Genomic DNA, 144,179 nt, shown 5'->3' with positions numbered 1-144,179 from the left:
ATCTGTAATCAACTCTAGTACAAATAGTTAAAAGTAGGGAAAGAAAGTGGATATGAGGTAGGCAGAAAAGGACTTTCTCAAGAGAAAAGGCAAGCTGGAGGAAAGTAAAAGAAAAGAAAAAGTCAGATAGTAATAGACTGAAAGAATATCACCCTTCTTCCAGCCTTGCTGACTAGAATCCTGGTGTAAGCACTTAACCAATTGGTGTAATCAGTTTATGTGCTTCATCTGCCTAACTGACCCCTTCAGCTGGGGTCTGTGACCACTTTTTGGTCCTCTGTATCTCCAACCTTAGCACGGTGCCCGGCCCATGGATTGGCCAGTAAGTGCTGGTTAAATAAGAAAATAAATCAAGTGAAGGAGATTCTGATCTCTGGGTAGGGAAGATCCCCTGGAGGAGGAAATGGCAACCCACTCCAGTATTATTGCTTGGAAAATCTCATGGACAGAGGAGCCTGGTGGGCTACAGTCCACAGAGCTGCAAAAAGCTGGACACGACTGAAGCAACTTAGCAGTCTGCATGCTCCTGTACTCCTGGGCTCCCATTGCATAAAAGAACTGGAGCCAGATTTCCTGGGTTTGAACCCCTGCTCTCCCACATAATAGCTCTATGATTTTTATCAGATTACCTAAACTCTCTGTGTCTCAGTGTCCTCATTTCTAAAATTGGGATCAGAAAGACCCTCACAAGGTTATTGTGAGTAGATGAATTAATGTAAGCAAAGCTAGTATAATAGTGCCCTTCCCACACTAAGTAGCCAGTCCCTGCAATGATAAGACTTAAATTTTTGTTAAGGAAACAGACAAAAGCAACAAAGAGACAATTAAACAAAATTAAAAATTGTGATAAGTGCTATGAAGGCAATAAAATAAGGCTGAAATAGAGAATGGGAAGGGACACTTAATTAAGGTATCAGATGGTCAGGGAAGACTTTCCTGAGGAATAAACGTCTGAACTGACAGTTAAAGGAGGAATATCCCAATTTACCTTGCCAAGACCTGAAGGAAAAGCCTCTTAGGCATAGGGAACAGAAGACACAATGGCCAGAAGAGCATTTCAAATTGAATTCCTAACGATATCCGCAATCATAACATTCCTTAACCTAAATATGTTACATTTACAGAAACATGATATAAAACGATGTATGATGAGATGTGAGAACATGTGCCAAACACACACGACTGAACCTTGCTGTGCACTTCCTTGAGTTATGTGTGCTACAGTGTGTTCTTGAGTTAAGTGTGCTACAGTGGCCTACTAAAGTGCATCATTTTATATAAGAGAACATATGTAGATCTGAATTTTTATAAAAGACGGATGCAGACCTAAGCCTGCCTAATTAATAATCATTTAAAATATTCAAATAAAAGTACAGAAGAGGCAGGAGGATTCTTACTCTAAGGTTTGCCCAAAACCAGATTTACCTGGCAGCACAAGCTGATGATGATTTGTTTCCAGTGTGTTCCCAATTTTGACAGGCAACATGTGTGCCTGTGTGCATGTTGTATTTTAGCAGAGACTTTTAAATAGTTAGGAAATATACACATATTTAAATGAAGAAATGTCTGTGGAACCCCTAAATTCACTAAACCCTTAGTGTCACAGAACAGTTTCAACAGTACTATTGCAAAAATATTCCAGGTGGGAAAAAATTAATTTATCACTGTTCTCCATTGTCTACTTTTATTCATTCCTTCATTCGCACATTTATTAAGCTCTGTGCTGGTTATTCTTCAACCTCTGCCCCCTTCCTACTCTAACCTGTTTAGCCTCCACTCTTCTCTGTGCTGCTCAGGGCTCTGGAAGGTGCATCACTCAGAATCCTGTGCCCTTAGGCTTTAGGTTCCCTTGCAGTTGGTGGGAGCAGAGCTGGAGATCAAAGGTGAGTTCTCTCTCTGCTTGGCTCCTGGTTCTGTTGGCAACTGGGTCCCTCTGTAACTAGCGGTGGTGTTAGTCACTGAGGTGTGTCCAACTCTGTGTGACCCCATGAACTGTAGCCCACCAGGCTCCTCTGTCCATGGAATTCTCCAGCCAAGAATACTGGAGTGGGTAACCATTCCTTTCTCCAGGGGATCTTCCTGACACAGGGATAGAACCCGGGTCTCCAGCATTGCAAGTGGATTCTTAACTGTCTAAGCCACCAGGGATGCTAAGTGAGCCTAAGAGCACTTCTAGTGATCACCAACTCTAGTAACATCATTTCCTCCCCTTCTTTTGTAGGCTGAGTTTTAACTGCTCCCCTCTGTTGCCACGCTCTTGGTGCTTTGGCCTCTTCTGTGGATTTCTTTAACCTGCCCCCGCTTTTGTAAACTGTCCCTTCATTAATATCTCTTCAAAATCCAAACTGAGTATATCTTCTTTTTCTTGCTAAAACTCTGACTTGAACAAACAGCTGCTATGTTCCATACCAATGTTCCTGTCCAATTGAAATATAATTTTAAACTTTTTAATAGTAAAAAGAAACATAAAATTTTAATAATATATTTACCTCATATCCAAAATATTATCATTTCAATGGGTAACCAATACAAAAACTTATGAGCTATTTTACATTCTCTTATTCACATGTCAAAGCCTGAAGTGTATTTTACATGTCTCAATTTTAGTTAGCCACATTTCCCATGCTCAGCAGCCACATGTGGCTAGTGGCCCCTGTACTGGATAATACAATTCTAGATATTGGGTTGGGACTGGAGATACAGATATGAAAAATTTTTATCCTTCCCATCATGCAGTGGATGGCCCAGCAAGAAAGGTAGACAAGCAAACTGTTAAAAAACAATGTAGTAAATCCATAATCTGTGTTATGCACAAGATGCTATGGAAACAGAGCTCTCTCCACCAGTGGGATTTAGAGAGAGAAGATAATAGGAGACATGTGAGGGAATCCTGAACACTAATTAGGACTCCACCAAGGAAAGGAAGGTGGAGAGAGCAATGCAAGCAGATAGTCCTCACCTTTTCATCTGCCCTGGTTATGTCTGGTCTTTTTGGACTTACATAGACATTTCAAAAATAGGACCTGAAATGGACATGCTGACCACTCAGGGCACACTTGAATCTCCATAGTTATTCTGGTACAGATTTGGGTAGACCCCTGTTAGTCTTAGGCTCTGGGATGAAAAATTTTCAGAGGAAACTCAACTAGGCAATAATGGGGAGGCTGCTAGTGTGTGGGGAGAATGTCTCTACACAGACACATTGAGAGAACCTGGATCCATTTTCAGGGGTAACAAATCCAGCCAGTGATTAGTTTAATTGGTTCAGGTTCCTGGGCACAGAATCCAGATTTATTTTCCTTATCTGTTTCCTTTGCTGTAAGAGTTGTCACCAGACAGATATTAAAACTCATAGTTTCTATCTTTTGGAGATGCTTTTTTTCTGTTATTGTTGTGCATTATGAACCTCACTTCTTCAGTGGTTCTGAGGACTTAAGGCCCAAAATCAACATGCCTTAAGTCTGTGCCTCATATGAAAATCCTACTGCCTTTTGCTAAACATATCTTTCTTTTTCCATTTCAAAATGCAGACTCTCTCTGAAGTGAAAATGAAAGTCGCTCAGTCCTATCTGATTCTTTGCAACCCCATGGACTGTAGTCCAACAGTCTCCTCTGTTCATGGGAGTTCCCAGGCAAGAATACTGGAATGGGTAGCCATTCCCTTCTCCAGGGGATCTTCCCCACCCACGGATCGAACTTCTGAGTCACCAGGGAAGCCCAGACTCCCTCTAGGAAAGCTCAAAAAGTTCATATTTCCTATCTGAGAGACACTGCTGGTTCTTTGCCCTTTGAATAAAGGATATAACTTAAGGGACAGTAAGGAATGGCCACATCTTTCCTGCCTCAGCATACTTCATTGGATATTTTTGTAAAAGGAGAAAGATTTACCTGAAGAGAAATCAGAGTGTGATCATCAGATATTTTTGGAAGACTCACCTGACTCTCCTGAATTCACCAACTTGTTTTCTAGCATAAAAATACCTCAGGGACTTTCTTGGTGGTCCAATGGCTAAGGCTCCATGCTCCCAATACAGGGGGCCTGGGTTCGGGCCCTGGTGAGAGAACTAGATCCCACATGCCACAAGTAAGACCTAGTGCAACCAAATAAATAACAAACCAAAGTATTTTACACATGTAACAATAACAAAATAGAGCTGCTCACCTTTCAAGCCTAGGGCCTCGTGCAATGTTCCTCTGATCCTGTTTGGGATGTAATAAGCACCCCACAGATCTCTGGGTGATTCCACAATGCTTAATAGCTGGTGAGGATTCTTAAGGATACCCAAACAGTAATGAGAGAGGAAAGGCGGATAACTATTCTTAGATACTAAAAAAGAAGTATCCACTTAACTCAGACAAACATTCTGGCGCCTTTCTGTGTGAGCAGAGGTCTGATTTCCAAGAGGTTGGAGAGCTATGGCTGTTTATACATCCTTTGTCTGCAGCAGTCAGAAGGTATATATACTGTAGCCTTATTTTCCTTGTCTCCTCCTTAAGTCAACCATAAATCATTTTCAATACCGAGCTTTCCACAAAAATTCCCTGTGGTTTCTTTCGGTCTCACACTCCAACTATCATGTTGCGATTTCCATTGGCAATAATGTCAGCATCTGTTCTCCATACTGGCGCTATTTGCAAATACTTTGAGACCAAGTCCTTGATTACTACTCAAAAGTTCAACTTCTGTCTTCTCAGAGCCAAAACACATACTGTATTATCCAGTTTAAATAGTTTCCAATCCTCATTTGCGCAGTGGTCTTCTTCAGTTCCTCCCACTACTCATATTACTGTTTTTAAATTTCTCTTTATCCTTTTCTTTCAATTCATTCACTGTGTAGATGACTAACTTGGGTCTTGAACATGGCTAACTTTGCTCTTCTGAGCTCCCTATATCCCTTCTGAGTTCCTTCCCTAAGGATTTCTTCCATCCATGCTGTTGTGGACTGAGTTTTCATACTCCCAAAGGCAATTTATTGATGCTGCCTTTTTGTTTTTCCTCTGAGTGGTCTATTTCAGATCTCAGTGTGCCAGGAATCAGGCAATGATTGCACACGGAGAATCAATTACTCTTAAAGAGAAATTTCCATGGCTTACATCTGGCTATTTTCTCTGGCTTAAAACCTTCACAGTTTTATTTGTAATGTGCATGTATTTACATGGCTTGTTTTTTATTTTGGTTTTATAAGTGAGTGTATGTATGCAGTTTGATTTCACTTCTGGTTTTGTTTATTTGTTATTTTTATAAATGACTTGGTTGAACAGTTCTTCAACTGAGCTGGGTGTGCCATTCTAAGCACTGTCTGCAATCAACATTTTTATGAGCTGTCCCTTTTGCACAGACACTGTGTCTGGATTTGTGAAAAAGTACGTACTCATATGTCTGTGTGTGTACACATACACATGCAAAACTAATACCGAAATTAAAACAAGAAACAGGAAACTACCAAACCCAGCAGGCCAAAAAAAGTTACATCTATATTACATAAATAGGTTGCCCATTAATTTATCAAAGATAAGTATGCATTTATACAAGGACTAGGAAAAATATTTTTATTTTTGATATAAATTATAAAGAAAATCACTAATACCTATTAGATAACTAATACCAATGCTACTACTAGCTCTAATTCTAACATTTTTTTTGAAGGTCCTCCATGTATCAGGTACTATTCTATATGCTTTACATTTAGAAACCCATTTAATCCAACATCAACTCTATAGAAAGGTACTATTAATTATTAGTCTGTTTACAAATAAGAAAACAGAGCCACAGAGAGGTTAAGTGACTCATCCACAGCTGCACAGCCAGATAAATGGAAAAAGGTACAATTAGACACTTGACAATTAGACCAGTAATGCTGAAGAAGCTGAATTTGAACGGTTCTATGAAGACCTACAAGAACTTCTACAACTAACACCCAAAAAAGATGTCCTTTTCAACACAGGGGACTGGAATGCAAAAATAGGAAGTCAAGAAACACCTGGAGTAACAGGTAAATTTGGCCTTGGAGTACAGAATGAAGCAGGACAAAGGCTAATAGAGTTCTGTCAAGAGAACGCACTGGTCATAGCAAACACCCTCTTCCAACAACACAAGAGAAGACTACACATGGACATCACCAAATGGTCAACACCGAAATCAGATTGATTATATTCTTTGCAGCCAAAGATGGAGAATCTCTATACAGTCAGCAAAAACAAGACCAGGAGCTGACTGTGGCTCAGATCATGAACTCCTTATTGCCAAAATCAGACTTAAATTGAAGAAAGTGGGGAAAAACACTAGACCATTCAGGTATGACCTAAATCAAATCCCTTACGACTATACAAGTGGAAGTGAAAATAGATTTAAGGGACTAGATCTGATAGACAGAGTGCCTGATGAACTATGGATGGAGGTTCGTAACAATGTACAGGAGAGAGGAATCAAGACCATCCTCAAGAAAAAGAAATGCCAAAAAGCAAAATGGCTGTCTGAGGAGACCTTAGAAATAGCTTTGAAAAGAAGAGAAGTGGGGACTTCCCTGGTGGTCAAGCAGTTAAGAATCTGCTTTCCAATGCAGGGGATATGGGTTTGACCCCTGGTCAGGGAACTAAGATCCCACATGGCACAGGGCAACTAAGCCAGTGCCTTCTAGAGCCTGCATGCCACAATGAAAGAGCCTACCTGCCACAACAAAGACCCGATGCAGCCAAATAAATGAATATTTAAAAAAAAAAAAAAAAAAAAGAAGAGAAGTGAAAAGTAAAGGAGAAAAAGGAAATATATACCCATTTGAATGCAGAGTTCCAAAGAGTAGCAAGGAGAGATAAGAAAGCCTTCCTCAGTGATCAATGCAAAGAAATCGAGGAAAACAACAGAATGGGAAAGACTAGAGATCTCTTCAAGAAAATTAGAGATACCAAGGGAAATTTCATGCAAAGACGGGCTCGATAAAGGACAAAAATGGTAGGGACCTAACATAAGCAAAAGATATTAAGAAGAGGTGGCAAGAATACACAGAAGACCTGTACAAAAAAGATTTTCATGACCCAGATAAACACGATGGTGTGATCACTCACTTAGAGCTAGACATCCTGGAATGTGAAGTCAAGTGGGCCTTAGAAAGCATCACTATGAACAAAGCTAGTGGAGGTGATGGAATTCCAGTTGAGCTATTTCAAATATTGAAAGATGATGCTGTGAAAGTGCTACACTCAATACGTCAGCAAATTTGGAAAACTCAGCAGTGGCCACAGGACTGGAAAAGGTCAGTTTTCGTTCCAATCCCAAAGAAAGGCAATGCCAAAGAATGCTCAAACTACCGCACAATTGCACTCATCTCACACACTAGTAAAGTAATGCTCAAAATTCTCCAAGCCAGGCTTCAGCAATATGTGAACCGTGAACTTCCAGATGTTCAAGCTGGATTTAGAAAAGGCAGAGGAACCAGAGATCAAATTGCCAACATCTGCTGGATCATCGAAAAAGCAAGAGAGTTCCAGAAAAACATCTATTTCTGCTTTATTGACTATGCCAAAGCCTTTGACTGTGTGGATCACAATAAACTGTGGAAAATTCTGAAAGAGATGGGAATACCAGACCACCTGACCTGCCTCTTGAGAAACCTGTATGCAGGTCAGGAAGCAACAGTTAGAACTTGACATGAACAACAGACTGGTTCCAAATAGGAAAAGGAGTACATCAAGGCTGTATATTGTCACCCTGCTTATTTAACTTATATGCAGAGTACATCATGAGAAACGCTAGGCTGGAGGAAGCATAAACTGGAATCCAGATTGCTGGGAGAAATATCAATAACCTCAGATATGCAGATGACACCACCCTTATGGCAGAAAGCAAAGAAGAACTAAAGAGCCTCTTGATGAAAGTGAGAGAGGAGAGTGAAAAAGTTGGCTTAAAGCTCAACATTCAGAAAACTAAGATCATGGCATCTGGTCCCATCACTTCATGGCAAATAGATGGGGGAACAGTGGAAACAGTGGCTGACTTTATTTTTCTGGGCTCCAAAATCACTGCAGTTGGGGATTGCAGCCATGAAATTAAAAGACCCTTGCTCCTTGGAAGGAAAGTTATGATCAACCTAGACAACATATTAAAAAGCAGAGACATTACTTTGTCACAAAGGTCCATCTAGTTAAGGCTATGGTTTTTCCAGTGGTCGTGTATGGATGTGAGAGTTGGACTACAAAGAAAGCTGAGCACCAAAGAATTGATGCTTTTGAACTGTGGTGTTGGAGAAGACTCTTGAGAGTCCCTTGGACTGAAAGGAGATCCAACCAGTCCATCCTAAAGGAGATCAGTCCTGGGTGTTCATTGGAAGGACTGATGTTGAAGCTGAAACTCCAATACTTTGGCCACCTGATGCGAAGAACTGACTCATTTGAAAAGACCCTGATGCTGGGAAAGATTGAGGGCAGGAGGAGAAGGGGACGACAGAGGATGAGACAGTTGGATGGCATCACCGACTCAGTGGACATGGGTTTGTGTAGACTCTGGCAGTTGGTGATGGACAGGGAGGCCTGGCGTGATGAGGTTCATGGGGTCACAAAGAGTTGGACACGACTGAGCGACTGAACTGAACTGAACTGAACTGAGATGCTTCACAGAAGCTAAACTGCAATCACAAATGGAAAAATTTTCAAGATTGCCTGTAATCAAAGAAATGTACATTGACATTAAGTGTCATTTCATACTACACCTTTGGTGAGACTTAGGTTAAACTGTCACTCGCAGATATGGTGGAAATAATGTAAATCATTGTAAGGTTTTAGGAAAGCCACTTGTCATTGCTTATAAGCAATTGTAAAGAGACTCTCTTGAACTCAGTAATCACATCTCTAGAATTTATTCTTAGAAAATTATTCAAAAGAAGACTCAAATGAATACAAAGTTTGCTGCAGCATTTATCAAACATTAAAAGCAATCTAAATTTACAAATATAGAAATACTTACACTATGGTACATTAATGAAATGGAATATTTTGTGGCCACTTAAACTATAATTGTGAGTGATAATGATAATATAAAATGTTAGATAATGTTGAGTAAGGTAAGTCAAATATAGAATTTTACCTATTTGCAATTATATAAAATTACGTATCCATATAATCAAGGACCAGAATGGAAAATAAAATGAAAACAGTTTCAAATGTTGGGATAGCAGAATTTTTTTTCTGATTTTTAATTGTTTTTATTTCTGTTATTTTCTACACGATGGCAAAACCAGGAACTGGGAAAGATAGAAGATGGATGCCTTTGCCTTTTGATAATATATACTTTAACTGAGAATTTATAGAATCACTGACATGTAGAGCTGAAAGGGACCTTATTGGACTCTTGGTTCAACTTCCTGATTTTACAAATAAATACTTTAGGGCAGAAAAAGATTGACTGGCTCAATTTTTCATATTTAATTAGGAGCTAGAGATTACAACCTCAAAATGACTCACTATCATTTAGGGTACATTTGTTGCAGAGAAATTAAGTTGTTAGGACCCTATCTTGAAATATATCCATAAAAAATGACTATTTTACTAATTCTACTTTCTTATTGGCATTATCAACTGCCTCTTTCCCCACCTGAAATAAGCTTTATGCCAAAGCAAGAGCTCTAATTCTCAACTGTATGGTACACATCATGCATATTTTTGGCATTTCAAAGCATGTCAAAATATTTATCAAGAAAATGAGTATTTCAATAACAATGGAGAAGCTGCTAGTCATTTTCCCCTGATGGTAACAGCAGGGATTCAATTAAGATTTGATAAATCAATTAAATTGAATTTCACTTTAAAGTACTTAAAATATATTTTCTAACACTGTACTAATTCCTTGAAAGGAATGAACAGTATAAGTGAATATATGTTTACACAGGCCTTGCAAAGAGGCCCTCATCTACTTACCCATGACCACAAAAGAAAAGCATATCTTCAGGAAAAGTAGACCCACCTGGCAGGTGAAGTTCTCTGCTCTTAAACCCATTTAGATGATGATCAATTCTGACGGGGCTCTCTGAAAGGACAAATAAAAATCAAAACACATGGGAAGAGGCTAAAGAAATTTTGGAAGCTGTAGGTTGGTGTGGTGATACTAAAGTTGTTTGTGTGTATGTGTTGGATGGTTATGTTGAGCCCCCACAGCTGATTTGCAAGAAGTGTATATGAGGACATTTGAGGCCACAAGGTCCTCACTGCTGGGATTCTAGCATGCCTGAGCAGTGTGCATTAGTACAGCGAGTTTTTGGAGTATTCAAACAAATAGTACTAGCAGCCAAACTGATAGTGCTGGCTGCTCCCACCAGTACTTTGTACCTGAGTGCTTGATAGCAGCACCAGCTTTGGTCCCTGGGACAGGAGCATGGGCTTGGTGGAAAGCCCTGGATGCCATTTAATGGAAGAAAGCCTTTGAGACACTCTAATGAGAAGACAATAAGACACAAATAAGGGATAAGAGTGTGTGTGTGCTTAACTGTTCAGTCGTGTCCAACTCTCTGCAGCCCAGTGGACTGTGATCTGCCAGTCTCCTCTGTCCATGGAATTTTCCAGGCAAGAATACTGGAATATTGGAGTGAGTTGCCATTTCCTACTCCAGGGGATCTTCCTGACCCAGGGATCGAGCCCATGTCTCTTGTGTCTCCTGCATTGGCAAGTGGATTCTTTACCATTAGTGCCACTTGGGAAGCTCAGGAATAAGAGAGGAAGACTTTAAAAGTTGCTTATACATACAATCTCTGCTGCTGCTGCTAAGTCGCTTCAGTCGTGTCCGACTCTGTGCGACCCCATAGATGGCAGCCCACCAGGCTCCGCCGTCCCTGGGATTCTCCAGGCAAGAACACTGGAGTGGGTTGCCATTTCCTTCTCCAATGCGTGAAAGTGAAAAGTTAAAGTGAAGTCGCTTAGTCGTATCCAACTCTTCGCCACCCCATGGACTGCAGCCTACTAGGCTCCTCTGTCCATGGGATTTTCCAGGCAAGAGTACTGGAGTGGGTTGCCATTGCTAGTTTCAAGTTAATATTCCTATATTTAGATTCAAAACCTATTTACACTTTACAGTCTGACTCGACTGTTTTGCAGCTCCAAGTCAGCTCAAAAGTCATGGAATTCTCTGTGATATTTTAAGTCATACTCTCAATGGTTCTCCACCCTGGCTAGGCATCAAAATCTCTGAGAATCGAAAATAAACACCAACACTCATGGTCCTCATGGATGGATAAAATCAGAATAAAGTTGTAAGACCGAACGTTCTATATGTTCTAAGAGCTTCCCAGGTATTTCTAAGGCACAATGTGGAGATCCATTGCTCCAACAGGAGTAGCTAGAGGCTTTCTAGAACAGTTGTTGTTCTAATATCCATATGAATTAACTGGAGATCTTATTAAAATATAGATTCTGATTCAAAGCATCTGGGGTGGGGACAGATTCTGTATTTCCAACAGACTCCTCTGGTGGGCAGAGATAGTAACAAAATAATATACATTTTAACAAAAAAGGGCAAAACAGAAAGTGTATATGGCTTCATTTTATGTGACCAAAACGTTTAACTTGGTCACCTAAATATTCTTTAAAGTCAAGAAGATACTGAATTTGATAGCATGTACATTTCTATATTGCGTCCTACCTCCCAGGTGTGCCATGTATGTCATTTGTGACACTCATCAGCACCAAGCCTTAGGGAGCACAGTCGAAAGGGATCTTTGGATTGAAATAGCAGGGAAGCCAAGGTAATCGGTAAGAAGATGAACATGAACTCTGAAGGGAGATGTAAGATCAGGAAAAGGGAAATGAACATTTTTGTCTGAAGGCAGGCGATGGAGAGCTGGAGTAGAGGCAGTGCCTAAAATTCTCATTAAGACCCTCAACAAATGCCAGGGTGGCTTTTTCCTGTTGTGCCAGCACACTGTGTGGGGAAAGTCAACATAACACCTTTGCTTTAAACACTCTCTGTTTACCCATCACTTCCAGCCACAAGGGTTGGTGGAAGGTCTGAGATTTTTCCAGGTCTGCTTGGTGAAGGGTTTGATGATTCTAGAGTATTCTTAGTGGTGAGCATTATGAGAAGGTACTGTGGTGGTGGGAGCCCAGGATCTCTTGTACTTAACTCCTCTCTCCATGGAGTGGGCGATGCGAGTGTGTGAAAGGTGCCAGGCTGAGTCCAAGTGGGCTGCAAATAGTGAACAACAGTGGTAGACAGGGTGATGTGTATGGAAAGTGGGTGGGAAGAACAGAGCTAGTGACAGAAGACGGCAAATTCATGATTTGTGAAGGCCAGGCTCAACACAAGGGCTTGTTTTTGTTTTTAACTATGGTAAAAATACACATAAAATTTACCATCAACCATTTTTAGTGTACAGCTCAGTAGCATTACGTACATTCACATTGTATTACCATCACCACCATCCATCTACACAACACTTTGCTTCTCGCAAAACTAAAACCCTGGCAACCCCAGCCTACTTACTGTCTCTGTAAATTTGAATATGATGTCATACTCTAAGAAATGATTGCTATATCCAGTCATGAAGCTTTTCTGTCTTTATGAATTGCATGTATCTGTAAGTGGAATCATACCTTATCCTTTTGTGACTGGCTCATTTCAGCTAGCATAATGTCCTCAGGGTTTACCTATGTTGTAGCATGTGTCAGAATTTTCTTCCTTTTGAAGACTGAAGAATATCCCTTTGTATGTATATACCATGTTTTTTTACCCACTCATTGCTGATGAATGCTTGGGTTGCTTCCACCTTTCGGTTATTATGAAGAATGCTTCTATGAATGTATACCACTCTGGGTCCCCACTTCTAATTCTTTTGGATATATATCCAGAAGTGGGGTGGCTGGCTCACATGGTGATTCTACCTTTAACTATCTGAGGAGCCACCATGCTGTTTTCCATAGGTGGCTGCGCTGCGTTTCATTCCTACCAACAGGGCACAAGTGTTCCAATTTCTCCACATTCTTGCCAACACTTGTTATCTTCTGTTTTTTAATAGTGCCATCCTAGTGGGTGTCAGGTGTTGTGCCACTGTGGTTTTGATTAGTGATGTTGAACATCCTTTCATATGCTAACTGGCCATTTTTCATACCTTCTTTGTAGAAAGGTCTATTTAATTCCTTTGTTCATTTTTTTAAATTGATTTGGTGTTGTTGAGTTGTAGGAGTTCTTTCTATATTCTGGATATTAACCCCTTGTCAAATATAAGGCTTGAGGATACTTTCTCCTGTTCTGTGGGTTGCCTTTTCACTCTGTTGTGTCTTTTGATGTACAAAAGTTTTAAATTTTGATGTGTTTCAGTTGATCATTTTTCTGTTATTGTTGCCTGTGCTTTTGGTGTCATATCCCAAGAAATTACTACTAAATCCAACATCTTGAAGCTTTTCCCATATGTTTCCTTCTAAGAGTTTTATAGTTTTAGGTTTTACATTTGGGTTTTTTAAAAAATTCATCTTGAATTAATTTTTCTATGCTATATAAAGTTAGGGTCTAACTTAATTCTTTTGCTTGTGGAAATCCAGTCTTCCGAACATAATTTATTAGAAAGACTGTCCTTTCCCCACTGAATGGTCATGGCACCCTTTGGAAAAATCACTTAAGCATGTATGCAAGGGTTTATTTCTGGCCTCCACAGAGGCTAGTTTTTTTTTTTTTATGTGATCAGGTGATGATTATAGCAAGAGATGAGCCAAATCAGGTTCTTTGGTTGGATGACCAGCTCAGATGAATCATGAATAGGGTGGGGTTTTGTAGCACTAACACAGGAATACAGTTCTCTTGAAGGCAGCCCAGACCTCATCCAATTGCGACAGGTTGGATGGATTGAGGTAATGCAGGAATGGTACTGAGAGGTATTTAAGTGGAAGCCCTAAATGCTGTGGCAGGAGATCTGTGTAGAGGTATAGGCAGCATTATTAAAAGCGACTTGGGACTTCTCTAGAGATCCAGTTGCTAAGACTCCACTCTCCCAATGCAGGGGGCCTGGGTTCAATCCCTGGTCAGGGAACTAGATTCCACATGCTGCAGTTAAAGATCCTGTATGCTGCAACGAAGATCGAAGATCCCACGAGCTGCAATGGGAGACCTGACTCAGCCAAATAAATATTAACAAAAAATTTTGTTTTAAAGGACTTGGACACCAGAGGGTATTTGACACAGGGGCTACATCTTGAGGACTTGTTTTACATGCTGTTTGGTTTTTGCTGGGTAGCACATGACTAGATTTATTCATGGAGGGCTTTGAAAAGAGTCTGAAAAATTAGGATGCCAATTGATATTGTTTGGGTTGGGTGGACTCTGGTGGTCAAATGGTAGTGGCCAGCTAAAGCCAAGAGACTTTAAGTAGGAGATACCACATCTCAAACAGATGGGCATCCATCCTAAGTTGTGAGCATCTAAAGATCAAGGGCCAAGTCTTATTCATTCCAGTATGCTGTGTCCAGCAGTTTCTGGCACATGGTGGACAGATGCTTAATACATGCTTGAAATGAACTGAATGTAAGCCACGGAGACAGCAATAATTTGAAGTAGAAAACTCAACTCTTTATAGGTAGGAAAAGTTTCTTATGCCTAATTTACAATATTTATATTACAGCAAGAGTACATTTCTCCTCCTTTCAAAAAGATAAAGACTTGATCACCATCCTTTGTTTAAAAAATATATATATTAATTACCACTTATTAAGGACCAATTATCTCCAAGCATCATGCCTTTGACTTGATGTGCATTGTATTTAGTCCTTGCAACAATCTTCAGGTAAGCAATATGATCTCCAATTACCGAGGCTCAGAGTTGTTAAGTATCTTGTTTAAGGTTACACAACCAGCAGGAGCACAGCTAGTATTTATATCTAAACAGGTTCCATGTTTCTTCTCTGAGTACTCTCTTTCTGTTTCTACCTGGGAGCTATCATTCTCATCTTCTAATGTGATATTCTTCCAAGGTTAATAAACACATTTTCTTCAGCCTCGCTAATCATGGCTCCTGTTAAAAAAAACCATTAATAATACTTTATCTGTCTCTGGTCTTCCCCTAAGTTCTCCATGTTCCTTGAGTTTGGCATCAACCCAGCATTTAAATACTATTGAGTGGGGGGAAAATATCACAGGTTTTGATTTCAACAAAAGAACTGAATCATCTATCTTTCCATTTTACATCAGCATAGAAAATACTTTGCACCAATTTACATATTCACAAAAAAATCAAAAATTTAAAAAGTGAACCAATAAAAACCATATGTAAAATAGATAGCCAATAGGAATTTGCTGTATGGCTCAGGAAATTCAAACAGGGGCTCTGTATCAACCTAGAGGGGTAGAGTGGGGAGGGAGATGGAAGGGAGATTCAAAAGGGAGGAGATATATGTATACCTAAGGCTGATTCATGTTGAGGTTTGACAGAAAACAGCAAAATTCTGTAAAGCAGTTATCCTTCAATAAAGAATAAAAAAAAAAAAGAATCCTGGTGACAGCAGGGTGGTGAGGTGTGGTTTTGTTTACTTCACACAGACAACTTGATGAGAAGGATAGCAGCAAAAATCACTGAGCATTGGACCAAACATTTCTAGGTGCAGGAGCCTAGGTCCTGGCATGCTACACTCTGAGGTGAAGAGAGACAACAGGGTTCAGGAGGCAAAGTCAGACAAATACTCTGACATAGGTTTTAGTCTCCCTGTGGCGTATTATTTATTTTTTTGGCCATGCTACACGGCATGTGGGATCTTAGTTCCCTGACTAGGGATTGAACCTGCGCCCCCTGCAGTGGAAGCGTGGAGTCTTAACCGCTGGACATCCAGGGAAGTCCCCTTCCTATGGTGTATAGCAGAGCAGGTCAAGGGGTGGGTTGTGACCCAGTGCTGGTGTTTCATTCCCGGTTCCTGATGGGGTGGGCAGAGAGACTGAGTAAATTTGTATCTATGGAATCTAATGAAAATCTTGGGCTTTCCTATCTTTATCTTTTCCTGTCCATCCCTTCATTCCCCATACCAAGAGGAATGCCTGACATGTAACTGGTACACATTGGCTGTAGTTCTTGGTTGTTCAGTCACTAAGCCATGTCCAACTCTTTGAGACCCTACAGAGTGCAGCCCGCCAGGCTCCTCTGTCCATGGGACTTCCCAGGCAAGAATACTGGAGTGGGCTGCTACTTCCTTCTCCAGGAGATCTTCCTGACCCAGAGATTGAACCCGCATCTCCTATACTGGCAGATGGATTCTTCACCACTAAGCAGGGAAGTCCCACACAGTGACTGAATGGGCCGTAAGAAGGAGATTGTGGGGAGAGGGCAGGAACCAGGAAACAAGGCCAGGAACTGGAGTAATTTTTTTTTCCTATTAATTTACCGTTATTATGTTTTATGAAACTATTGATCTGGGACATGTGGAAATTGGTAAAATAAAACAAAAAGCACCAGTGGTTCTTCACCTTGAATAGTTTGAGAAGTGCTGGTGTACAGGGAGTCAGTGTAGAAGTGCTGCTTGGCAGAGTTGCGAGACCTCCTGGCCATTTATTTAGCAGTCTAGTAAAGATTTAAGTGTAGTGGAGTTCCCAGAATAAGTCACTGGTTGTAACTTTGGAAATTCATTTTGTTTGCAGTTCCCAGTATTCTAACCACGTACCAGTGTCAGAGCATACTGTGCAGATTCTACCCATCACAAAGGCAGATGCTTACAGACCAGGTAAGCTGCCACAGGCTTACAGGTAAATGCTGAGCTGATGACTCAGCAAGTGACAACACAACAAAGTAGAGTCCACTCCACACTGTTCTAGTCTCAGTAGATGTGGGTATGTTTTAACCCAGCACTTATAAGACGTTGAGGTAATTTCCACTCCTGTTGTTTCTTGCCATGTGGAGGGATAGCAAACGGTCTCTTGAGTCCTGTCTTCCTCATTCCTGGAAGAGGTGAAGTGACTTAGATGAAAAGTGAATCTGGGAAGTGAATTAGGCATGTTTAACCTAGTTCTTTTTCACTGTCTCTTGGAAGCCAGGTACTCTGTCAAAGGTTGGGGGCATTCACTCATGGGTAGATTCTCCCGGCCCAGCTGTCCAGCTGTGGGTTTTGATTCTGGGGTTCAGTACTAGGGAGACAACTGTTTCCATGCACCCTGAGCCATTCTCTCTGGTATCAGCTTCACATTTTAATTTTCATCTTTTGGTACCTTGGTCTTTCTCAGTTGGTTTAAAATGTGGGCAAGTAACACAGGGATACTCTGGGGGCCTCTTGAACTTCACCAGATGGGGGTGACTACATATCGTGGTATTGTAACACAGGCTATTCTGACCTGTATTCACTTGCCCTCCATTTCTTTCCTTGCAGAAGGCCATCACATCTTAATCATTTGGTGACTCTATTATACTGATACCTAATCTGTTCTCTTCTGCAAAGTAGGAGCTAGACTTTCCTCTGTCACACTGGGAAATGAGGACAATCTTCTGGCTTGGCCAACGTCCCCTTCTGCCTGCACCTTTCTGGGTGTGTTTATCCTAAAGCTGCACCCCATCTTTCCAGATTTATGGATATCAATAAACTCATACTTCGTGAAAACAAACACAAGGCTCTGAAATCAAAAGTAAGAATCAGATAAAAGCAAGTCTTTGCTCTTCTAAAATGTATTAAGAACAAAATGTCTTCATGGCCATTTCTGTGATATAATTCAGGTAAACAGAAAAACAGCTCATGGCCTCTGAAGCCTTTGGTTCTTCCTGGGTCAGGCTAGGAGGCTTTAAGCTTGCAGTCTAGTCCTCTGAAGTTCAATTACAAGTCACTCTTGCCACAATCTTCTCTGACCTTGCATTTTTCTTTGGGTCACTGGAACAGTATTTGGCTACTCTGCCTGTGAACACTGCCTACTTTCTCTAGGCCAGAGTGCCAGCTGCTTCTACTGGTAGCCTTTCACAGTGGTGACTGTCTGTATGTGCCTGACCCTAGATTCCTTGTCATCATACTGACATGGTATGCTTCCTTAACTGGACCTTGTCTATGCCAATAACTTTGTCTGTAACTCCCTCCCCATATGGTATTTTATTTGCCATATTATTTTATATTATAGATTAAGTCCTTAAAGACAACACCCACCCAATGTAGTGAAGACCTTTATCAGTCAAGGTTTTCTATTTTTACCCTTCAACTATCCTACTTTAAACATCTTTTAATTTAAAAATGCTTCAGTATATTTATAAAGTATAGACTCCAGGTTTGTAAAGTTACTGATACCTCATAACAAACTATGGATAAATTCCCCATGGTAGAATGAATGAAGAGTAACATACTCATATATAACCGTAACTCTAGTATAGATAAAGATGCACAACTAGAATCAACTTAATGTAAATGTGCCCAAGAGAAGAAAGCATAAGATTTGCAAAGCTTACATGAAATAAGAAAATGTAACTGGGTGATAACCAAAGCTTCGTTGACTCAGCAGTCTTGCGGACTTAGAAAGGGAGGTGGCTCAAGCCAGATTCTTTGGGTGTCACAGCTTCTTCTTTCCCAGGCCAGGCAGTTGCCAGGCAGTTGGGTATGGAACTGCATGCAATAGGGGTAAACGCTGCATGTGTTGTACATCATTTTCATTGTAGGTAAAAAACAGCAAACAGAGAATTCTTCGTTCTTGAGAGTTTCCTTGTACCCATGATTAGCTTCTGAATGCACTTGGAGGAGAAGCAATCCTATTAAAATGTCTCTCAAAAGCCAAAGCTAAATGACTAAACATCAGAACTTTGAGGAATGGAAAAAAAGGTCTATGAGGAAAGCATCAACTTGCTTATCCAGGGAATGAGTAGAATTTTAATTCTCATTCCAGCATGGGGCCGCTGGGCACCAACCTCCTTTCACTCTGGGTAGAAAACAAATCCCCAAGTTGCTACTGAGCCAAACTTGAAAGGCCAGTCAGGAAATGAGCAGCACTCCCCCAGATGGGAAAGCCTGGATCAGTGTTTTTTTCTAAAGTAAACAAAAGATCTGCAGAAGTATTTCCTTGCGCTATTTGGCAAGAGAAAGAAGCACCTGGAGAGTGAGTTAGGAAGAGAAAGCCTGTAAGACATGGGAGTAGGACAAGGATGGTTATAATGAAGCTTTGTCTCACTAATCTCCAGAGCCCGAGTGTTCTATTACGAAACAAAGCAGCAAAATGAAGAGACGCTCAGAAAGACTGGTTGATTAAGAATACATTCATGACAGGATAAATAGAATGGATGCCTTTCTGGATCCTGAATTTCATCTTTCATTTGGATTTTTAAAAAACCTTAAAAAAATATCTTCCAGAGAGCCAAAGTGGAATATATACATTAAAATAAATGAGGGCTGTGAAGGAAGATGTATGAGCAAGGAGAAAAGCTATTATCCTCGGAGGCAGAAATTTCCTTGCTTCAATGCGGCATGTGACGCTGGCAATTTCAGCCTTTCTCTTTCAGGCAATTTTCAGTGCAAGTTCCAATGCTGCTTAAGGGGACACTGTCTCAGCTCACTTGAAGGAACAGGGCATAACTAAAGATGTATGGAGAGCTATTATGTTCTGTTCAGCAGGACAGACTCAGAAGAAAGACAAGTTTCTCTCAAAAGGCTGGAGGTGAGAGAAATGAGGCAGCAACCATAGTTGCTTTTGGTAAGTACACAGCATTAAAACAAAACAAAACAAAACACGACTGACTGAATAACAAACTAATGCAAGAGACTCAACAACATCTCATTAATGTCAGGAAGTTACACAGTTTTAGAGCTTTTTACCAATGATAAAGTCTTAAAAGACTTGAAGGGTGATTGTCCTTCCCCAAAGTGTTCTGAAACAACCAACAATTGATATCCAAAGATTACGTAAGAAAAAAAAATAACTTCTGCTTTTCCTGCAAAGAACTAGAAGTCTCATGTAAAGGAGCAATGGGTTGAAAACACTGCCAAAGAATCTGTGTTAAGGATAATAAAACTCATAGTTTTCTTGAGTAGGTCCAAGTAGGAGAGATGTTTGGGCCTTTTTTAGAGGCAATCAACAGCTCACTTAATTTGGCAGGTAACACCTGATAGAAAAGCTTATATTTTCTGGAGTCCAGGCTCTACTTAGTGCCTATCTGCTGAAAACAATCAAAGATAAGGACACAAATCACAGGGATGCCAAGGACACTGCTAACCAAACACTATGTGTGACTATTTGACATCTATGTGCTCTTAAATATCCTTTTTTGGTCCTTATGTAATGTTAACATTATTTTTCTCTTCACCTGCCTCTAGCTCTTCCTGACTGAAGGTTAAGTGGTTGTGAAACCACATGCACCGTAGAATCCAAAGCACCTGTTTTAAACCCTTGGCTAGCGGTGCTGCCTTGTAGTGTGCTTTTGACGAGCTCTGGGAGCAGCTGAGGGTGGGCTGCTTTGAACCATCTGGAGGTTTTAATGTGCCCCATGCAGCTCATGCCAACCTGGCTTGCCAGAGTCAGGGTCACTGTGCCCTAAGACACTTCAGAATGGTGCTCAAGGGAGCCGTGCTCTGCCGCCACCTGGGCCCTCTCGCAGATGAACTTGCACTTTCAATTTGATGCTGTTTTTCTTACCCTCTGCAGGCACTCACACGCAGAACTATTATTACTTGCTTGTTACTGCATGTTGCTGATTCATACGCAGAGGAAAATGTAATTTTGTCTTAACACCTCTTCCCTGTCATTTAAGGCATATGTTAATGAAAGACAGATTTTGGCATCCACTCTCCTCTGCAGCTTTGAGGCCACAGTATATATTCATTACAAATGAAGATGCAACTGTTATTTTATTTCTATTTCTATTTATAACTACACCAAAGCCATCTTGCAGGTACCTTTGTGCCTCTCAAATCCCAAGCCATACTCCAAGAAATGCTCAACATTTCATGCTTGAATTGGCATTAATGTGGCATTCATGTACATACAATGTTTTAAATAAAGATGTTTTCACTCATATTTTATTATTGACATTCTCTGAGCACATATTTTAGATTATGCTGGAGCTGAGCCCTTGAGGACACTTTAAGAGGTTTTCTTTCCACTTGCAGTACAGACCGATTTTTTTTTTAAGTGAGGAGTATGCAAGTGATGGGTGCTCTGCTTGTTTGGAGGGGAGCCAAATAGAAGTCTGAAGCCCCAAGGGGGTGGGGCCAGAGCAGAAGTAAACATATGCAGAATGCTGGAAAGAGCTGACTGCAAGTTTCTGCTTTGTCATTCCTCTCCCTTCCTTTCCTTCTCTTCCTTCCCAGTGTATAATGTGGCTAAGTGCTACCTACTTATTTCATAGAATCACTGGATCTAGAAGGAGCTGTCTCCTTGAAGACTGTCTGATCCACACTCCCACCCACTGCAGTAATTCTCCGCTTGATTCAGGAGCTCTTTTTCTTCTCCAGCAGCTTTCCCGAGCAGCATTGTAGCCTATCAATTAAAAGTGGACTGGTGAGAGGCAGTTTTTGGAATCAAGACAGTTCTGGGTCCAAACTGTGTTTCTGCCACAGACTCGTGGTGACATCCTAGGCAAATCACCCAATACCTCAGAGTTCTAGTCTTATCTGTTAAATGGTCACAATAAAAACTAATTTGTAGGAGTTTGAGGATTAAATGAAGGAATAATGTGGTATATAAAAGTGTAGTATATAAAAGACTTAGCAATCAGCACTAAATTAAGAGCAGCTAAATGGTTCAATAGGAACCAGGACCCATGTTTCCTGTCTGACAGGCAATACTTTTCCACACATTTTACTGTCTTTCTCACAAGGTCTCATTAAACGATCGAAAACGTTTCTGTTGCTGGAGTACTCTGGATGCTGCCTTGTAGACTGTAGATGCTGTTATTAGTAACATCTCACACATATTCAGCACTTTAGATTTTACAGCGCGCTTTCACAAGCAGGGAGGTGAATAACCACGCCAACATGTCTACTGATGACTAATAGAAGCAGGAAGCAGAAGGAACAGAGGCTCTGAAAGAAGTCTATTAATGATGCCAATGTGAAGTTATCTGCACTTGTGAGAAGCATAATAAACATTAACACCAACTGGAAGTAACAGTGCATGATATATTCTGGCTTCAGAACTTGGCTTTGATGAGTTAGAAAACCAGAGGAATACAGCATAGGAGTTTGGGGGCAAGAATTTAAGTTACCTGTAGTTTAATGGTCTAAATGCTTCGGATGTCCAGGAGGGCAGCTCTTCACATGTGGATGAATAATTTTCATGTACAAATGAGTATAGCAATGATTTAGACTGCATGATGGTAGAAACCTCGATGTGTTCATAATTTAGAGACAAGGCATATGGAACTGAGACAAGCAAAACAAATAAGTTCTCAGAAGTCAGCATTAACTGGGTGTTTCAATACTACAAATGTGTTATACCGAAATGCAAAACTTTTAGTAATAGAAACTGTTACCTTGGCTTTCTCACAACCTTCTGAAACAGTACTTTATGTGCGTGAGTTTTACATTTGGAAACTGCTCAAAAGTGAATTTTTAGAAATGGAGGATAATGGAGGGTGCATTTTTAATACAGCATATTTCATTGTTTCTGTATTATAAAATGAATGACTACATCTGTTAGAAAGAAAATGGTCCTTTTGAAATTCAGCTCCCTCAGCAGATGAATTTTTAAATATCAAACTCTGCCTAACTAGTCCTACCTCTATGGATATGAGGGAAAAATGAGAATTTCATGCAGCTATCAATTATTTTAAACTAATACCCAAGCAGATACATTTGCAACATTTCATGATTTCTTAATATCTATAGGCAATATTCCAAATCAGGTCTTTCTCTTTTTTTTTCCCCTCTGCCAAAAATCTATATTTTGTCTGGCAGCAAATTCTAGGTAGGGGGTTGATTCAGGTAGGCTAAGGGAGAGAAAGCAGAAGACACTGATAGAAATGGCCCTATGAGCAGCCATGTGGAATAGGAGGTCTATGCTAGACAGAGCCCAAAAGAGCCCAGTTTGTGTCTCACAGTCCAAATTTGGTTTGATGTATTTTTGAAGTTTCTAAAGGTTAACTACATGCTGTAATACATTATAGAAAGACACGAAGCAGAATTTTACTGTGCCAGTCAAGAAGCTGGCTTGAATCTGCTATTTAGGACTGAGAGAGGCAGTACAATTTACATGTGTGAGAATGTGGGAATAATTTTACCTTCTGTTGTTTTTAAAACCACCTTGGGCCATGATTTTTAAATTGAGACACAAGAAGATCTGCGGGGAGGTGGGGGGGTTCCCATAGCAACATTAACTTATCTAACTGCCCTTGTTGCATGTAATACTTTCAATACTAGTTTGGCTTTAAAACACACACTTTAATTAGGAAAAACAACTGAATTAAGAGTCTCAGGCAAATTTTGACTTTTACATTTACTGCACGTTTAAATGGAAACCTTGATATTGTACTTCTGAGGATCTGCTACCAAGGCAAATGCATGCAGATACCTTTCGTGATTTTCCTTGCTCCCATCTCTGACCTCACTGCATTCCATTCTATTGACGACTCCTCGATCAATCTCTCTAAATATATTTAAAGCACGCTGTGGCTAGGATAAAACAGAAACAAACCAATCTTGAATGGCTCCAGTCCAGAGGTGAGAACCCAACGCACCCTCTTATTTAAGGCTGTCTACAAGCTGATGCCTTCCCCATCTTTTCTCCACTATTCTGAACCATGAACAGCCCTATCAAACATACTTGTTTTCTCACCATCTTCTGAGAGCATATGTTCTAGGACTAGTCTGAGACCTACCTCCTCCCACAGCCCTAATTCTTTCCTTCCATCCCACAGCTGATCTTTCTCTTCAGAACATTATTACTACTGCTACCACCACACAATGTCTGACTGGGCAGCATCCCTCCCCTCTTTTTTTGATCACAGTGTCCTCATTTGCCTTTGAGGAACTTTCTTCCATTCCTTATAGTCTGGTGGAACCATCAAATAACCTGCCCTGACTCAGTCTGTCAAGAGAAGAATCCATGACCCAGCTTGGATTAATCACATCCTGCCAGGAAGTTGAATTTTAAGTAAGTTCAAAAAGGAAAAATAGTTGGAATGATCATTCTAGGTCCTTTCCAGATATTGTCCATGTCTTTCAGATTTCTGTGGCTCATAATCAAACTCTGTTAGCTGAAAAGCTCCCTATTTGAGTATTTGCTCATATATTATCTTGGTCATGATTTAGAGGCTTGGGATGCACACATTTTGCTTTGCCAGCTAGAGCCTACTTACGCTCTCAAAAGACAGGGCTGGGACTTTATTTATTTATTGTATTATTCCATATAATTTAGCACAAAGTAAGTACTCAGTATACATTGTATAACAAATGAAAGACCAGTCTTAGAAACTCCATTTTTACCAAATGCAATTTGCAAGCCAATTTATCTTTTTTGAGGCAAAGTGGTAAATACATTTTTATTTTTTTGGATGCACTGGGTCTTTGATGCAGTGCATGGGCACCTCATTGCTGAGTGAAGGCTTTCTCCAGTTGCACTTAGCTGGGGCTGCTCTCTAGCTGTGGTGCATGGGCTTCTCACTGCGGTGCGTGGGCTTCTCACTGCGGTGGTGTCTTCTTCTTGTGGAGCACTACGGTGTGCAGGTCTAGTTGCCCCATGTCACATGGGGTCTTAGTTCCTGGATCAGGGATTGAACTCATGTCCCCTGCATTGGTAGGCAGATTCTTAACCACTGGACCACCAGAAAATAGCAAAAAAATTTTAATTGCGACAATTTAAGAATTTTCCTGGGTAAATAGTCTTCTTAAAGAAGGCTTCCAACTTGTACACCAAAGAATGGTCTGAAAATAATGTTAGCATTAGTCATACTTCCCCAATTGTAGGAAAGGAAAGAGAAATTAAAATTCTGTTTCAGACATTTAGTCTCTAAATTAAAAAAAAAAATTTGGGGGATGGACAACAGACAATAACACAACAAAAAACAGGCCTTTGCTTTGGCCTTGTGACTTTCCTTGGAAACAAGGCGAGCTGACTCTGCTGTCAGTTAACAATGAAGGAGAGTTCAACTGTGTTCAACTAATGTATAAATAAAGGAGATGGCTTTTTTTCACTTCTAAAAAATGGCAGGCTTTGGTTTCTCAGAATCATCTGACTTATAGCAGTAATTTACCTAAATGCTTTTAAAACACAGAGAACAAACAAAATGGTTAAGACATAATAAATCCAAACAAGCTTGAGCATATTAAGTTTTGAAAACACAGAATGTTGTGCTCTCTTCCAAGTCACTTCTGTGTGCTTAAAATGCACAAAACAGTCCATCCACGATAAACAGCAGGATATATAAATTTTCTTCTTCTGACTGTCTTCAAAAATGAAAGATTTACCGAAGACTTTGAATAGTGTAATCCTCTGGTTTGTACCTTAACATGATACATAGCTCAGTTATGAGAAAGGACTGAAAATACCAAGTTGGAGCTTTTTTGAGTCAAGTGTAATGGCTTCTGGAATTTGCCTTGAACCCACACTCGGTGCATTTTCACTTTTTTTTTCCTATTAACTTGTAAGCGACGGTCAACCAGATTTTGCTTCTCATCTAACCCAGCCTTGCAGAACATATTGTGGACTTCCCCTGTGAGACAAAAATGGCAATCAAATATATGACATGTGACTTGGGGGTGGGAGGGGCAGTCAGGAACAATGGAACATTAATGGAATGACTGACCATATGAATTTCATTTATACCAAGAAACATTTTCTAGTACAAAGTGATGAAGGAAACCTATGACACCAACTAGGTTTCCCCTACTTCACACAAACACACCAAGTATAAACAGCTGAACACAGCAGGTATAAACAGATACACAACACTATTGGTTGCAGCTTTCAATATTTTGAGACATGCCCTAGGTCTGAATTCTTGCTGGTTTGCAGAGATCCCAAATGGCACATTATAAAAGTACTCATGTAAGTTTGGGGAAAGTACTTGAATGCAGAATTCATTTTAAATGCTATTTTAAAATGAGAAATTGACAAGGGATAAGTAATTTTCTATGGACTCTTAAAATCAAACTCCCTCTTTTGACTGTGGCTTGTCATCAGTTTTGTCATATCTGGGCTAATGGTACCTCCAAAACGGAAACTTCATTTGGGCATGAGAATGAAACAAGTGATTCTTTAAAGCAGTTTCAATTGGAAAAAGATTAAAAGGCAAAAGGCCATTTTCAAGCTTTTACACACAACAGTTACAATAACTAAAGTGTAAAGACATCAGCTCCTGAAGCCTCATTTTAGAGCTTTTGAGTTTCTCCCTGCAAATAATACCCAAGAAAAGTTTCTATAGCTAATTATTTCCTCTTATAGACATGCATACCTTTTGTAAAGAAATATGCTCTGGTGCCATCTCCTCGAACATAAAAATTTTCAGATAAACAATGTCCTAAAAAAAAAATTGTGACAAGAGAAACTTAGTATTCCTTAAAAAAACCACCACCCACAACAAAACTGACATGAAATGTAAACACAGCATTATTTAAAACACATGAAAATAATTCCAAACTGAATATATCATTACCTCTTTTAAAACGAAGCTGAGTCTTATCATATCTTCCATAGTCCCGAAATAACAGCATTCCCCCAGGTTTTAGTAACTTGGACAGTCGGTTTATAACACCTTGCATCCTTTGAAAACAAAGCAGGAGACTGTGGAAGTCTTGTTTTCTATGCCACATTTAACATTTTTAATGATAAAATAAACATAGCTTGATAAGGCCAAAGAAATCTAAGCCACAAACATAAGGGCACCAAAAACAAAAGTATTTTGTATAGAAAGAAAAAAGGATACCAATTTGTCCAATAATCAGATTCAAAAAGTCTAGAATATCAAGAAATCACCCAAATGACTAGAGTGGTAATTTCACATAGCTTGATGTATCATATCAAAACTGAGCTGCAAAACCATACAGACATTCCTGATATTTACAGCAAATTAAGGTAGTTTACAAGGCAGAAAAAACCAAAGTCGTTTCGTTTTCCTTGCATGACAAAAAATATGCCAGAGCTGTCCCAAATCAGATATACCTAAGCAGGGACATCTTTTCCTCCAAAACTAGCTGCTTTTCCTCCTGACTTTATTTAGTTCAAAGGTACCATCATTCACTGAAGTGTAACACCTCAGAAAAATCTTTGACCTCTTCTACTTTTCTCTTCTTCCACTATACTCTTCACAACTATTCAGTCATCAAATTGTATGTCTTTTTATTATTGTTATTACATATTTAGTATTTTCTCTCTCTTTTGTTTCCATTAGTACTCCAACGTCCTCTGGCTGGAAAGAGAATTGCTTCCTAACTAGCTTTATTATTTTCATGCCAATCCTTCCTGTATATTATTGATGAATTATTCTGCTTAAAATGATGGTTTTCTCAAATCATCCCTTTGCTCAAATTTTCATGATATTAATCTGTAGGATAAAAATCTTAGTTCTCTTAGTTTCTTAGTTGAATCCTTAAGATCACCTACAACTGGCCTCAATTAATCTTTCCAACATCTTTCCCACTACTTCTTAATCTGAAGCATCGCTAGCCAAACTGTTACATGCTTGGTTCTGAGCCGCCCATGCCTGTGCTCATGTGGCTTCCCCTGAAAGAATTCTCTCCTCCTTACTCTCTGCCTATTTAAATTCTATTCACACTCTAAGCCCCAGCTCAATAATGGGAAGCCTTTCTTTCTTTTACTGTTTATTCTACCCATCTGGCTCCCAATCAGACATGACCTCTTGTGACTGCTCTTGATTTAATGTTTTTTGGTTAAGTGTTCAAAGCCTTAAGTGTGATTATGGTATAGAGACGGCAAAGATTTCAGATCTCATAACAAGCCAAGTGACTGACACTGGCTGCCAACCGAGCTCTATTAAGAAGGACTCAAGACTTGCTGGGAATGACAATCTACAAAATCAGTTATCAATGTTGGCCCTGGGCAGAGAATAGTAAGTGGCAGCCTGTGTACTAAGTCCTTTCTGTCTCTGCTTTATCCAAACTACTTAAGGCTTCTGAGCATTTCTTATTTTAAATATGAAAGGTTTGGATCACATAATCTGTAAATTCCTTCCAATTAAAACATTGTTCAGTGGAATAGTGGGGTGGAAGAGTATGTCAGGTAATGAAGGAAGTAGGTAGTGAGAAACTGAAAGTAACTGTGAAAATAAGAGACAAAAAAAAGTGGCATGACTAGGAGAAAATCTCATTTAAACAAATTGGAACATAGGTACATGAAAAAGAAAACTATTTTTCCTTGTTTATTTTATTACAGGTTATTTTCACACTGTGCTTATATCCTTAGGATCTGGCAATTAAAACCATATCTAAAGCTTAAAATATTCACTTTTAGGATAAACGGTTTATGTTCAGAGAAAAATATCTTTCTGCAATTATTAGCAAGGCAAACATGAAGTGAAAACACAGAAAAGCAAAGAGCCAAATACTTCAAAATGTAGCCTTCTTTTGCAAACCCTTTGCTCACAACTGTCCTTTAAAGTCTGCAATGTGGGTCAAGGCAAGGGGTGGGGAACTGCTTCTCTTATCAGTCCATCTTGGCTCATAGTGTAATTCCAGAGCCAGGTCCTGAGAAATGCAGGTGGGAGTGGGTTGGGGATGAGAGGGACAAGACAAGAATGGGGAAAGCCCCTTTTCTCTTTTTCATCTGACTTGGGCCAACTCTGTTATCCTCACCTATCTTTGGAAGGAGGAAGATGAGAAGGAAAAGAAGAGATTAAAAAAAAAAAAGTGTTTATTGACAATCTGTGTAGATAGAAAAGATATTATATTTTTATTTCAATGATAAGAAGGACAATTACTTCTTGTTTTGTAGCGTTCTATGGTTTACTCCCATTTAAGCTGGGACCCCCTAGACTCAAGGGCTTGCTGAATTGCTTTTCCAAGCTGGCAAGAAGCCACTTTTCTAGAATTTTTCTGGGGCTAAATCTACTATCACAGTGCTAGACGACCTGAAAGATACTGCCTCACTTTTCACTTACTATTACCCAACTTCTACTCACTTACCTCATTTTTAGATCATTTCCATGTAGGTAACAAAGTAGCTCTGTAATGTACTGACATGATACATCTGAATCTATTTTATAATAAACAGAATGAATATATGTACTATAAAAACAATCTTTTCAAGACATCTGCTTCCCCTTCTCCTTTCCATTCAGTTCAAATCATGAAAAAACACATAATCTAAACTAATATAAACAGCCTTTTTGAGGGTTTATTTTGAATTGAAACATTTCCTATTATACGTGTTAGATAGAAAATCTTGTTCATTCTCCACCTCCTCTATCCTTTTAGCTGTGAAAGAAAATATAGATGACATCTTTCTACTAGTACCTAAATAATTCCAATAGCCTAAACAGGTTAGCAGAAATAGGTTACAGAAACTGGGAGGAAGTAACTTCATGGAACTTGAGAGATCTCATCAGGTGCAATTACATATTTCATTCAATATTTGGAAATCTAATTTTTTTTTCAACAAGTAATCAAAGTGAACATCTCTGAGAAGTAAAAGGCCTATAAAGGATCCTAGTGATCTTATAGCAAAGAAAGAAGTACACAATGCTTGATTTCTCTGGGAAAGAGTAACACTCACCAAAGTGGTTGATGCCAAGTCTGCACCTACTAACCAGAAGATCACAAAAACCCAATTTTAAGACACATTCTGAAGGGACAACTCCAGACATTTAGCACACATGTGTCTTAATACATACAAGGTGGAAAAATTTTAAGAAAAGTGATCATTTTAATCGCTGTAATATCTCTTTGTGCTTCCTCTTTGGAGAAAAGCTATATTTATTATTTCAGAACACAATGTGAACAAAAATATTTAAGTCATGAATACTTAAATGATGGCACTAGACCAACCTTAGATTATAAAGGTCCAAGGTTAATCTGGAAAATCTTGATAAACCCTAATTCCCTAGTGGGCTTCCTTAAAACAAATATTTTAAAGACCTATGTGAAGCTAGATTCACAGCCCACCTCATTACGAACATCCAGCAAGAAGCTAAATCAAAGATGTTTGTTTCTGACCACCAAGTACAATTTCCCTCTTGGGAGTCTATTAGGCTGTTCTGAATTTGTAATTTTCTTGAAGCACTGTCACTTTTAATAGGTATGTGTCTTGCCAGAAGATGCTCACTTCTTTCTGACAGTGACAGAAAGCTCACTAATGAAACAGTTTGGCCAGTTTCTTTCTAAAAGTCTGAAGAAAGGAAAAACTGCATTTAACAGGCTGCATATTACACGTAATGTAGTTCACTAAATAATAAATTCAAGAATTGCCATTTTTGCTTTGATAGGTCTGAAAGCCACTCCTGATAAAGGGGCTGTACATATTTCCTTTGCCCTTTCGTCGTCATTCACCTGTCAGGATGAATAGCAGACAGCACAAAGACGAGGAGAATGACATCCAGGGTCCCATCCGGAAAGGGGTAGGGTAAGCCATGGTCACAAACGTCATGAACAAAGGCACAGCACTGGGCTGCTCTGTACGATGCATGAGACTGTCACGATAAAGGAATGAAAAGACAAAGTTTTTAGCAGACTTCTAGTATTTTTTTTTTTCAAATCAAAAAGGTTAATTTAGCTTCTCCCAAAGGCCTTTCTTCTATAAATTTGATTTTCTGATTAGGTATTCTGTTAGCTTATTTCAAGCTGTCATAAAAAATTAAGTCTAGCACTTGGACTTGATAACAAATATTCTTTTGCAACCCTTCTTTAGCTTTAAAAGTGGAGTAGGGCAGTCTTTCTGGGTCAGCAGGCAGCAATGCTGGAAGCTCACCCTATGTTACTTCGCAGGCACTGAGATGGTCCTCTGTGCTCTCTCTCACTGCTTGTTCCATGCCTCCTTTGGCTTAATGCATAAATATCCTATAGTATGTAATCAACATTAGGTAATGGTACAGACTGTACAGTTCTGTGAATATACTGAAAAGATCACTGTATACTTTTAAATGGTGAATTTTATGGTACATGAACTGTATCTCACTAAAGATGCTATTTTAAAAATGCATTAGAGTACACACATACTATTTGCCTATAAAAACAATGCTAAAAGAATATGTACCAAAATTCGGAGTCACTCTAGGATTCCAGAAGGCATAACTATAGTAAATTTTATCTTTCCCTTTAGGCTTTTCAGTATTTTAGAAAATGTCTACAATGAAAAACTAGTAACCCTTATTACCAGAAATTATGTTCCATGTGTTTACCAAACATTTTTGTTAGCAGAATTTCCATTCCTTTTCCATTTTCTAAAATTACCTCTTTTTGCTATGAAAATGCTTACTAGAATTTGGGGATTGGTCAAATAAGACCAAGTTCCAACTGTTGTCCTTATAGTCAAGGACATTTTAGATTTGTGATAATGCCTTTTCAGACCTTTTTTTTTTTTTTGCAGAATTTTTAATTTAATGAGTGCCTACCATGTGCCAGGCTATGTATAAAGCTCTAGGGACGTAAATATAAATATCACCCTGTAGGAGCCACTCCCCTGAACTCTTAAGTCCCAAACAACTGCAATAGTTTTGATGATATGATTTGCAAAACAGTAAAAGCTCAGTTAAAAATGGTCACAGATGTGCTTCCCTGGTGGTCCAGTGGTTAAGAATCTGCCTTACAATACAGGTTCAATCTCTGGTCGTGGAAGATCCCACAGGTCATGGGGCAACTAAGCCCGGGCACCACAACTACTGAACCTGTGCTCTAGAGCCTGGGAGCCACTACTGAAGCCTGCGTGGCCTACAGCCTGTGCTCTGTAACAACAGAAACCACCACAATAAGAAGCCCACGTGCTGCAGCTAGAGAGTATCCCCCTACTCTCCACAACCAGAGAAAGCACATGTGCACAGCAACAAAGGCCCCGTGCAGCCAAAAAATAAACAAATAAATATAAAAAAATAAAATGACACATCTCAAAAAAAAAAGGTCACAGATAACATTTGATGCAGTTATATTAAAAAAAAATCACTTCAACAGTAAATAAGTTAGATTTTTTTAAAATACACCTCTCTTTAAAGAAAATATAAGGCATACCTTTACTAGCTCCACAGCTCCAGAAGCAAAATCACAACAATAAAGAAAGAACTCTGGCACATGCCTATGAAAAAGGAAGAAATATTTAAATCTAGAGTTCAGATAAGCTGAAGCAACACAAGAAAGAAACTGTAAGTCTGAACTTGTTAATAAGTACTTCTTTAACAGAATTTTGGATAACACTTGGCTTGTTGTTCCTTCTTTTAAGGTACTGTTCTCTATAGTGGTGTGTGAGTGCCTTCACATTATTTCTGAACCAACACTGTCTCACAACACTTATCAGTTACAGGGTAACTTTCAAGTTCCTGATCTGGTTTTAAGGAAGGCCCTCCCTATCTTGGGCCTACTTGCCCTATATTCCAGCATACTCTCACATGAGAAACCTCCAAAGCCATCCATCAGCATTGCTCAATTTTGCTCCTACCCCTCCCAGGCACTCTTTCTTGTCTGTCTCCAGCTGGCATGGCCTGTAATTCCTCTCAGCTTAGCCAAGTTCTATTCTCTCCAAGGACCCTCAACCCCACGTCCATTGGCGCCTCATTCCTTTTCCTGTGTGTACATTCATTTGTTTCAGGGCCTCTCACAGAGGCTCTGATGCTCCAACGATGATGTATATGAAAAATGATGTATGTATATGTATGTAAATGATGATGTATATGAAAAATATATATATATTTTAGAAGTTGTACATGCTATTAAATGTTTATATTAATACCACGTACATACAACTTCTAAAAATAATAAAACATTTGTATATCAATTTTTGTTATCTTTTCAAATGATTTTCAAACTTTTACTGAGCGCCATATACAGACCAAGCATTAGAATACAAAGTAGTAAATGAAACTGTCTAATAAAATGTAAGTGTATGGGATTTGGGAGCCAATTACACATGTTTTTAAATCCTGGATTTGCCACTTATTAACAAAGAATTAGACTTAACATCTCCAAGATTCAGTTGCTTTATTTACAATATGCAAATAAAGTAAGTAAATTAAGGGGTTTTTTTTGAGGGGGGATGTTTATCCATATGAAAATCTTGACTAATTTTAATTGGCCTCAGCAGAACTTAGGTAAGTTCTATTTGGCTTTTACCTGAAATTCAGTAACGATGGCTGAGCCATGGTTACTAACGGGCAGGCACATATAGCTGACCCTTAAACAATGCAAGTTTGAATTTCTAGGTCAATTACACATGGATATTGTTCAACAGTGAATACTAAGTACTATATGATCTATGGTTGGCTGAATCTGCAAATATGGAGGAACCACAAATACAAAGGGTTGACTATAAATTTTTGTGCATTAATCACCTGCACTGTTCAATAGTCAACTGTACTTTGAATTTTGTGGGTCAGTACTTTTCCTGATCATATCTTACATGCTATTATTAAAAGAATTCTTGAATCATCTTGCTTAGTACTGTGTCTGAATGACAAGAGATTAGTATGTCCTTAAACAGTAATTACAGGTATGGTATTGGTTTTTGTGGATTTTATAGCCTAGTTGGGGACATAATTTCCACAGAAGTGTGGATAAGTCAGGCACTGTCAGGCCAAAGTTTAAGAATTTTGAAGGGGAAGGATGGCATTGCTAAGTGGGAAGAGGGGAAAGGGTTTACAGGTGGGAGTCACATGCCAGGGATGAGAAGCAGAGGTGATTTAGAATATGAGGAAGGATATATGGGCTTTGAAGCACATAATTAGAACTTTTAATCTGATTCAGGAGGCATATCAGGCAAGGAGAATTTCTAAATAAATATGGAATACAAGCACAAACATGCATTTAGCAAAATCTCACCCAGGCTGATATTACTCTCTTACAGGCTACTCACTGATGAATACTACATTAATATATAGTATTCTCATATACAGTACAGTATTCACATACAGTGCCACTCTGTGGCACTAGGAATTTTAATTCAAATTAAGATCTGTCCAAATAAATGAGCATATGATGAATAGGATTTGGTTATGAAAAGTTAACCAATATTGAATCAAAGTTAAAACTTGTGCTGCTTTTCTTTTTCAGTAAACCCATTTAAAAATGCCTCCCTGGTGGCTCAGACAGTAAAGAGTCTGCCGGCAGTGCAGGAGACCCGAGTTCGATTCCTGGGTCGGGAAGATCCCCTGGAGAAGGAAATGACAACCCCCTCCAGTATCCTTGCCTGGAAAATTCCATGGACGAAGGAGCCTGGCAGGCTACAGTCCACGGGGTTGCAAAGAGTTGGACACGACTGAGTGATTTCACATATAAAAAAACAGTGCTTTATTGCAGTATGCACCTTATTGTTTCCTATGAAATCCATATATTTGTGACTCTTTGGGTGGTCACACATGTTTGAAATGTCTCAGTAAACACTCAGATACATATATTATTAGTACTACGTGATATGCTGGCTAAGGGCAAGGGCTCTGAAACTAGACTGCCTAGGGTTGAATCCCAGCTCTACCACTTAGTTGGGTAACCATGGATGAGCTACCTAAGCTCGCTGTAATTGGTGTCCTCATCTTTATTTTTTAAATTATTTTATATTTAAGTATAGTTGATTAACAATGTTGTGTTAGTTTCAGGTGTACAGAAAGGTGATTCAGCTGTACACATACATGTATATATTCTTTTTCAAATTCTTTCCCCATTTAGGTTGTTACAGAATATTGAGCAGAGTTCCTTGTGCTATACAGTAAGTCCTTGTTAGCTATTTTAAATATAGTAGTAGTATATATGTCAATCCCAAACTCCTAATAGAGATAAAATATGGCATCTAAAGTTGGTTGTGAGGATAGAATGGACTCAGATAGGTAAAGTTTATAGAAAAATGCCTGACTCAGAGTAAGCACCTAATAAATGTTAAAAAAATGTCATTTTTTATTATTCTTTCTATCATCATCACAATCATCATTATCAAAGGAATATCTGCCTCTGCCTTCCAGGAACTTAAAAACTTAAGAACTTAATATACATTTATAAAAACTTCCATAGAGCTCAAAATGCTTCTCTGGACACTGGCACATTTAGCTCATTATGAAAGGCATGCAGTCTACCCTTGTGCAGAAATTATTAAACAGCCACAAGATATAGAACAGTCTAGTAGCTAAAGGAAAGCTTGTGCCATTTGCCATGTGTCCTACCAGATGGCAACATGACCTCTGAGACTGAATTCCCACTGCATCAGCAGCCCGAGTTGGTCTTGTGACCACTCAATGATTTTCCAGGGCTTTTCTTTAAAATCAGCTGACTGTCTTGGCCCTTCTCCCAGGAAACAGGTGTAAATATCACTACTACTACCACACCATCAAGCACTCTATTGGCAAGAGGTTTAAGAATTAAATGATCCTTGGAGAATGATATGACCTCTCAATTCCGGAGGTCTAATTATGGTAAAATATTCTGAAAATGTAAAATATTAATTCTATGATCTCCAAAAGTAATAAAACATAATTTCTTTGGTGGGGAAAAAAGTTTAATCCTCCCTTTGGAAGGCTAATCACTAGTTGCCTTTTAAAGATTAATTAATTATCTCAGGTTATTGAGTTACAGTGATTTCTAAAATATGAATATGAGGCGAAAAAAAGACCCAGTCACAAAGAAAGAGTCAGGGGGTGAGGAGGCAAGAGCCTGAAATTATTAGCCAGATGGAGAAGTAGAAGGGGGAAAAAATATAACTAACAAGTGGGGAATCAGAGATATTAACCAGTCAGTATGTACTGAGCTCTGTCTAACTATCTATATTATATTGTTAGGCTACCTGGAAAACCAAATTAGAATACATTATGCTTTCTACCTCAAGAAATATATAAATAGTAGCTGAAGACAGAAGATATAAGGAAATGATGTGCTAAATAATAATTTGAGATGAGTCATAGAGTAACACACAATCAGCTACCAATGTAGTAGATTTATGTGTATGACAAGTTCAGAGAACACCAGGGTGAAGGAATCTGGCTATGTGGTATAAGAACAGGAAATTTTGGCCTAGAAATGGGAAAAGGAAAACAAAGAAAATAACTCCTGAAAGAAAAAGGCGATTCAGAACTGCAAATTGGCCAGTATCACTTCTGGCCAGACACTTTAACTGGTAATTTGATGATATTATGGAATTACTTTTTATTATGTTAGGTTTATCATAGCAATTAGGAATGTCATGCTTTTTGGAGATCCATCATAAGTTTGTAAAAATAATGTGTCATGATGTTGGCCTTACGTAAGTAACTGCTGAAACAAGGTGGTGGCTATATGAGAATTTACTGTATTACTCAATTTTTCTGAATGCGTTTACATTTTCACAATGGAAAGTTAAAAAAAAGACTTTAATAAATTTTAAAATATGCATAGTGAAAAGACTGAAAGGAATTATAATAAAAATTCTGTCAGCAGCTATGTTTTGATGTTTTGATGGTGGGAATAATGGGTGATTCCTTCCCACCCACTTTTCCTCTAATGGGAAAGTTCTACAATGTGCTTATGTTAATTTTAAATGGAAAAGTGACAATTGGAAAGCTATTGTGTAAACTTAAAAAAATAGGCACTTGCCAGACCAGCCAAAGGAAAAAGGAGTAAAAGTTTTGTAAGATGTGTCTTCTTCATCACCTACTAAAACACATTGGTGAGGTGGTGAACAGGAAGGGCAGGTCAGGAGAACATCTCTGCTCCTATCACAGACTTCTCCCTTTATGAACCTTAGGGTTAAGTGTTATAACTCCAAAAATTTCAACTCTACATTGACATGAATCCACCATGTATGGCAAAACAAATACAATATTGTAAAGTTAAAAAATAGATAAATAAACTAATTTAAAATAAAAAAAAAAGAAACACATTTACCAAACTAGATTACAAAAAAAATTAATAAATAAAATAACATGCAAATACTCGTAAAAAAAAAAAATTCAACTCTAGAGAGTCATTTCAACTCTATAGGAAGGTTTTATCCTGGGTGTGGCTCGAGAAGTGATAACAAAATAAAATGAGTTTAAAGCTTACACAAAATAAACTGTAAGCTTTAAACTCAATTCTCTATGTGTAAAATGACACCTAAGTAACCTGGAGAAGTAAATAAATCTCTAAAGTTCAGCGATTCCCAGCTTAGCAGAAGGATCAAATCTCTTGTTCATTTCTTACTCTCTCATCTACATAAGCACAAGCTTAAAAAATTACTTCAACCCATGGTAGACAACCTATGTCTATGAAACATTATTTCCAGAGTAATTCTCAGTTCACATGAAATTAGATACTAAGACCAAGCCACTTCTTTTGAAATTTGGTTTAGTCATTGTTTATATGGGAACAAGAACACTATTGGTATATATATGACAACATTTCCCAAGAATTTCTCAATATCCCATACATACGCAGAATTTTGTAGGAGAAAATTCTAAAACTCACTGCAAAGTGTTCAGAATTGGAAAAACACTATTCCCAGCACCACAGCCAACCTAAAATCAAAGAATAAACAAGTATCATGAAAATAAAGTTAAATTTTCCTCACCAATGTCAGATTTTTATTTAAAAAAACTAAAAGAAATGTTCTGAATCGTTGGCTATAGGAGAGTTGTCTAAGCTCATAATGGAATAAATCACAAAAATATGTACTGAGAATTTGACTATTTAAAATTTTTACATACCAAAACCCCAAATGAACCAAATTAAAAGGTGACAAACACACTGTGAAAAAAATAATTGAATTAAATATGATAGAGGGCAGAGCTCATTAAAAAAACACAACCTAATAAATAAAGGAAATAAGTAGATGACAGAAGAACAAATGGTTTCTAAACATCTGATGAACTATATGACCTATTTAACAATTAAAGGAATGCAAATTAAAATATAGTTTTTGTCTAACAAAGCAGAAGGCACTAAAAATAAGATTATTCCAATCAATGAGGGTGTGACAAGACAGACCTACACTGCTGTAAACTGGGATTAGTACAACTTCTTAGAAAGCAATTTGGCAATATATTTTAACAATATTAAAAATTTTAATAAGTTATGAACAAGTCAATTGAACCCAAATAATAAAAGAAAATACAGAAAAGTCTATACCTGAAGATACTTGCTGTACAAAACCTGAGAACAATTTAAATGCCTAGTCAAGTGAAAACAGATAAGCAGAATCATAGTATTTCACTTAGTATTTTTTAGCCATGAAAATGTTTATAGAGAATTTTTAAAGATAGGGAAAACTGCTTATGTTATAATTAGAAATTAAAGCAGACAAACTTAAGAAACGTTTTAAATCACAAACTTAAATACAATCAAAGAAAAACCCTAAAATGCAGATAAAGTATAGCTCAACTATATAAAACACTATAAACAAAAGGGGAAAAAAGTTAAATGTTAACAGTGGTTAAATCCTTTGTTTATGGGATTGTTTATTCTTTCTCTTTACCAAATTCTTTGTAATCAGCATCTACTATGTTTATAATCAGAAGGAAAAGTTTTCTTTTTCTAAAATAGAAAATCAAGGTCTACACCAGATTACAGCAAATTACATACTTCACTTATTTCTATTTCACCTATAAGCGGGTAATAACAGAAAGAGAAATTGAGGCCAAAACTTCATTGGTATTTAAAACTGCCTTCAAGTTAGAAATTAAAGCAGACAAACTTAAGAAACGTTTTAAATCACAAACTTAAAACTTGACTGATTAAAGATATGAGTCCCTTACGTAATTTTTATGCACAGAAGTACACAAACACTTAGTTATTTGATCATTTTCCCTCTAAAGAATCTGGATCATTAATAAAGTAATATGTGATGTACATTAAAAATTAAAAATTTTTTCCCCTGTAGTACCATACCTCAAGGATTCTGAAAGTAGCATTGCTACCAGGGAACAATTCAGTCTTCAGAGGTCTTTCTCTGTATTCTTCAGAGTCCAGTTTAGAAAAGTCAGATCCTGCTCTGCTTTGACCATCTGATGAGCCAGAACTTTCTTTATAATGATTTTTTTCTTCAGGCATAGTAGGGCAGTGCATTTTTGAGAAAAAACTTTCAGCATTAATTTTTACATGATTCCATGATAAGTCTTTCACCTTCTCTTCAGTTTTCTGACCAACTGGAAGAATTTCAGGAAATTCCCTCAATAGCCAGTTACGATCTTTGAAAAACTTATTCTTATGAATCTTATAAAACATGTCCCAATATTTACTGGCTTCACTCTCATACTTAACTAAAATAAAGAGAAAAAAAGATTTATTTTATTATGAATTACATGTATTATTAGTTACTATTTTAATAACTAAATATATTAAAGTCGCTCAGTTGTGACTGACTCTCGGTGGCCCCATGGACTGTGACCCACCAGGCTCCTTTGTCTATGGAATTTTCCAGGCAAGAATAGTGGAGTGGGTTGCCATTTCCCCTGGGGATGTTCCTGACCCAGGGATCGAACCCACGTCTCTTGCATCTCCTGCACTGGCAGGTGGATTCTTTACCACTAGCGCCACCTGGGAAGCATTTAATAATTAAATACTATTGAATATATTACATATACTATTCATTTATAACAATTATATTTACTATTGAATAATATTACAGTAATTTTCACTTATCTGATTTTTTTTGAACCTCTTAAAGGTTAAAACTACAGAGTATTAATCCTCTCAAAATATGTCAATGTGTGGGGGTATTTGGGCTTTTCCTGGTAAATCTACTTCTGTCTCAATTGTTTAGCTGATAAATTTTTGTGAGGAATATAATAATTGCAAACTACTTTCTACAGTCTAATCTTGAAATCTTAATAATCACATTTTTACCAATAACCCTGTAAGTCTCTTTATTATCTTGGAGAAATGATAACCTCATTTTTTATGTCACTATAAATGTAGTTTCAACATAACAAATGTCTCTGCAAACTGGTAATCAAACAGGAAACTGTGGAATAATAAATGATGTAATCTTGAGCTAGAATGGTGCACTGAAATAATCTACTCCAATCTCCTTGTTTTGCATTTGAATTAAGAACACACAGAGAGATGAACTCACTTGTCTGGGTCCTGGAGCCCTGTCATAGTAGAACCAGGACCACATGTCCTGCCTGACTCCTGGGGTTTAGGGGCCATCCCACAACTCTAATCTTCACCCGCCTCCAGAGGCATCTCTTCATACTGACATCTCCTAATATGAAGCCTTAAAGAGAACTTCTGATGCAATTTAAAAGGAGATATGCATTTTGTAATGTCATTCCTTAGATTAACCCTGGGTCCCAGCATCAGGGTCATGTCAACAGTCTCAGACCTTCCAGCAATTCTTAGCTTTCTGCCTCTTTCTATCTGTATGTTAAATTAATATAATCACTAATTCATTTACTTTCTCATTCACTCATTCAAGAAACATTTCTTGGATACTATTATGTACCAGACCTAAACCCTGGCTTAAGAATTACTTTCAATCAGTGCAGCAGCCATGAAATTAAAAGACGCTTGCTCCTTGGACGAAAAGCTATGACCAACCTAGACAGCATATTAAAAAGCAGAGACAACTGCTTTACTTCGCCAACAAAGGTCTATCTAGTCAAGCTATGGTTTTTCTAGTAGTCACGTATGGATGTGAGAGTTGGGACCATAAAAAAAGCTGAGCCCTGAAGAATTGATGCTTTTGAACTGTAGTATTGGAGAAGACTCTTTAGAGTCCCTTGGACTGCAAGATCAAACCAGTCAATCCTAAAGGAAATCAGTCCTGAATATTCATTGGAAGGACTGATGCTGAAACTGAAACTCCAATACTTTGGCCACCTGATGCAAAGAACTGACTCATTGGAAAAGACCCTGATGCTGGCTGGGAAAGATTGAAGGCAGGAGAAGGGGACGACAGAGGATGAGATGGTTGGATGGCATCACCGACTCAATGGACATGAGTTTGAGTAAGCTCTGGGAGTTGATGACGGTCAGGGAGGCCTGGTGTGCTGCAGTCCATGGGGTTGCAGAGTCGGACACAACTGAGCAACTGAACTGAACTGAGACACATGACATTTTTAAAGTGCTTTCACAAATTTTAAAAAATGTTCCGTTGTTATAGAATAATTTCCAAGACAATGTTATGCGAGAAAGCAAAATGTAGAACAGCATGTATATGATGCTATTGTTTAGGGGGAAAAAAACTATTTTTTTAGGAAAAAAAGGAGGAAAAACACACGTGCTACATGAACAGAAGACTTTGGGCAGGATAATCACATAATTAGTCATACTGGTTGCCTCTCAAGAGTAGAACTGAGTGGTTGTGGACCAGGGTTTCAGAAAGAATTTTCATTTGAATTTTGATCCATGTAAATTTTGATTATCTATTCCCACCCGCCCCCCCCAAATTAAACTAAAACTAAAAACAACAGACTTTTTTCTTTCATAATTTTAAAGAAGCCCCTATCCTGAGAACAAGCAGTTGCCTACAGTCAGTTTTGTCTTTGTTACAGAACCCTGTCCTGAAACCCTTATAGTTTTCCTTTTCTTTCCACTTTTATCTTTATGGCCTTGTACCATGGATCTCCACCCATTTAGCCACAAGACTTCCTTCCCATCAAGGCTGAATTGTATCTGGCAGCAGGACTGCTTGAAAGACAGAAACTCCTATCTTTATTTAACGTCTTAGAAATGAAAGTAGATCTCTGTAACAAAAGAATTATGTGATGTTGAAGTCCAAAACATGCTCGCTCACATCTGTACTAATGGGTAGTGGTGGCGGTTTAGTCGCTAAGTCGTGTCCGAATAATGGGAGGAAGGCTATTTATGGTTAATCTAAAAATGTTGTATATTTTTAAAATAGTTCTATCTCTACTCAAAAAAATTGGGAGTGTGCCTGATATACTGTGTAAGAAAACAAAACAACATTCTGAAAATCAGACTCAGGAGGAATTAGGAAACTGTCAAATTTCCCCAGTCTTCTTATACCTTCTCTTCTTCCTTTAATCTTAAAAACTCTCTTTGTAACTCACTCTGTGCTGATAAAAGATTCTTCTCTTTAATAAAAAGCGACCCACCTAAGAAGACCTATATTTAGTCAAATCTCTAGTATCTGAGTTTCCAATACCAAGCTACTTCTGAAGTGAGTTTGAACCTAACTGTTAGTAACTAGAATGTTAACACTACAAGTGATTAATTTGTGGCAATATCCCCCTTGGAATTAACTGGCAGAGGAAGAGATAGACAGCAGGGGAGTAACTTGAAAGAAAAGATGTTCCTAGCAGTACTACTTGTAATAAGAATAAATGGGAAACAACTCAAACAGCCTCAACATTGGAATGATCAAGCAAACCATGGACGTCAAAACAGAGTAATCTTATGCAGCAATTAAAATTTAAAGGATAATAATATTAAGAGAAAAAATTCACACAGAATGGTCTGCAACTTTAAAATTGCACTGACTGCAACTTTAAAATTTATATTCATTTATAACCATCAGATGGAAATCTAGAGTGTTAGATTGTTAAAATAATTTAACAATTATTAGGTAGTTCTTCTTTGGCAAAGGTTTGTTTTTTGTTTATTTTTTTTTGGCTTTTTAAATTGGAGTATAGTTGCTTTACACTGCTGTGCCAGTTTCTGTTGCACAGCAAAGTGAATCAGTCATACGTATACATATATCCCCTCTCTTTTGGATTTCCTTTCCATTTAGGTCACTACAGAGCACTGAGTCGAGTTCCCTGTGCTATGCAGTAGGTTCTCATTAGTTATCTCTTTTATGCATAATAGTACATATATGTCAATCCCAACCTCTCAATTCATCCCATGCCCCCGCCCTTTCCTGCTTGGTATCCTTACGTCTGTTCCCTATGTCTGTGTCTCCATTTCTGCTTTGCAAGTAAAATTAGGTATACCATTTTCTAGATTCCACATATATGCATTAATATATGATATTTTTCTCTTTCTGACTTACTTCACTGTGTGTCAGTCTCTAGGTCTATCCATGACTCTGCAAATGACACAATTTCATTCCTTTTTATGGCTGAGTAATATTTGCAAAGTTTTATCTGCATCTTATACAAAGATAAACAATCTTGGTTGAATTCTTCATTCTACTTTCACAAAGGATATCTCTATGTTCAAATTCTAAAAAGTCTATGTACTTTCCTATCAAATCCCATGAATTTATGGAGAACATTAACAAATGGCACCCACTCTAGTATTCTTGCCTGGAGAATCCCATGGACAGAGGAGCCTGAGGGGGCCAAAGGCCATAGGGTCACACAGAGTTGGATACGACTTAGCGACTAAACAACGAACATTATAGTTCTACAAACTGCAAAATCTTGGATCAGACTGCTGTCATAAATATGAGCTTGTACTACTGTTTAATTTCTACAGTTTATCATGAAAATGAACCTGCAGTGAGGTGACTAGAATCTGGTTCAGATACCAAACATATCAAGCACCTAAATTCAACCTGAGCTTATCCAATCTTTAAAAAGGATCTGATTACTATTAAAAGATGATGGTCACGGTCTGCTAAAATATACATTTTCAAGCTTTTTCAAGTATTTCCCACTCAGGAATTGGGAGAAAACAAACAAACAATCACATAAATCATTGTACCAATAACAGCAGCATTAAAAATAACAACAGTAGTATATATTGAGTGTTTATTTTGTGCCAGGAACTATGTCAAATGCCTTACTTGGATTTTTTTCCCCATTTAATCCTAACAATACCTCTCAGACATACATATTATTATAGACAAAGAAGTTCAAGGTTAGAGGAGATAAAATATTTGTCCAAGGTCATCCACCAGAGCTAGGACCAGAACTAAGTCTATCAGACTTTATGCTCTTAACCATTATATTGCCTTCTAACACAAAATCAAGATTAACCTCCTTCAAAATACCTCTGAAAATAATCTGTTTTCCTGATTTTGTACTTTCCTCTTATTATGAAGCATCAAGTTGAAATTAAAACCTCAGTATGATTTATAATCAGTATAACAGAACAGTAAAAATAATGCTGATTGGAGTGAACCTATACAAAGGCAGATCAGAAATACAGAATTAATTAAACTCCATTTGAATTATATAAACAATAAACTAAGCAAGGTTGCATGATGAAATTATGATGAGCAATGGGAATGAGCAGTAAAATGTTCTATGAGAATAGACGGGTTTGTGAGACAGCAACAAAACAGAAACAAAACAGAATGGGCTCGGATAAAGGCTAATGGACTGGAACTGGGTTTTGGGGGTTTTCTTTTTGCTTTTTCAAGTTGTGCTTTCAGCAGTACCTTCAATCAATGCTGGCAATTCCACAGTTCCCAGCAATGTACAACAGCTTCTGAGACCCCAAGGAAGCTCAATCAAACTCATAATTATGGCTGTGAGACAAGGTAAACACATCCAACATTTAATTTAATTTTGTGAACTCCAAGAGTATCTGTGGTATCAGGGGAACTGGATGAGCGACTTTTCTGACCATGAGAGAAAAGTTTAGTTTAAACCTCTGTTTTGCTCACGGTCAGTCCAATAATGATAAAAGAATACAATGTGGAGAAATCAGCCCTGTCTTCATCTTGTCCAGCTGAATTTCTAAACAGGTATATCATTTTTTCCTGGAAGAGAAAAATTTTCCTTTACTTTCCTAGGTTACCAACTCAGAGTTAATTGCTCTATGCCAACAGCGATAAAAGCGGTGTAGTGATCTGTTTAACCACAGTCAGATGAAACAACTTCTCAATTATTCATTTATTAAATTCAATACTGCTGAGGGGAAGAAGGACTATGACACACTAACCATACTTAAATATTCAGAATTCACTCTGAATCACAATGACTATCACAACTAAAAAAACTGAATTAAACCATCTATGTATCTGACATATTAGTACAAATTATGAAAATTTATTCTAAGTTGCAATGTAACAAAAGTCATTTTAAAGCTGTTTTTGTACATCAATTACACAAACACCTAAGCTCTCAAAGTTGGTAACTTCCACATGTCATTGATAAAGTTAATTGTCTAATAAAATAAAATTCTTAAAGTTATGAAATTTAAAGTCTGAGGACAGTATGAAATTAACAACCAAAGCTGACCTATAAACAAGTACCCTAAATTTATCAGCACACAAAACTTTAAGCTACTCAATTTTTTTCTCACACAGGACACTCTCATGTGGCAAGGTATTCACAAAGGAAGGTATAGTGGGATTCTTTTACTATTTTTCTTGACATAGGTAACTCACCCTAGGTAGATAGTTATTTACAAGGGTATTTTAAAGTAAAAATAGCAGCTGCATTTGTTATTAAGTTTAAAAAACCCATTACATTTGCTAAATTACCAGCTGAGATATAACACACTGGAAATGTTTTTAGGAAATTAAAAATATAATCATATTAACTCAAAAACTGCCAAATATATCTTTCTCATTTCTCTGAATTAATCTTTTTTAAAAAGAAATCTGAGCTATTATAAAATTTAAAATAAATTACCAAAAGGAAATGTGGAATTACAAATCATTAATCTGAGCATCTAATTGAAAGAAATATTGCTAATGATAGCCTAGATGCTTTACATTTTAATCACAGGAATGAAAATATCAGCCACTGTACAGCAAAAGACTGTCTCATTTGTGACGGATAAGTTCTTATTTTCAGAATTGTGAGGGTGTTTCCGGACTTCAGTTCTCACCAGCAGCTGAGACAATAGATGAGAAATGGGAAATGGGAGTGACAGGAGAGACTGACACACACAGAGACCAAAAGGAAGGTGCCAGAGAGCTGGTCAGCATGGGAGAACAAGCAGTACCTCCTCCTAGTGGCGTTAAAATAAGTAAGATAAAATCAATAAACAAGGCTCATGCTATATACTATTCTGTAAGTGGAATACTTCGCGATGAGAGAAAATTGGCTTTTTCAAAGATTTAGGATCCTCCTGGATAAGAAGAGATGGTAGGGACTTCCCTGGTGGTCCAGTGGCTAAGACTCTGTGCTCCAAATGCAGGGGGCCTGGGTTTGATCTCTGGTTGGAGAATAAGATCCCACATGCCACAACTACGAACCCGTGCAGCCAAATAAATAAAAATAAATATGTATAGAAAAAAGAGAGACGGTGGTTAACAGGGGCAGTGGTAGAAGAACCGGGTCACAGCTTCCTTTGGGTTTTCACAACTTTTGGGAATAGAGCTTTTAAATGGATCTCTTCACCTTGACCCATATTCATCAGAGACATTAAATATCCAATTAGGAGCCTCACCTAGGGCTTCTGCAGACCTGCAGGTTGATGATCCCTGGTGGAGGCTGGAGTGGGTGGCTGGGTATCTGCTCTCATTGTAATGTCCTGTCACTCAACATGGTTCCTCAGGACAGAGGTTTTCTTTCTTTCTTTGCCACCCTCAGCAGTTGCCTTGGTTGCTGCTCTGTGCAACCTTGCTTAAGTGTGATGTAATGGTCACCCTCATTGTGGGTCCCTCTCCTTGTAGCAGTTCTCTGACATGTATAAAGTCCACTGCACTCAGTAGTATTATGGGGGTAGGGACCCAACAGAAGCCTCGATCACTGGGAAGCATTTTTAAATGAATCCTTTTGTTCTGTGTCTCCACAGCAGCCAGAAAACTTGCTCAGAAAGAGATGGGACATGCTAATAAGCAAACCAAATGCTTCAAAGGAGTATCATCAGTCCTCTCCAGCTTGCTTTTCCTGCTTCTATAGAGAAAGGCCAGTCACCACCTTTCTATTTCAGTCACATTATGGTTCTGTGGGAACTGTCATTTTCCTTTACTGCGGTTTCCAAGGCCCGAAAATAACCTCCTCATTAGCTTCACTCAAGTTCATTGTTAACATAAATAGGCCAAAATAGGCAGCCACATATAGAGCACTTTAAGGGAACATTATCAGCACTGCTCATCTATTTATGTTCTAAACAGAAACACTCAAAAGAGCATGAAAAAAATCCTTGGTTTTTCATATTTTCAGGAAATAAACTATGGATAATTTTTAACTTCCTGGAAAAGAATTAAGATGACTGATATCTTTTAATTCTGTTTAGGCTTGATTCTCTCTGTCATATCCAGGTGGCCACTAGCAGAAGCTTGAGTAATGTGGAAAATATGTCTGTGCAGCTGCTGGCAAAGAAGCAAAATTATACTTCCTCAGAAACAGTGTGACAGAGTTCCTGCAAAGGAATGCAATGTTGGCTGATTTGTAAGCAGAATTGCCACTGGTATGCACTCTCAAATCCAACCCCAACACTCCCTGGCCACATCCCATTCTGGGACTGCATGGCTGGAGCTCATAAAAATAGAATGGTTCCACTGTGGATCAGGTGCTCTTCTTTCCTGTCCATCCTTCAGGACACATTCATGCTTACGGTAAGGAAGGAAAACTAGCTCTGAGGGACAGCAAATGATACCAGAGGATAAGACAGGGCCACACTGCCCCCTTCACTGGTAAAGGGTAGTTAATGAGGGCTGTTTCACTAGCTCAGTTTCAACAGCACCCTTTGCTTCAAACTTTAGCCTCAAGTGTAGACTAAAGTCACCAGAACAATAGTTTACTACCAGTGGGATTAGTGACTTTTACTATACTTGGCTTGAACAGAGGAGGAATGCAAACATTTTTCCCTGGGGAGTTTCAGGACAGCTGATCAATGTGGAAACAAAATTCTATCTCAGGGGTTGGCAAACTTTTTCTGTAAAGGGCCAGACAATAAGTAGTCTGTGTGGGCTATATAGAGTCTTTTGCAACTGTTCAACTCTTTGGATATACCTCTAAAGCAGCCATAAGCAATGTTAACAAATGAGCATGTGCTCCAATAAAACTTTATTTATAAAAACAGGCAGTGGGCTGGATTTAGCCCATGGCCACAGTTTGCTGCTTCTTGTTCTGTCTAACAGGTACACTGATATTGCTACATGAGTGATTGAGAAATGATGATGACCAGAATCAAGCTGTTCTGGAAAAACTAATTTATGGTATTAGAAGCCAGTATAGTGGGTGCTCTTTGTGGAGTCTTAGGGGTTTAGGAAAGTAATTGGGACACAGCATGAGGAAGTTTCTGGATTACTGATAATTTTCTGTTTCTTAATAAGAGTATTGGGAAAATTCACTGAGTTTTGCGAAAACTCATTTATAAATTGTGTTAATTTCTGTGGGTATTTGGTATATCAAATACTCACTTTTTTTAAGAAAAAAAAAAAACAACCTGTTTTAAAGGAGAAATCATTTAAGAAAAACAAGGCAGAAAATCCTCTCTAGAAGAGTGTAAGGGTTGGGCCAGCTGTCTGTGGGTTCTCAGCTACTCAGTGAGAAGGACAGAGGCGAAATTTTTTTAGTGTCTTTAAAAACAAAAAAGGTGATAAATAAAACACGTAACATTCACCATCCTAACCATTTTTAAGTGAATAGTCCAGCAGTGTTAAGTGTATTTACATTGCTGTGAAACAGATGCCCATAACTTTTTCATCCTGCAGATCCAAAGCCCTATACTCACTAAACAACAACTCTGTTTCCCATTCTTCTCAGCCCTTGCTAATCACCATTCAACTTGCTATGAATCTGACTACTTTAGATACCTCATATTAGTGGACTCATATAGTATTTGCCTTTTTTGTGACTAGATTGTTTCACCTAACATAGTGTCCTCAAAGTTCATCCAGATTATACGGCATGACAGGGATTCCATTTCTTTTTATGGCTGAATAACATTCCATATGAATAGACCACATTTTGTTTATCAATTTATCTGCTGGACATTTGGGCTGTTTCTACCTTTTGCCTACTGTGAATAGTGTTGCTATGAACAAAGGTTTGCAAATATTCCGTCAAGACCTTTTGGGTATCTCTTTCAATTCTTTTGGCTATATATCCAGAGGTGGGGCTTCCAGATCATATGATAGTTTCATTTTTAATTTTTGGAGGAACTTACATATTGTTTTCAGTACAGGTTGTACCATTTTATAATTACACCTATAGTGTACAAGGGTTTCATTTCTCCACATCTTCATTCATACTTATTATTTTCTGGCTTGGTGATTACACAATAGGGCAATATTTTAGAGACCATTTTTGAAGGTTGGCAAGGCCTTACCTAAATTAAACTCTAAATATCAAAGGCCTCCAAGAAAAATAGCTTAAATCGTTATTGAAACTTTGTGTTCATCTTAAAAGACCAGCAACATTTTGATATGACTTTATCTTCTTTGCTCAAAGTTTCTGAATTCATTGAATATTCCCAGCGGTTGAAATGCACAATAGCATACTAAAAGATGCATAACAACATGGAAAATTTTTAAATTGTGTTTTCCTCTCTTGTTTGAAATGTCACCTTTACCTATCTCCCAGAGAAAGCAATAATATGATTATCAAAAAAGCAAATACGTATAGGGTGAGTACGTAATTTATTTCATCAACTTGGGTTTCACTACACTGGAATGACTGGGAATTCTCCTAAATAGGAACAAGTAAATTAGCATAGGCAGAAGCTAGAACTGTCTAAAATGGTGACACAATTAGGAGGAAAAGAGACTAAGGTGTGAACTGAATCAGTGGGAGGTCAAACAGAAAAACCAGGCTCCAGGAGCTACATATAGCTGCTTACCTTGCTCTTCCAAAAGGACTCGCACAGCTGAGTTTTCCTCTACTTTTTTTCTGGCTGCTTCTTCTTCTTCTTTTGACCATTGCATGTGATCCCTTTCAAAAAAATAAAGATTATAAAACGTGTTTTATAATTGAAGAAGGCAGAAAAAGAGTGCCAAGGGATACATCTTTCATTCTAGATTAGTCAAAGACAAAGGATACAAACAAATCCCATATCAAATGAATATATTTTGTGTCAGATGTTCCTTCTGATAGTGCTGGTATAATCCTGGAACTCCTACAGTTCTTCGGTTTAAATTTGGTTGTGTTGCAAGCCCCAGTCACCTTTTGGAAATGATTGCTGAAGTAATGTCCCAGGAGTACTATGGTGCCTGTTTATCTGGGTGCTGGTATGGTTTCCTGTGTTTTATTCTAAAGCTTAATCTTTTTGTTAATTTATGAACAGGGCATTCTTTAAAAGTTTTTTTAATATTCCTTTTACATTCTTCTTATTAGCTGCCTTAATTCTGTGTATGGATTTACTTATGTTTATACTTGACACAGCATATTAGAAGGTCATCCTTCTAAGATCTGGCACTTTCTAGAAATAAGTATTTTCAGGTTCATAATTTATTCTATATGAGAGAATATTATTTTCTGCTACCAAAATACCTTTCTTGAAATAGAAGTAACACCTTTATACAAAAAAGGTGATTTTTTTGTTTTGTTTTTTCACAAAATCTGCATTTCTTTTTTTTTTTTTTTTGCAATAGGTAAGACTATAAGTAAGTGATGCAGTTTCCTGGAATAAACCAGTTTTCTAAACAATAAAATCACATACGCAAAATTTAGGTCTGTTGCAGTGGTATAGGACTAATGAGTCTCAGGACTAAGGTGGTGACAATGGAAAACAGAAAGGAAGAATAGAGGGAGTTATAATCTGGAGATTACCTAGATATTGAGGGGAGAGAAGACAGAGTCAGAAATGATTCTAAGGTACTAAAACTGAGTACTGAGGAAAGTGGGGGCAACAATGACAGAATAAGGGGTTGCTTTGGGTGGAATGATGACAAGCTTGGTACTATTTTAAGTCATGCTTATGCAATCAGATATGACAGGGTATATTCTAGTGACCTGGTTATAAATACACCAGTGAAAGGTGAGAAATTACTTATTAGACAAATCAGAACCAATATACTGAAGTTCCTAGGATAATGTATGATAATGTAAAAATCAGAGTTTTGCAGATGAAAATTTAACCACAGTTATTTAAAAAACCCAATTATTTGCAAACCAAATAATCACTAAACAGCTTTATCACTTGCTTTAATGAATGAGACTGGAACAAATTTTCCTTTGACTTATTTTAACATATGTGAGCAATAACATATATAACTTGGAGCTGATAAATACATTTTATATTCTGTACATAAAAATTACAGAGAATATTATTAGATGACAGTTACAACATTAAAGGCAAGAAATCATTTGTTGAAAAAATAGTATTACTAAAGCTGGGGATAAGTTTCTCATCTATAAATTTCTAAAAAAATATAAGAAGGAAAATAGAACAGTCCATTTTCCTGTTAAAAAAATCAAGCTCTGAGACAAAGAGAGTATATGTGGTTTTTAGCTTTACACATTTGTTTTAAATTGTAAAACTTGCTTCTTCCTGAGTATTTAATAGATTCAGTTACTTCTTAAATTGCTCTAACTTCCTTATACTATTTTTTATGTTGCTTCATTTTCTTAACTGCTAAGTGAGGAGAACATTATATCCTAAGCCCCAACAGAACAGATTTTCCACTATATAGTTACAGAATCCCCTCAGAAACCTATAAAATGTTTCTACTGTATTTATGGGGACTTCCTCCAGACCTGCTGCTTTATGGCTGTTCTTATATTAGAAGAGTCCGATTCATGTATACCCAAGCCCAACAGACAGCAATAAGAATCATTCAGGTTTATAATAAATACAATTATAATAGAATTTAAGCATAGAGACAGCTAACTAACAAACAAACTGAAAATAATCAGGTATTTAACAACCACCACCACCACCACAACTGAAGGAAGAAAATGGTTTATACTGTTTGACTTGCAAATTATACTTCTGGGAATTTATTGTAACGAAGCCACTAAAACAGAGTACAACACTAAAACCTGTACAACAGTATTCACTGGAATACCAAATATAATAGCAAAACATTGTAAACAACCTCAGTGATAGGATAATGGAAAAATTATTGTAACTCAATGGAATATTATGTAGACATTTAAAATGATACATATGAAGGTTATTTAACAATATGGAAAAGTGTATATGAAATAGCATGAGGTTAAAATGCAGGTCCCCAAACTGTATATGTATTATAATCACAACTACACACACACACACTGGATAAAATAAAAACAATTATAATAGAATTATGGAATTAAGAGTAACTGCCTTACAGCCTGGATGGGAGGAGAGTTTCGGGAAGAATGGACATATGTATACGTACGGCTGAGTTTCTTCACTGTTCACCTGAAACTATCACAACATTGTTAATTGGTTACATCCCAATACAAAATAAAAAGTTAAAAAAAAGAATAACTGCCTTAAAATTTCCTTAATATTTTTAAGCTGCTTCAATTAGAGATAATTAAAAAAATATTTATAAAAAAACTATATTGTATGTTTAAGATATATAACAATGGTCATTAAAACTTTACATTATCCTTTTGGGGAAAACCCAGCAATATTTATAATAAAAAAGAATATACGTTTCCCTAAAAAAGAGAACTGAGAAGAAAATATAAAATATATTGAGTATTTTTCCTGAAAACTTGAATTTGAGAAAAAAAAAATCTTAAAAAGACAGGAATTTTAAAAAGAAAATTTTCACAACATGGCTAGTAGAATAAAATCATAACTTTGGAGTAGTCGTAAGTCCTATGAGTTCAGTTCATATGTGTCCGTGTGTGTGCGATTTTATATTCCTTCTATATACATAGTACAAAGCCTTTGACTATGTGGATCACAACAAACTGTGGAAAATTCTTAAAGAGACGGGAATACCAGACTACCTGACCTGCCTCCTGAGAAATCTGTATGCAGGTCAGGAAGCAACAGTTAGAACTGGACATGGAACAATGGATTGATTCCAAATCGGACAAGGAGTATGTCAAGCCTATATATTGTCACCCTGCTTATTTAACTTACATGCAAAATGAATCATGCAAAATGCTAGACTGGAGGAAGCACAAGCTGGAATCAAGATTGCCGGGAGAAATATCAATAACCTCAGATACACAGATGACACCACCCTTACAGCAGAAAGCGAAGAAGAATTAAAGAGGCTCTTGACGAAAGTGAAAAAGGAGAGTGAAAAGTTGGCTTAAAACTCAACATTCAGAAAACTAAGATCATGGCATCTGGTCCCATCACTTCATGGCAAATAGATGGAGAAACAATGGAAACAGTGACAGACTTTACTTTCTTGGGCTCTAAAATCACTGCAGATAGTGACTACAGCCATGAAATTAAAAGATGCTTGTTCCTTGGAAGAAAAGCTATGACCAACCTAGACAGCATATTAAAAAGCAGAGACATTACTTTGCCAACAAAGGTCCATCTAGTCAAGGCTATGGTTTTTCCAGTAGTCATGTATGGATGTGAGAGTTGGACTATAAAGAAAGCTGAGCACTGAAGAATTGATGCTTTTGAACTGTGGTGTTGGAGAAGACTCTTGAGAGTCCCCTGGACTGCAAGGAGATCCAACCAGTCCATCCTAAAGAAATCAGTCCTGAATATTCATTGGAAGACTGATGCTGAAGTGGAAACTCCAATACTTGGGCCACCTGATGTGAAGAACCAACTCACTGGAAAAGACCCTGATGCTGAGAAGGTTGAAGGTGGGAAGAGAAGGGGATGACAGAGGATGAGATGGTTGGATGGCATCACCGACTCAACGGACATGAGTTTGAGTAGTTTCCCTAAGTTGGTGATGGATAGGGAAGCCTGGCGTGCTGCAGTCCATTGGGTTGCAAAGAGTTGGACATGACTGAGCAGCTGAAATGAACTGATACATAGTACAACTGAATGATGGTTCCTTGCTTAGCTTTAAGTTGATGGCAATAAGAGTCTAAATAATCGTGCATTTGGTTTGGTTTCAAAAAGTTAAAACACACACATACTCTCCACAGTCACTTAGCTTGGGTACTAATGTTTTTGAGGATCCTACTTATAGAAAACTCTGCTGAATGTGGTGCCACTTCCTATTATAATTTTTAACAATCAGTTAGATATAAAACAAAGTACCCAATGTAAGCTATGCATATAAAATGCTTTTGTCTTTGTCATTTACTGTGTATGTAAAAGTTTTATTACAGAATAGAATTTAAAGATAAATTTAAGGAATGTATTAGGTGCCTAGTGAAATTAAAAATAAAATATTCTAAAGTAAAAGGAAGAAATAAAGTTAAATAGTTTCAGCCTAAAACTATTTCAGAATCAATATAGTGAAAATGAGTATACTACCTAAAGCAATCTATAGATTCAATGCAATCCCTATCAAGCTACCAACAGTATTTTTCAGAGAACTAGAACAAATAATTTCACAATTTGTATGGAAATACAAAAAACCTTGAATAGCCAAAGCAATCTTGAGAAAGAAGAATGGAACTGGAAGAATCAACCTGCCTGACTTCAGGCTCTACTACAAAGCCACAGTCATCAAGACAGTATGGTACTGGCACAAAGACAGAAATATAGATCAATGGAACAAAATAGAAAGCCCAGAGATAAATCCACACACCTATGGACACCTTATCTTTGACAAAGGAGGCAAGAATATACAATGGAGAAAAGACAATCTCTTTAACAAGTGGTGCTGGGAAAACTGGTCAACCACTTGTAAAAGAATGAAACTAGAACAATTTCTAACATGATACACAAAAATAAACTCAAAATGGATTAAAGATCTAAATGTAAGACCAGAAACTATAAAACTCCTAGAGGAAAACATAGGCAAAACACTCTCCGACATAAACCTCAGGAGGATCCTTTATGACCCACCTCCAAGAATATTGGAAATAAAAGCAAAAATAAACAAATGGGACCTAATTAAAATTAAAACCTTTTGCACAACAAAGGAAACTATAAGCAAGGTGAAAAGACAGCCTTCAGAATGGGAGAAAATAATAGCAAACAAAGCAACGGACAAAGAATTAATCTCAAAAATATACAAGCAACTCCTGCAGCTCAATTCCAGAAAAATAAATGACCCAATAAAAAGTGGGCCAAAGAACTAAACAGACGTTTCTCCAAAGAAAACATACAGATGGCTAACAAACACATGAAAAGATGCTCAACATCACTCATTATTAGAGAAATGCAAATCAAAACCACAATGAGGTACCATTTCACACCAGTCAGAATGGCTGCGATCCAAAATCTACAAGTAATAAATGCTGGAGAGGGTGTGGAGAAAAGGGAACCCTCTTACACTGTTGGTGGGAATGCAAACTAGTACAGCCACTATGGAGAACAGTGTGGAGATTCCTTAAAAAACTGGGAATAGAACTGCCATATGACCCAGCAATCCCACTGCTGGGCCTACACACTGAGGAAACCAGAACTCAAAGAGACACGTGTACCCCAATGATCATCTCAGCACTGTTTACAATAGCCAGGACATGGAAGCAACCTAGATGTCCATCAGCAGATGAATGGATAAGGAAGCAGTGGTACATATACACAATGGAATATTACTCAGCCATTAAAAAGAATACATTCGAATCAGTTCTAATGAGGTGGATGAAACTGGAGTCTATTATACAGAGTGAAGTAAGCCAGAAAGAAAAACACCAATACAGTATACTAATGCATATATATGGAATTTAGTAAATCGGTAAAGATAACCCTGTATGCGAGACAGCAAAAGAGACACAGATGTATAGAACAGTATTTTGGACTCTATGGGAGAGGGCGAGGGCAGGATGATATGGGAGAATGGCATTGAAGCATGTAAATTATCATATATGAAACAAATCACCAGTCCAGGTTCAATGCATGATACAGGGTATACGGGGCTGGTGCACCGGGATGACCCAGAGAGATGGGATGAGGAGGGAGGTGGGAGGGGGCTTCTGGAAGGGGAACACATGTACACCCATGGCGGATTCATGTCAGTGTATGGCAAAACCAATACAATATTGTAAAGTATAAAAATAGATAAATAAATAAATTAAAAAATAAATAAATAAATAAAACCATTTCAATAATCTTTAATTCCATAACAGTCATTTTTATTACATAGTCACAATTATAATAACAGAAAAATCTAAAGTCTTACCTTTTGTTTAAATATCCTAATCAATTCACAATTCTTAATTTTTCAAGTTCCCTTCCTGTATGTTTGGATACACACACACAAACACTTTTCTATATAGCTACAAAATCTTCATAATTATTAATAGGACTTAAAACTGTTGTATAGGATCATGATTTGGACCATGACAGAGTACCGAGAAATAGGCTTATCTTTCTGCCATAAACTATAATAAATCTGGATAAAATAGTATATGAAGCAACTCTTTTTAGGCACTGGACTACACTTCAGACAGCACAGGACTGTGATCCTTGAAAGAAGATAAACACAAAAGTTCATTCCCCAATTTACTCTGGCTTTCTGTCTAGGATATGTTCTAGACTGTGGTGCAGAAGGGAGTCCAGGAAGAGCCTGGCTGTCTCACTGAGTGACAGCTTTGTGAGTTAAGAAGGCAGAAATCAGGGTTCAGAGCCACTGAGATGGTGAGGCTTTGTGTGGTGGAATACTGAAGAAGAGAGGGCTGGACAAAGAGGAGGGTCACTGAAGTCTGCATAGATTGTGCAGTGCAGTGCTTGGAGATGCTAGAGTTCTGGCTAAGCCAGAGACCACTCTGAACATCTTGGGTATTCAGTTAAGACCCCGCAAATGCTATAGAAAAAAGAACCACACAAGATTCAGAACAGATTTAGAAAACAAACTTTTGTGGTTACCGGGGTGGCGAGGGGGAAAGGGAGAAGGGATAAACCGGGAGACTGACACATACATATCACTGTATATAAAATAGATACCTAATAAGGGCTTCCCTGGTAGCTCAGATGGTAAAGTGTCTGCCTGCAATGCGGGAGACCTGGGTTCAATTCCCAGGTTGGGAAGATCCCCTGGAGAAGGAAATGGCAACCCACTCCAGTACTCTTGCCTGGAAAATTCCATGGATGGAGGAGCCTGGTAGGCTACAGTCCATGGAATCGCAAAGAGTCGGACACGACTGAGCAACTGCACTGGCTAATAAGGACCTACTGTGGAGCACAGGGAACTCTACTCAATACTCTGTAATGACCTATATGGGAAAAGAACCTAAAAAAGAGTGGATATATGTATATGTATAACTGATTCACTTTGCTGTATACCTGAAACTAGCACAAAACTGTAAATCAATTCAACTCCAATAAAAATTAAAAAAAGAAAAAAAAATTTTAAATGCTGAAAAAAAAAATCTGTCAACCTTGATTTCTATATGCGCTGAAGATATCTTTCAAAATTTAAAAACAGAGATATTTTCAGGTATATAAAACTTGAGAGAATTTGTTACCAGCAGAATCTACGTGACAAGAAATTTTTTCAGACTAAAGGAGAATGGTTCACATATACACTGAGGTCGTAGACTAAAGAGACCACAAGCAATAAATATGTGACTAACTATAAAAGACAATATTTAAAAAAATTCTTTCTTAAATTCTTAATTTCTCTTAAAAATTACTAACTATATACGGCAAAAATAATGAATTACAAAGTTTATAACATGTATAGAAGTAAGTGTGTGTTAGTTGCTCATCTGTGTCTGATTCTTTGCGACCCCATGGACTGTAGCCCACCAGGCTCCTCTGTCCATGAGATTCCCCAGGCAAGAATACTGGAGTGGGTTTCCATTCCCTTTTCTAGGGGATCTTCCTGACCCAGGATTGAACCCACATCTCCTGCATGGCAGGTAGATTCTTAACCATCTGAGCCACTAGAGGGCTATAGAAGTAAACTATATAATAAAGCATCTGCCTGCAATGTGGGAGACCCAGGTTCGATCCCTGGTTCAGGAAGATCCCCTGGAGGAGGAAATGGCACCCCACTCCAGTATTCTTGCCTGGAGAATCCCATGGACGGAGAAGCCTGGTGCAGGCTACAGTCCATGGGTCGCAAAGAGTTGGAAACGACTGAGCGACTTCACTTTCACTTTTCAAAGCAAACACTGTATGAATAATCAGAATTACATTGTTGTAAGGTTTTTACATTTTACTGACATATAATGTTGTAAAAACATTAACTCTAAGTGGACTTGTATGAAGTTGAAGAAGCACACTGCAGTGTCTAGAACTGTGGTTCTCCAAGTGTGATCCATTTTCAGGTAGTTCATTAAGTCAAAACTATTTTCATAATAATACTGATATTTGCATTTTTCACTGTGCAACATTTGCACTGATGGTATAAGAGCAATGATGGGTAAAACTGCAATTGCTCAAGTATGAAACGAGGCAGTAGCACCAAAGTATATAGATGATCTCTGATTTATGATGGTTCAATTTGTGATTTGTCGACTTTATGATGGTGCAAAAGTGATATGCATTTGGTAGACATCGTACTTGGAATCGTGATCTTTTCTGGGCTGATCATAGTGGTATAATACTGTCTCATGATGCTAGGCACTGGCAGTGACCTGCAGCTCCCAGTCAGCCATGTGATCACAAAGATAATCAATACACTTACAACCATTCTGTACGAATACAACCTTCTGTTTTTCACTTTCAATACAGCCTTCAATACATTACACAAGATACTCAATAATTTATTAAAAAATATGTGTGGTATTAGATGATTTTGCCCAATTATAGGCTAATGTAAATGTGCTGAGCATGTTTAAGGTAGGACAGGCTAAATTCTGTTTGGTAGGTTAGATATATTAATTGCATTTTTGACTTCCAATATTTTCAACTTATTTGTACATAACCCCATTGTAAGTCAAGGAAGATCTATACTAGCAGTCATCAATTCTATACCACCAGCCAGGGGATGATAAAGAATGTACTAGTTTTTGTTTTAAAAAATTCAATTCACTGGAGAATGTGTTGGGAAGCATGCAAAAAGCTGTACACTGAAGACAGATGACTGACTTGTAGAAAAGCACTTGTACGATTGTTTGCACTGTGAACTGAATTAGGTGCTTTTTTCATGGAATGCTATTTTTACTTGAAAGAGCAACTGTAGACAAACTACAGCTATTCAGACTTGAGTATTTGGCATCTTAAAAGTAAATGAAATGAGCCTATCTATCACTTTAAGGAAAAAAATGACAGTATTTGCTGTCAAAGATAAATTTTGTGCTTTCAAACAAAAATTTGAATCTTAGAAAAACTGTGTCCACCACCATGAGTTTGATAGCTTTCAATACTTAAGAGATTTTTCCTGATGGGAATAATGGTGTATTAATAAATGTGATTTCTGATTATTAATGAAATGTGTCATTTGGATCTATATAGAACTTTCCAAAGTATCCATGTGTGATATTATAAAATGATACCTAGGTTTAAAAAAAGATTCATTCAAAGTATAAGGTGCAACAATGGTTTATAATATAGCAGAATATCAAAAGTTCACAGATATGGTTTCATATTCCATATTTGCAACTAAGAAACTGCTACTAACATAAACTTATCATAAAAGGCTATTATAAAACTCTTCTCCTTTACAAGTACATTTTTGTGTGAGGCCAAATTTTCTTTATATAATTCAACCTAAACGGCATGACATAACAGATTGAATGAAGAAGCAGATATGAGAATCCAGCCTTTTCCACTGTCAGATATTAAAGACACTCTCAAATATTTAAATGGAGAAGGCAATGGCACCCCACTCCAGTACTCTTGCCTGGAAAATCCCATGGCCGGAGGAGCCTGGTAGGCTACAGTCCATGGGGTCGCTAAGAGTTGGACACGACTGAGTGACTTCGCTTTCACTTTTCCCTTTCATGCACTGGAGAAGGAAATGGCAACCCACTCCAATATTCTTGCCTGGAGAATCCTAGACGGCGGAGCCTGGTGAGCTGCCCTCTACAGGGTCGCACAGAGTCGGACACGACTGAAGCGACTTAGCAGAAGCAGCAGCAGCAAATATTTAAAACAATGCCATTCCTTGCACTACATTTTTTGGGAGCACGCAGATATTTGCATTAAAATATGTAATTTATATGAACATGTAATGAATTTATTATTGTTTTAAAATGAATTAATACTTTTAATGTTCAGTTTCAATCTCTAATATGGAACATATCAATATATACAGTCCACATAAATAAAAAGTTTTGGGGTCCTCAATGATCTACAGTGTACAGGGGTCCTAAGACCAAAATGTTTGAAACTGTTGCTCTAAAATAACATCTAAAAAATAATTTTAAGATGTATAGTCAAAAAGTTAGTAGAGAAAAATAAAAGAACAGATGAGTCAAAAAATAAACAGAAATATAACCAGATTGTATTAACTTACAAAGCTACCAGGATTGGGTGTTACCTTAAATTCCTTGCTCTTTTTCTTTCATTTTTGGCGTTATTTTAGTAGATCTAAAATCTCAAATTGTTTTGATTTGTATTTCTTTTACTGTTGTATATTTTCCATATGTTCACATGTATTTCTTTCTGGGTCAACTTTCTATTTCTGTTGCCAATTTATCCACATAACAAAAGGTTTTCATGTTTTTCTAACAACATAATAAATACTCAAATGTTAATCTTGATGTATGGCAGTGGAAAGTAATTTAGATTTTCTGTCTCTCAGTTTTAGTATTGGTAAAATAAGTGTAATAGTTCTCAAAACAGTATACAACTAAGATTATGTACTTTGAAATTATAATTACCCTATTTCATCAAATCTAAGATACCATTATTTTCTGAACCAGTAGGAAAGAAAAAACACTTCCAATTACAATGGCAAGATGCTATCAATTTTAAGAAATATCCTGATTTCAGAGATGTTAATTGGTGAAAAAAATGTCTCGGGTGGATAAAATATAGCTGTTATAGATACATCAGACAATAACTGAATTAACTTCAATTAAATCTTTTCTACTATTGACACTAATTTATATTTCTGACTCCTGGATTTCCACTTACCTTTTTGGCTGTAATAAACATTTAAATTGAGTGTTTTTATTAATAGGTCAGTTTCTCACTTAGGAAGGTATGACTTACAAAAGATACACAAAAGAACCAATGCCTTCCCATTTCTGCATAAAATGGAATAGAGCTCACAACTGCTGGAAAAAAAAAATTCACTTCTCTCATTAAACATTTATTGACAACCTATATAGCCTATATAGGCTGTGAACTGGGGATTTGAAGATGAAGATTTGGTATAACTCAGAATTGTTAAGATGAGGAGCTGTAATTGATTATTAAAGAACAAAGACTATAAGATATACAGTAAGATGGGAATAGGTATATGGGGGGCATTCTTTTTAAAAAAATCAAAATGCAAATAATACTAATGCTTATAAAGTTTCATCTCTACCCTATCTCTTATCCCCATGCCCATCCCTGAGATAAACACCATTATCAGTATGATATGGACCTTTTCAGACATTTCTCTGAGTATATAAAAACAAAGATATGTATATACATGTAGTACACATATAGAAATTCCGTAATAAAAATGAGGCCGTACTAGAGATACCTTTCTGCAATTTGTTCCTGTTTAATGACATATCATAGCCAACTCTTGATATCAATACACATGGATCTTTCTTATTTTTATTAATTGCTACATTATTTTCCAATGTATGGATATAAACCATATTTTTAAAGGCCTTATTGAGATATAATTGACATACAGCATATATTTAAAGTGTATGATTTGATAAGTTTTGACAAATGTAATATTCATGAAACCATCACCATAACCTAGATAATGACTATTATCCATCACCCTCAAAAGTTTCCTTGTGCCCTTTTGTAACTCCTCCCTTCCACGCTTTCCCTTCTCATCACACCCACCTCCTGCTTCACCAACAACCACTGACCTGTCATCTGCCTCTACAGATTAGTTTGCATTTTCTAGTCTAGTAAAAGTAAAGTACACATTCTTTATTTCTAGCTTCTTCCACTCAATGCCCTCCTCCAGGGGATCGTCCCAGCCCAGAGATCGAACCCAGGTCCCCCACGTTGCAGGCGATTCTTTACCGTCTACTACAATTTGTTTATCCATTTACTTATTGATGGATATTTGCATTGTTTCCAAATTTGGTTACTACAAATAAAGCTGCTATGAACAATCATGTAAAGTATCTGTATGGATATATGCTTTCTTTTCACTTGGATAAATATCTAGGAATAGAATGGCTAAATCATATACAGGGTACCTGTTAAATTTTTAAAGAAGCTGCCAAGCTGTTTTCCAAAGTGATTATATTGTTTTATGTTCCCACAGCAGTGTATGAAAATTCCAGTTCCTCTACATCTTCACCAACAGTATTGGTACAGTATTTTGAATTTTAGTTATTCTAATAAAAATGTAGTAGTATTTCACTGTGATTTTAATTTGCACTTCCCTAATGACTAATGGTGTTTGAGTATCTTTTCATATACTTGTTACCTGTGTAGGTTCTTAGGTACAGTGTCTGTTCAATATTTTGCCCATTTTTATAAGGTTGTTTGTTTATTGAATTTTGAGGGATTTTTATATATTCTGATTTTATTAGCCATAAAATGAACAAACTATTGATATTTGCAACAACATGTATAAATCTACAAACATTATCCCTAGTAAAAGAGGCCAGACAAAAAAAAGAGCATATATTGTGATTCCCTGTACATAAAATACTGGAAAATGCAAACTAATTCATAATGCATGCTATGTTCTTTCTCCTTCATTCCTTCTTTCCTTTCTGTTTTGTTGGCAGATAAATTCTCTTTTATCTTTCTCAGTAAGCTTCAGTTTGAAAGCTGGGTATTATGTATTTTCTGCACTTTTCTGGTAATCTGAGGGTGTCAGAGGTGAGGGAGAAGGGGAAACTCTACTGAGTAGTGGGCAGACTTTATGAGGGTCTGGGTCTGCTTTTTTCTTTTTTGAGATTAAGTTCTACGCTATGTTTCACTTACCTAGTTAGGATGTGCCCTATTCCTAAGGGGGTTTCCCTTGGGCTTTGGACAGTTCCCTCAATTCAGCATGCTAAGCTAAGTCACTTCAGTCGTGTCCGACTCTGTGCGACCCCACAGACGGCAGCCCACCAGGCTCCGCCGTCCCTGGGATTCTCCAGGCAAGAATACTTGAGTGGGTTGCCATTTCCTTCTCCAGTGCATGAAAGGGAAAAGTGAAAGTGAAGTCGCTCAGTCGTGTCCGACTCCCAGCGACGCCATGGACTGCAGCCTACCAGGCTCCTCCGTCCATGGGATTTTCCAGGCAAGAGTACTGGAGTGGGGTGCCATTGCCAATTCAGCATGGAACTCTGGAAAATGGAGAGCCCCACGATTTCCCCTGCTCTGCTAAGACCTCAAATTCTTCTCTAATAGGTAAGAATATTTATTTTCAAGGATTTTTTCTCAACTTTTGCCAGGGTTGCCTAGTGAGTATTAGTAATGATTTGTCAGCTGATCTTTCCCTAGTATTGCTTCTGAGGGATAGAGGTAGGATTAGAAGCCACTCTGAGCCGCATACGAATCTACAGTTTCCTTCCTTGGTCACTAATTGTCCATGTTCCTCAACTCTTGTAGTTGCTGTTGGTATAGTTTTTGCTTGTTTTTACTATTTCTTATTCATTTTGTTGGAGGAGAAATACTTCGTTTTTCAAATTCAACCAATTTCCTCTCCTGGAGGACTCAGGCTTATTCACGAAACAGACTAGAGCTCCTTTAGAGCAGTGATCACCTCCTACTCCTCTCCTGAATACTCCTTAGAATCTAGCCAGTGATGGGAACATGTGACTATTAAAAAATGGGGAAGAAAGATACCACTTCATGTTTTTTTTTTTATTTTTTGATGTGGACCATTTTTAAAGTCTTTATTGAATCTGTTACAAGATTGCTTCTGTTTTATGTTTTAGTTTTTTGGCCCGGAGGCATGTGGGGTTTAACTCCCTGCCAGGGATCAAACCCTCACCCCCTGCATTGGAAGGCGAAGTCTTAACCACTGGACCGCCAGGGAAGTCCCCACCACTTCATGTTGTATAATGGTAACTCGAAGTGTCCTGAACAACAGAGCTTGATTTAGTCTCATAAAATATTTCTTTTCTCACACCATTTACCCAGATTCAAAATGTGAAACCTCTCTTCCAAGTGGGCTGGGCTATTTTTTCCTTTGAAAAATACCTTGTGTACAAGACAGATCTTTGCTCATGCTAATGTCTAGAACAAAACGATTTTCACTGTTTAAATCTTCCTCCTTTGGTGCCCAGGTTAAATCCTATCTACTCTATCAAGTCTTACTGACTTTTGTATATCCCCATCTCAAAAATCTCTTCCAATTCTTAAGACTATCCCTATGATCTTTACTGTCTTCACTATATGACCTTGCATAGTCCTCTATACTGTTTATGTATTCCTTAGTATACGTCTCAATTCTTACAATCATATCAAGAATGATGCCTTTGAGTGAGCATTTACTCCTACTAAGTGTTTTATATATTTATTTCCTTTAACACTCACAACACTTCATGAAAAAAACTTGCTCAAATTCCTATAGCTGGAAAGGGGTAGATTCAGGACCTAAATTGAGATTTTTTTGATTCTGAAGCCCATGTTTAGCTACAAAATTAACTCTCAGACTAGCTGTAAACTTCAAGTAGACATGAACTGGATCTCCTATTTCTCTACATTGATTCACTTATTCAAATATACTTATTAAGTGCCTATAATATAGAGAATATAGCAATGGGACAGATAGAAGCTAAGATCTTCTCTGAAGAGTTATATAATCTAATAATGAAGATGAAACAAACATATAAGTAACTAAAGTGCATGTTAGGAAACAGTAATAACAATAATACAGCTAATTCTTATGTGCTGATTACTTGTTATACATATACAACTACATACTAGATTCAATTCTCACAATGACTCTATGAGGTAAATATTACTATTATTATCCCATTTTAGAGATGAGGAAACTGAGGCACAGATTAACTAACTTCCTAAAGTTAGACATGTAGACTGTCTCTTTCAACATCTAGATTGCCTCTCATGATAAATTACTGTATAAGGAAAATTCAGACTATATAATAAGAATTTTTGATATCTAAACTCTACTGGGATTCCAGAAACAGTTAACTATTTAAACGAGTTTTATAACAGAAATTCATGTTGAAGGATATAGATCCTACCTTGGACCTATAGAGAATTATTTAGTTCAGTGTTTTAAACTAAAGGTCATGACACCTGTAAGTCAGTCATGAAACCAATTTAGTCTATTGAAAGGACTGACGTTGAAGCTGAAACTCCAATACTCTGGCTACCTCATGCGAAGAGTTGACTCATTGGAAAAGACCCTAATGCTGGGAAGGATTGGGGGCAGGAGGAGAAGGGGACGACAGAGGATGATGGCTGGATGGCATCACTGACTCGATGGACATGAGTTTGGGTAGACTCTGGGAGTTGGCGATGGACAGGGAGGCCTGGCATGGTGCGATTCATGGGGTCACAAAGAGCTGGACACAACTGAGTGACTGAACTGAACCGAACAATTAAAAAGAGAAATAAACAGAAATGGAGTAGAAAAGAATAAATGGAAACTATAAGTACATGGTAAAATTGTAAAAGAAACTTCTGTTCCTGTTTCGTACACGTGCATGTGTTATATGTACACGTACTGGCCCATGATGTAAACTGTTCTCCTTACACTGGATCATACCAAAAACCTTGAAAGCTGCTGCCTAGCTGATTTAGTTATATGACAATACAAGTGCTTACTGCTTCCTCATAAACTTTAGGGGCTCCCTGAAAAGTTCCTATACCCTTAAACCTGGAATAGCATGGAATAAGAAATGATTTTTCCAAGTAACTATAAGTTGCTCAATATAGACAGGTGTCTGAGCCAAGTCTCATGAGCAATCTGCATATAGTTTCATGTCAGTGGCTCCCAAATGGATAAATGTAATAAATATAATTTAAAGACTGTAAGTAGAATACAAAATGGTTTAGTCACTGTGGAAAAGTTTGGTCATTTCTCAAAATTTAAATACAGAATTACCACATGACCCCACAATTCCATTCCTAGGTATTTATCTCTAAGACTTGAAAACAAAGACTCAAACAAGGACATGTACACACATGTTCACAGCAGCTCTATTCACAAAAGCCAAAAGGAAGAAACAACTTAAATGCCCATCAGTGAATGAATGGATAAACCAACTGGGGTATATGTGGAATATTATTCTGTCATAAAAAGGAATGAGGTACTAATACATGCTACAATACTGATGAACCTCCAAGACCTTATGCTAAGGGAAAGAAGCTGAACCCAAAAGACCATTTGTTGTATGATCTCATTTATACGAAATATCCAGAAGAGGTAATTCCGTAGAGACAAAACACAGATTGGTGGTTGCCAGGGGCTGGGAACTGTAGCATAAGTATAAGCTGCTTAATGAATAAGGAATTTTACTTTAGAGTGATGGAAATGTTTTGGAACTAGATAGAGATGCTGGTTGCACAAAATTGTGAATGTAATTTATGCCACTGAACTGTTCCCCTTAAAATGGTTAACTTTGTGTTATGTGATATTTACTTAACTAAACTATTAATAATTAAGAACCTATAGGCAGATGTAAATACTAGTTATACAAATTCTAGAATCTGGAGGGCAAATATTACTCAGGATATAGAAACTGAAGAAAAAGGATTATTTTCATTTTGTCTCAAAAAAATTTTTAAAAGAGGTTCATATATAGAGTAAATAGTTCTTATTAACTAAATCAGAAGCTAGAGGAAAAAATAAACTGTACACAATTCTGAGCAACATCTCTGAGAGAAAATTGACATGTATTTTTTAAGAAAAATCTTAAAAGGACTTCCCTGGTGGTCCAGTGGCTAAAACTCCAAGCTCCCAGTGCAGAGGGGCCTGGGTTCGATCCCTGGTTGGGAAACTATATCCCACATGCTGCAACTAAGACCTGGCACAGCCAAACAAATAAATTTTTAAAAAATCTTAAAAAAAAAATCAAAGTTCAGCATGAGGAAACATTATTCTTAAATATAAAGAAGGAAATAAGGAAGGAAGTGAGAACTTTTAGACTGAACTTTGTACTTGAAGTAAGGAGAAAGTAAACCAGTCTTCTGGTTTTCAGATTAATTTATGTATCTGCTCTTCAGCAAAAAAAGGTGGGGGGCTTGGGGAGATGTGGGGAGATGATGTGAAGCAACTACTTCCCTCTTTCCCTGGAGGAAATGATTATTATTATTTTTATTACAGTACATATCTGTCTTTGGAGAGAGTTCACTAGAGGTATCCTGGCACAGGCAGGATAACCTCTTTCAGGGGTATGCTACGGAGAAGGATGGCTGTAGAGACCAGATCAAGGTTTTTCAAACTTTCTCTAGGCTGTTAGAGTGAGGGAGAGGTGGGAGAAGAAAGGGGAGATGGAGCTGTTGATGTCCCAAGCCTCTATGCCCACTTCACTCAGAAGAGGTTTGTTTTTTACCTTTTAAATATTGGGATTTTACATTAAGATTTCACTTGGAAAAAAAATTCTGCTGCTAAAGAAATATTTGAAAACCACTGGACTAGATCAAGGATTCCTAAACCTGGTAGCTCAAAAGAATGACTAAAAGAGCTTTTTCAAATTACAAATTTTTGGGCCATACCTGCAGACCTAGTGAAATAACTCCCAAGGGATTCTTGTGCAGTAGCCCTAAGCTAGCCCATAGTGTTTGAGAGGCACTGAACCAGATGACTTTGCTTCCCTGAAAGCCTATGACAAAAACAGAACTTAAATGGGCAGGCAGGAATCTTGGGCAAAAGAGCTGATGGTAGCAAATAGAAAATGAGATGTAGACAACTAAATAACTAGAGTCTACTGACAAACACAAACAAATACAAACAACTAAAAACATTTGGCAAACAAAGAACTTGCCTAGGATCAGAAGTTCCTCTGGAGGTTTAACTGCTTGGCAATTATCTCATAGCCTATTATAACTGTCCAAATTGGTGATGATAGTCAAAAATGGTTTAACTCAGCAACTGTCCAAGAAAGTATAATGTCAGCCAAATATATAATTTAAAATTTTCTAGTAGCCATATTAAAAAGAGAAAAGAAATAAAATTAATTTAAATAATATACTTTAGCTCAATATATCCAAAATAATATTTTAACATTTAATTAAGTACAAAAATTACTAATGATATATTTCACCATTTATTTGTATTCAGTCTTCAAAATGTTACAGCACATTTCAATTCAGACTAACTAGGTTTCAAATGCTCAACCACCACATGTGGGTGGCAGCCACCATATTGTATAATGCAGGACTAATTAGTAAAAAGTCAATCTATTTCTTTTTAAAATTGATATTGTTTCAATATAGAAAGTCCATTAATTACTTTCCCAGCCCTAGAGGTCCTGCACCCAAGGCTAATCAGGTTAACAATTTTGTCTGTAGATGTTATACCCAGCCTCTTATCTTCATCCCTGACCCCTCTCTCAACTCCTAGCAGAGGAATCTGTGTTCTGGACATTTTTCTCAGAATGTCTGGCTCCCAAAACCTATTCAAAATATCTAAAACTAAATGAAACATCTTTATTCCAAAATAAAAAATCAATTTACTGTTATTTTGTCAAATTCCTATATCTGTTATGAGTATTCATATGTGGACAAGTTTTCCTTTATTCTGGTAAATATCTGGGAGTGGATGGAATTGCTGTGTCATACGGTAAGTGTATATTTAACTTTATAAGAAACCACCTGTTTGATATAGAGAACAAACTAGTGTTCTAGTGGGGGAGTGGTTACCAGGGGGGAGACAGAAGGAGGGGGAGGATTAAGAGGTACAAACTATTATGTATAAAATAAGCTACAAGGATATATTGTACAACACAGACTATAGCCAATATTTTATAACTATAAATGGAGGATAACCTTTAAAAATTGTGAATCACTATATTTTACACCTGTAACATATAATATTGTACATCAACTATACTTCAATTTAAAAAAAGAAAATAAACCACTTGTTTTCTTCTATTATATATTTTTTAAAAATCCATTTACCTCTTGATTTTCCTATATCTGTTAGTCATTTGGGATCAAACCTTCAGAGTCAAATGTTTCCTTTTCCTTTATTACAAAAGCACCAAGTTCTACTTTTTCTTTCCTTGCAATCTCTCATTGGCCCTTTCCTGCTTCTAGTTATACCTGCTGATCTCTGTTATATGTAACAGTATATACTGTTAACCAAATACTTAATATACCATGTATAATGAATGCCATTTCTCTTCAGTGACCCTGTCATACCTTTCACTTCAGGTGTGAATTTAAGATCACACAATCTTGCTCCCACCCCTACATCTGGTCTATTATCATTCCAACTTTATCATTTTCCAATCTCCTAAAAAAGCCTTTAGTTTAGGCAAACTATCCTGTTCTCCTAAACAGGCCTTATACTTCCTCATCTAGGTGGGTATGGCTTTCCACCCACCTGGAATGCCCTTGCTCCAGCTTTACGTTGTCATTATTCCACAAATATTTATGTGCCTGGCACTGTACTGGGTACTGGAGAAAGAATAAATATCTCAGTTTCTCCAATTAAACCTTCCTTAATATGTCAATTATACCTCAATAAAGCTGAAACTAAAAGAAACTGAAAAAAAAAATCTTTCTGACTATGGCAAAACAGGTGACTCTGCACTGTTGTTCTTATATGGAACTAGGCCTTGTAAGAATACACTGAGCCCTTATAATTTGCTGCTTTGTATTCCCAATTATCAGTTTTTTTTTTATAAATACTAGTCTATCGTCACAAATAGAGGAGTGGATTTCCTAAAAGCAAAAATTAAGGTCAAATCAATGTGTTCTCCCTGGTGCTTAGCTATAAAAGAGACAAGTGGAGGGCTCTACATAGAAAAGAAACCCCTTCAGTGATATGCTGCAAAATCAGGATCAGAAGTGAGCAGGGAGGGCCTGCAAAAACCCAAAGAAATTCAGAACTGGCAACACTTAAGTAAGGATCCAGATCCTTACTGGCACTAGTGGTAAAAGAACCCAACTGCCAATGCAGATGCAGGTTCAATCCCTGTGTCAGGAAGAACCCCTGGAGGAGGGCCTGGCAACCCATTCCAGTATTCTTGCCTGGAAAATCCCACAGACAGAGGAGCCTGGCAGACTACTGTCCATAGAGTCGCAAAGAGTCTGATACAACTGAAGTGACTTGGCACGCATACAAGTAAGGATCAATTACTCTGGCTTTTAGACTTCAACAACATAGGGGTGAGTTTTAAAAATCTTTTTCTGGCACTAAATGAAAATAATAACACTGGTGACACTTAATATATATACATTGTATCACATCTAAAAAGATAACTCACCACATGTTATGTTCAAAAACTTTTGTTGGATCAGTTAAAATCCTTGATCCCAGAGGGGCCACTGGCTGACAACCACTTTGGTATCTGTGAGGTACTTTTCTTATCCTTGGACAGGAAATATAATTTCTCCAAATCACATTCATCCTAATCAGTACCTGGAAAGTTTCAAACAATTAATTAGTCAATATGGATTAAACAATGTATTATTTACCTAAGAGCCAAAAACTGGTGTAAAAGGATGACAAACTGAGAAAGGGCATGAAAACTAACCACTTTTAAATGAAAGATGGGCACGGCAGTTTCTCTCCTGAAGTATTTAGACTTAAGAGAAAGGAAAAGAGTATTTGGCGTGTGCAACACTGTTTGGCATTCTTTATAAGTCACAGCCTTGACCAACTTTTCTTTGCTTGGTATTTGCTTATATAATTCTTAGCACATGGCCAAAGCATGAAAGCCCAGAATCTGGATTTTGTATATTAAAAAGTTTTTTAAAGTTATTATTTTGCTTTGGGAATTCTATGCAAATGTATTTCTGGGAAATATTTGATGACCACTAGACCAAAAACCCAAGCACAGGAGCAGAATAAGAAAACAAACTTATTAATTTCATTCTCTGGGTTGAGCTGGATAATATAAATACTGGTAAAATAAACAAGTGAATACTATATTAAGATCCCATCAGTTAATTCTAACAATCATAACACATACATACATTTTTAAAGAATAATCATCAATCCATCTGCAAAATAGATTTCCCTGTACAAAAAGCATGCTTAAATCCCAGCTCAAAAGAAGAATAATCATTTGATTAGCCAAATCTATCTCCATTTCTGGAGAACAACTTAAACATTTAAAAAGTATGTTATTTTAATTATGTACCAGCATATATGTCAGCTTAAAATCTTTATGGAAAAGTATTAAAATAAGCTCTAGAGAGCTTATTTTTTCTAGTAAGAATCCATTGTAATACTGCTTGGCATTTCACCCTCATTCAGTTATTCATTACAACATTCAGCCTAATGCTGTAAGCTGTCAGGTAGAAACAGATGCTAAAAGGTATGTACATATAATATGCATTAGACACTATCCAAAGTGCTATTAGGCATAAAAATGACATGTATTGTACACCCTTTACCACCTTATGAAAGTCAATAGGTTTTAAGATTGTGAATCCCAAAACAAACTGTAGAATGTCAAAAACATCTCATAGTGCTTTTAAACATAAAATTCAAGATATTCTTTCCAGGAAAAAAAAAGGCTTAGTTATACACACCAAAAAGATTGCAATGATTCCATTTCAATGTGACTAACAGTGATGAGAAATGAAACATTCAATAGCTAGTGCAGATTTTCTGTTTATTTGTTTTTCCTTCTCCTCTAAATATAAGCTCTTTGGTGGAGGCAAATGAAATCAAATGCCCCGCCTACCACTACCTTTCCTCTGCTGTGTCTTTGTTCTTTTCTCCTGCCACTGCTCTACAGAAGACTAACAAAACCCTACCAGCACAATTATTTTTAGAGCCCTCTTTCTGCACTGAATATTATTCATAAAATCTTCCGTATGCTGAAGAGTAGAAATGGATTACACCTAAAAAAAGAGGCAATTCATGCTCAAAAGTATAAAATGATGTAAATGTTTTCCGCCCAGGAAAGCAAAATCAAAATGAAATTTCAATCCTTCAAATAATCATGTGATACTTATCTGTATCTACTATATATAGAAAAGGAAGAGAGAGACGGAAAAAAAGATATGAGTTTCTCTCACTATAAATGACCAGGAACCTCTATAGACAGCTGGAGACAAAAAGCTATAACCAGACTGGATATTAGGCAATTCAGGAAAATGTCAGAGAAGCGTGTGCCTGGCAGACTGCTAGTCCATAGAAAAAACATGATGTGGCCAGCACCTAAACATGTGGCAATTTGTCCTGCTTCGGCAGCTGCTTCTCTAATTAACCACACAAACATCTATCTATTTCATTTATGTATTATCTGTAACAACCTTGCATTGCTCTTTATTATATAAATATACAGTGCATGCACGTGCATGCTGTCACTTCAGTCGTGTCTGACTCCTTGTGACCTGATGGGCCACAGCCTGCCAGGTTCCTCTGTCCAGGAGATTCCCCTATCTCCTTGGGATACTGGAGTGTGTTGTCATACCCTCCTCCAGGGGATCTTTTCAACCCAGTGATCGAACCTGTGTCTCTTACTTCTCCTGCACTGAGAGGCGGGTTCTTTACCACTGGAGCCACCTAGGAAGCCCTAAATATATAGTAAATTTATATAATAAATGTAAATACATAATAAAATTACATAAATGCTTTCTCAACTAAATTGCAAACTTCTAAAGGCGGTATCAAGCTGCTCACAAATTACTTGTTTGATTACACAAAAATGATGCTTGTCTGACATAAATTTAATTGGAAGAAAGTTACTTCAGATTTCTCAAGGTGGCTCCTTATATCCTAGTAGAGAGGAAGAAGGAAGTGACTGAAGGGTGTGGCAGTATACAGGCTATACTCCAGTTAGAGTCACTGCAATGATAAATAAATATGTACTTTATGTCTTCACTATTGTGTTAGCTTAACATTTACTGGGTCATGGTTCCATTCTGTAATGGAAAAGAAGGGCAGGGTCAGCTTCCAAAAGAATTTTGGTAGAGAACGTTGGTTTCTGCCACCAGAGAGCCCCACTCTCATTATGTACCCTCTATTAACTCTCTTTTGGCATACCCTAAACTGAACACAAGTTTAAGATATTATTTGCATAATGAAATTATATGGATAAGTGGTATTTTATTTGAAGTAGCACAAAGAAGCACAGCTAAAAATATTCTAATCACCCAAAAGAAGTCAGCAAAGGAAGGAGAAACTAAAGACCTAAACTAAAGATGGAACAATTAAAAAAACAAACAGCGAGATGCCATATTTAAATCCAACCATATCTGTAATTATATTAAGTGTAAATGGACTCCAGTTAAAAGACAAAGGTTGTTGACTTGTATGAAAAAGCAAGACTCAACCATATACAGGGTTCCTCCACTATCTGAAAGTGGAGCATTCCTGTGAAATCCTGTGAAATCTTTTGTAAACCAAAATGATGTAAAAAAAAAAAAAAATTAGAACACATCTTGCTAACAGATGCACAAAATAAATCAAGGTAAAGCAAGGTGCTCAAAGCTGTGGTGGCTTGATGCGAAGTGTAGTTTCCAGGGAAGGAGCTCAGAGGTGCCACTCTCAATGGTTAGAGTTTGCACTGCCTCTCTGTAACAGCTCATTGCAAAACAAACACTGAAAGCTATTTCCACTTTTCACCTCTTTTTGTAAAAGTGAAAATCCTCTTCAGATTTCTTTCATTTAGTGAAAACAGGTACCAATGTAGGTCTTTCATCAAAGTGAAGTAGGTAAAGCAAACTTTCAAAAAGCAGGGCATACCTGGTACTGTCTATAAGAGAAGCACTTTAAAGATACAAATAAATCACAATTAATAAAGAGATACCATGCAAACACTGCATGAAAAATACCGGTGGAGGCATAATAACAGACAAAGTAGACTTAAAAAAAGACTAGTACACTTAATAATGATGAGCCAATTCATCAAGACATAACAATCCTAAATGTGCATGTACCTGAAAACAGAGCTTCAGAATACATGAAGCAAAAATAGAAATTTTAAAAGGAAAAATGAATTTCATAGCAATACTTGAGACTTTAAAAACTTTGAGTATAATTGCTTTACAATATTGTGTTAACTTCTGCTGTACGACAACGTGAATCAGCTGTAAGTATACATATATCCCCTCCTCTGGAGCTTCCTTCCCACACCCACCTCCATCCCTCCCTTCTAGGTCATCACAGAGTACGGAGCTGAGTTACCTGTGCTCCACAGCAGCTTCCCACTAGCTATCCACTTTACACATGGTAGTGTATATATGTCAATGCTACTCTCTCATCCCCACCCTCTTCTTCCTCTACTGTGTTCAAAAGTTCGTTCTTTACATCTGTGTCTCTATTCCTGCCCTGCAAATAGGCTCATAAGCACATTTTTCGAGATTCTACATATATGTGTTAAAATACAACATTTGTTTTTCTCTTTCTGACATACTTCCCTCTGTATGACAGACTCTAGGTTAGGTTAATAGCCCTCTCTCAGTAATAAACAGAACAGCACTCAGAAACAAATTATCAAAAAATCAATAAGGACACAGAAGATTTGAACATTATCAACTTGACCTGAATGACATTTATAGAAAGAGCAATATAACTAATAACAGCAGAAAACAGATTCTTTCAAATGAACATGGAACATTTGCAAAGGCAGACCACATATGCTGGGGTATAAAAAAAGTCCTAATAAATTCCAATGTATTAAAATCATACAAACTATGCTTTCTGACCACAACAGTAATTTAAAATATTAATATTTTTGATGAACTGACTCATTAATACTCATTAATAAATATCCCTCCTTATTTCAAGTAACAGTCATTTTCTTGAAGTCTATTTTGTCTAATATTAATATAACCCCACCAGCTGTCTTGTGCAGTGTTGTGTAGGGTATATCTTTTAAAAAATATTCTGTGTTTACATTTAAAAGAAGGAGCAGATTATTGATTCTTTCTTTTTTATCCAAACATAAGATATCTAGAAAAATTCTCAAATGTTTTGAAGTTAAGCAATGTACTTCTATACAACCTGAGTCTAACATTTACATGAGTTAGTAAATCTTAAGGCAAATCAGAAAGTATATGGAACTGAATAATAATCAAATCTTAAAATATCAAATTTTATGAGATTTATCTAAAGCAATGTTTAGAGAAAATTTTATAGTTTTAAATGCTTTTATTAGAAATGAAGAAAGATCTCAAATCCGTGATCTCACCTTCAATTTCAAGAAGCTAGAAAAACAGTAAATCTGATGAAAAGTAAGTAGAATGAAGGAAATAATCAAAAATAAAAGCAGAAATCAATGAAAAAGAAAATGGACAAAACAGGGAAGATCAAGGCCAAAATTTGATTCTTTGAAAATATGAATAAAACAGATAAACCTCTGGCAAGACTGATACCAAACATTTGTGTTTCAGAAAATATAAATTTCTAATATACAGGAAGGAAAGAGGAGGCATCACCATAGACCCTCTAGACCTGGAAAAAGGTAACAGGGAGATATGGTGAACAATTTTATTTTCTTTATTAAATGGGATTAACACCTTGAAAAATATAGTTTAGCAATAATAACTTACATAGTACAAGAAAAAATCGAAATAGCCCTAAATTTATTAAGTAAATTAAATTTATAATTAAAAGCAAACAAACATCATACCCATTAGAATGGGTATACAGGCTGCAGTCCATGGGGTTCCAAAAGAGTAGGACCTGACTTAGTAATTAAACAAAAACACACTTTAACAAGCTTAGAAATTAACAAGTGTTGGTAAGGATATGGAGAAACTGGAGTCCCTGTGAGTTGCTGGTGGGAATGTAAAATGGTACAACTGCTGTGAAAAATGGTATAACAATTCCTCAAAATATTAAACATGGAATTACCATTCAATCTACTAATTTTACTTCTGGATATATACCTAAACAAAGTGAAAGTGGGGACTCAAAGAGATAACTGCACACCGTGTTTATAGCAACATTATTGACAATAGACAAAAGGTGGAAACGATCCAAATGTCCATCAAAGATGAATGGACATCCTTTTATGATATACACATAAAACAGAATATTACTTAGGCTTTAAAAAGAAGGGAATTTGGAACATGCTGCATCATGGATAAGTCCTGAAGGAATTATGACAAGTGAAGTAAAGCCACCTGCAAAAAGATAAATGTTTTATCATTCCTCTTACATGAAGTTCCTAGAATGATCAAAAGGTCACAGAGACATAAAGTAGAATGGTGCTGTCAGGCACTGGGAAGAGGAGAAAATGGGGAGTTCAGTGTTTAAGGGAGTGCAGTGTTTAATGGATATAAAGCTTTAGTTGGAGGAAGATGAAAAAGTTCTGAAGATGACTGGCTGTGATGTTTGTACAACAGTGTGAATAAGCTGAATGCCACTGAGCTGTACACCTAAAAATAGCTAAAGTGGTAAATTTTATGTATATTTTACCACAATAAAAGCAAACCAAAAAACCTTCCTACAAAGAAAACTGGAAGCTCTGATGGCTTCACTAATGAATATCAAATGTTTAAGGAAGAAATAACACCAATCTTACACAGACTCTTTCAGAAAATAGAGGAGAAAACACTTTGCAATTTGTTTATGAGACCAACATAGTGTGGTGGAAAAGCAGTATACTTGTATGAAATAAGGCTTTGAATACTGGCAACATTGTTACAATTCAGTTTTCCCACAGACTTAGGACTTTTCATTATAGTTCCCAATTATCTAGTGTTTGTCAGGAATAATAAAACTTACAGATACTCAAAAGGGGAAACCTGGTGAGAGTTTTCTAGGCGTGTCCTGGTGTGCAATTTTAATTGCTAAGGCTTATATTTAGTTTGAGTTACAAAAGTCCAGAGCAGAGAAATACAAAGGCAATAAGAATCTCCACAAATCCTTGTCAGGTGCTTGAGTGTTTTTATTTACTCTTGGAAGCCCTTGAAAAGGTTTGTGGTCCTGACCTTTCACTTCACTTCGCTCAAACTAATTCTGCCATATCAACTTCTTGGCCATATATAATCAAGTGGTATGTCTTTGACATACTTTGCCTATACGTTCTCACGTTCAGCTTACCATCCTATGACAGTTCTTCCTCTCAAATCCTGTAAAGGTCAAAATGAAACACAATCAAGAAAGAACATGGCTTTAGGGCCATGGGCCTCTGAGATCTCAACACCAGGACTCAAGCATGAATAGACAAGTGGCTAAAGCAATTACTAAGGAACAGATCCAGAAAGGAATTGAAGCTCATATGGGTATCAGAGTGACAGAATTTCATTATCAATAGCATTTATTATGCTATAACTACATTGGTATGCTATGAAGAGCTGACAGACTTCCTGCCAGCTATTAGATGTAGGTAAGGATGCACCCATTTTAGAATTCAAGGAAATGACCAAACATATAAAATGACTTGGATTCCACATATATATCATATCACATGCCAAGGAGAAGGTGGTTTTAATACAAGTTTTCTGAGTTCACCATTAACACTATATTACACTTGCAGCAAAAGCAAGTGTAGAGAAGAGATCTCTGCCCTACCTCCAAATTTTGGCTAAATGCTTTTGCTTTCCGCTAAAATGGAGCCCTTTTCACAAAGACTGACAGCCCTTACCGTACCAACAAACTATATCGTATTCTTCCAGTTAGGTAAGATGTACACAGGATATTTCATGTTACATACATGAAAAAGTATCTAAGTACTTGAAAATATTATTTTTGTAGAGTAATTGTTTTAAGTACTTTTTAAATAAAAAAGATGACTTTAGTAAAGGGAAATACTCCATACCATACTTTGCAATTTGAACAAATATTTGAGGAAGTAAACCAGCAATCCCAATTTATCTTTCATTTAAATATTAATTTTAAAAAGTTAAGCATTTACCATGCTTGAGGCCCTATTCTAAGCATTTAGTACTATCTTACTTAATCTCTATTTCCCTATCAAAGGAGTTCTACTTTTATATTCATATTGCAGAGGAAAACCTCACACAGAATGAAATAAAGCAACATGTTTAAAGTTACCCCACAAAAAACTAACTAGGCTTCAATTTGAACCCAAGCAGATGAATGAGAGAGCCTATACTCTACCTTTTATTTTTTAAAAATCTTTATTATGCATATATATACAATATGCATCCCAGTTTTGTATACTACACATCCAAGAAGCATCACAGTACTCATTCCCCAGTCTTTATTGGGGTTAATTTGTTGTACTTGACATAAGGAAGCCCAGACTGTCTTCCCTCCATCTTTCTCATTTCTGTTTTTTTCTCTTGAGCCTTAATCAGATAGCAAGCAATGCCACTGGCAAACACCAGTCCCCTGATGTAGGAAAGCAGAGTCATTCTCTTTTCAGTACTCAAATCTCAAGATACAGGAAAAGAGCACTTATATCACCTAAATAACGTTAAGACTGTAACACCCAATTTTTTTCACTGGCCCTCTACTTTTACACAGCTTAGGAGTAGAAGCAAAGAAGGGCTTATTTCCCTTGCTATTAGGCTTGAGCCTAAGATGGCTTTCTCACATCTCAATACTATTGGAAGAGTACCAAAGAACTAGAGCAAATAGTACTGCTGTTTGTGTGACTCTGTAATGATTATCCTTGGGGCACTTGGCTGACTCTGAGCTGCCTCCCTAAGAATGATTCCCTGTAGTCTCAGCTCACTGAAATCTCAAGGAAAGAAACTGCCGTTAATCATACACTAAATGGTTGCCCTTTGTTTAAAAGTTAACTTCCCTTGGGTGTTTTCTGGGTTCTGAGCATCCTTTAAATGAATAAATTAGTGAAACATTCATGTTTTTACCTCTGTAACTATTTAGCTTTTCTTCTCAGCTGGGAAGCTGGTACAAAGGTTTCATTCAGAGGAACAAACATCATCTAGATAAACCTGCACTAACATTACCTGAGAGCCTACCATTAATGAAAGCAAATTAAAGTGCTATTGTTGTACTGTTTTAAATAGTGAAAGCCAACAGGTAAGAAACATTTAAGTATCAACTATACCTGAGTGAAAATTGAAGCTTCAATTAACCCTGGCAATTTCAGGGAACTCTGAGTGTGACCATCTGTAAGGCAAAGAGCTCAGGCAACACATACATCTTGTTTTAATCTTTCTTTAGATGATTATAATTTCAAAGTATAAATAAGGTTATTAGCAAGAACAGAACAATTACAGTAAGTATTTGCAGATCACTTTGATCGCACTATGACGTCAGCCACACTGCAACTTCAAAATGGGAATCTCATGCTGTGTTTGCTCTGCATGACCACCCTTGAAGGTGTCACGATGCATGCACTCACACACAAAGAGTTTATGGGACTCGCACATTCTATGAGGAATTGCATGTAAACCCATCTCAAAGCTGCCCTTATACTCAATATCTGAAGGATATACTGTTCTAATTGCTCTGGAATTTGTCTCCCAAAACATTATGCTGGACCAGAATGAAATCTGTTTTAATTTACCCGCCTGGCATTTCACATTTTTGTGCACTACAGTTAACTTCTGGAAGTACTAATCAGACTTGGACTGAGAAAAGGTATTAAGTTACATGCATACTTTGTGTTACCAATCCTTACAAGTTCTGGTAAAAAAACTCACATGGATGAAGTTAATGGAATTCTACTCTTAATGAGGCTTCTCCTTTCTGATTCATTGCAAATGTCTCTAACCCTAAGTACACTAGATAGCAAGAGATGCTTATACCTGTAGGCAAGATTTACCCAGTCATGTTTGGACTAATGTATCAATAAGACTGTCCTGGCACAAAATCGAGTATTATAAACAATTCAACTCATAAGTGAATGTTATCCATAAAAAAAATCTGAACTGTAATAGTGAATAAAAAGCACCCAAATGAATGTATTTCCATAATTTCAAAGGAATGTGGGGTTTAGGTAGGCAGAGATTATAGCACTATGTAAATTCTATTTTAAAGAACTATAATTAGTTATAACTTGCAAAAAATCAAGGCAAAATGCACCATGATCTATCAGGTAAAATTTTGACTGTCACATCATAGGAGGCATGACACAGTCAAAAAATGTGCCAGAGAATGGAAAGTAAAATTCACAAGAGTGATACAACTTCTACATGAAAACAGAAAAGCTGAAAGTTTCCAGGGAGCAATACAGAACGCTATAGATTATAGAGTGGGTGGACAGAGTACGTTAGATTCTTCATTAGGCGCGCTTGCGCTTTCCACCAATTAAAGTTAGATGTTGCTCCCACCGGGATCATCCCCTTTTCCCCTTTTGTTTTCAAGAGTCTTCTCAGCCTGGTCTTCTTCTACACTCAGGCCTTTTATCCAACAGGAAACAGATCTCTGATTTCCTTATAGCCTTGTGATTACCTGAAGCTTAATTCCTACATCTTGTTCTTACTGAAAAGATTAGCTTCCCTAAAAATTCACCGTCTCATCTTTTCTTGCAGTTTTGTTCTAGATGACAGAAATCTGTTAAATGGCAAAAGTCTTTGCTTCCATACAGAAGAGAAAGGAGTTGAAGGATAGCTTGCTGGCACCCTTAACTCTGCCTTTTTCCTGAAAAGAAAGTGATGCTGTGTAGAGGGGAGAGAAAGGGCCTAGTTCTTGATGGTATCACTGAACAGGAAAACCAATGATAGTTATGGATTTCCAAATAGATGAGAAAAATAAATCCTTATATATTTTAGCCATTATTAGGTTTTCTGTAATTATCACCCAAGAGGAGCTAAACATAATATCCATTACTGCATCCATTAGAAATCCAGGGACAAGTCTACTTGGCTCCTGCCCTCAAGAATCCTACCACCATGTGAAGAAGAAAGAGATGCAAACAGAGTCCTGTTAAATGTGTAATAGAGGTGAGCATAAAGTGCTATTAGAGTACAGAGGAATGAGTGATTAAGTCTCTTGCTTGTGGTTAGGGAAAGCTTCTTGGTGGAGTCAACATCTGTACTGGGTCTAGAAGAGTGAGTGGCAACAGTCCAAGGAGATAAGGATAAAAGCCAAGGCACCTCAGACAGAGGGACTAGCAGAAATAAAGACAAAGAAGTGTGAAAATATGTGGTATTACATATTCAGGGAATCAAAATAATTTGAAAAAAGATGCTAAGTAAGTCTGGAAATGAGTTGAATCTGTTACACTAAGGGCAGTATAAGAAGCTACAATACAAATACATTGGAATTGAACTATTAAGAAATAGACGGTAGTAACCAGGTTTCTCACCAGGAGTGAAAGGTTACAGATAATTAGGTGAGAAAACTAGAATTCACATGGTGATGAATTAGAATTGGGAGTGAGTCATCAGTATGAATTCATATTTAGGTTAATCTAAATGTTAATCTAAATGTTACATACAGAACTATTTGGAGATCTGTGTATAAACATGAGTTAGCATACACACATATATTTACTTATTCTGCTAGTTCTGAAGCAACAAGCACAACAGGGACCCAGATCTTGGTTTCTAATGCCATTCTCTAATAAAAGGAATCAGGGCTCCTTGGAGAAAATAGCTGATGCTAGGATTGGGGCAGGGTATATATAAAAAGAGCCTGTAGCATGGTGCCAGAAAGTAAGGAACAGCTCAAACACAAACAAAAAAACCCACAACAAAAAGGATGTGTCAAAGGGACACATAAGCCACCTGAAAGTGTTCCCAACAGCCAAAGCTGAAATACTTTGAGCAACGAAATAATTTTGGCTTATAACCCAAAGTATAAAATAAATATCCATGTGTTCATATTGATAGAAATGGTTGAATAAATGAATAAGTAAGTGGGGAAAACGAGACAAACCTTCCAAGACTTTCAAAATAATTGATGTAGACATTCCACTCTCAAGGAGGTGGAACATAACTCCTCGTTCCTTAAATGTGGGCTATGCATAGTTACCTCCTCTAAAGAGCACAGTGTGGGATGTGGGGGAGTAACTCTGCAGTGGAGAAACTTGACAGTCACTACCTCAGTCAGGTGATCAAAGTTAACATCAACAATAAGTCAGGCTGATAGTGTATATTCTCTATACAGGGCTTCCCAGGTGGTGCTACTGGGAAAGAACCTGCCTGCCAATGCAGAAGTTTGATCCCTGGGTTGGGAAGATCCCCTGGAAAAGGGCATGGCATCCAGTATTCTTGCCTGGAGAATGCCATGGACAGAGGAAGGAGCCTGGCAGGCTACAGGCCATAGGGTCTCAAAGAGTCAGACATGATTGAAGCGACTTAGCACATACACACACTTCACATGATATGATGAGAACAGCACTTTGCCTCCTATCTAATAGGAGAAAAACATCAGACAAAGCCCAACTGAGGAACACTGTACAAAATACCTGACCATATTCCCCTAAGCTGTCAAGATCTTCGAAGACAAGTTACATCTGAGAAACTGCCAGAGCCACAAGGTGTCTGAAGAGACATGATGACTAAATGTAATGTATCTTCGATGGCATCCTATGACAAAGAAGGATATTAGGTAAAAACTTTTTAAAAACCTGAATAAACAATGGAGGCAGATAGAAGAATATCTGTTAAGACACAAAGAATCCCAAGTATCTTAGCAGGATGAGAGAAAAATAATCCAATGTTTGAAATAAAACAGACTGGAAGATACTGGAAAGAGATGAATTGCTAACAAACAAGTTTCGAGAAGGGGGAGGCAGGGAGGGGAATTACACAGAAAACAAGTTACCCATGAAAGGTGTCTAGCACATTCTCATCTTCTGATGAGAACAGGTGTGTTTTTAGTGGAAGGGCAGATTGTTAAGAGGGCCCTTTCCCAAAGCTCTCTTCTCTGTGAAGTAAGGTATGGGATTTGAGAAAAGAAGGAACAGGAAAAAAAAAAAAGAGAGAGAGAGAAAGGAAACTAACAACACTTGAGTAAAGGAATGTCATCAACATAACTGGGCCATATGAAGTCTCAACTCAAATTATGATTATTTATTGTCTGCATCCCGAGTACTCACTCCCCAATTCCAAGAGCTCACGGACTTGGGATCTATGAGTTTGCAGAGAAGCCACAGTGGACCTACTGAACCCAGAGATGGGCTGCACAACCTACACTAAGTCAATCGGTACATTCCAAACTTGTAGGCATTGAGGCTGGTTCAGAGGTCAGCATTAAACTAAGTCTGGCCAACAGAGTGGAGAAGGAAATGGCAACCCACTCCAGTGTTCTTGCCTGGAGAATCCCAGGGACGGGGGATCCTGGTGGGCTGCCGTCTATGGGGTCGCACAGAGTCGGACACGACTGAAGTGACTTAGCAGGCCAACAGAGTGCATCTTTTAGGTCTAGTTCTAGAGATTTCAGAACAAAGATGATTTCTCACACCTGTTACACCAAAAAGAGGAAGCATGAAGCCCTGGAGTTCTCGAAAGCTGTATTAGTCAGCTCAGGCTGCCTTAAAAAAAATACCAGTCTGATTGGTTTAAACAATAGCAATTCACTTTCTCACAGTTCTAGAAGCTAGAAGTCCAAGATCAAGGTGGCATCAGGGTTGATTTCTGGTGAGGTCCTTCTTGCTGTTTTCTTGCTGTGTCCTTACATGGCCTTCCATCTTGCATGCTTGTGGAGAGATCTCGGATATCTCTACACTTCTTACAAGGACAGGGTTCTATTGGATTAGGGCTCTACCCTTGTGACCTCAACTTTTATTTCCTCTGTAAAGGCCCTATCTCCAAATAGAGTCACATGGCGGGTGTGGATCTTCAACATCTGAATTTGGGGGGAGGGGACACAATTCAGTAGATAACAAAAGCTATCTTGAAGCTATGTGGCCTAAGGATGATGGCATGGTACAAATTTAGGATGAAGCCAACTCTGAAGAAGGAAAACTGGGAAAATTAAAAGAAGTTAGGTTCCACTATTAGAGTAAGTTTCATTTGAAGCCAGTCCCACATCTGGCTTTTTCAGTTATTGAGCCAATATCCTCTCTTAATTGTTTAGGCCAGTCTGAATTTTCTGTTATCTCCAACCAAAAGTAACCTAAATAATAGAGCAGTTGTGTGATTTCCTCTACCACCAGGCGGTCTGAGGGAAAATACTCAGTTTTACCTATATTAGGCCTGTCTAAGCTGGTAGTACAGAAAGCAGTGGTGATTTAGGATGTGGAATTGTGGGAGAATATAACTGAGGATCATAAAGTAAGTCCAAATGACTGGAAATTTAAAAATAAAGAGGCGAAAGGAAGGACTAGGGGTAGGAGAAGGTTGATGGACTTGATGTGGCTGAAGTCTGGGTTTAACAGGAAACAAGGGGAAGCAAAGACAGACAGAAGGTACTGGTTAGTAATTAGGCCTTCTGAGTTTGTTAACCTGTATCACCTAGCGACAAAAACAGAGCGACAAAAACAGAGCGACAAAAACAGAGCGACAAAAACAGTAACACTGTAACGAGGAGATGGAAGTCTTTCTTTGAATGAGAGACTCTTACAGTGCGGGAGAACCACAAGGTCATGAACACCTAGGGAAAAAAAAACTTTTTAGCATGGACAAAAAGCTGAAATACAGACTCCCATCCACTACCTCATTTTAATATTTAACAGGTCATTATAACAAATCTCCATCCTTTGCTCCTCAGGATCAATCCCCCACTAGATACATCTAAGATTCTATGACAACTTTTTAAATTGTATATTATGATAACCCAAAAATAAAATCAATATGAGCAAATGTGTAAAAGCTACTTGATTTCAGGGCCTGTATGTGCATTTATGATCTTGTTGCAACAAGCAACACAGATGGAAATGATGCATCTGAGTACACGGCACACTGTAAAAAGATTCTGCAGTCTTCGGAATTGAGACAAGTGCTGAGGGAATTAAGAAGACACAGCACACACAGTACTGATAGGTTGAAGTCAAAAGAGCCTATGTGGTGGTGTGGTGGTCAGTATCTTGTTTATAATGGGGGCTGCAATTTAGTTTTGGTAAAACATCAGCAGTCACATTAAAATGTTGCTAATTTGAATTTTACTGGCTTTGTGGTTGTATCTGTGCTTATTTTGACTTTATAGTTGAATATGAGCTCTGCACAAGGAACTTATATCCAGATTTATGCAAGACATCAACTCAGGGAGAAAATTTTTCCTTTAAATGGAGGTTTATATATTTTTCAACATTGAGTAATACAGTATTAGAAGATTCTGTTCTAGAAAATTCTTCTCCCACGTCTCCTTAACAGCAGAAATGTTCCAAGTCGGGCAGAATCACCTCAATTCTCCTTTGAAAACAATTTCAGATGAAGAGAAAAAGGGTTTGGATTAAGTTGAATTCAGGCTCTGCCACTTACTACCACATAACCTCTGACATGATACTTAATTTTGTTAACCTCAATTTCCTCAATAACATGTGACTAATAAGTTTGCTGCAAAATATGAGGTTAATCAACTGGAAAAGTAAATGGCAACCCATCCCAGTATTCTTGCCTGGGAAATCCCATGGACAGAGGAGCCTGGCAGGCAACAGTCCATGGGGTTGCAAAAGAGTTGGACACCACTTAGCAACTAAATAACAACATAGGAGGTGATCTATCTAGCATATATGTAGCACACTGCTGGGTGCCTGGTATGTGCTCAATAGTTGATATTACTGTTGTTACCATTAGTCTGGCTTTTCTAACAGTCTCCATATGGCTTTATGAATACTACAGGGTCAAGTCTTCCACTATGCTTATTATACATCCCTAAAGTATCCCCAACCCACTCCAGTGTTCTTGCCTGGAGAATCCCAGGGACGGAGGAGCCTGGTGGGCTTCCGTCTATGGGGTCGCACAGAGTCGGCCACGACTGAAGCGACTTAGCAGCAGCAGCAGCAGCAGCAGCAAAGTATCCCCAACTTCCCAAGAAAGTAAAAGACTAATTCACCAGTGAAGTGGGGTAGTAAAGTAGAAAGTGCTGAAATGAGAACAGAATAAGCCTCAAGTTTAAATCATGGTCCAGCCAATCCATTAATTATGATTTTGGGGAAAGTCACATACTTGGCCTAAGGCTCATTTGTAAGATGGAGACAATTCCTAAGTCACAAAGTTTATACAAAGAACAGTAAAAACTACACTGTGTTTCACAAATGTAAAATTACTATTCAGTGAATTCCAGAAACATTTCTAAAGCGCAACCCTTAAAGCTTGAAAAGGAAAGAAAAAATAACAAAATAACGAATTAGGAACACCATTCCCACTTTCCACTGTGAAGCAGTCAGGTATCGAGGTGCTCCATTAGGAGAATCCCAGGGACGGGGGATCCTGGTGGGCAGCCGTCTCTGGGGTCTCACAGAGTCAGACACGACTGAAGCGACAGCAGCAGCAGCAGCATTAGGACAAAAAGACAAATTGAAAGTAACAATCAACCCTTTTACTTACTGTAACAGTGCAAGCAAGAAGAAAAAGAGGCCCTAACTTCCTTCCCAGTGTTCCATTCCCCTGTGGAAAGGCACTAAGGAAGGATCAAGTGGATGCAACATGATGGGAGAAACTGTCTCGCCCAGGACCCCTGAAAAAGAGACTAATGCCTTTTTGTGGGCCCATGGACAGTGAGGGGGTGGATTAAGAAGAGGGAAAGAGCCAAAGTGTCTCCTCTGAGGCTCCCAGTGAGGAGTCCTCTGAATGCAGGCATCTGGTCTAGGAACTGTCAAATGAAAAAAACTAAAACAATTCAGTAATGAGACTGATGTCTTTTTTCAAGGGAAAATCATACATGGATTGGGGGGTACAGTGCCTCACAAGCAGTGGAACACTCTTCCCAAGTTGTTCTGGGCAAGAGCTAGTTTTATAGTACATTAGAAGAGGCAATATGGAAACAGGGCATGATTGCCTAGGAGGTCAGGGATTTTGTTATAAGGCTAGCAGGTCCTGTTTTCTAGTGTAGAGCAAGCTAGCTAGATCAGTTCAGTTCAGTTCCCTCAGCCGTGTCCGACTCTTTGCGACCCCATGGACTGCAGCACACCAGGCTTCCCTGTCCATCACCAACTCCTGGAGTTTGCTTAAACTCATGTCCTTTGAGTTGGTGATGCCATCCAACCATCTCATCCTCTGTTGTCCCCTTCTCCTCCTGCCTTCAATCTTGCCCAGCATCAGCATCATTGTCTTTTGCAATAATTCCATTCTTTGAATCAGGTGGCCAAAGTATTCAGCTTCAGCATCAGTCCTTCCAAAGAATGTTCAGGACTGATTTCCTTTAAGATTGACTGGTTTGATCTCCGGGCTGTCCAAGGGACTCTCAAGAGTCTTCTCCAACACCACAGTTCAAAAGCATCAATTCTTTGGCTTTCAGCTTTCTTTATAGTCCAGCTCTCACATCCATTCATGACTACTGGAAAAACCATAGCTTTGACTAGACGGACCTTTGTCAAAAAGCTAAAATTAGGTTGGAGGATTGTGACTGGAGTATGTTAGGTTTCCTCAACAGGTGTTTCCCATAAGTGTAGGCTGACTAAGGTTTAGAAACGTGACCTTAACTAGGCCATTGAAGCAACATCCATTTTGTGAGTCCCCATATATGAATCAACTTTATCAGAATGCAGATGTACATAAGACAATGGCCACATGCAGGAGGTGAGTCAGCGGGACAGAGGGAAGGAGGTCTTGACTGAAATCCCTCCAGAAAATGGCAATGCACTGGTTGTGTACTGATTCTGGTGTGCACACTGGTATGTACCAATTCTTTCAGTGAGGCCTTTCAGGAAAAGACATAATTGCTTACAGTCAGGTCTGAAAGATCACACATCCAACTCCAACCTAGAGCCAGACTCCTCACCTACCCAAAGAAAAAAAAAAGAATACAAGCATTCTTTACTTAACATATAATAAACTTATTGCAAGAAATTATATATAAACTAAAACATCAATACAGGGACTTCCCTGGCAGGTCAATGATTAAGATTCCATGCTGTCAATGCAGGGGGTGTGGGTTTGATCCCTGGTCAGGGAAATAAGATCCCACATGCCAGCAGGATGCAGACAAAAAAAGAAAAAAGTCAATACATTTAAGAATGATTAAAACAAACAGCCCATGAATAATAATGCCACAGCAAGTTGTTTAAGAATAATTGAGAATGTTAATTATAGTCTTAACTTTCAAGGACCACAACATGTAGAGAAACCTCAGTAATCTTCAATATACAAAAGGTCTTATTTCTAAGACCATCTACAAGTCAGTTGTTATGAGCTCAGAACCACGTTTTCAACAGGAGCATTTTAATTGATGATTAAGATACCAGGTTAGACTACACATGCTTTTGAAATCCATAATGTGAATGAAAAGAAATTTGTTTATTTTAAATGATCTTAGAAAACTGGCAAACTCCAAATTCCATTCTCCCAAACAGCTGAAACACTGCCAATCCATAATGCCTGGGGCAACTGAATCTTATTTAATACAGAAAAACAATCTGATTAAATGATTCTTTTACAACAACAACAGCAAACACATAAAACCTGTCAACCATCTCTTTGACACCTGATAACATAAGGCATATCTACAAAGTTACATTGCTAAACTAAAAATTACAACTCTACATCAAAATAAAGGTTGTCTTTTCAAATAAATCATGTTAAGAGATTACTATTTATTCCAATAACAGTAAAATATCTTTGAAAACATTGTTTTCAGATAACGTCCTCATAGCAAGCTAATTAATTCTTTTTCATATTCTCGGTGGTGGTAATTTTTTTTAAGAATATATACCTTTGTTGTCTTTAGAGTAAATTGTTCTTGTTGTCATAAATGTATAGATTTCCAACACAGCCAGCTTGGAAGGATCATATTCATTAACATATAGTTTCGGGTATGTTCTGTTTCCTTAAATAGTCTTCAACAGTCATACCTCATGAATCACATAGTCCACATAGTACACACTACACTACCACAAATGATAGTATCCTGTCTGTTTATTCTGTTTTGAGAAGCCAAAACTATCTGGAAATATTGAGCTTAGATTTAAGGTTTTTTTTAAATTGATAATCAAAACAAAATACACAGGGGGAAAGATCCTTCTTCCGATTGTAACAAAAATATATGAAATATCTAGGAATAAATTTATCCAGAAATGTACAGGACTGATAAGAAGAAAGCTGAGGGGCATGGAAGATAATTAAAAGGAAGACAGTGGGTTTCTGGAACTGAATACTCAATATTGTGAAAAATGTAAATTCTGGTCAAAATTAAAGTAATTCCAATCAAAGTTCCCAAAATGTTTGGGGAACCTGAACAAGTAATTTAAAGTTCATCTGGAAGAATAGACATATAGGAAGTATGAGGAAAACACTGGAGGGAAAATGAGTGTTGTTGACTGTAGTGGGGTAGGGTTAAGGAGGATTGGAGGAGTCCTTGTCCTTTCAGACATTACAAAACTCGACAAAGCAAAATGTCCTGGCCATGTCTATAGTGCCAGGATACACAGTCAAAGCACTGGAAGAGAACAGAAAGTCCAAAAACGAGTCAGAATTTGTTGTTCAATTGCCAAGTCATGTCTGACTCTTTGAGACCCCATGGACTGACTACAGAATGCCAGGCTTCCCTGTCCCTATATATAAGAATTCCATTTGTAATAAAGCTAGTATTTCAAATCAGTAGGTTAAGGTTGGCTTCTTCAAAAAAGTGTATTAAGAAAAGGGGCCACCTGGGCTTCCCTGGTGACTCAGATGGTAAAGAATCTGCTTGCAATTCAGGAGACTAAGGGATTGAACCAGGAAGATCCTTTGGAGAAGCAAATGGCTACCCACTTCCAGTATTCTTGCCTGGGAAACCCCATGGACAGAGGAAACTGGTGGGATCTGTGGTCCATGGGATCACAAAAAGTCAGACACAACTGAGTGACTAACACACACACACACACATTTAGAAAAAATAAAGTTATATCCTTACTCCATCTAATACCAAATTCCAGATGAATTAAAGTTTTCAATGTAAAAATACTTTTTAATAGACTTAGAACAAATATATGTAAATACTTACTAAAAAGTGGGGTAGAAAAGACCCTTTTAAACATGATACCAAAGCCAACATAAAGTGTAAAAGAAAAAAGACTGATTGCTTATAAGAATGACATACTATGCAAGACATTCGTGGATATAAATACAAAATGTTACAATGTGTTAATATGATTAATATGTAAGGAATATTTAGAAAATAATTTAAAATGACCTCTGTAGAAAATGTGCTAATACCATCAATAAGCATTCACAAAAGAAATGCAAATGGCCACTAAAAATGTTAATTTTTGACACTTAAAAATGTTCATCACTAATTAATACCTTCTGGGGATGCTTTTGACTGCAAGTAACAGAAGACACTATTCAAGAGAATATTCTCTCCCTTAACTGTAAGTCTAGAGGTTGGGCAAGTTCTAAGTATGGCTTCAGTTCCATAATATGATCAAGTATCCAGGTTCATGCCATTTCTCCATCTTGCTCTAAACAGCATCACCTTCATTCTACAGCTGGTTGGCTTTGCCAATTACAAAATAGTTGCAGTGGTTCCAGGCATCACACTGGCATGGCAATATCCACAGGAAGAAAAGGACCATCTCTTTCTTATGTCTCTTTTTAGCAATGAAGCAACTTTTTCACAAGCTCTTCGACAGACTTGCTCTCAGATCTCACTGGCCAGAATTGGATCACAGACTATTTCCAAATCAGTCTCTGGTAAGAGAGAGTTCCTATGACTAGTATCTTAGACCAGAGGTTCTCAGAATGTGGTCCTCAGATTCCTAGTGGCTCCCAACACAATTTAAGGGGGTCTGCAAAAGGTCAGAAATATTTTCATAATACCATCAACATGTTATTTGCATTTTTTACTGTGGTGACATTTGCACTAACGGTGTATAGGCAATGGTAGATAAAACTGCTAGTACCTTGGTCAGAATCAAGGGAATAGCACCAAACTTTAGGGGCGGTCATGCCTTCTTCACCAACCATACATTTGAAGAAAAAAAACCAAAAGGCCAATTTTACTTAAGCGTATCCTTGATGAAGCAATAAAGACTGTTTTCGTGGAACACCCTTTTTACTTTGGCATTTTCTCAGAAACAAAGCAAGCCTGTCAAGAAAACAATGGACAGCATTTGTTGCCACTGATAAAATTCAAGCTTTCAAGCAAAAATTAGAATTTTGTAAACCCTATGTCCACCACTGTGAGCTTAAGAGCTTACTGACACTTAAACACTGTTCTTATGAGAATAAAGTACTTTTGATATTGTATAATGAAACATGTCAACATCTGGAAGACCTGCACAACTCAGTGAACCAGTATTTTCCAGATGGCCAACATATGATGTCACAAAAACATGCATGGATAAAGGATCCAAAGTGCAAGGTAGACCATGGATTTTACTGTAACAGAGTATTAAAAAAATGCACGGGTATGATTTCAAATATTATATTGCGATTAACATTTAAGAAACTACCACTTACTGGGATCAGTATAGGATCAAGGGAGATTCTTCACATTTATCTGAATAGACCATTCAAGAACTCCTTTCCTAACTAGAAAATTACAGATCTGTGTGAGATCAGATTTTCTTCATATATATCAACCAGAACAACCTATCATAACAGACCTAATGCAGAAGCAAATATAAGAATGTAATTGTCTTCTTTTAAGCCATATGTGAAGATTTGCAAAAATATAAAACCATGCTACTCTTCTAATTTTTTTCTTTTGAAAAAAATAGGTACTTTTAATAAAAAGGGTATTCATGCTAATATGTAACAGGTTTATTATTGCTATTTTAAAATGACTTAAATATTTACATTTTTTCTTAGGTTTAATTTCTAATACAGTAAATAATGATAACCATGATTCACATAAACAAAAGCTCTTGGAGGTCCTCTATAACTTTTCAGAGTGTCAAGGGGTCCTGTGACCAAAAACTTGAGAACTACTGCCTTAGATTAATTTTTTGGGGTGACGTGGAGAGTGGAAAGTCCACCAGTTTTTTAAAAATGGTGCAATGGGTTATTCACTATCATGCTGGCAAAGGTGAAACGTTGTGATCAGTAGTGTGCAGTAAAAAGCATCCTCAAACACTGTCAGGGAGACTGTATCAAGAGACCTTTCCTGAGGGAACTGTGGCAACATGTGAACATTTTTAAATAAGAAATCTGATAGACATTCTACTTCTAGAAATACATCTTAAGAATATAATCAGAAGAATATATTAAGGATTTATCACAGCATTATACTGCAAAGTTGCAAACAATCTAAATACTCATCTTTAGAGGACTATGTAGTTACTTAAAATTTTGGTAAAAACCTAAATTTGTTGATATAGAAAAAAGTCCATGACTTATTAGGTAGGGCTAAAAAGGTACAAAAGAGTACCTATGGTATAATCTCTTTAAAAAATTTATATATATATTAATCAATGTGTGTGTATATATATATGTATATACACATACACACCAACACATACATATATGCACAGAAAACGTCTGGAAGAGTTTACAGGAGTTCCCTCTGAAAGGCTCAAGGATATCCTTACATTTTCCTAATGTCTCTAAATATTTTTTTCAAGAAAACTCAAAGTACTTTTATAATCAGAATAAAAAAATATCTTTAAAACCATTAAGTATATACATGGGCTTCCTTCATAGCTCAGATGGTAAAGAATCCACCTGCAATGCGGGAGACCCCGGTTCAATTCCTGGGTCGGGAAGATCTGCTGGAGAAGGGATAGGCTACCCACTCCAGTATTCTTGGGCTCAGCTGGTAAAGAATTCGCCTGTAATGCAGGAGACCTGCGTTCGATCCCTGGGTTGGGAAGATTCCTCAGGAGAAGGGAAAGGCTACCCACTCCATTATTCTGGCCTGGAGAATCCCATGGACTATATACAGTCCATGGGGTCGCAAAAAGTCGGACACAACTGAGTAACTTTCACTTTCAAGTATATACATTCTATGTACTATCCACGCTTGGGAAGGAAGAGGAGAAAAAATGATACGGGCAGTGAAGTAACACTAAAAAGTTAACAAATTTTCTGATAGTCACCCATTTCCATGGAGGAAAAGATGCCACGGAGTCTGTAAGAATTTGGTTAGAGGGACCCTGACAGGATGCTGCAGCCGACTGGATTCAGGACCCAAATACCTTAGGGTCAAAGAAGTCCAGGGAAAGGTTAGTTTTTAAAAACCCAAATTTGTTAGACCAGGTGAGGTAGATAATTACAGATGCTGAGAAGGTGAGGCAAAGAACCTGGGAAGAGAAAGAAGTTTTGAAATGACAAACAGTAGCAGGAGGAAGTGCCAATCAGACAAAAAACCCGCCTTAGAATGTCAAATTCCAATTATCCAGAAACTTCCTATTCACCAACTAGGGCAGGTACTTCCTACATTGCTGTGTGACATTATGGCTGCTGTCTCTTTCCATTTGGTAACTGTGTTTCTGATGTGCTAGAACCTTTTCATTTATAGTACTTGTTACTCATCACACAGATGGCTCCAGTCAGGTCTGCCCAGCCTAGCTTCTGGGAAAGCTCATGCACCCTCTGCTGGTCAGCTCCACATCAGGACCAGAAGGTTTCTATCTGTAGGAGACAACTTCCTAAATCACAGGGGCGCACTTTTGTGTTCTCTATATAGCCAATTTCAGTGAAGAGTTTGGAAATCATTTCCTCAAACTGCCACCTTAAAGAGACAACTCCAGATTAAAATAATGCCTTCCTTTGTTAGACCAAAGAAAAACAACATAAAAACTCAAGTCCTGTGAGAAAATATACCATCTAAAGCATTTTAAAATCAAATGATTTCAATTTATTAGATAATAATTAAGTAAAGGTATATAGATGACCACCAACACTTAATATGACTATCAAGCGCCATTAGAGTTGAATTCTGGTTGAAAACCTGAGATTATTATTACAAATAATACTTGTACAGGTTTTACAACTTACAGAAGCCCTCACATTCATTTTCACACCTAATCCTTACAACAATTCTATAAGCTAGGGAGGAAGGCAGGACGCATTCCTGTTATCACTGTTTTACAGATGGGAACAGAGGCTCAAAGGGATTAATGAGCTGCCTTGATCACACAGCTACAAGAACCCACACTTCAAGTTGGTCTCCTGATTCCAAATTCTATATTCTACTCAAAACTCTATTCTACCTGAACTGCTGATCTACAAAGGGGTTTTCTGAAGAGTTGGTATGTATTCTAGGCAGGGAAGTAAAAGGCCTAAAAACATGTTTCTATAATACATTCATTCCATTTTGTTTCAAATATTAGCAAAATTTTAGGTGCCGAAGCCTAAATCTAAGGGGTTTGTGCTGTAGGCAGTGCTTTGTAAATAACACCAGTTTAACAAGGGAAATGGATATTTTAATAAGGAATCTTAGCATCTTGATGATTTCCCCCTTACAAACAAAACCGTGAATACTGTTTTGTCACAATGCCAAGCTAAAACTCAGTATGCTGATGGATAGTCAGTGAAATTCAGCTATAATCAGAAATCCCCCAAGTTGAAAAGTAAAGAAATAATGATATTAATAAATATACTCAAACAATTATATAGTGCTGAATGTGTATGGCATTACTCTAAGTGCTTTACATACATTAACTCATTTAGTCCTCTGACGAATCTAACAGATAAGTAAATTGACGCATATAGAGATTAAGGAATTCTAGTTAATTAGGGTAACCAGGTTCACATAGCTAATGAGTAGTGAGACTGAGATCTGAACCCAGGCAGACTGGTACCTGAGCTCATCGTCTTAACCACTAAGGCAATGCTGCCTCTAGTCAGTGGTATCTACCATAGTCCTGTTGCATTTTTAAAGTAAACTTTCAATTTTAGAACGGTTTTCGATTTACAGAAAAGTTGCAGATAGTACAACAAATTCCCATATAGCTGACATAGTTTCCCCTATTCTTAAAATCTTACATTAGTATAGTGTATTTGTTAGCATTAACAAGTCAATATTAACACATAATTATGAACTTAAGTTCATAACTTATTCAGATTTCCTTCATTTTACCCTAACATCCTTTTTCCCTTCCAGGTTACCATCCACGACACCCCATGACACTGTGTCATCAGGTCTCCTTAGGCTCCTCTTTGGCTCTAAAAGTTTCTCACACTTTCTTTGTTTTTGAAAACCTTGACCGTTTTGAGAAGTATTGATCAGTTATCTTTAGAATGCCTCCCAGTTATCTTTAGAAAAACGTCATCAGATGTTTTTCCTCACGATTAGACTGAGGTTATGGGCTTTAGGGAGGAAAAAGAGTCATTCTTATCACATCATATCAAGGGTACATGATACGAACATGACTTAGCACTGCTGATGTTAACCTTGATAAAGTGGCGAGTTGGTGACTGACAGGTTTCTACTGTAAAGTTACTTCCCCCACTTTCCATACCATACTCTTAGGCAGGAAGTTACTATGCACAGCCAGCGTTTAAGGAGGAGAGAGTTATGCTCCACTGTCTTAAGGGTGGAGAGTCTACATAAGTTATTTGGAAATTTTTTGCACAGATTTGTTTCTTCTTCCCCATTTATTTAATTCAACCACTTGTTTATATCAGTATGGACTCAAAGATATTTACTTTAAACTTTGGGTTATAACCCAATACTATTTGATTTTGTTGTTCAAACTTTCCTGCTGTGTCCATTAAAAACCTCTTTCAGTTGCCTCCTATATCCTTTTGACACATTCTCATCAGTGTGTTTTTGAACACTTTCTTACTTTCTGGCACTACAAGATGTTGCAGACTCCTGTATATTCCTTGACCCAGTCCTAGAATCAGCCATTTCTCTAAAGAGTGTTTGTTCCTTTTATTGGAGAATGGTCTGGGGTCTGGGTGTGCTCTTTGCTATTAGGTTGTCCTCACTTCTGGGCCCTCTCAACTGACAAAGCAAGGAAATATATGTGTGTATACTATACCATGAATATACAAACATCTTTATCTACAAATGTTTCCATATATAGCCATCTGTATCTACAGTTAAGCTAAACTAGAGTTTATACTTATGTCTCCAACTCTAATCCATTACCACCTGATCATACTAGCCTTCCACTCTTGGTTGTCTATAATCTCCCACACCAACAGTAAGAAATGTGGCTGCCATCATCCACCAGCCAGTTATTAATTGTTCAATTCCAGTACACGTGTGAAGTAGTTTCAGAATTATTAACCCATATCTGTGGGAAACTTTTATCAACTAGAGGACAGTACTTATGTATAGTTCCTACTGCTTTTAGTCTCACAGTCTCAAAGTTACTTAGGTCAGCACCTTTCCCTGACCCCTTTCAGTGAGGTCACTGCATACTTTTGTAATACAGTTAGATTCTTTTGTCTCAGTCTGCATTATATTCTGGAACCCCCACTTCCTCTTGTTTTTAAAAGTTTGCATACATTAAATTTTACTCTTTGTGCTGTAAAGTTATGTATATTGTTGTTGCTGTTTAATTGCTAAGTCATGTCCGACTCTTTTGTGATCCTATGGACTGTAGCCTGCCAGGCTTCTCTGTCTGTGGAATTCTCCAGGCAAGAACACTGGAGTGTGTAGCCATTTCCCTAAGAGATCTTTCCAACCCAGGGATCAAACCTGCATCTCCTGCAGTGGCAGGTGTATTCTTTACTGCTGAGCTACCAGGGAAGCCCAATGTTAAGCAATGTGAGTTTTATTAAATGCATAGTGTGGGACTTCCCCAGCAGTCCACTAGTTAAGACTCCACGCTCCCACTGCAGGGGGTACAGGTTCAATTTCTAGTCGAGGAACTAAGATCCTGAAAGCCATGTGCGGCACAACTGGAAAAAAAAGAAACGCATACTGTTACGTATCCACCATTACAGTATCATACGAAATCTCCACCCTAAAAAAATCCTCTGTGCTACCTAATCAACACTTTCTCCTCCCTAAACTCTACAACAATGTGCTCATGTTTATAAATTTATGCGATTCTCACTTCAATCCTGTTTCCACTTAGCAGATGATTGAAGGAAATTCAGAGAGAGAAAGTGGCTTGGTCAAGATTTCAATAACCGATGCTGCTGGTGCTGCAACTTGTGCCTTTAACGCCTTACGTGAGGTTCTTTCCACCATACAATTCTACTTCCTTGTTTACAGCAAGGAGGGGCATGACTGTGCACAGAGACAAGAAGAGAAGACTGAAACAGTGGTAGGTGATCACATTTTACATTAATGGAAGCTTTTTACACTAAAAATATGAGGAAGTGGAATTCTAGTTCTGGTAATTTGGTGAACCTGATACCTCCAAAATCTTTCTGCTATAAAATATTCCTAAAAGGCTGGACAAGTACATTAAATACACCAGTAAACCAGCTAGATAGAAAGAGAAACCCTCAGAGCCAGCAAAGGTCCAAGGAGCCGAGAGAGCAATGAAACCAGCAGTTGCCCAACTCCCAGTGTTTAAAAAACAAAATACATCACAAAAACTTATCTAAACCCAAGTTTGATTTGACACTAGAAAATATATTTATGTAATTACCACATTATCAGACTACAGGAAAAAACTATATCATCATCTCAGCAGTTACAGAGAAAGTTTTTGACAGAATTCAATATCCATTCATATTTAAAAATAAAGTGAACAAGACTTTTAGCAAATATGGAATGGATGAGAATTTCATTAACCTGACAAAAGGTAGCTATCAAAACCCTATGATGTCATCCTTAATATTAGAAGTATTCCATTTATAGACATGAATAAGACAAGGAGGTCCACTATCACTGGTTCTATTCAACACTGTACTGGAGGTCCTGGCCAAACACAGCAAAAAAAGAACAAAAAGAGGAAAGAAGGTAAAAGAATTGAGAAGGAAGTAACAAAACTGTCACAGTTTCCAGAGGACATGATTGGCTATGTAGAAAAATCCCCCAAACCTTACAAATGACAATTATTGCTATTAAAGATAAACATTGGCAAGCAAAAGATCAATATATAAGAACAATGTTTCTAAATATAAGATCAATACACAGACAATTGCATGTTTATATACTATCAAAAATATAGTGAGAAAACCTAAACTTAAAAGTATACCATTTACAACACTGACCAAAAATACACTGTACTTAGAAGGTTGCAAATTATGCAATCCAGTAAAAAAATATTATAAAATTTCATTAGTGAAAGTCACTCAGTCATGTCCGACTCTTTGTGACCCCATGGACTATATACAGTCCAAGGATTCTCCAGGCCAGAATACTGGAGTAGGTAACCTTCACTTCTCCAGGGGATCTTCCCAACCCAGGGATCGAACCCGGTCTCCCACATTGCAGGCAGATTCTTTACCAGCTGAGCCACAAGGGAAGCCCAAGAATATTGGAGTGGGTAGCCTATCCCTTCTCCAGGGGATCATCTTGACCTGGGAATTGAACCGGGTATCCTGCATTGCAGGTGGATTCTTTACCAACTGAGTTAAGACACTAAAATAGATCCAAATAAATGGAGAGACATACTGTTTTCAGAGATAGGATAATTTGATATATGGTATTATACCATTTGATATATGGTATAATTTGATATATATACATCGCCTCAAATTGACAGGTAGATTTAATGTCATCCCAACCAAAATTTCAATAAGGTTTCTGTAGAACTTAAATGGATTTAAAAGTGTATATGAAAGGGCAAGTGCAAATGGCAAAAAAAAGGTAACACCCTCCTAAAGAAAAGCAATAAAGTAGAGGTCTTGCTCTACTAGCTCGAAAGCCTTATTATAAAAGTGGTCAGGTATTCATTAACCTGGGGATAGAAAAACAGACCAGAAAATAGAGCCTAGAAACAGACTATGAATGTAAACTTGATAAACAGAGTTAGCACTACAGATCTGTGGAGAAATGAGGACCCCCTTCGATAAATGATACTGACAAGTAGTTATCGGTGTTATTAAACAAAAAAAGGACAATAAATGGGTGTTAGTTAAGGTGCTTAGTTTGGGGTAATTTGCTACGTAGCAATAGAAAATGAACACTTTCTTTAATGGGTGTACCAAAAGACAGGTTTAAGGTCTATAGCAGCACTTTTCTAGGAATAAAAAGCCCAAAAGAAACAAAAGCCCAGCCAGTAGAAAATGGATAAATAAACTGTAGAAAATTCACACAATGCACTACTATATATTGGTAAAAATAAATGAAATTAACCCACAGGTACTTTGTCAAGTATAATGTTGAAGAAAAAAAAAAGACAACCTGTATAAGAGTACATATATGCACTATGATTCAATTTACATGATGCTCAAAAACATTCAAACCTTAATGTTTTATTTATATTAAGAGAAAAGAGGAATCCAAGAACCAAGATTGGTACATAGATGTCAAAATTTTAGGTAATGTTCTATTAAGGTTAATGATAGCTATCTGGGTATTCATTTTATTTATTATTTATGTTATGCCATGTTAGCTACACATATTCTTTCTAATAAGTAAAATACTTTTTAAAATAAATAGCTTGCAGACTTTACTACCAATCCTTTAAACCTAAATCTTTCTGGATTTTGCATACGAATGCACGTACTATATATTTGTACTACGATGTAGTACATCATTAAATGTACATTTAATGATACTACATATCATTAAAATATACAGGGAAAAATAAAAGAACCAAATTTACAGTTAAAAGCCTCAATTAATTTCAAAATAAATTTCCAAAAATGACTCAGTCTCATCCAAACTACACAATTAACCTAACTGGTCTGCTTCACTCTTGCCCGGATGCTGTATGTAACTCTTTCTTAAAGGGAATATCACATCACTCCATAGAGACTTTTTTCCATCACATTCCCATGGACCAACAAGCTCTGACCCCTGCCTATTTCTGGCCTGATTTTATTCCTCTCTTCCCACATGCCCCAGCCATAGAACAGATCCTAACACTCTCCAGCATTAATGTCTATAATGCTAATAATTTAATAAAATCTTTGTTTCCTTCATTGACAGCACATCAAGTATTTCCTTGCTTTATATTTTTTCTTGGGAGTTTGGGATGTTTATTTGTGGTTTATGTTTATTTGTCGTTCTGCTTGCTGAAGCTGAAACTCCAATACTCTGGCCACTTGATGTGAAGAACTGACTCCCTGGAAAAGACCCTGATGCTGGGAAATACTGAAGGCAGGAGGAGAAGGGGACAACAGAGACTGAGATGGTTGGATGGCATCACCAACTCAATGGACATGAGTTTGAGTAAGCTCTGGAAGTTGGTGATGGACAGGGAAGCCTGGTGTGCTGGGGTTGCAAAGAATTGGACATGACTGAGTGACTGAACCGAACTGAACTTGACTTTTTATTTAATATCTTTAATATTTTTTATTTAATACCTTTCATATTCAAATCATCAGAAGTCAAATAATCAGAAGTCCTGTCAATTCTACTCTTAATATAAATATATCCTGAATCTGTTCCCGTCTTTCCATCTCTCCCCCACCACTCTAGGTCATTTACCATCTCTTATCTAGACCAGTGCAACAGCCACCATCTCCCTGTTTCCATTCTCATGCCACTGCAGTCTATTCTCTGCACTATAGCCACAATGATCTTATTAAAACAAGTTAGATCATGTTACTTTCCTTCTTCAGAGTGTCCTATGGCTTCCCTTCACCACAGAATAAAATCCAAAATTCCTTACTCCTGACAAGGCATACTAGCCTTCTGATAGTTTTAGAATAATCCAACGTTGTTATTGCCCTGGGGACCCTGCATTGGAACATCCCTCTGCCTGAACTACTCTAAGTTCAGTTCTATGCAGATTGGCTCATCCTCATTCAAGGCTCAGTTCAAAATTCCACTCTTCAGAAAGACCTTTCCTGACCATTCTGGGTACAGCAGGGCTCCCAACCACTCACTATCAAGCACATCCCCCTGTTTTATCTTCTTCACAGTACTTTATCACTACCTGAAAATATTTAAAAAATCTATTTACTGTCTATCTCCCTGGACATGGGAGGATCTTGTTCTCTGATCAGTTAAACCCTATGCCCAAATTGTTCCCAGCACCTCGTAGATGAAAACAATTACATGTTGAATGAATGACCTCTTGTGGCCTTGGTTCAAATTTTTTTTGTCTCTGAGCAAATGTTTAGGTTTAATAACCAGAGTGCTTTATATATTTATTCTATTATCCCTCTTTAAACAAAATATATGAACAAAAAGCATTTCATTAACTTCTGAACTCATCTCTTCTTCTTCATCTTGAAAGTATCATGGCAAGGATGGTTAAGTATTCTCAAAGCATCATATAGACACAGAATGAAAAAAAAGAATTAATGTTTGTTCTATGCCCCAAATTAAGAGAAGTCATTTCCAAATCTTAAGCTAGGGGTTTATGCCATTTTACCTTCAACAAGAAAAGATCTACTTTATAGGGAGAACTGTTAGGGATAAAAGTTTTTTTTAAACGTTATTTCTTCTTATTGGCTGGGTTTCCCTGTTGGCTCAGTGTAAAGAATCCGTCTGCAACGCAGGAGACACAGGTTTAATCCCTGGGTCAGGAAGATCCCTTGGAGAAGGAAATGGCAACCCACTCCAGTACTCTTGCCTAGAGAATCCCATGGACAGAGCCTGGCGGACTACAGTCCATGGGGTCACAAAGAGTTGGACACAACTGAGTCACTAACATTCATTCAACATACATATGCATCCATAGCACAGTGCCTAAAATGTGGTTAATGCATATGGATGTTCAGTGAATGAATGGACCTCTCTAAACAAACGTTGGGCAGACAGACAAACAATTCTAATATAGTGCCACAGCCAGTGAATGCAGAGTAACATGAGAGAAGAGGCAAGGTTATCACTAAGATGGAAGGGTCAGGAAAAGTGTCTGAGAGGAGCTGAGATACCTGACATGAGTCTTGAGATAAATGGATAAGAGGAGAGGAAGGGAGCTCCAGATAAAGAAAAATTTAAATGTTGGCTTGAGCAAGGAGGAAACATGTCAGAACCACAGGAGGAAATGTGAAGGATGGGCAAAGATGAGGCTGAAAATGTGGGCAAGATGCAGATAACAAGTGTCCTGTATACTATACTGAGGCTTACAGACCTTGAGGGATTGGTACATGTAGTCTCAAGATAATGAGACTTCCCTAAGGATACTTTTTATTTTCAATTTGATAAAAAGCTAAACTAAATTTTTTTGAACAAAAGGATACTCTGGATCATCCCTTTGATTGATTACTGTCACAAAATTTCAAATCACATTTCTGTTTAGAACTGCACTGGCTAACAAGCAGGACTATTTGTCATTGGCACAGGTTAAAGAGAGACATGGAGACTGTTTTATGTAAATGATGTTTGTCAAGTGAAGGTCAAATGAAATCTTGACACAAGGAACAAAGGAAGGTTTTTACAGTGGTTTCAATAAGAAAAGAGGTGAAGTCACTGGGTAATCTCTTAACCAACAGGCAGTAAGGACAGGTCTTTCTGTAAGGAATTTATGCCCCCCAAAACAGTGAAGCACGACAGGTCCAGCAAACACAGTCTCACTGGTATCAGTGAATAAGCATTCATCAGAATTTGTTTCACAGTTTTGCTTCATTTAATGTACAACTGTTTGAGCATTATAGTTGTTCAAAAGATACAACATAAGGAGTTTATATAGTTTTATATTTGCATATATCTAATGTACTGAACATATTTTAAGTTCACCATAGAAAATCCTAGGTTATCTACTTAGGTTTGAGAAATTCTGCTCTGGGTGACTGGAAGCCACTGAAAGATTTAATAGGGAAATGACAGATTTGTGCTTTAGAAAAATCACTCTGGCAGCAGTGTGGAGGGTTGGAAGTGAAAGTATCTAAGTAAGGCAGAGATGAGGCTACTTAACATAATAATGTGAAAAAATGGTGAGGCCCTAAATTACTTGTGGGGGGGTGGATATGAAGAGGAGATAGATAACAGAATCAAAAGCACTTGGTTGAAGGTGATGGGAAAGAGGGCAGCTAAGACAACAGTCCCTTGGGTGACTTGGTTATGAGACCACTGAAAGACAAGCAAGTGGGGGTGAAGGGAAAGGAGAAAAAAAAGATGAATTCAATTCAGCAATGATTTGAATTTCATTTCAGCCAAAGAAAATTCAGTTATCTTTTCTGGGTCTGTTTTCTCAGTGACAGCTGCATTCATGAATTACCAAATTAACTATTATAGCGCTCTCTAAAAATATACAAAGCACTCCACAGTATGCTGTAAATAAGTCATGAAAAGTCAGCAAAAGCCCAGGGCCCAAAGGAAACTCAGCCGGGTTAAAAAGTTTTATCCTAAACGCTTAAAAACAGCTCACTCACACAGTACTGTACTTTTTGCCCTGTCAGTCCGATGCAATCACACCCTAGCCCATGTCTGAACAAGAGGCCACGGAGGAGACGCAAAGGCACCACGCTCAAGGGACTTACAGGCAAAGAAATGAGTCTCGTCTGGGACATGCTTACTGAAAACTTAGTGTGGTGGGAATGGCATATCCTCAGTGACACAACCCCTGAGGCTATGACAGGAAACTTGACCCGACCGGGGGGGCCACTCACAAAATTATCTTAGAGGAATCAACGTGAAACATCTTAGGCAGTCTAACAACAATGTAAATATTTCACATTTCATTCCCCAATAAAGAGGAGGGGGAAAAGGCGAGAGGAAGGAAAATGCATCAATTATCGCAAAACCAGCCTGAGTCTCCACGGGCCACGGAGGGGCGGGCCTCTAGAAATGCCAGCATTTTCACCACTAACTCGTAATTACAAAGCAGAGTGTTCAAGGACCCAAAATGTTTAACCATCCACAACATCCAACGTTATGACTGAGGGGAAAGCCGAGGGCGTACCTTTCTTTTTCACAGGACGCTGCCTTGTGTGGGGGAGTGGGGGGGAGGGGCGGTCGCACACGACACGGCCCCCCTCTCGGCACCCAGCCAGGGCTCCCAGAGCGAAAGTCAGGGACTGAGAAGCGTGGGGGTACAGGGACGGCAAGGGACAGACCCCTGAGTGCACGGAGCGAACACGGAACAGAGACCAAGAGGCGGCGGCACAGCACCCAATCCTCCCCAGGCGTCGCGAACAGAGCCGGAAAGCCACGCCAACCCTACCGCGCAGCCTCCGCCCGGCCAGAAGAGGCGGGGTAAGGCGGGGTAAGGCGGGGCCGTGACGGGTTGGAGGCGGGGCCGCGGCGAGTTGGAGGCGGGACCGCGGCGGGTTGGAGGCGGGGCCGCGGCGGGTTGGAGGCGGAGCCTGGGCAAGGGCTCGTTGCCCGCTGCCTCATGGGGATTGTAGTTCTGGGTACAAGCCAGGGTCCCTCTGCGGACACTGGGAACTACGTTTCCCGGCAAGTGAACGGCTTCAGCAGACCGCGCGTTAAGTACGTTGCAGTGTCTGCAGCTGGGTCCGGAGCTGGAGAGTGTTTGCGGGGCCAGCCCGGAAGGGGGTTTCTTTTCCTGCCCAATCTCCGCTCTCCGGCGGCGCCGGCTCTGTGTTCCCTCGCCCCACAGCTGTGCGCTTCCGGGCCCGGCTGCCGGTGTCAGTTTTTCTGGGCTCCTCGAGGAGTTGGGGCCAGGAGGTTCGGAGATAGTGGCCGCTTCCCGGCGCGGGAGTAAGGGGCGCGCCCCTCTTCCGCTCTGCCAGCCCCGCGCCGGGCCCGCGCCTCCATGGGCCCAAGCCAGAAGCCCAACGTGTGCGGCCGGCTGAGTCGCCGGGCGCTGGGCTTTTTCTCGCGCGACGCGGGCATGGTGCAGAGGACGAACCTGGGCATCCTGCGGGCCCTGGTGTGCCAGGTGACCGCCTGCCGGCCGGAAGGGGAACGAAGGGCCGCGGGGCGACGGGGGTGTGGGGCGTAGGGGAGGGTCAAGCTTACTGCTGGGGTGCAGTTGGGTGCAGTTTTTATGCAGTATAGTTCCCTTTTAAGAAGATCGCAAGTGATGGGCAGGGTGATCCCGGCCGTGAAACTGGGGGATTAGTAGATAGCCATTAGCAGAACTGTCACATGCTTTTAGTTTTAACTTTCTTATATCTTGTAAACAATTTTTCTAAAAATTAATTACCCCACTTAAGCCAAATGTGAGGGCAGAGTGAGAAAGAATTGAACACACTATTTTTTAAGAACGTACTTGAAGTTATTTTGAAAACTGTAAATTTAAATATCCAATTTGAGATTGGTGCACAGTAGAAACTTATGAGTTATTTCCTAAACCAAAATTCCTTGTGTTTTTCAGGAAAGTACTAAATTTAAGAATGTTTGGACAACTCATTCCAAATCACCTATAGCCTATGAGAGAGGAAGAATATATTTTAACAATTATCGGTGCTGTGTCAGCAGGTATCTTGGTGAAAATTTTTGATGTAATTCATTTGACTGTTGATCTTTAATTTTTATAGAAACACATGCCTACATTAGTGCTTAGTGGAACAGAGAATGGAAAAATGAGTTCAAAATAAGGGTAGGGTATAAAATGCATGTAATTTAACATCTTGTTAAACCTAAAGGCTGAGGTTTCATCTGTGTAAATACCAATTTAAAGAGAATTTATAATGCAGGCAAAATGACAGATTGCTGAGTACAGTGTAATATTTTATTCTGCCTAAGGGATACCAGATGTCAGGAGATCCAAGTACCTACTAATCAGATGCTGTTTTAGAGAAGAATTTTTGTATTTTGTTTTGAAAGTACTTGCTTTTGTTTTAAAAGAAAATTTTCAGACTTGCTCATGTAATATATATAGTGTTATATATATATATATATATATATATAAATGGTATAAATAGTATAGTGAACCCCGATACATTCATTACCTAGACTCAAAAAGGATCAAGATTTTGCCACATTTGCTTGTCTGTCCCCATCTCCTTTTCCTTTATACCTTTGCTAAATATTTTAAAGCATATTCCAAACATGCCATACTTAAGTTTGCTCCTCTAAAAAAGTACAGTTATTTTCTTTTTTAACAGCTTAATAATTCACCCATTTAAAGCATACAATTCAATTTTTACATCCTTGAAATTCATATTCAGTGAAAATGATTGATGAACCATTGATGGTTCATATAGGCAACCATCACTGCAGTTAATTTTAGAACATGTTCATTACCTCACAAAAATCCCAAAACACTCTACCCTTTAGCTGTCACCATCATACCTTCACCACCCTCAGCCCTATGCACCTGCTAGTCTACTTTGTTTCTATAGGTTCACCCATTGTGGACATTTCAAAAAAATTGAATCACGTAATACTTGATTTTTGTGTGTGTGTGATTTTTTTTTTGGTGACTGGGTTCTTAGTAGAGTACCAGTTTATTATAAAACTTGATAGCACAGGAACAGCCAGATGGAACAGATGCATAGGCAAGGTATGTGCAAAGGAGCACAGAGATTCTATGCCCTCTGAGCATGTCACTCTTCCTGAATCTTCATGTGTTCACCAGCCCAGAAGCATTTCTCCTTTTCTAAAGTACATAGTAAATGCCATACATTTCCCTCTAAGCGCTGTTTTTCCTGCGTCTCACAAATGTTGAAACATTGTATATTCGATTTAAAATTTCTCGAAACTTTTTTCTACTTTTTTCTTTGTGCGTGCTCAGTCCCTCAGTTTTGCTCAGTCTGCTCAGCCATATCCAACTCTGCAAGAATACTGGAGTGGGTTGCCATTTCCTACTCCAGGGGATCTTCCCTACCCAAGGATCAAACCTGCGTCTCCTTCATTGGCAGGTGGATTCTTTACCACTAAGCCAGACCCCTGTGTTAATTAGAAATGTTTCATTTAAGCTCCAAATATTTTGAGATTTTACAGCTATCTGTTAGGTTAGTATCTAACCTAAATCCATTGTGGTCTGAGACCATATTTTATATTTTTTTCTAGTCTTTTAAATTCTAGTACTTTATGACCCAGAGTGTAGTCTGTCATGGTGAACTCTTCCCATGGGCTTGAGGAGAATGTATTGTTGCTGAAGTAGTCTAAAGATGTCAGTTTGAGCCAGCTGATTGTCAGTACCGGTCAGTTCAACTATATCCTTACTGACTTAACTTGTCAGTATCTCAGATACTGACAGGTTGTTTTGAAGTCTCTAACTATAATGGTGGATTTGTCTGTTTCTCCTTGTATTCTATCATTTTTGTCTCAATATTTTGACATTATGTTGTTAGATGCATACACATTATATAATTCTTCTCTTTATCCCTGATAATTTTCAGTGCGGAAGTCTACTTTGTCTGAAATTAATATGGCTATTCCAGCTTGCTTTCTTTTTTTTTTTAAGTTAGTATTTGCATGGTTTATCTTTCTCCATCTCTTTGCTTTTAATATATCTGTGTTTTTTTATTTAAAGTGGGTTACTTATATATAACATATATTCAGGTCTTGTTTTTTATTCACTCTATCAGTTTGTCTTCTGACAGGTGTATTTTAGACCATTCACATTTAAAGTGATCCTTGATATAATTGGTTTGATAGCTCCCACATTTGTTTTGTTCTCTTTCTTCTTCTTCTGATATTCTCATTATGTGTACATTACACATTTTCTAATTATCCCACAGTCCTTAGATGTTATGTTCTTTTTTTTTTAATTCTTTTTTCTTTCTGGTTTGGGAAGTTTCCTTTTTTATCTTCTTCATCTACTAGTTCTCATCTTGAAAGAAAGGAACTCTTTACCTAATTTTCATTTCACAATGTTAGAATAACAGATTATGAAGGTGGAATTCAACAGAGATATTGGTAGTAAATGTTAAAAGGTAAAGAAACAATTCAATATGCTCTAATTTTGGAAAATGATCTGCAGGTGGGTATAAGTGTATAAAGAAAAAGTAGAGTGAAATGAGCCAAAATATTAATAACTGAACCAAAATATTAATATTGGATAGTTTGTCCTATTATAACTTATTACATGTTTGATATTTTTCTATGAATGTGTATTATGAATGTTGTGATTAAAAAATAATGTTGACATTAAAGAAGAGGAAAGCAAAGCAGCAAGTTGTATTTTTGGTGTTCCAAATCTCTGAATTAAAAAAATTGCTGAAATCCTAGCAAACACTATCTTATTTATGAAGAAGAATAATCTTTTTTCCCCCCAGTGTTGCATCAGAGCCACGAAAACTTTATGAAATGCCAAAATGTTCCAAATCAGAAAAAATAGAAGATGCTTTATTATGGGAATGCCCAGTGGTAAGATTTGCTTTTGTAGCATGTTTCTAAAGCATTTGCAGTCTAGAAGAACTGCTTATTGTTAATATATTGTGTAAAGAAATAAAAAGTTTAAGTATCATAGTGAATCTTAAACCTTAAGAAAGCAAAAAGAGAACATATTTTTTATTTTTATTTTTCCTCATGAAATAATTTCTGTCTTAAAAAATTATATGTTAATGCTATGAATATACTTTTAACTTTTAATACCATTTTTAAATCTTGAAAACTAGAAAATGTTATAAACTGATTAAAGGTTTCATAAGCAATATAAGCTAGTTTGTAGTTATTCTCAGTGTTTAAGAGATTATTCTACTTAATATATTGAGACAATAAAATATTTAGGGCAGCAGTTATGTTTCATGACTCTGAAAGTGGATTCTTATGGGTTTCCTCTATTAATCTTCTTAGGAAATAGTAAGATAAAAATGAAAAATAAAATAATAGATAAGCTCATTCCATCAGATCCGTATTGCCCCTGTGTGTATTTTTCAGAACATTTTCTTCATAAGATATTAACATCTTATCCTTGCTAGAGGAGTTAGGAAATAAATTTATTTGTAGAATTACTTCACAGAGCCTTTAATACTGTTAATACCTATAACAATACTAAGGTGCATGGTTATTGTCAAACCATTTTCCCAACTCTTTTGATCATAGAACTTCCTATTTTTAGTTATAGTTCTAAATATTAATTTTCCATTGGATCAGTGTTGTAAGAAACATTTAAGGAGTACTGCAACAAGTTAATCCAGTCTTTCAATCTGGCTGTTTTGTTTTTTAGGAAAAATAGAATATATGACCAAAAATAATGTCTAAAGTTAACAGACTATGCTTTGCATTTATTGTTAAAATTCTTTAAAGAAAAAAAAAAAAGACTTGTTTGTACATAAAATTGTAGTTTTCCCTTGACAGTTACTCTCTTTTCATCGAAGTTTCCTTTTTAAAAATAAGAAGCTTTAAATCTACATTTTCTTCCCCAAATCTTTATTGAAAGTTAAAAATAACTATTGTGCCCCCAACATCTAAAGCCTAATCCACTTTCATTGATGAGGGGAAGAGGATGACAAATTTCTTAATTGAGAAAAATTTTGAAAGACATCAATGCAAAGCAACAAAAATTTAGAGCAATCTTTACAAAAATAAAGTTTCTAGTAACCTAATTCCTAATCTCACTTCTCTTTGAACATTTTATTCTTCTTATTTGAAGTGAACCAAGATTTTCCATTGAGAAAAACAACAAAGCATATAGTATTGTTGTTAATATACTGATTGTGAAACTAAATTTAAACTAGCACCCTTCTCTTCTGAGACAGTGTGTAAAATACAACTTTTAGTTTAGGAAAAGAGCTCAAACCTATTACGTTTGCTACCTAATTTTTTTTTTTAATAGGCAAGATATAGGTGATACATTTTTTAAAACTTTAAAAATTCCTTGAGATAATACTTACGTAAGACATCAAAGAATAAAAAAATTTACATCATTGCCTATGATTTCAGTGTAAGACTTAAGTAGCTAATAAGTTTAAACACACACACACAACCAGGAAACAAACACACACAAAAATCTTGTTTCTTTCACTAACATTTGAAAGAGGAGACAAATCTTAAGGCATATAAGTAAAATAAATGTGCCTGCATTCTTTTCTATTCACTTTTCAGCCTCAGTAATATTAAATTAATTTTAACTTCTCTATTCTTAACTTTCATCTTTGAACTTCCTTTTTATTCTACAAATCAAAGTAGAACCTTTGGCTTCTCTTTCTCTTCCTGCGTTAGACTTCCACCCTAAGGCAGCTCCTCAGTGGCAGATGTGCCCTTTTGTAGGGTAGTTCATTGGAGTCAGGGATTATCTTTAAAAATGGGTCCATCTCTGTTCTTCTTTGGCTGCTGTGATTCTGGATGTTAGCTTTCCATTTGGAGTTAGAGTAGAGCCACAGTGACTAGTGGGATAAATTGCTTTTTTCCCATTTTAACTTCTATCAATTGGAAAACAAGTCTTGGAATAAAGAAACATCTGTTCTAGGAAATGACTCTTAATTGCTTATGCTATCTAATGTTATACTTGGTTTTAAGAAATGTTATTGTTATCTTAGCAGCATCTTAAGTATTACTTGTATTACTGTTGTTATTATGATGATTGGCTAACATTTGTTGAATACTTAATGATTAATAATTAATAAATAATAATTATTTCTGGAGAAGGAAATGGCAACCCATCCAGTATTCTTGCCTGGAAAATCCCGTGGAAAGAGGAGCCTAGCAGGCTACGGTCCATGGGATCACAAAAGAGGCACAATTTTGGCGACTAAATGAAAAAATAATTATTTCAGGTACTGCTTAAGCACTCCATGTGAATAAGCTGACTTAATAAATTAATAATGAAAATCATTTCTCACAATTTTAATCTTTCCTCAGCTTATTTATTTTTGCATTAATACTTCTTTTTAAAATTTACTTGTTTGACTATTTGTTTAGCTGTTTTCTTTGGATATGGATTACTGTAGATTGTTCATGATCAAGCAGTTTCAGCTTTATCTCTTTTAAGGGAGAAATGCTTCCCAGTCCATCAGATTATAAATCCTCACTCATAGCACTGACTGCTCATAATTGGCTCCTTCGTATATCAGCAACTACGGGAAAAGTCCTTGAGAAAATATATCTTGCTTCATATTGCAAATTCAGGTATTGACTGTGACCCTACTGTTTAAAATTTGATTGTGAAAAATTGAGACTTATGGCCTACGATATTTCAAGATTTTTTTTTTAAGTTTTCCATTGTGTATGTGGATCTCAGTTTATAAATCTGTTTATCTCTCCTCATGACTGCTTTTGAAGATCTAAGGATGGAGACCCTTTGTCATTTATCTTTGTATTCCTCATAAGTAACTAACCTCGAGTAGTTGTCAGATACCCTTTTTTAAAAAAATTTACTTTTTACAAATAGTATTTTTTATGTGGGATATATTTTTTGGTAGATTTTTCTGAAATCTAATCTGTTGCAGTTAAATTACCTACCTAGTATAATCTAAGAACTGTTACTTATAAACTCATAGTTTTATACATTAGATGTAAATTCTTAGAATGAATGTAAGCATGCAAAATGTGAGTGTAACATTTTTAATGTTTTTTGTAACTTCTGTTTTACATCAGGAATGGTTTTTGGTTTTGTAAGTTTTGAATATCGACAGATCAAGCACAATTTTTATTCATTGAGACTCCAGAAGGATTAAAACTATATATATATATTAATAGGAATAAATGCATATGAGGATCTTCAGGGAATTCTTTTAATTGTTTATTGTTTTAAATGAATTACTTTTATAATTTAAGTCACTGAAAAACTGTTCACTTATAAAATATCTATTATATTTTGATTTGAAGTATAAGGAAACTCACCCAAATGAGTAAACTTCTCTCTATTCTTTTAAAAGATACTTGAGCTGGGACACTCCTCAAGAAGTCATTGCTGTCAAGTCAGCTCAGAACAAAGGTTCAACATTGGCCCGGCAGGTAGACATCTTTAAAAATTCAGTAAAATAAAGAATTTGTTTCCAGAGGAACTTTTCTGAAAATTTGTTATGAGAGAACTAATGATCTTTGATTTCTGAAGCATGCTATCAAAGTTGTTTACCACAAATATAAAATATTCTCTTTAAGCCACTTTGGGGAAGTACAACAGATTACTTTCCCTTCCATAGCAGAAAAATATTCACTAAACCTTATTCTTCAAAGTAAAAAGCTACCTTCTTCAAGCAGAGAAATCACTCAAGTTTTAACTGTTGATATTTTTTCTATTTCATTTAGCCATGTTAGTATAATGCTGAATGACATGACCATGATAATGCTGTGTCTTTTGATTAGGCTCTTGATGATTAGAATTCCAATTTATAATATAAATTAAATTGTGGTATAATATATTATAATCCAATATATTAATTTATATTATAACATGATCTATTACATAGTACATACACACGTTTTGTTATATAGTATATAAAGTATGTTTTTTACAAAATATATTGTGTTGTTAAGAAATGCTTACTGTTATGCTTGCTTTAATAGATTTTTGTGTGTATGTGTATTTTGTAGCGTCTGAAGGGCTAAAGGTGTAGTGGACGTATTTTGAACATGTAGGCTTTCCTGTTTAAGTAACTTTTCAATTTGATAGAGGGTGGTTTTCAATTCATGAAAATAAAGTGTTTTTATTTTTTTAATTAAAAATTTAATTTTTCATAGAAGTATAGTTGTACAGTATTATAGATGTACAATATAATGATTCATGATTTTTCAAGGTTATACTCCATTTATGTGTTCAAACACTCAGTTGTGTCTGATTGTTTGTGATCCCATAAACTGTTAGCCCCGCAGGGGCCTCTGTCTATAGGATTCTCCTGGCAAGAATACTGGAGGGGATCTTTCCCACCCAAGGATTTAACCTGCGTCTCTTATGTCTCCTGCATTGGCAGGCAGATTCTTTACCTCTAGTGCCACCTGGGAAGCCCATACTCCATCTATAGTTATGATAAAATACTGGGTTATTCCTTGTGTTGTACAGTATATCCTTGTAGCTTGTTTTATACATAGTAGTTTGTACCTCTTAATGCCCTAATTCTTGTATTATCCCTTGCCCGTTCCTGTTACCCACTGGTAACCACTAGGAAAATGGTGGTTTTAATATATTCTTGAGAGCTGTCTGTGATTTTAGTCTTTCCTTTTAGGCAGGCATTCAACAGCCTGTTTTGCTGTACCTTGCAGTGTTCCATGTGCTACCTTTTTCACTCATAGGGATTCTGGAGATCAATAAAAAGGTAAGAACTCATTTCTGATTTAATTATAATATTAATTTTTTGACATTAAGATGTAATATTATTGTTTAATTTTTTATTAGGTATTTGGTGAAGTTTTTAATTAGGAAGTTGAAAGCAGCTGCCCAAATCCTAAAGGCAGTAAATGGAGAAACTGGAATTTGAACTTACATTTGACTCCAGAGATTAAACCAAATTTTAAAGGAGAGTGGCTACTTTATTTTGGCATTCATTATTCGAAAATACATTTGAATTACACAAATCCTTCTTTACAAAGTGGGGAACAAGAATCAGGGAGTAGAAAGTCATGGGCTAGTCAAAAACAAAGCAAACCATAATTATCCTTTTAAGAGATGACAAAAAGCACAACTCATGAAGCGTAATTGTTCTCTTTGTGCTTGTGGATTAAGTAATTATGTATACTTATTACAGTCTACAACAGGAATGTAGTCATAAATTGTTTCTATTTATTCTTACATGTTCAAGATAATCATTTGAGGGATTTGATTTTGATTGTGGTTATTTGAAACTAAAGTACATCTTTCACTTACCATGCATAATAAGACTACCCAGGGGCCAGGTTCAGAATGTACTTTAAGCTCTTTGCCGGGGTAGTAAACCTTTACTGAGTGATTTATCTTGAGTAGAAACAGAAACAAATTTTCACTTAATTTCTACTTGTTCTTTCCTTGCTATGAATATTTGTCTATGTTGGTTGGCTTTTGTTACATATTAAAAGAAGCACAGAATCAAGTTCTTTATCAGACCTCTGTGGAGCATCATAACAGGATCCAGTGCACAGAACAGAGACAGAGGGAACAAGGATCCAAACCTTACTCTTTAAGATCAGCTGGGTTAAATGTCTCTGTATGTGTTTGGTCTTTAACATGTTTGGTTTTTATATGACTAAAAAATCAAATAGTATTAGATGTTTAAAGAACAAGGTAATGATAAAATTCTCTAGTTGGCTGTTTTTTATTAGAATTACTTTCTTAGATCCAAATCTTTTCACCACTAGCTAAAAAAGGTCCCTTTATAAATCATATTTTATAAAGAATAGGTCCCGGTATTTATTCAGCCATGCAAATATTGCATGGTAGAATTAAATGGGCTCAGTTTACACCTATGTCCATAAGGAAAGGGATTTGTCATTAAAAGATTTTGACAAAACTGAAATAAATGAAAGCTGCTCCATCATTTTGAAGGATATATGTTAAATTCCCATTAGAACTTCAGTTTGAGACCCTAGGGGGTGACCACGTACCCCTAATAATACCTTAGCTGCAAGTTCCTAAATTATAATGAAGTTGGAATGTTAGGCAGCAGTATTGTAGTGGTAAACTGAATATTAAACCGATACACATACCACGGTGAAAACTCAGAGGATTGGCCTTCTGGTCTTTTCTCAGGTGATGTCTACCTTTCCCCTCAGATTTTCGGGAACGTCACAGATGCCACCTTGTCTCATGGAATACTGATTGTGATGTACAGCTCGGGGCTGGTCAGACTTTATAGCTTCCAAGCCATCACCAAGCAGGTAGAGAAAATTCAAATTTGCCATTTTCAGATTAACTAGAGATTTGGATGGAGGTATGATTTTTTTTAAATGAGATGTTTTTAACGTAAGGCTCTAGTGTAGATTTCAGCTCTACAAAACTGTACAAATGCAGAAAGGCAAAGTAACCTTTAAAAGAGGGGTGGGAAGATAAATAGAAAGGCCCTTGAATAAATAAAGACATTTCCTCTGTCATATACATGTGAACTTGATTTTTTTTTCTCTCTCCAGACAGCAAATAAGTAGGTGCTAAAGCCACCATTTTTGTTTTGTTTTGTTTTTAGTTCATGCAACAGAAACTTGACTTAGGGTGTGCATGCAGATGGGGTGGGACTACTGGAACTGTAGGAGAGGCTCCCTTTGGCATTCCTTGTAATATTAAAATCACAGGTATGGCTACAATATGGTACTTTTTTCACCTTAAAAATTAAGTGGTCGTATTGATAGTGATTAATTGTAATCATCCGAATGTTTTTTTCTTAAATTCAATTCATTTTGCTCCTATGCAGAGTATTCCTTGCTTTTGCATAACTGTTCACAGAAATCTGTTATTCATTGAAATAAAGGCCTGGGGATGCTGGACCTTGCTTGGCCAGAGATCTGTAACCTTTGGCAAGTGACTTTACCTTTCTGGTCTTGATTTCCTTATCTACAGAATAATAAGTTGCAGCAAATGATAATACCTTAGCTCCTTTAGAACTTCAAATTTTACAATTCTGTGAAATTTACCCAACTTAAAGATCAACAAGGCACAAAAAAGAAAATTATATACAATTTTATAAATATAATAAAAATGTTCTACATTTAATTAGCTTATCAAATTCAGCAGTTTGTTGAAAAGAAAACTGCTACAAAATTGAGCAATGTATGTCAGATAAACCATAACTGACCAGAGTTCATCTCATCAATACAAGGATTACTTAATGCAGATAGATGTAAAAATCATGAGTAAATTTAAAAAGAAAATATATTTTGTTATCCTAGTATTTGTTTATCTTTATTCTTAGTTCATTAAAAATTATTTTTTATCATGTTGCGGACATTTACTTCTGACCAATAAACATCATATATTTAGGTAAAACTCCAAAGGTTTTTCTAATATGGGTCAAAATACAATTTTTTTCTATTATCATATAACATTACATCATCAACAGATTAAGAAACAAATGAAAGACTTAATTGTGAGAAAGGAAATGTTCTTTTTATTAGTAAATAATAAAGTATGAGGACTGAGAGAATTCAGTATAGCCAGTTATCCAACAAGCTCAAAATAAATATTTTAAAAATTACTCAAATTTTTAGGCGTCTTGGGCGAGCTGAATTAGGCAGTTTTGTAAAAACTCAGCCTTAGCAATACCTCCTGTGTGTGTGTGCTCAGTCACTCAGTGATGTCTGACTCTTTTGTGACCCCATGGACTGCAGCCCACCAGGCTCCTTTGTCCATGGGATTTCCCAGGCAAGAATACTAGAGTGGACTGCCATTTCCTACTATATTTGATACAAATACAGAAGGCAGGAATCTATTAAGAATTTGAAAACTACAGACGCCAGTGATAACTAATATGTATTATTTTGAAGAGCGTTTCCCTAAACGATAGCATTGTTCTCTTTGAAAATGCAGATAATAAGCAAGTAAAACAAAGAACAGGGTGATAAAGAAAGCTCATGGAGCCTCTGATTGTGCTGTGATTTTGGTCCCTGTTTATAGAGAGAAGACTGGATTTGGGATCACAATCTTGGTCTGCTCCTATGAGAATGAAATTCCACTACTAATTCGTGAGCAATTACTTAACCTCTATGGGCCTCACTTTCATCAGCTTCAAAATAATAACATTTGAAAATGTGATCTGTGAAATCATGTGCCATTGTAAAACAATACAGTGATTGTTAGACATTTAGCTTAGAAGAGTAGCGTATCATATTGAAACTTTGTGTATTTTTTCAGACTGTGTTGACTGAAATCTAGTTCATTTCTCTAGATTTGTTTTTCAGGATCAGTAAAACCTATACAAAATAATACTCATTTTAACTTTAAGTGACTTTTTTAAGACAGTTCAGTTCAGTTCAGTTGCTCAGTCGTGTCCGACTCTTTGCAACCCCATGAATCGCAGCACACCAGGCCTCCCTGTGCATCACCAACTCCCAGAGTTTACCCAAACCCATGTCCATCGAGTCAGTGATGCCATCCAACCATCTCATCCTCTGTTGTCCCCTTCTCTTCCTGCCCTCAATCCTTCCCAGCATTAGGGTCTTTTCCAATGAGTCAACTCTTTGCATGAGGTGGCTGAAGTATTGGAGTTTCAGCTTCAACATCAGTCCTTCCAATGAATACCCAAGACTGATCTCCTTTAGGATGGACTGGTTGGATTTCCTTGCAGTCCAAGGGACTCCCAAGAGTCTTCTCCAACACCACAGTTCAAAAGCATCAATTCTTCGGCACTCAGCTTTCTTCACCATCCAACTCTCACATCCATACATGACCACTGGAAAAACCATAGCCTTGACTAGGCAGACCTTTGTTGGCAAAGTAATGTCTCTGCTTTTAAATATGCTGTCTAGGTTGGCCATAACCTTCCTTCCAAGGAGTAAGCGTCTTTTAATTTCATGGCTGCAATCACCATCTGCAGTGATTTGGGAGCCCCAAAAAATAAAGTCTGACATTGTTTCCACTATTTCCCCATCTATTTGCCATGAAGTGATGGAACCAGATGCCATGATCTTAGTTTTCTGAACATTGAGCTTTAAGCCAACTTTTTCACTCTCCTTTCTCACTTTCATGAAGAGGCTCTTAATTCTTCTTCACTCTCTGCCATAAGGGTGGTGTCATCTGCATATCTGAGATTATTGATATTTCTCCCGGCAATCTTGATTCCAGCTTGTGTTTCTTCCAGCCCAGCGTTTCTCATGATGTACTCTGCAGATAAGTTAAATAAGCAGGGTGACAATATACAGCCTTGACATAGTCCTTTTCCTATTTGGAACCAGTCTGTTGTTCCATGTCCAGTTCTAACTGTTGCTTCCTGACCTGCATACATGTTTCTCAAGAGGCAGGTCAGGTGGTCTGATATTCCCATCTCTTTCAGAATTTTCCACAGTTTATTGTGATCCACACAGTCAAAGGCTTTGGAATAGTCAATAAAGCAGAAGTTGATGTTTTTCTGGAACGCTGTTGCTTTTTCGATGATCCAGTGGATGTTGGCAATTTGATCTCTGGTTCCTCTGCCTTTTCTAAAGCCAGCTTGAACATCTGGAAGTTCACAGTTCACGTATTGCTGAAGCCTGGCTTGGAGAATTTTGACAATGCAGTTCATTTTCATTATAGAAGAATTAGGAAATAACGATAAAATAGAGAAAGTTTAAAACACAGTCATCCTGCATGGCATTAGTTGCTATCACCTCTGTGTTTTTTGGGTAATCTTATAATGTATATATGCCGAAAACCAAAAAAGAATCATACTGTGTACACTGTTTCATAACTTGCTTTTTCAAAAATCAACTCTGTTGAAGTGTAATTTACATGCACTTAAATGCAGCCATTTAAACTGTACAATTTGAGTTTTGCCAAATATTTATATCCATGAAACCACTCCTACAATCAAGATTTAGAATACTTGAATCACTCCAAAATGTTCCCCAGTGCCCTTTCCAGTCAATTCCCTTCCATCCCCAGCCTTCGGCAACCAGTGAATGTACTTTTTTCACTCTAGATTTCTAGAGTTTTGTATAAATGGAAGCATATGCTATGTAATTTTTGTCTGGCATCTTTCGCTCATCATATAATTTTTGAGATTCATTGCATATAGTTATTTGTAGCCTAACCCACTTTTAAATGTTAATATATTACAAATATTAATTTCCATTGGGATTATTTAATAGATGGTCTTGTGAAAACAATGAAGTTAGAGTCCTGTCTCTTTACATCTAAAGAAACAATAGGTGAATCAAAGATTTTAAAGTTCTGTGAGAAAACTTAGAGAATCCTTTTATCGCAGAGTTGAGAAGACCTTTCTGACACAAGCACAGAGCCATTAAAGAAGAGATTGCTAAATTTGGCTACATAAAGATAAAGTGCTTCATGGTAAAAGCATAAACAAAAGTAAATAAAAGCACACACACAAACCAACCAAAATTCAAACAACAAATAGGGGACATATTTGCAACATACACTATCAAGGGGTAATTGCCTCATTATATATGAGTTCTGCAGGCCAATAAGAAAAAATGACAATGTAGCAACAACAACAAAATGAGCAAAGGATATTGTGCAGAAGAAGAGGAATATAAGTGACTTTTAATTAGGAGAAGACAAAGCCCAATGTCACTGATAAGAGAAGTGCAAGGTAACACTACCATGAGATTCTTCTTTTTAGATTCTCAAATATCAAAAAGTTAGGTAACAGGATTGGTGAAAGTATAGAAGAGACACTGTTGTTTGTTGTTGGAGTCCTGTGTGGAGGACAATTTGTCAATATAGTTCAAAAATTTAAATGCATGTATTCCTTGAGCAATTCCATTTTTAGAAATTTATCCCAGATATGTTCACATGTGTACAAAATGACAAACATAATTATAACATTTTTCTAACAACAAAAGATTGGAAACAATGTATATATTGATAGGTGACATTGGTGTTCTTTCATTGTTTGGCTATGTCATAAACTTAAAAAGAAATAGGAATTCTTTTTGCCCCTTTATAGAGAAGTTTCCAATATATATTAGTAAGTGAAAAAAGGAGTGGAAAACTATGTGTATAAAAAGCCTCATTTGTGTTAAGTATTCATATGCATATGTTAAAAATATAGATGTGAGCACATGCTTTCAGGATTGCTTGAAGTATCTGGAAGGACACACAGAAAAATGATAAGTGATAGTTCATTCTGAGGGAATCAGATGGAAGGAAAACTTAGTTTTCATTATATTTTTTTCTGATACTTTTTGAATGTAGTGCTCGTATTATCTTTGCCAAAGAGTAATCCTCTGTATATGTGTGCACATGCTAATTAAGCTCCTCGAGGTTTTAAGAACTTGATTTATGTACCATTATATGTATTACTTTCCCTTGTGGTTCACCTGGTAAAAAATCTGCCTGCAATGCGGGAGACCTGGATTCAATCCCTGGGTTGGGAAGATCCCCTGGAGAAGGGAAAAGCTACCCACTCCAGTATTCTGGCCTAGAGAATTCTATAGACTGTATAGCCCATGGGATCACGAAGAGTTGGACACAAATGAGCGAATTTCACTTTCATATGCATAAACTGTAAATTTATTTAACCAGTTTACTATGGACATTTAGGTTTTTAAAATTTTCTGTGCTTATAAAAAAGTACAAGAATATTCCTGTAATTATTAATAATACTGAGGTTTCCTCATCACAAGGTGTGAAATCAGCCATTCTTTGCAAACTCCTAGGCCGTTTCAATTGAGAGTAGAATTAGACATCAAAATTTGGGATCTTGGGGCTAACAGTGACACACCAGAGTTGTAGTGAGCCAAGTCCTGATGCTACTTTGGGGCCATTTTTAGCAACTTCTGGGAGAAGTATTTCTTCTTAAATATATCTTTTTGCATTAATTTTTTTTCCATTATGAGTTCCTATTTTATATTCCCTACAACTTCCCTACTTAAATTTTTAACCCCCAATTCAAACTCTGATTATACTTTTTTCTCTTCATAATTCTTTTCCTCATCTACCATCATTTGGTAGCCACCATGTTATCACATATGATGTTTATATATCTTTCATAATTTACTGACTGATGTCCTTTGCCCATTTATCTATTGGGGTGTCAATAGTTTTCTTATTGCTTAAAAAAGACCTCTTTGTGTATTAAGAATATCACCCTTTTCTTGAAAGGTTTCTTCAAGGGCATTTTAAATGTACTTGATTTGTTTGTATCTCTCTGTTCTTTCTCCTGAAGACTTCAGTTTGTGAATTCATGTTTGATTATTTGTTTTTCTCCTTTGTATAGCTTTAAGTACTAAGTTGCCCTTATGCAGAGGCCTAATCAGGCACACACTTCTATATGTAACATGTGACTCTGTAGTGAATGCTGTCCCTAAGACAAGTCCCTTTACAGATGGTGGTGGCCTTGTAAACCAAAGATCAGACTCTAAAGTTAGAAACAAAAGACTCAGATTAGCCACCTTCCCAAACAGGCCAAGCGGTATCCTCACAAGGGCTGTCCCCAAAGAATTCTGGTCTTCAGAAGCAGCAGCACCTTCTGTTTATGCCTGTCTCCAAAAGCAAGTCTGTTACACTCCATATAAAATTAAGTATCATCAAAGAAGAGGACTAGGAAGCATTAACAGATAGTCCTTTTGTGGTGTCAACCTCCAAAAGACAGTGGCTAACAAGATATATCTAAATTACCTTAAAATTAACTTGTCTAATACTAGTAGTAGTGGCTGTCCTTTGATAAAACTTCCACTGTGGCAAGACCCATCCTAACTGGTTACTTTCATTATGACTAATATCACTTCTACTGCATAAACTTAAGCAATACTTCTCTTGTAAAGTTTGCTAAATATAACCTGTTAGTCTAGAATATGAAAGATATCTTCCTCACATTTGAAGGAATTATTAGACCTAATACCTGGTTGGATTGTTATGACAGTTGGAAATAGTATCCAACCGAGGTACTTATTAAATGGCAACTGCTTTTATTAGGTGTACCTTGTCATTTTTTTGCCATCATAGGCACCTTCAGCCCACTTTGTTGCCCTCCAGCTGCATGTCATACATACCCTGAAAATGGATGTCTAGAAGGTTGACTCATAACCTAACGGCTGTTTCCTACTTGCCTTTCCTTATCAGTAAGCCCCTTTCCAGATTGTATTTTATTTCCTTGAACATAGTCATTTTTCATTGGTAGAAATTAATAGATGATACATGCAAAGAAAGGTTGAATTCAGTGAATGAATGTTCCAAAGCTGCCAGAACAAAGAAGCTAATAAATTCCTTTTGCCCATCTCTGCAGATACACCGCCCCTGCTCTTTGAGGTGTCCTCGCTGGAGAATGCTTTTCAGATTGGAGGCCATCCTTGGCACTACATCATTACACCTAATAAGAAGAAACAGAAAGGAGTTTTCCATATTTGTGCCCTAAAGGACAATTCCTTGGTAAATCATGGTGGTCAGGCTTTAGTAGTAAATTAATATCAGAAATTCTTTATTCTCTACTTCTCTAATTGGTCCACATTCCCAGGAATTACTTTTCAAGTTGTATCAGTAATTTGTGAACAGTGTAAAGTACAGGAGAACTTGTATGCGAGACATCAAAAGAGACACAGATAAATAGAACAGTATTATGGACTCAGTGGGAGAGGGCGAGGGTGGGATGATATGGGAGAATGGCACTGAAGCATGTAAATTATCATATGTGAAACGAATCGCCAGTCCAGGTTCAATGCATGATACAGGGTGCTCGGGGCTGGTGCACTGGCATGACCCAGAGGGATGGGATGGGGAGGGAGGTGGAAGGGGGGTTCTGGAAGGGGAAAACATGTACACCCATGGTGGATTCATGTCAATGTATGGCAAAACAAATACAATATTGTAAAATTAAAAAATAGAAAATAAACTATAAAAAAAAAGTACAGGAGAACACAAAGAATATAGCAAACACTTGTGTGTACTACCCAGAATTTAAAACATTATTAACAATTGAAAATTCTCAGGGCACCAAAGATTTATTAGTTTTTCTTCTTACCATCTCCTTGACCTCATGTAAAGCATCTCAGAAGCTCCATAGTGGGAATCATTGGTGGAATGTGTTCAGGCTGCCCCTGAAATTACTGGTGGAATGTGTTGTTGGTTCTGCTTCTTCACAGTTTGTTGCTCTTGGTTTTTCAGACAGAAATTAGATAGTATTCTGTTGGTCACAGTATAAGCATTGAAACACCAAGTTTTCAAGGATATTTTAAAGTTAAATATGGCAGAATAGGAAGAAAGGGTATATAGCAAGACAATAGAAATTTTTACCCTTTGAATTAATTTTCTTTATAGAAATGATTTAGGCATTGATTTATCATTTAGTAAACATTTTTGAGGACCTGCTATGTGCCAGACTTGGCTGGAGACAGTCCCTTCTCACAAGTTGCTTATACTCTCAAAAGAAAGCAGATACGTAGATTAAGTAAAATACAGTCGATTCAGTACAGTGGTTGAGATGAGCGCAGAAGACGGAGTGCACAGAGGAGGGGGTTTTATATATCCTTGTTTTATATTGTTGATTTACTTTAGTTCTGGAACCTCTTGATACATCAGATTAACTTTTTGTAAGGCAGACTCAGCTTATTCCATGCCCTTCTCTTCCAGAATCTTTCTCAGTCAGTCTCTGTTGGACCCAGTGGCTTTGAGAGTCACCGGTCACCTTTTACCACCCTAAAGATGTGCACAGTCTTGGGTCTATTTATCTATTTCCCTTTAGATCATGGCCACCAGGAAACATTGTGTATAGCATCTTTGAACTTTTTTTTGTAGAAGCATTCTTCCCTTCCGTTTTCTCATTAACCTGTCACATGTGGCACCCCCCGTTTGGCCCAGCCCAGTGACATCCTCTTTTCCAGTGGATTCTGGGGACTGTTTCCCACAAGTTTGTGGTTTGGTTATTCGCCTCCTAGCAGTGGACGTCCTTCAGCCACCAGGACTCTCTCACATTGCTTTTTCGTTGAAATTTCTATCCAGTCAAACCCTGTATAGTTCATATTCTTCCTAAATAAGAACTGATAATATATTCTTTTATGTGTGTGTATAAAATGGCCTTCAACATCTACATCAAGCATGCCTATCTAGTACTTTCTTTGTATAATTACTAATTGTAACATTTAGTCAGACCTGTATTTTAGCATATTCATAAATAATTGCTGAATCCAGGGGAGTTTTCAGTACTTTGCTGGACAACTTCATTGCAGTGACATTACCTTAAGGATGCGTACGTGCATTATTTCCACACCTGTCAGTCAGAAAAGTTGGTAACCCAAAAACATATGTGCTGGGGAACTGAAGAATTCAGAAAATGACCTGTAACTTTCTATTAAACTGAGCCTTAAACTAGCATTCAAGCAAATAGTAACTCCAGAAGCTGATAATAATGCTGCCTAGTATTTAACACAAAGAGATAACGTTTCTTTCACATGTTGAGTTTAGATATTAAAATAAAGAGAATAGTAACATTCTAAATAGTAAATAGTAACATTCTAAATAGTAAACCTCTAAAGAAAGATATGGGTTATGTGGGCATGTTTATGTGTGTGTTTTATTTAAATAAACATTAAAAAGTTTTACGGAGAAGGCAATGGCACCCCACTCCAATACTCTTGCCTGGAAAATCCCATGGACGGAGGAGCCTGGTAGGCTACAGTCCATGGGGTCGCTAAGAGTCAGACACGACTGAGCGACTTCACTTTCACTTTTCCCTTTCATGTACTGGAGAAAGAAATGGCAACCCACTCCAGTATTCTTGCCTGGAGAATCCTAGGGACGGCAGAGCCTGGTGAGCTGCCGTCTATGGGGTCGCACAAGAGTCGGACACGACTGAAGCGACTTAGCATAGCAAAAAGTTTTATGTTACGTGAAGGAGCATTTGGAGCTAATGCCAAAATGAACACATTAACTTTTTTTTTTCGCCATGCTGCGTAACACAGGCAAGATCTTAGTTCCACGACCAGGGATCAAACTCACACCCCCTGCAGTGGAAGCACAGAGTCTTAACCACTGGACCATTAGGGAAGTCAGTGGTTGCAACCAAGATGTTTAATTTCATTGACGATCTTATATGTAAAATGCAATAATACAACCATTTCTCTTAGAAATTATTAGGTTCTTGAAAAATTAAAATACCTGTGCTAATTTGATACATAAAATGTGCTAAATTCCAATTTTTAAAAAAGCGTGGCATACAAAGCACTTGTGGTATAGCACTAGCCTGCCTCTCCAGTCTCATGACTGGACACCCTGCTTCTCAATTTAATTTTGTCTGCTACTCATGTTTTTGCGCATGCATGCTATATGGACGAATACATCTGTGCTTTTGATTGTGCTGTCTCTTCTTTCAAGCCACTTTCTCATTTTAAGGCAGAGTTCAGGCTCCTGAAATTCTGCTTACCTGGTTTGGATGCTTGATAATATCCTGTGCATGGCTTGACTACTTTATTTTCTCCACTGCCTTATTCTGTTTCTGTCTCCCTTCTTGAATATGAGCTTCTGAATAACAGAGATTATGTTTAGTGCGTGTCAGGTATGAACACCTAGTGTCATACCTTGAACATAGTGTCCTGTCAGTATATGCTGTGGAAGTAATACTTTTATATGTCAAAAACTTTGAGTATCTAATAAAAAAGAAGGTGTCATTTCATTTTACATTGGAGAAATTAAATGACCAGAATAAAGCCAGTAAAGTTAATGTATCCATGCTGGTATTAGTCCCCAGTGCTCCTGTGTGTAACATAAAACATCTGTTAACATATGTGATTCATATGGCAGTATCTTTTTCTTTATTTTAATGTTTAAATATACTTCTATGAAATAAACCTCTCTACTTCCTTTAAGTGCTAGGTAGTATTAGACCATTTCCTTAGCATTAGTTTAATATCTGACTTACGCAGGAAGACTGTCCGACCTGTTTCATTGCATGTTTATTTTTGTGCTGTCTGCTCTTCTGATTGACAATTTGTTGAGGATAGGGAAGGGAGAAAGAAGTTGCAGGAGACTGCAAGTACATACTTATGACAGTTAAATAAGGGAAAATCCATGTACCTTGAAGGCTAATCTGCTGTTTATTAGTAGTAGGTACAGAACATTGTGCAGATGATTTTTCCTCTTTGTGCATCAGTTTCCTCATGCATACGATGAGAATAGCAATATATGCTTCAAGAATTGCTGAGATCAAAAGAAATAATGAGTAGAAAACATGTAATGCAGTGCCAGACACAAATTAGATGCTTTAGATATGGTGACTTAAGTTATTATTTGTGAGGCATAATACATGGTACATGGTACATCTGTGAAATTTCTGTATTTAAATATTGTGGATTTCTCAAGCTTAAGTATCCTAATTTATCCCTAATATACATCCCAGTTCAGCTGGTTAATATTTTTTCTTCCCTTACCTTTGACTTACTGACCCATTACTGATACTGGTTTTGAAAATTATTTTATTTTCCTTTAATTTTTATTTTCAATATTTTGTCCCAACTTCAGGCAAAAAATGGGATCCAAGAAATGGAATGTTGTTCTTTAGAATCTGATTGGATCTACTTCCATCCTGATGCTTCTGGCAGAATAATACATGTTGGCCCAAATCAGGTCAAGTGAGTATTTTCCTTAGTTACTTTAAAGTTAAAAGTAGCTTTTGGTAGTATTTATTGGCAACTTTATTTTTGCCAGCTAACTACTGAGCCAACTGTGGAAATTATTAGCTGCTTGTGGGGTGCTTCCTCAGAGAATGGCATCTAGAAAATGTTACTTTATACTTTCAACCTTGTCGTTACTGTCTGTAAATACGACATTTGGGTAAGTTCTTTGATGGATAAGGGATGACATATGAGGGAAAGGAGATCACAGATTGGTTCCTTCACATCAGGTCTTAATTCGTTTCTCCAAGATTAATGAGAGATGATTTAACTTTGTTCTAAAAGACAGTCTTACTGCTGGAGAAGTAGCAGGTTGTTTGAAGTAAACCTTATTTTATTTAGTTTACCCACCTCTTTCATACAACCAAAACACTCTTCATTTAGCTTCCCTGACACCACAGTGCTCCTGAATATTTTCCTCCCTCTCTAATCTTTCTTAATATCCTTTCATGTTCTTCCTCTTCTAACCCAGACTTTAACTGTTAGATGTCCTCAGGATTAGACACTCTTTCCCCTCTTTTTTGTTCCCTTTCTGCTTGATTCTTCTGTTTATTCCCTTGGCTTCGAAGATCATGTATACACCAAAACTCCAAAAAATTTTCATGTTTGCCTAAACCTCTCATCTAAGCTTATGTCATAAGTCCAGACTCATTCTTAACACTTTCTTACCTTCTTGTTTTTCATCAGTTTACATGTACTTAAACACTCAGTTGCATTTGCCTGTATGTGCTCGCTCTCTCTCTCTCTCTCTCTCTCTCTCTCTCTCTCTCTCTCTCTCTCTCTCTCTCACACACACACACACACACCCCATATATCCCATCAATCCAGTTTATTTTGCTACTAACGTTTACTTTGCTAAATTTCTTAAATCTGCCTCTTTCTGCCCTTGGCCACTGTCACCATCTTGGCTAGACCACTGTCATCACTAGCCTGAACTATAGAAATAGCCTTCTTACCAGACTCCCAAGAATCTACTTTTTACTCTTTAAGTCTGTTTTCTTCTTAGCAGCTAGAGTGATTTTTAGAAACATTAACAAACACAGAAACCTAACCACGTGAATTTTTTTTTTTAATTTATTTATTTTAGTTGGGGGCTGATTACTTTACAATATTGTAGTGGTTTCTGCCATACATTGACGTGAATCAGCCATGGGTTTACATGTGTTCCCCATCCTGAACCCCCCTCCCACCTCCCTCCCCATCCCATCCCTCTGGGTCATCCCATTGCCCCGGCCCTGAGCATTTGTCTCGTGCATCGAACCTGGAATGGTGTTCTGTTTCACAAATGATAATATACATGTTCAATGCTATTCTCTCAGAACGTCCCACCCTCACCTTCTCCCTCAGAGTCCATAAGACTGTTCTATGCATCTGTGTCTCTTATTCTGTCTCTCATATAGGGTTATTGTTACTGTCTTTCAAATTCCATATATATGCATTAGTATACTGTATTGGTGCTTTTCTTTCTGGCTTACTTCACTCTGTATAATGGGCTCCAGTTTCATCCATCTCAATAGAACTGATTCAAATGTATTCTTTTTAATGGCTGAGTAATATTCAATTGTGTATATGTACCACAGCTTCCTTATCCATTCGTCTGCTGATGGACATCTAGGTTGCTTCCATGTGCTGGCTATTGTAAACAGTGCTGCGATGAACATTGGGGTACATGTGTCTCTTTCAATTCTGGTTTCCTCGGTGTGTATGCCCAGCAATGGGATTGCTGGGTCATATGGCAGTTCTATTCCCAGTTTTTTAAGGAATCTCCACACTGTTCTGCATAGTGGCTGTACTAGTTTGCATTCCCACCAACAGTGTAAGAGGGTTCCCTTTTCTCCACACCCTCTCCAGCATTTATTGCTTGTAGACTTTTGGATAGCAGCCATTCTGACTGGTGTGAAATGGTACCTCATTGTGGCTTTGATTTGCATTTCTCTAATAATGAGTGATGTTGAGCATCTTTTCATGTGTTTGTTAGCCATCTGTATGTCTTCTTCGGAGAAGTGTCTATTTAGTTCTTTGGCCCATTTTTTGATTGGGCCCATTTATTTTTCTGGAATTCAGCTGCAAGAGTTGCTTGTATATTTTTGAGATTAATTGTTTGTCTGTTGCTTCGTTTGCTATTATTTTCTCCCATTCTGAAGGCTGTCTTTTCACCTTGCTTATAGTTTCTTTTGTTGTGCAAAAGCTTTTAATTTTAATTAGGTCCCATTTGTTTATTTTTGCTTTTATTTCCAATATTCTGGGAGGTGGGTCATGGAGGATCCTGCTGTGATTTATGTCAGAGAGTGTTTTGCCTATGTTTTCCTCTAGGAGTTTTATAGTTTCTGGTCTTACATTTAGATCTTTAATCCATTTTGACTTTATTTTGGTGTATGGTGTTAGAAAGTGTTCTAGTTTCATTCTTTTACAAGTGGTTGACCAGTTTTCCCAGCACCACTTGATAAAGAGATTGTCTTTTCTCCATTGTATATTCTTGCCTCCTTTGTCGAAGATAAGGTGTCCATAGGTGCGTGGATTTATCTCTAGGCTTTCTATTTTGTTCCATTAATCTATATTTCTATCTTTGTGCCAGTACCATACTGTCTTGATGACTGTGGCTTTGTAGTAGAGCCTGAAGTCAGGCAGGTTGATTCCTCCAGTTCCATTCTTCTTTCTGAAGATTGCTTTGGGTATTTGAGGTTTCTTATATTTCCATACAAATTGTGAAATGATTTGTTCTAGTTCTGTGAAAAATACTGTTGGTAGCTTGATAGGGATTGCATTGAATCTATAGATTGCTTTGGGTAGTATACTCATTTTCACTATATTCTTCCAATCCATGAACACGGTATATTTCTCCATCTATTTGTGTCCTCTTTGATTTCTTTCATCAGTGTTTTATAGTTTTCTATATATAAGTCTTTTGTTTCTTTAGGTAGATATATTCCTAAGTATTTTATTCTTTTTGTTGCAATGGTGAATGGTATTGTTTCCTTAATTTCTCTTTCTGTTTTCTCATTATTGGTGTATAGGAATGCAAGGGATTTCTGTGTGTTAATTTTATATCCTGCAACTTAACTATATTCATTGATTAGCTCTAGTAATTTTCTGGTAGAATCTTTAGGGTTTTCTATGTAGAGGATCGTGTCATCTGCAAACAGTGATATTTTTACTTATTTTCTTATCTGTATTTCTTTTATTTCTTTTTCAGCCCTGATTGCTGTGGCCAAAACTTCCAAAACATTGTTGAATAGTAGTAATGAAAGTGGGCATCCTTGCCTTATTCCTGACTTTAGGGGAAATGCTTTCAATTTTTCACCATTGAGGATAATGTTTGCTGTGGGTTTGTCATATATAGCTTTTATTATGTTGAGGTATGTTCCTTCTGTTCCTGCTTTCTGGAGGGTTTTTATCATAAATGGATGTTGAATTTTGTCAAAGTCTTTTTCTGCATCTATTGAGATAACCATATGGTTTTTATCTTTCAATTTGTTAATGTGGTGTATCACATTGATTGATTTGCGGATGTTAAAGAAACCTTGCATTCCTGGGATAAAGCCCACTTGGTCATGATGTATGATCTTTTTAATATGATGTTGGATTCTGTTTGCTAGAATTTTATTAAGGATTTTTGCATCTATGTTCATCAGTGATATTGGCCTGTAGTTTTCTTTTTTTTGTGGCATCTTTGTCTGGTTTTGGAATTAGGGTGATGGTGGCCGCCTCATAGAATGAGTTTGGAAGTTTACCATCTTCTGCAATTTTCTGGAAGAGTTTGAGTAGGATAGGTGTTAGCTCTTCTCTAAATTTTTGGTAGAATTCAGCTGTGAAGCCGTCTGGTCCTGGGCTTTTGTTTGCTGGAAGATTTCTGATTACCGTTTCGATTTCCGTGCTTGTGATGGGTCTGTTAAGATCTTCTATTTCTTCCTGGTTCAGTTTTGGAAAGTTATACTTTTCTAACAGTTTATCCATTTCTTCCAAGTTGTCCATTTTATTGGCATATAGCTGTTGGTAGTAGTCTCTTATGTTCCTTTGTATTTCTGTGTAGTCTGTTGTGATCTCTCCATTTTCATTTCTAATTTTGTTGATCTGATTCTTCTCCCTTTGTTTCTTGATGAGTCTGGCTAATGGTTTGTCAATTTTGTTTATCTTCTCAAAAAACCAGCCTTTAGTTTTGTCGATTTTTGCTATGGTCTCTTTTGTTTCTTTTGCATTTATTTCTGCCCTAATTTTTAAGATTTCTTTCCTTCTACTAACCCTGGGGGTCTTCATTTCTTCCTTCTCTAGTTGCTTTAGGTGTAGAGTTAGTTGATTTATTTGATTTTTTTCTTGTTTCTTGAGGTACGCCTGTATTGCTATGAACCTTCCCCTTAGCATTGCTTTTACAGTGTCCCATAGGTTTTGGGTTGTGTTTTCATTTTCATTCGTTTCTATGCATATTTTGATTTCTTTTTTGATTTCTTCTGTGATTTGTTGGTTATTCAGAAGCGTGTTGTTTAGCCTCCATATGTTGGAATTTTTAATAGTTTTTTTCCTGTAATTGAGGTCTAAACTTACTGCATTGTGGTCAGAGAAGATGACTAGGATGATTTCTATTTTTTTGAACTTACCAAGGCTAGATTTATGGCCCAGGATGTGATCTATCCTGGAGAAAGTTCCGTGTGCACTTGAGAAAAAGGTGAAATTGATTGTTTTGGGGTGGAAAGTCCTGTAAATATCAATTAAATCTAATTTGTCTATTGTATCATTTAAAGTTTGTGTTTCCTTGTTAATTTCTGTTTAGTTGATCTATCCATATGTGTGGGTGGAGTATTAAATTCTCCCACTATTATTGTGTTATTGTTAATTTCCCCTTTCATACTTGTTAGTATTTGCCTTACATATTGTGGTGCTCCTATGTTGGGTGCATATATATTTATTATTGTTATATCTTCTTCTTGGATTGATCCTTTGATCATTATGTAGTGTCCTTCTTTGTCTCTTTTCACAGCCTTTATTTTAAAGTCTATTTTATCTGAAATGAGTATTGCGACTCCTGCTTTCTTTTGGTCTCCGTTTGCATGAAATATGTTTTTCCATCTCTTCACTTTCAGTCTGTATGTGTCCCTGGTTTTGAGGTGGGTCTCTTGTAGACAGCATATATAGGGGTCTTGTTTTTGTATCCATTCAGCCAGTCTTTGTCTTTTGGTTGGGGCATTCAACCCATTTACATTTAAGGTAATTATTGATAAGTATGGTCCCGTTGCCGTTTACTTTCTTGTTTTGAGTTCATGTTTAAACATCCTTTCTGTGTTTCCTGCTTAGAGAAGTTAACCACGTGAATTCTGCTTTAACCTTTTTATGGATTCCTGTTGCACTTAAAAGACCAACATACTGAGCCAATCTAAAAGGTTCCTCCCACTCAGTTTGCTTCAGTCATGCTGTCTTTTCAGAAAGCTGAGGACCTGTTCACTCCGCGTGGAGTCTGTTTCCCTTATCTGTTCTGCCTAAATTCTGTTCATCTTTTATGGCCCTTTAAATGTCCCTTTTTCAAAGAGTCCTTCCCTGGTACCCTTCATTAGATTAACTCCCCCATCATATTTTCACTGTATCCACTGTGTAATCTTCTTCTGTAGTATTTACAGAAATTTAAACTAATTATTTGTTTGGCTATCTGTTTAAACATCTTGCTTTGGAATCATGAACTCCATAATAACAGGGAAAGAGTCTGTCTTGCTGACACCTGTAACCCTGGCATGGAGCACAGGTCTTAGTGCAGAGTAGGTGCTCAGTAAGTTTCTATTGAATAAGAAGGGCAATGTCTGCATTCTTTATTTTGTATGCCTCATGATAATTAGTCTACTCTGGATCAGTTTATAGGAGGATGAAGGAACTTAATGAAAAAAGATTACTAACTTTTACAGAATGTCATAAAAGTATAGTAACCTGTTTGTTACCACCCATCTTTTATGTTAGTTTGAGTTTAAGAAAATAAGTTTCACAAAGAATGTTGTCCTTTTGCCAGGTGTTAAAAAATAGGCACTCTTAAATATTGGCACTAATTAAGATAACTAACTAATATAGTCTGATTTCTTTGTCTCCGGCAAAACTCGAAGGCCTTCAGCTCTCCTTGGCGACGGGGGCTGCTCCTCCCTGCTCTCTCTTTGCTTGCACTTGAGACTCTAAGATTTGAAGACGTTGTGCTTTTGATGCTTGTTAATGCTGTGAAAAGATTTGTGTGGTTGGTGAGAAAATTATTTTATTTTCACTTCCTTAACAAGCTTGATCTGTGAGGCCATTTACACTCAGAAAACCCAAATCTTTAAATATAATGCTAAGACAAAAAAAGTATTAAGTCATTTGCAGTTTTAAAATATTACTCTATCATGAAAACTTAAGACTAAGTTGCTAATCCAGTCTATATTATATTTAACGCTTAGTGTTGTTCACTGATAGCTAATTCTATCTTCAGAAATAAAAATGTAAGTATCTACTATAATGCCACTGTTAAAGCTGAAACATTAAAGACCTACTGCAGGATGCAGAGAGGAGGTTCTTTGGAATGACTTTCAGTGTGGAAGCTAGTGTAAGCCTCAGCAAGCTGCTTCAGTAGCACCTGTTGCCAGAAGTCCAGTGTTTTTTTTTTTTGTTTAACAAAATCTCTAAATTTGAAGAAAGTTGTGGACACTTAAGTTATCAGATATTAATATTTTGGAGTAATGAGGAGAAGAGAACTCAGTGTTGTTAGTGTAAGTTTCATTTGTTCAGTTTCTTTTCAGTAGTTCAGCTTTGACACTTTGATGCTGTGTTGATGTCTTAGGTTCTTAGAATCCTTTTTACCTTTTCAGAGTTTTAAAGCTAAGTGAAGTAGAAAATAATAGTGCCCAGCATCAGATCTCTGAAGATTTTGTCATTTTGGCCAACAGAGAGAAGAACAAAGTAAGTCAGCAGCACTTTAAAATCCTTTGAATATAATGTGCAAATGTGTTTGCCTTTTAGTAGTGGCTAAAAAGAACATAGTGGCTGAAAAGAACAACACAGTCCTGTAAAAGTCTGCTCATTTTGTCTATATGGGTAGCCAGTCTTCGCCCCGTGTACCTATGAGATTTGAAAAGAGTCAGTTATATTGACTTTATCTTTTGCTTATTTCTGTTTCCTTTCTGGGTTTCTCTTTAAATTTTTTTGATAAGTTGTTGACTGTAATAAAGTATTTTTACTAATTGGAGGATCTGGAACCTGATTGAGAATTTTCTCAACTGAGGAAAGACTTATGGATGTTGGAGAAGGATTGGTTAGTTGTAACAAATTTGTTTAGTCTTGCCATCAACTACATATAGCGGTACTTGTCATAGGTTTTTATTTCTCTCCATGTGATAGAATGAAAACATACCCACTGTTACAGCTTCTGGACGGGTGGTAAAAAGAAGTTTTAACATTCTGGATGATGACCCAGAACAAGAGGTATGACTTTAGCCAGAAATAATAAACCAAACTAGCATGAACTTGCCCTGGGATAGAGGTCGGGAAGCTCCATGCAAACTTAGTCAGTAGAATTGTGCAAGCTGTTTGAATCAGGGCATCCCTATCATCCTCTCCTTTCATACTGAAATTATTCAAGAGATTTTGCTTGTTAAAGTGTTCATAGGACCAAAATAATTTGAAAAAACAATTATTAGCTTATTTTTTTGTTGTGTTGATGTGCACGCTTCCAAGGGAAATCTCTTCATAGAAAATTGAGTTATATTCTGATGATTATGACTTTTGCCTTATGTTTCACTTGCTAGACTTAGATGTGTTTGTTAATGTTCATGGCTCAGAGGAAGAAGGTGTGAGGGTGTGGTAAATCAGCTCAGCCTTTGGAGATACATTTCTACCTATGCCCCCACCCATTCATTTTTCTTTCTACATAGTTTTATAATGTTGGAATAGTTAAGCCACAACTGTAGAAATAATCAAAACTGGATTTTGCCCCTCTTTTATTTTACTTTGTCTTCTGTTCCCTGAGACTTTCAAAATTGTCGACTATGAAGATGAGTTGGATTTGCTTTCTGTGGTAGCTGTTACTCAAATAGATGCTGAAGGAAAAGCTCACCTGGATTTCCACTGTAATGAATATGGAACTTTACTTAAAAGTATTCCACTCGTGGAGTCATGGGATGTGGTGAGTAGAGTCCACAGAATACAAAGTTGTAAGAGTTTTCTTTACAGGTGACTTTTATTGGAACAGATGTCACTGTGTTCTTATCAGTCCAGGTTCACCTATACCAATGACCACATGAAAGAGATTTTCCTACACACATGACAAAATGAGTTCTTTAGCCTTTCTCCCCTACAAAGTAGAGGATGCCTGCTTATCAGTGGTCTTAAAAATAAAGCTTCATGTTTTCTCCTGAGACATGCTATCTGACCACAGTCTGATTTTCTCCCATTTTACAAGTTTGGTAATGTTTTGAAAAATAAAAATTCTGTTTTCTGTATTGAATCCCCACAGTTACTTAATAGAGACTTCTAATCATGTAGGGCTTTCAAGCACTTTTGGAAGCATTTGTCTGCTCTTTTGAGTAATATAGAATATAAAAGTTGTAAGGAACAGTAGATGGTACTTTATCCAATCATTGTTTTATCAGTGGAGAATGTGAAAGATTTAGCAACTTGCCCACAGTCACAAGTGAAATAGTAGCAGTGTTGGTGAATAGAATCTGGGTGTTCAGACACCTGGACTCTTCATTCTTAATATTTTGCGTAATGCTTTTCTCATTGGACTTCCCTGGTGGCTCAGAGGTTAAAGCGTCTGCCTCCAATGTGGGAGACCTGGGTTCGATCCCTGGGTCGGGAAGATCCCCTGGAGAAGGAAATGGCAAACCACTCCAGTATTCTTGCCTGGAGAATCCCATGGACGAAGGAGCCTGGTAGGCTACAGTCCACGGGGTCGCAAAGAGTCGGACACGACTGAGCGACTTCCCTTTCCTTTCCCTTTCCTTTTCTCACAAGTCATCTGCCTATCCATAAATAATAAAAAATAAACTATTTCTGGCAATTGTTTTGCCTTCAAGTATATATTTGAGCATCCCTAAAAATGCTGTGCCATCTTAATGAAACAGTATTGAACATGGTTATGTGAAGAGGAAATCCCATTTGCCTGTGTTTTTACTGCAGACATACAGCCATGAAGTCTACTTTGACAGAGACTTGGTACTACACATAGAGCAGAAACCCAGCAGGGTCTTCAGCTGCTACGTCTACCAGATGGTATGTGACCCTGGGGAAGAAGAGGAAACCACAGACAAAAGGAGTAAAACACATCACAATAATTTTAAATTTTGAGACATAACTTATGAGACTTCCAGCCAAACACCCCAAGAGCCATGTCCAGTCCTCTTTTTTATTATCTGCATAGTATATTCTCCAGTGTCTTCCAGAAAAGGTCTTATGTTGACTTCAGATGATTGTGACTTCTGTTTTAAACTTGGGCCATACAAGGTGGTGAGGACTTCACTTTATATAAAAGTTTTTACAATAACATCCCAAGAAGCCTAGCATTTTGCAGTTTTTTAGGTGGGTGGTGATGCAAATATAAAATACTGGAGGTCAGAGAAGGAAAGTTAATTCTAATTATTTGGAGGTCATTGATAGGGGGTGTTTAGCATGGTTATTAAAGGATGGCATGGAATTTTGACTGGTGAAACTAAGAGGAAGAGACAGAAGGATACAAAACATACAGAAGGAGATCCTGTGTCCTGTCAACCAGACTTGAAGGATGGAAGATGAGATCTATCATATGAAAGCATACTTGGAAACAAAACTGTGTCATCAGGGTTTTTTAAAAAAAAATATATATATATATATATATATATGTATACGTGTTTTATATATAGTAGCACAAGTTGACTTTTCCATGGTTTTTTTCTCTTTGATATTCCCATTGGTTTTTTTGTGTTTCTGTTAGACTAATCTTAAAAGATTTCAAACAAGCTTTAAGTGATTTTTTTTTCTCATACATAGCCTGTTTAGCTGTTAATACACCTAAGAATATTGTCCTCATTTCACCATTCTGTTTATTTGGTGAATCTGCCAGTTCTGCTTAGGCAATATTTTTATACCTAAGTGGTAAGATAAAGGTATCCTAGGTTATACCAGCTCTGCTCCCTGTGGGAAGAATAGATAAAGTCCCAGGAGTTCTTATTAGCTTGGAAACTGACTGACAGCTAGAAAAAGCTTTTGGTTCTATCTTAATTGTGAAGTGAGTATTTTTTTTCTTCTTTGTTAGAACCATGGAAATATGATTCTTGAACTCAGATAATCGTTCTTAAGAATGTTAAATAAAAACAACCCAAGTAAAGGGAGAAAACGTTTCTTTATGCTTCCTACTTGAGAAATCCAGTTGCCTGCAATCCACATGTTTAGCACATTCTCTGATTCAGACTCAAAAAAAAAAAAAAAGTGGTAAAAATAGAAGGAGAAAACAGCAGTAAAAATCATTGCTGATTCAAATGTAGAGTTAAAATATGGGATTTTAGCTTGGGTGATTTATATTAAAATTATCCAATTCTTCCTTCAGTTTTGGCTTGTTATGTTAAGAATAATGTGAATTCTGCCCTGCCCTTGAAGTTTGCAGATAAATTTTAAGCTTATTGTGCTCAACAGGGCTGATGAGAGAAAGGTGTTACCTATTCAAAAAGTCAAGATATTAGTAAAAGAGTCCATAAATTTAAAAGAAATAAAGGGAGCAAACTTAAAACTGTCATTTGTGCAATAGAAAAGAAGATTGCCAGCATTTTAGAATAGGGGTAAGTATTTATATGTTGGCTAAAAATAAATCTTGCCGAATCTGCTCCTATGTATAATAACCATTTGGGAAAGTAGAAGTGATTACCTCATGAGCAAGATAATAAAACTATCTTCATCTATTAAATTCTGATCATTTTATATCTACTAGTTGAAAAATCCATTCTCAGTAGCATACGTAGTAGTACCATTTAATATTTGAAGCTTTCAGAGTATTTTGGAGATATAATTGTGATTACAAAGAAGTTGGATAGTTATAATGTGCTAGAATATTGCCCCAAACTTCCAACTAAAATATGAGCTATATCTGAACGTCCTGTCCAGTGAATTTATATCTTGAAAAACAAGTCTGGTAAGAGGAAATAGATTTAAAAAAATGTCAGAGAAAAGAAAAACCAGTGTGTGTGGGTTTTAAAGCAGGTGCGGTGCTATGTAAAAGCAGAAAGCCTGCTCTCCATTTCCAAAAGTATTTCAGAAAAGGATGTCTTAAGACTTCAGTTCTGTCAGATTTTTTTAAAAAGAGGTTTGTTGAGTTTCCCCTTCGCTTAAGTCAGTGCCTTCTTTTGAGGAAGTGATAGAAACTCATCTATTCACAAAGGCATCTGAGAACTATCTTAAGATGATACCGCTCTATTTAAACAAATTAAGGTATTCTACCTTTTCCATCAACTGAATGTTTTGTTTCTTGTACATACATTATTCTTAATGATAACATATTTACTGAGTGTTTTCTGTCAGTCGGGCTTCCCTTGTGGGTCAGCTGGTAAAGAATCCACCTGCAATGCGGGAGACCTGGATTCTATCCCTGGGTTGGGAAGATCCCCTGGAGAAGGGAAAAGCTACCCACTCCAGTATTCTGGCCTGGAGAATTCCATGGACTATATAGTCTGTAGGGTCCTAAAGAGTTGGACACAACTGAGCAACTTTCACTTTCACTTTCTGGCAGTTACTGTGATACATGTAAAATAAATTGTTTCACTTAAGATCCAGAATAACCGTATGAGGTATGACCTATATTATCCTTCCTTATGTTACAAATGAGGAAACTGAGGCTCACAGAAGTTAATTTGCCCAAGGTCCTGCAGAGATGGGAAATGCATTCAGATTTGTTTGATGCAGCCTTACACCAAATTTCCTCTAAAGCTCTCCAAAGGCAAAGGATGTTATTTTATCCCATATGTAGCATGTTAACAATGATAATATTAGGTATATAGGAAAACGCTCAAAAGTCTTTTTTAAAATGATGATTAAATATCCAAATTCTGGACAAAGTTGGACACATTGGCCTATTCATATATTGTTCAGATGCCCAGTCATGTCTGATTCTTTGTGACCACATGGATTGCAGCATACCAGGTTTCCCTGTCCTTCACCATCTCCCAGAGCTTGCTCAAATTCATGTCCATTGAGTCAGTGATGCTATCCAACTATCTTGTCCTCTGTCATCCCCTTCTCTTCCTGCCTTCAATCTTGCCTAGCATCAGGGTCTTCTCTGATGAGTCAGCTCTTCGCATCAGGTGGCCAAAATACTGGAGCTTCAAGCTTCAGCATCAGTCCCTCCAATGAATATTCAGGGTTGATTTCCTTTAGGAAATTCATATATATAACTTGACATAAAATATAGCTCTTCCTGCAATGGTTGAAAAAAGTCAGTTTTCTAAAAAGTACAAAAAGTAATACTCTCATCTTACTTTGTGGTGATAATAAACACCAATATTAGTAATTAGTCTTAATGTAACTTGGCTTCCTTTTCAATAATTATTGTATTTTCTTACCTTTCTTAAAATGTTTACATGTATGACTTAACCTTTTAGAGTCCCAGAAAGTATGCAGGGGCTAATTTCTGGTCCCTAAGTTTCTATAGAGTTTCTATCCTATGGGAAGAATAATTTATTCCAGGCCAAGAGTATATAATGGGAAGATAAGACCTGGGGATTTCCCCCCATGATTTTATTATAAAAATGTTCAAACATTCAGCAAAATTGACAGAATTTTATAGTAAATACCCAAATAACCAACCACATGGATTATTCATTTTATTCTACATATTTTATTACTTATCCATCCATGTTATTTTTATGGTGCATTTAAAATAAATTGCAGACATCAGTATACATCCCAATAATACTTCAAAATTCATATCATTAAATAGAGTTTATTATAGTTTAGTTTTTAAATTTTCAGTGTACATTTACATGCAATGTAATGCACAAATGTTAAGTATATAAATTTGCTGATTTTTTTCACAAATCCATATACCTCATGAAATGGCAACCCACTCCAGTGTTCTTGCCTGGAGAATCCCAGGGACGGGGGAGCCTAGTGGGCTGCCGTCTATGGGGTCGCACAGAGTTGGACACTACTGAAGCAACTTAGCAGCAGCAGCAGCATGTAACCCAAACCCTATTCAAAATTTAGAACAGTACAATCATGCCAAAGAATCTCCTCATGCCCTTACCGAGGCAGCCCCCGTCTACCTCTCAGATATAACTACTGTTCTGATTATTTTGCCTCACAGATTAAATTTGCCTGTTCTAAAACTTCATATAAATGAAATCATACGAAGTATAATGCTTCTTTCACTTAGCATGTTTTTGAGATTAATTCATGTTGCCTGTATCAGTGGTTCATTTCTTTTCATTGCTGAGTATTGTCTTTTTTTCCACTTTCCTGTTGATGGTTACCTGGGCTGTTTCCACTTTTTTTTTTGATATTATGAATAAAGCTACCGTGAACATTCTTGTACAAATTGTGCTTGTGTGTGTGTGTAAACACATGTCTTTATTCATCTTGGTAAACACTAAGGATGAAATCATTGGGTCCTTGATTAGGTGTGTGTTTAGTTTCATAAAAAACTGCCAGACCTTTTTTCCAAAGGATTGTACCATTTTACATGCCTGCAACCATGGGGACTTCCAATTGCTCCACATTTTCTCCAACCCTTCTGCTTGTTACTCTTTTTCATCTTAGTATTTGTGGTGGGTATATTATTTCCAGTTGATACTTTGACTATTTCTACTTGTGCCTAGTAGCCCTCTTGTCAGATCTACCCCTTTATCCTTTTTAACACCACCTCCTGCTAGGAACTGCTGAAAATATTCTTTCTTTGTGATAGTAGTTAAGAAACCCAAAACTCAGCTTGAGTTATTCTTTCTCAAACATGGAATACATCACTCACCAAGGAACTCTTTTTTCTATAATGAAGACCAACATCTGAAGAAAAACCTGAGTTGCTGAAGAGATGTTTTAGACTCTTCCACATGACTGCTGGTACTGGTCAGGATGGCACCAAAACACTGTAATAAAACAGAATATGAGCTTTTCCTGTAACAGTTACAAGTTCATGTTATTTCTAAGTCAGGTGAATTTTTGATGCTAACATGAAAGCATGTTAAACAAGCTGTATGCTTTCCCCAACAGCTGTATTTGGTGTGATTTAATTCATATTTCCTTATTAACTAATGATAGTAAGCACATTTTCATGTGTTTGCCCATGTGTAAATTTTTAATTTTCTGAGCAAATTTATTGAGGTATAATGTATGTACAATAAATTATACATATTTAAAGTGTACAATTTGATAATTTTTACATGTATGCACCAATGAAACCATCACCACAATCAAGATAATGAATATATCTATCACCTCAAAAAGTCTCCTCTTGCTTCTTTGTAATCCTTGCCTCCTGCCTCTCTGTGCTCCCTCTCCCTTCCAAGGCAACCACTAATCTATTTCTGTCACTTGAGATTAGTTTGAATTTTTAGAATTTTATTTAGAAGTTACATGGTAAGTACTTTTTTTTTTCTGCTTCTTTCACTCAGTATTGTTGTTTTGATATCCATTTGTGTTGCATGTATCAATAGTTTATTTCTTTTTGTTGCTAAGTAGCACTCCATTATACTTATATAATCAAAACTTGTTAATATATTTACCTGCTAATGTACATTTGAGTTGTTACCATTTTTTGGCTACTACAAATAAAGCTACTATGGGCATTTGCAGACAAATTTGTATGGACATATGCGTTGTTTCTGTTTGGTAAATACTAAGGAAGGAATGGCTGAGTCATATATATATATTAGGTATATGCTTAACTTTTTAAGAAGCTTCCAAACTTTTTCCTAAATGGCCAGACAAAATTATTCTGCATGGTATGATAAATACTCTATCTAAAGAACCCTAAAAACTCCAGCACACAATACTATTACAAAAAATAAGTGAATTCAGAAAAGTAGCAGGATACAAGGTTAATATACAGAAATCTGTTATATTTGTTTATACTAACAATGAAATATCAGAAGGAGGAAGTTTCAAAAAAATTCTGTTTAAAATTGCACCAAGGGAAAAAAAAGAATAAACTTAACCAAGGAGATGAAGGTCTTCCCTCCTAGCTTAGTTGGTAAAGAATCTGCAATGCAGGAGACCCGGGTTTGATTCCTGGGTTGGGAAGATCCCCTGGAGAAGGAAATGGCAATCTACTCCAGTATTCTTGCCTGGAGAATCCCATAGACAGGAGCCTGGTGGGCTACAGTCCATGGGGTCACAAGAGTTGAACACAACTTAGCGACTAAACCAAGGCAATGAAAGACCTGTACACTGAAAACTATAAATCATTGATCAGAGAAATGTAAGATGATTCAAAGGAATGGAAAGGTATCCCATGCTCTCAGATTGGGAGAATTAATATAGTAAAATGACCATACTACACAAAGCACTCTACAGATTTTATGTGATCCCTATCAAAACATCTGGGACATATTTCACATAGAGCAAATAATCCTAAAATAATGTGGAACCACAAAAGACCCAGAATTGCCAGAGCAATCCTGAAGAAAAGAAGAAAGCTAGAGGCATAACTAACTCTCAGACTTCACATTATACTACAAAGCTATGGTTATCAAAACAGCATTCTGTTGGCACAAAAACAGACATAGGGATCAATGGAACAGAATAAATAGCCCAGAAATAAACCCACACACCTATGGCCAATTAATCTACAACAAAGGAGGCAAGAAAATGCAATGTAGAAAAAAGTCTCTTCAGCAAGTGGTGTTGGGAGGACTGGACAGCTACACCTAATGAAATTAGAAAACTTCCTCACACCATCTACAAAAATAAATTCAACCTGGTTTAAAGACCTACATGTAAGATATGACACCATAAAACTCAGAAAAACATAGGCAAAACATTCTCAGACATAATTCGTAGCAATATTGTCCTAAGGCAATAGAAATAAAAAGCAAAAATAAACAAGTGCGACCTAATCAATTTAAAAGCTTTTGCACAGTGAAGGAAACCATCAAAAAAAAAAAAAATAATGAAAAGGTAACCTACGTAATGGAGAAAATATTTGTAATGATATAACTGATGGGTTAATATTCAAAATACACATAGCTCATACAAGTCTGTATCAGAAAACCCAATCAAAACATGGGCAGAAGACCTAAATAGACATTTCTCCAAAGAAGACATCCAGATGGCCAATAGGCACATGAATAGATGCTTAACATCCCTAGTTATTAGAGAAATGCAAATCAAAACCACAACGAGGTATCACCTCACACCTGTCAAAATGGCTATTATTAAAAAGCCTACAAATAATAAATGCTGGAGAGAGAGTGAAGGAAAGTTAACTCTCCTATACTGTTGGTGAGAATGTAGATTGGTGTAGCCACTATGGAAAGCAATATAGAGGTTCCTTAAAAAACTAAAATAGAGTTACCATATGATCCAGCAGTCTCGCTGCTGAGCATATACCTGGAAAAGATGAAAACTCTTAATTTGAGAAGAGTATCCTAGTGTTCATAGCAGCACTATTTAACAATAACAAGACATCAACAGACAGTTGGTTTAAGACGATATAGGAAACATATACAATGGAATACTACTCAGCCATAAAAAAAGAATGGAATACTGCCTTTTGCAGCAACATGGATAGACCTAGAGGATATCATATTAAGTAAAGTAACTCCAACAGAGAAAGACAAATATGTACTATCCTTTATATATGGAATCTAAAAAAATAATACAAATGAATCTATAAACAAAACACACAGACTTACAAACAAGCTTATGGTTACCAAAGGGAAGAAGGGGATTAGGAGTATGGCATTAATATATACAAACTACTACACATAAAATCAATAAACAACAAGGATTTATTGTACAACACAGGGAACTATATTCAAAATCTTGGAATAATATATGAGGAAAATATCTGAAAAAAATAGATATCTATAACTGAATCACATTGCTATACACCTGAAACCAGACACCTGAACTGGACATGGAACCACTGACTGCTTTAAAATTGGGCAAGGAGTATGACAAGGCTATATATTGTCACCTCGCTTATTTAACTTATATGCAGAGTGCATGTGCATGCTAAGTCGCTTCAGTCGTGTCTGGCTCGGTGTGACCTTCTGGAATGTAGCCTGCCAGGCTCCTCTGTCCATGGGATTCTCCAGGCAAGAATACTGGAGTGAATTGCCATGCTCTTCTCCAGGGGATCTTCCTGACCCAGGGATCGAACCCAGATCTCCTGCACTGCAGGCAGATTCTTTACTGTCTGAGCCACTAGAGAAGCCCTATATGCAGAACACATCATGTGAAATGCCGGGCTGGATGAATCACAGGCTAGAATAAAGATTGATGGAAGAAATATCAACAACCTCAAATATGCAGATGATACCACTCTAATTGCAGAAAGCAAAGAGGACCTGAAGAGCCTCTTGATGAAAGTGAAAGAGAGTGAAAAAGTTGGCTTGAAACTCAACATTCGAAAAACTAAGATCATGGCATCTTGTCCCATCACTTCATGGCAAATAGAAGGGAAAAAGTGGAAGCAGTGACAGATTTTGTTTTCTTGGGTTCCAAAAGCACTGCAGACACCAATTGAAACCATGAAATTAAAAGACACATGCTCCTTAGAAGGAAAGGTGTGACAAAACTAGACAGTGTATTAGAAAACAGAGACATCATTTTGCTGACAAAGATCTGTGTAGTCAAAGCTGTGTTTTTTTTCCAGTAGTCATGTACGGATGTAAGAGTTGGACCATAAGAAAGCCTGAGTGCTGTAGAATTGATCCTTTTGAACTGTGGTGCTGAAGAAGACTTTTGAGAGTCCCTTGGACTGCAAGAAGATCCAACCAGTCAATCCTAAAGGAAATCAACCCTGAATATTCATTGGAGGGACTGATGCTGATGCTGAAGCTCCAATATTTTGGCCACCTGATGTGAAGAGCTGACTCATTGGAAAAGACCCTCATGCTGGGAAAGATTGAAGGCAAAAGGAGAAAGGTGTGGCAGAGGATGAGATAGTTGTATAGCATTACTGACTCAATAGACATGAATTTGAGCAAATTCTGGGAGATAGTGAAGGACAGAGGAGGCTGGTATGTGCAATCCATGGGAGTCACAAAAAGTCAGACACAACTTAGTGACTGAACAACAACACCTGAAACTAACACATAAATCAACTATAGTTTTTAAAAATGTAATTTCTGTGGAAAAAATGAAAAAAATTAATCTGTAGACATGACTCCTTTCCAGCATATTCATGGGTATACCTACCAAGGGCCAACTCTTTATAAACCTCATTTTGTCAGCTATGTGTGTTACTGCCATTACATAATTTATTTATTAAATTAATTCATGAAACATGAGAATTAAAAAGGAAAGTTTGGTTTTACTATTAAAAGGGTTATATACTTTCAAAACACTTGCTATAATCAGGGCACTAAAAATTACCGTCAAATAAGGAGTGGATAAAGTAGCTGTGAAAGATTGAGAGATGTCTTAGCCTTGGGTTCCCTCAAAAATAGAGCTTGGGGCTTCCCAGGTGGCTCAGTGATAAAGAATTGGCCTGCCAATG

At 37.2% G+C, this 144,179-nt stretch overlaps 2 protein-coding genes across 21 annotated transcripts; one reads left to right on the top strand and one right to left on the bottom strand.

The window, feature by feature from the left end:
* Positions 1-24,215: 24,215 nt before the first annotated feature.
* Positions 24,216-104,248, bottom strand: METTL8 (methyltransferase 8, tRNA N3-cytidine). Of its 14 annotated transcripts, none has more exons than XM_081577832.1 (12): positions 103,506-103,764; positions 90,588-90,772; positions 70,083-70,237; positions 67,635-67,741; positions 49,525-49,616; positions 38,815-39,185; positions 37,396-37,445; positions 32,011-32,074; positions 30,340-30,479; positions 26,493-26,599; positions 26,292-26,357; positions 24,216-25,550 (listed from the first exon to the last, which is right to left on the bottom strand). In XM_081577832.1, exons 5-12 carry the CDS (start codon positions 49,607-49,609, stop codon positions 25,360-25,362), a joined length of 1,074 nt encoding a protein of 357 aa, XP_081433958.1. In that variant the 5' UTR covers positions 49,610-49,616; positions 67,635-67,741; positions 70,083-70,237; positions 90,588-90,772; positions 103,506-103,764; the 3' UTR covers positions 24,216-25,359. The 14 variants fall into 14 exon arrangements, with proteins under 14 accessions (XP_081433958.1, XP_081433954.1, XP_081433950.1 ...); XM_081577828.1 differs by lacking the exon at positions 67,635-67,741 and adding an exon at positions 44,219-44,542; XM_081577824.1 differs by lacking the exon at positions 90,588-90,772 and adding an exon at positions 44,219-44,308.
* DCAF17 (DDB1 and CUL4 associated factor 17) lies at positions 103,188-135,049 on the top strand. Of its 7 annotated transcripts, none has more exons than XM_081577820.1 (14): positions 103,188-103,798; positions 104,886-104,989; positions 107,737-107,827; positions 110,394-110,530; positions 111,280-111,358; positions 112,567-112,656; positions 114,086-114,190; positions 114,493-114,598; positions 121,186-121,328; positions 125,409-125,518; positions 132,370-132,460; positions 132,899-132,982; positions 133,527-133,682; positions 134,678-135,049. In XM_081577820.1, exons 3-14 carry the CDS (start codon positions 107,768-107,770, stop codon positions 134,843-134,845), a joined length of 1,329 nt encoding a protein of 442 aa, XP_081433946.1. In that variant the 5' UTR covers positions 103,188-103,798; positions 104,886-104,989; positions 107,737-107,767; the 3' UTR covers positions 134,846-135,049. The 7 variants fall into 7 exon arrangements, with proteins under 7 accessions (XP_081433946.1, XP_081433944.1, XP_081433943.1 ...); XM_081577818.1 differs by having other exon boundaries at positions 103,536-103,808; XM_081577817.1 differs by lacking the exon at positions 103,188-103,798 and adding an exon at positions 103,947-104,035.
* Positions 135,050-144,179: the final 9,130 nt, after the last annotated feature.

The sequence above is a fragment of the Giraffa tippelskirchi genome, chromosome 3 (assembly GCF_054371585.1).
Source record: "Giraffa tippelskirchi isolate mGirTip1 chromosome 3, T2T-mGirTip1v1.2.pri, whole genome shotgun sequence".
Lineage (NCBI taxonomy): Eukaryota > Metazoa > Chordata > Mammalia > Artiodactyla > Giraffidae > Giraffa > Giraffa tippelskirchi.
Note: the sequence above shows the minus strand (reverse complement) of the source record. Positions and strands in the feature narration are given on the sequence as shown.

Bases quoted from the DNA above. Each gene is read 5' to 3' on its own strand.
- METTL8 (XM_081577825.1), bottom strand. From the start codon at position 70,225: ATGAATGTGATTTGGAGAAATTATATTTCCTGTCCAAGGATAAGAAAA. The intron at 49,617-70,082 runs GTGAGTTATCTT...TTTTTTTGAAAG, and splicing joins GTTTTTGAACATAACATGTG to GGATCACATGCAATGGTCAA. The intron at 26,358-26,492 runs GTAATGATATAT...TTTTTTTTTTAG, and splicing joins TCAGCTTCGTTTTAAAAGAG to GACATTGTTTATCTGAAAAT.
- DCAF17 (XM_081577813.1), top strand. From the start codon at position 104,322: ATGGGCCCAAGCCAGAAGCCCAACGTGTGCGGCCGGCTGAGTCGCCGG. The intron at 114,599-121,185 runs GTATGGCTACAA...CCATCTCTGCAG, and splicing joins TTGTAATATTAAAATCACAG to ATACACCGCCCCTGCTCTTT. The intron at 125,519-132,369 runs GTGAGTATTTTC...TTACCTTTTCAG, and splicing joins GTTGGCCCAAATCAGGTCAA to AGTTTTAAAGCTAAGTGAAG.